This window comes from Embiotoca jacksoni, unplaced genomic scaffold (genome assembly GCF_022577435.1).
Source record: "Embiotoca jacksoni isolate LCO1_2020_lvr unplaced genomic scaffold, fEmbJac1.0.p SCAF_6, whole genome shotgun sequence".
In the NCBI taxonomy this organism is placed as follows: Eukaryota; Metazoa; Chordata; class Actinopteri; family Embiotocidae; genus Embiotoca; species Embiotoca jacksoni.
In genome coordinates this window covers 12,489,102-12,633,280 of record NW_027185414.1, presented here as the reverse complement: position 1 = coordinate 12,633,280, position 144,179 = coordinate 12,489,102, and the positions used below count along the sequence as shown (strand labels likewise).

Sequence of the window (144,179 nt, the reverse complement as noted above, 5' to 3'; positions counted from 1 at the left end):
CCTACGTCGAAGACAGTTGGGGTTGAACTTATTAGCATGAAGTACATGGATGGCACATTTAATACTGAGATGATGAAGCTGGCTGGTAACCTTCAAAGTCAGGAGATCGTTCTGAGTGAACAGAAAAAGAGCATGTTATTATCATCTTGTGTATTTAAATCATTTCTGAAGTCACTTCCACGTTAACAGAACATGTTTGAGCCCAGTATGTGCAGGATGAAGTCTTACCACTGTGAGAAATTGTATCATTCGACCATCTACTCGAGCTTCATGGAATTGGTCTTTATACTGAGGCAAACCAATATCATCCAACCAGCCTGAATGGGTGAAAATCAGACATTAATTAATTCACTTACTTAACTGTAATTCTCCTACAAGTCAGGTGTCAAAACATGTTCACTGTAACGAGTCAGTTAAGCTACATTTCCCATTTCTGAAAGCTGATTATATTTGCATTTATTTACATCTCCCACATTGCGCTTCTTTGTTTGGCGTATGGCATAAGAAGTTTTGTAGTAAATCTGATTCAAATGAGAACTTGCAGCCTGGGGAGTTCAAAATATTCAATGCAGATAGCCTTACGGGTGACCCAGATGTGATCCAGCTCTGAGGATTTCTCTATAACTTTCGTGGTGAATGCCCTCAGAGCGAGCTGCAGCTTCTTCCTGTGGAGTGGATGCTTCATACCCATCTCCTGCGGTCAGAAAGAACGGCCTTATTAAACAAAAGATCAGGGTACAATTTAATTCCCTAATTAATTTACATAATATTTTACCATATCAATCATTTTATTTTATAATTTACAATATAACTGAGCTCTAAATCCAAGATATTTTAGTTGTGTTTAGTTTGAATTAATATGAAGTGTCTGGGACCGTTTTGTTCTCTCACCTTCTCAAAATCCTGAGGTGTGGCAGACAGAAGCGTCTGGCCATTGTCAACCCACTGTCTGGTGAGACTGACATACTGGCTCAGTCCATAGTCCTCCAGCCAGCCACACACCTGCTCCTTGGTCCACTGGCTGAATGGAATATTCATATCACTGACAGGAAAGAAAGAAAAAGGGAAATTAGATTATGAATTGTTCAATGTATTGCAAGTATTTAAAGCAGTCGTCTTTTAGAGCATTTATGATAAATGCATTGAGTATTTAAATAGCCTATTGCCTTGTCTGATTTTGTCCATTTAAGAACTAGCGGTGGATGGGATTTGCCATGAGAATTAAACCAGGTTGTTTTAAAGCAGCAAACTATAATGGTTAATTTGTTAATACAAAAGCCCTCAACTAAAAGCAGTGTGCTACAGGGTCATGTAGAGGCACACTGAGTTTTACCGTGCAGGATTAAAAGATTCAGGGGTTCGGGTTAGCCTGGGTCCTGCTGTTGCCCGCAGTCCTCCTCTTCTAAACTGACCGGCATCTTGATCTGCTGCCTGGAGGCCTCCAGACTGGGTTCTTCGAAGTCTGTATGAATGAGAGTATGGTTAAAAATGACGGCGGCTTCTTCCAATCGCAGAGTAAATTCCTCTAACTACAAGTATAAACACCACTGATCTCATTTTACTGATAATTAAATAAATAGATAGATCAAATCGTTCATCAAAAGAACCAAACTCTCTGTGCTATTTACACACAATTGAATTTATGTTACATAAATTATGTGTTATTTAGACTTATGGTCTGTAAGAACGCAAGTATCATTACTTACTATATAAAACTGTCAGTCATAGTTAGGCCTATTTATTGTGTTATTGTCCTTTTCTTTGGCCCACTTAGTGATAATCTGTATTGATCTACGGTATTGTTGATGTATTTTCCTGCACTCACTTTCCCCAGAGTCTCTTGAAGCTCCTGTTATTCTTCATGTATTCTGGTGAGCCGACTGCTCGCTGGCCAACCTGTGTATTTGCCCCAGAATGAACAGGCGAATTTTCGCTTGAAGTGCTGTCATCAACTTTCTCCGACTTTTCTTTAAGGGGTTACAAAAAACATAGTCAGTGTAATATTACACAGTATAATTATGATTCAATTTGTCTGAATGTCCTCTAGAGGGCAACGTAGATCATACAACACTGTCTAGGTGCATTTGAGTAGTTAAAAATAACAGTTCACTAATGATAATTTGAGCAGACAAAGCACCAGTGTAATCCTGCCAAATAAAGCGCACGTGGTTAACGACATCTATGAACCAAGATTAGACAAAAAAAGAGAAGCACACAGTGGTCTGACTTTTCAGTAGAGAGACGCAGGTTACACACCACTGAGTTCAGCAAATAATTCTTCAGTTTATGCCCCATGAACATGAAAAGGTTTAAGCTACATTTTACAAGGTGTGATCTTTATGATACAGGCTGCAGTCAGGCACCACTCTCCAGCAGATTGCAGCACAGAGAAATCAGGGTGGGGTCCAAGTTAAAATGGTCAGTCACGCTGAGGGAGGGTGGAGCTGGGAGGAATGTGGTCAATCAGAGCGAGAGAGGGTGTGTTCGGTAAGTCTATCCCGTGATCCATCTGTTCTGTCACAAGCCTCTGCAATTAGCTGTGATCAAACGTACAGTGGTCATTTGGTCGAGGGAGATTGGTTTCCTTCAAACATGAATACCGCATTTACTCATGGGAATAACTAGCCTAAGGCCTATTCCACAGAAAAGGAAGACTGATCCTATTTAGGGTCATTACAGCACACTATATCATAAATAACCATAAATAACACTCTGTGAAGATTGACTTAAAGGAGCAGTGTGTAGGATTTAGTGGCATCCCACAGTGAGGCTCAAACCAACTGCATAAACCTTGCCTCACCCTCCCCTTCCAGGGAATCCATAGTGGCCGTTAAACTTAAAAGTCCATCTTTTTGTCTTGTCCCCTCTGGGACTCTGTAGAAACATGGTTGGACAACAAAAACATAACGATTCTCATTTTCAGATGATTATACACTAATGAAAACAAAATTGTGAATATCATATTCCATTTCTGCCAATAGACCCCTGTAAATCCTGCACACTGAACCTTTAATATGTTTGGATTTACTTTGGCTGGAGTCTCCATCTTCACTCCCATCTGGAGACCTTTGACTCTGGATTTCACTGCTGCTGTCTCCGGCCCCACTTTGTTCTGACAGACAGGAATTCACAGGCAGTGTCTGACTCCTGGTGTCACTCAGACCACTCTGGATAAAACCATACGCAGATACGGACAGAAAAAGACAGGGACTTTGCCAAATCAAAGAAGCAACTGTAAATTCAATATATGGATACTATAATGCAGATACAAATCAGTGAATTCTGATTCTCGAATGCATTCACCATGTAAGAAACAGTACAGTAGCATTAAACAATGAAAGAGGGAAGCATTGTGAGTTTATCAAAGATACATTACTTAAGCAAATTGCATGGTAATTCAAAATAATACCTTTTGTAAATGTCCATTTGTTATGTCATCCAAGCTACTCGATAAAGTCTGTGGCTCTGTTCTGAGAAGATAAAAGATAAATTAATTCACTAAACTCCAACTAAGAGAAATTGAGACCACATTTACCAAAAGCTGCTTCACTACCTGGAGTCACTGTCTTGCTGGCCTGATAAAAGAGATGTTTGTTGGGAGGAAGAACTGCTTGTTGAAACCTGTGATGGGTAATCACATAGTTATATGGTTATGATAATCTGGAGAGACTGGATTTATATTCAAAATCATATTCACGCAAATAATGAACAAACCCACTTCAGACTTAACGTCCTCAGATTTTGCACTGGCAGAGTCAGCACTCTTCATCAGTCCCTGCTCTTCTTCCTCACTGCTGCTTGACAGACTCCGACCATTTGATAATGAACGAACAGTAGATGGAGCTACAGTAGCAAAGAGAAGAACTTTTACTCTCAACTCAAGCAGTGAAACTCATTTCTCTTAAAGAAGGCAATGTGATGGCTTTCATTGTGCTCAAACGTTTCTGAGATAATATAACAGTGCAAAGGAATGATAAAAGAGTGAATAAGCTGATTACCTTGCCTTGTGATGTGAGTGACCTCTCTAAACTGTCTGCACTGATTCAGGAGCAGAGTCAGCTCTTCAATACGCCGGTCCTGCAGAAAATAGAGGGCGGGGGTGGGTTTTTGGAGGGTTCAAGTTCAACGAAACCCAATTAAGATGTTTATCCAAGGTCAGAAAATACACATATAGACAACCTGCTTCACTCTGTTACTGACCGATAGGGTGCACAAACGTTCCTCTTCCACCATATGGCCTTTACATAAAAGTAATGGATAGGGAGGGGAGAGACACGGGCCTGGCTGGAAATCTTAGTTGTGGTAACCAGCTGCGTGGAGTGTGTTTTTTGAAGTGGTGCCCATGCCTGGTTTTGCCATGGTTCTCTTAATGCAGCTCGCTCCAAAATTAGGCTTGGCAGAACGAGGCCTACTTAAGTGCGGCTTTGCCAGAAATGGTTCGCCGCGGGGTATGTATACGTGTGTGTCTTCACTAGTGGGCCACATGTAGGCCCGTGTCTGTAAGTCTTTAAAGTCCAAGATACTCTGGGGGGAAGTACAAAAGCCCCTCTGTACTATAAATGGTTGGAGGGTGGTGCCTCTGAGAAATGACAACATTCAGAAGCAGTTACTTTTTAACCTTTTCAACAGCACTGATGATAAAACATCCATATAAAGGCCAGTTAGACACTTACATTGTAGTAAAAATGATGACAACACCAGCTGTATACTCGTACTACATAATCACACACAGCTGTTTTGAAGAGACAGAGGAAGGATAAGGTTTCCAGATCACTGCTAACTTACCTTTTCATCATTGGCAGCTACCAGCGACTTCATTCCACTCCTTAGCTTCTGCAGTTCTTGATCTGTGAGGAGAAACCCCGTACTGCTTGTTAATCTCTACAGGCAGATGCTCATGTCATATAAATTAGCATTTTTAATAGACATGTTTAGTGAAAAAGGCAAGAATACATGCTAGCATGTTTTAAATTTATTTTGCACTAGAATGCGATCTTAACAATATTTTTTTGAATTTATCCAACTTTTTTCCAATCCACCAATCAAAGCTTCAGTCATGTCAGCTTTTACATATTTGGGGCTACAGTCCATAGATACATACACATAGATATTACTGTAGCAAGTGCAGGCATACAGGCAGCATTGCTGGTGAGTGACAAGATTACATGAATCAAGTACCTCAGAGAACTGTTTATCTATGACAGACAACATTATGAACAAACAAGACATTAGTCCCTCAGAATCCATAAAGACAACAATTAAGCCCAAGGCAAGATAGATAGAGCATCAGGAAATTTTAGAAACCAGCTGATTATTGCCAAGGCTTCACCTCAGAGCAGAGGGAAACAAAACATAATTAAATAAAGAGACATGTCTGGAGAAAGGAAATAAATGAAAGATCAAAAGTAGACATGGCCCATGGGTTCAAAGTGATTTTTTTTTTTATTAACTACTGCTCAGGTTTACATTTGGTGTTTAACCTCTTCCTGTACATCTCTTCTGAGACAGAGACAGAAACCCATGATGAGACAGTTTATTAAGGACCAAGACAGATTCTTCCCACAGCTGTTACTGCAAGTTAATGAATGCAAAAAAAGGGTTCATTAACTGTGTCACCTAACAGGGTGGGCAACTCTGTCAGGCTGCTGCTGGCAGGTTCGTCAATGGCCTGAAGCTGGGTGCTTTGCTTACCTCTCTCTGAGCTCTCTGTGGTTAGAGAAGGTCTGGCCAGCAGCTGAGTGTGCAAGCTCTCGATCTCAGAGTTCTTACTGAGCAGGAGCTGCTGAAGGCTGTTGATCTCTGTCTGTGGGGAACACGCAGTGAGGAATCTTAACAGAAAGGACAGGCAGTTCTGCAAAAGTGTGGTGTGTGTGCCAACACTTGTCTGAGCCTAAAAACTCTTCCACATTCGCAAAAATGAGGCATGCATTTTTTATTTAAAGTGCCAGCACCTTTCCTCATTTAAAAAAGACTTTTTGTAAGGTACAAACATGTTTTTTTCCACCATTACTTATACATGAAACATTCACAACAAAGCAGAGAAATGTTTCCTCTCTAAATATTAAAGTACCAAATGTTAGGCCTCTGCTGTCTGGAGTTTATAGTTTGTTTTTAAGCAAGTAACAGGAGGAACAGACAGATGGCAATAAAGTTAAGTTCTGGCTGATCTGTTTGCCAGTGTCTTCCATCTGCATGTTGTGTAGAAGAAAGTGAGAGGTTGAAAATAGACGTTTTCCCCTGCTTTACTTTATTAAAACAGAGCTCACACACTGGTTTGTTTAAAAAAAAATGTAGAATATGATACACAAAACTCACACACAGATACATTTTATATCTCTCAGTATCTGTCATATCAGCACTTGTCACCAATTATTCAAATATGCATTGAGATTTTTCTGGCTTGATTAAAAATAATATTTGACCAACAATCTGCTACCAGGACCAAATATTTAAACTGAAGATAACAAGAAAGATGTTTCAGTAAAATGTAGCATTTGTTCATTTTGCAGTTCTGCACTTGTTAACATGACTTGGACTTATACATTATTCACACTGCACAACAAACTTTGTGGACCTCCTTGGAGAACAACTGAAATGCTAGACATATTTTGGGATAATTGCAAAATTTAAAAAATGTTCACTCCCATATGACCCTGAAGCCAATTGTGTTGTGACCGCATAGTTGACCTGGCAACATGTATAGAAGTTAGTGTGTTGTGAGCAAATGTCTTTCAAAGTGAAACAGCAGCTTTGTACGGAGACAAAGACAGCAAGAAAGACTGAGAGAGAGATGATGAAATGGTAGGACAAATCAAAATGTTATCTTAATATAGGACCAAGGGTGAGAGCAAAGAAAATAGAAGAAAGGCTAAGAAGAGAATACCATGGGATCACGCCAAAGTATAAAAGTAGATCATTAAAAAGCACTAAGCTATTATTAAATCTATTTTGATGATACTTTAAAATAGAGAGAAAAATAGTTCTCAGACTTCCTAAGAAAACACACTTTAGGTGTCTGTGAATCAGAGAACATGTGCAAAAGAGAGTGACTCACTGAACTGGCTGGAACATCGGATTGGACGGCATTTAGGAAAGTTGACTGAACATTTAGAGGCGAAATTTGGGCACTGATGGTGTATTGAAAAGTTTACACGGCATGCAAATCAGAACTTTCTTTTACCTTTGTTGCTTTGAGTTTCTTTTCATACTGTAACTTCTGATCCTCCAGGTGCTCCACTTTGTCCTTGAGAATCCTGAGCTCCTTTATTAATCCCTGAAACAGAAGGTGTGAGAATGATAGTTTAGATATTGAGTTGATGGTGGTGAATTTGCAAATTTTCCTGTCACACAACACACTATCTTAAATGACATAAAATGCACCTCTTAGCTGTTTCACTCACTGATCAGATGGATAAATATGATTAGCTTTGCAGTTTGTGTGCAGTGACATGGAGTGCTGCTGATTATAGTTGGTGAGTGCTTGTTTCATTTGCATCTCAAAGGGTTATACACACCAAAGTGAGACAACCCATGCTGCACACAACATTAGAAGTCATGCAGTCTGGCTGTGCCTACACTTTGTCCGCCACAGTGGTACTGCTGTTGATCATCTGAGCTACACTCTTCCGGGCTGTGTGTCGTCTCATCAGGCCCGTCTGGACCCTCCTCTAGTTTGTGCATCACCCCAGAGGTTTTGTCACAGGACACCCCCAGGTTTGAGCTCTCAGTGGACTCAGTGGGACACACCATTGGAAATCTGCTGTCAGCTGGTATCTCCAAGGCCTTTTTCTCCTGGATCTTGCTATTGATCTCCTTCTGAAACTGACACATCTGCTCCTGCAGCTCACTAATGAAATTCACTACAGTCTGGCAGATGCAATCAGGAGGAGAGAATTGAAAGAAATGTTTAGAAAGAGAAGTGGAAACATTGTGAAGAAGCTGTGCATGCTGTCTAAAGTATCTCTCTCTCTCTGTGTGTGTGTGTGTGTGTGTGTGTGTGTGTGTGCGCGCGTGTATTTGGTCTTAAATATCTATATGTGATATAAATATGTACGATCCGTATTAAAAACATCCTCTTCTGGGTCCATTGTACAGATGCAGGTAAAGGGACATGGTACAGGTAAATACACATTGTTTAGTAGTTGTTGATGATCCTGAGCTAATCTTGGGCTTCGACCATAACTATATTAAATTAAAGCGTTACATGGTACTCTGTAACATATTCCTGATTTTGTTGGTAATTTGCACTGATAAATTACAATTGCAACAGGGGTGAATAAGTTTGCCTGTCGCCTTCTTTTGGAGGTGATTGCTGCCCATGTTCCCTCAAAGAGAGTATAAACAGCAGCCGAGTTATGCTCGGACTGTGGACAGAGGAAGTCTCACTCGGAGTCCAGTACAGCGGATATGACAGATGATATGGAGTGCCTCCATGGCTAAATTTAACCATGAGCTTACTGTCTCCCTAGCAAGGAGGCTTCTTGTTTTGTGTGTGTGCAAACATGCACATGTGTGAACATGTTTGTGTAGTAGAGGCAGCACGTGGAAGTGCTAAAAGCTTTTTTTATTTTTTCCTATTTTCCTTAAATTTAAGCAGCTGTCATAGAGAAAGTTGGGTTTGTACCCACTGTAAAAGCAGAACTGATGATATGGGGGAAGAAAAACACTTTTGGCATTTCCTATGGCTTAGAAATACAAATCAAATCTCCATAAAATCTCAACATATGAATCTGTAAAAACAAATGCTTTTGGAAATATGTCTTCCTTTTTTCACAATGACCTACTCAAACCTTTACCCACCACCAAGAACAAACTTCTCTTGGCTGTAACCTGCACATACTCATATTTGGCCCATCATCCATCATGCTAGCTCCACTGTGTCTAACTCTTTTAACCTGAGGACACAAAGACTCCTTGACCAGCCGTGTTTTGACAGTAACTACATACATTACAGTATCCTGTCTGGTAATAGCCCTGCTTTCCCTTTTTAAAATTCATATGGTCACTGAATGCCCAGGAAGTCTGCTGGTAACCTAACACATCTGTCTTAAGTAAATACATGATTCAGTTTAGACTGACAAAAAAATTAAACCCCTCAGAGACTTTTTTTTTCCTGTAGACTTTGCCCAGGAACAACACAGCCAGGGTTTGGGTGAATGTTCCCCTCCATCCGTCCAGAAAGTGTTTATGATCTTCCATAAAATCAGCAGCTGACTTCAAGGTTAGATCCATCAGAACACAAAGCAGATTTTTGTGTGTACCCTCGTCATTCCTGGCAGAGTTATGTTCAAATTTCCAAAGACTTGGGTAGGATAGAAGTGTCTAAAGGTTTTATGCTCAACTAAATCCTCCTTGGAAATAGTCTGCCTCCACAGTAAGTATAAGGTCATTTAGATACAAGGAATTTACAGATTTACTGATTAAGAATTTCCAGAGTAAAATGACTGATTAATCAAACTTAGGGAAGCTACACTAGCCATTAAAAAGCAGGTAAATCGTGCCCTGGTACGACTAAACAAGGCAGCCTTCTTTATCTAAGGTATTAAGGAGTAGCAGGCCAATCATTCCGGCATAATGTACTGTATAATAATAGTTAAACCTTTCTGACCACAAGGAGAAGCCCTACCTCTGCTTTTTGTTGCCTCTCAGCTCCGTGGCCCTGTTTTCCCTCCATGTCTGCCAGCTTTAGTTTCAGGTAGGACACCTCCCCCATGAGACTCAGCTTCTGGTGCTCTAGTGACGTTCTATGCAGGAGCTCCTGTCATCAACCACATACAGTGAGAGCATGAAGCAACACAAACAGACATACACAAATACATTCTCCCTTCAATGACACACAAGGTACAATACTTACTGAACAACGGTAACATTAAGTATGAGGGGCAGCAAGCTTCTGTAATGACGGTCCCCTCAGACAAACCCCACTGGTTTCAGAAGCTGTTTGAGTGGCTAAATATACACAACCCATGACCACTATTTATAATGCCTATTTCACAGCTCACTCAAAGTACACAGCACAAGAGGGTGGGGGGTCAGGGTGAGGGGTGGGGGGTGGGGGGGGTACTAATAGCATGCAAAATATTCATAGACAGAACATCAAAATAACTTTGACAGGTGCATTTTCCTGTCCCGTGTATGTGAACGGCTGTCAATCAAACCTGGTGCTGAGGAAGACTATGGCTAAATGGTTCTGTGACTGTCTGTCCTGAATGACTGTCAGGCACGAGAGTTAAGCCAGACTATGTAGGCAGATGTATTAATAATTTGTCAAGCAGGTGCTAAATCACTTAACACCCAGAAATGAGCATCTGAGGCAGGCAAAGTGTTCGTATGGATACATCCATTTAAAACTCTGGCTTCGGAAAATATCTGGGCTTCTTCTAGAGTGCGCATGGAAAATATTAGAGCTTTGTCACCAGGAAGAGATTTACGGCTCAGGTCCAAAGCCTCATAATGACCATGTCTCCAAGAAACCAGTCCTGGCTGCCCTTTGATACTCTGCACACATACAGCACTGCATTTAGACGTAGACATTAAAAATGAAGTTCACAACTCATCAGATAGATTTAACACATCCTGGCACTCATACGATTTATCAGAGCAGGGAGTTTTTACAGGAGTAGCATTATAAGAGTGAAATAGAATACCTGGTTCATGTTCCAGTGTCCGCCTGCAGCAAACGAAATGCAAGTGTATATCCCTCATGGATGCAGTGGTTTCAAGAGTGTTGTAGTTTCAGTAGGTTAGAGTTTCATACATCCAGTCCAGTCCTTTGTACTGTTTAATAACGTCTCCAGTGTAGATGTGAAGTCTAAAGCAAACAACTGAAAGTTGACATACACTTCTTCCTCCTGAAGGAGCACCACCCCTTTCTCCCTCCCATATCTCCACCTTTTTCAGCTGTCCCTCCTTCCCGGTTTGTTCCTTTCTCCCTCCCTCTGTAGTCCTCTCTCTCTCCCTCAGTGTGTGTGTGTGTGTGTGTGTGTGTGTGTGTGTGTGTGTGAGAGAGAGAGTGCAGTCCTGGTGGCAACAGGTTTGGTGTGTGGCTAATGCTGCTGTAATCACCTGCCCAGACAGACTATGTCCAGCCCTGCATAAACCAGACATACACCCTGAGACACGGTCCTGGAATGAGTCTGAGCGTTTTAAATATTTTGGTTGTCGAGGTAACCTCCAACCAGATTCACTGGAATCTTAGCAGGGAATTTCTTTTCCAGGAAGCAGAACTTGTCCCGAGTTTATTATGAGAAAAACTTGGATCTGCAGAGGCGTCAAATTTAAAAGATAGATGGACGGTCTGGGGCTGTGTCACATGTTATTAAATGAGAGGAACAATATTGATATAATAGTCCTGAATGCCTGATGGTGAAAGTCAGACTTTCCTGACTTTGGTCCAGTGAAGCATTTGGTACTGAGAAAGTTTAGCGTGAGATGCTTTGAAACAATTCATCGTGGTTTGTAGTCTGTATGGTCTGACGTGAGGTCAGTTAAGCCGAGTACCTGCTGTAGCATCTCCTCTGTGCAGTTCAGTTTGTGCTGATGTTCCACCAAAGACCTCTCTAAGTCGCTGATCTTCACCCCCTGAGCTTTCACCTGGTCTGTCAGCACACTCACCTGTGTGGGATTTGAGGACAGAAATATATTAGAGACGAGACTACTTCCTCTACACCAAGATTGGAGAATATAACTATGAAATCATTGTCATTTAGTTTAATATTTTATCTTATAATTGCAGCCCTGCACCAAGCAAAATTCTTTACGATTCCGATTTTCTGTTTTACTCCAGAGTTTCTCACAGTGCACTTTTTATTTATAACAGCCATTTCCACTTAATCGCTGGTGCTCATTTTTGTTGAAATTTCTACATCTGGGCCAGATCAAACAGAGCAAACATTTCCTTTGAGAAGAAATGAATGATCCTTTGTGCCTGGGTAGGTGCTTGCAACACTTCAGTGACTCAAGCTATGTCAGCAGAATGCAGGTTAAATGGAAATCCGCAGAGAAACTATTAAGGCCACATAATAGCCAATCATATGCTAAACGGCAGGTCCGACCCGCCAACTGGAGCGGATTTTCCAAAGGAATGTTTTATGTGAGGCTTGAAGAAATAAATAAAGCACCTGTTCTCGCTCTCTCGCTCTCTCTCTCTCTCTCTCTCTCTCTCACACACACACACACACCTACATGCTACAATGATGGTGCGAGTCTCAACCTGTCAGAGAAGCACTTGTTCAGCAATCCTGAGTGCTGCACACACCTACATGTATATAAGCAGATCAACACATCACACAAAACAAGACATTCTAGTGTTGTAACCAAACCCAATTTATAACTGTTGCTTCACTCATGCAGTGGATAGACACACTATTACACAACATTTACAACACAATACTCCCATCTACCTTTGTCCTTTCAATTTCCTTCCCTCTCCTCTCTTCTGACACTGTTATGTGATATAGATACTGTTTAGAATCAGTTCTCACTGACAGTGTGGTGTTGTATGCCAACTTTTCTTAGAGCAGGATCAGACAATGAAACTGATTCCCCTTTATAAACAGATTCCAGGCATGCTAGGGGAAATGTGGTGACAGCAGCAACCCGTTTATGGCCGTCATGCATAGAGATAGACAGAGATGATATTGCTTTGTGTTCAAAAAGATCTATGCAACAACAAGAGAAAAACACCCAGAGGAGGGATCAATCTCACCTGCAGAATGAGTGACTCTTTGTCTCCCTCCAGACGTAATAACCGCTCCTGGTAGGACTCACTATTAGTGTTTGAACGCAGGTTCACCTTCAGAGGAGAGGACAGCTGTTTAGTTCAGTAGGTACACTGTTAATACAGAACAGTTGGTTGATTTTGGGTTGCAACCACAGACACATTCACACAGACCAATGTAGACACACACAGTACTCAAACTTCCCACTGTAGTGATGTGTGTGGAGTCAGTAAGAGGTTTACAGGTCCTAATCCAGCATTAAAAGTTGTGTGCAACATTTTATACCAGCTGATTTAGTGGGAAAAGTATGAGTTGAGGGCTGCCTGTGTAGTCGGGGATATTACAGAGCCATCGATGTGCAAGGGAAGTAAAGTGCAACCAAGTGGGCTCAAATTTCTCCAGATATCCAGGCTTTTAACCACAATCATGGAAACTTTATGAAGCTCAGTGTCCGTCATTGTGAACCAACTATCTCAAGCGGTTTGCAATAATTCTAAAATACTGTTCAGCCTTTGAAAGACTCCTGGCATCAGACATAAAAAAAAAACAACAACAACACTGAATTCATGTGTTTCAACGGTAATATATTTGAATGTGCACTGAATACTGAATATATATTTTGATCTATATCATTGTTTTCCTGCACTGTCCCCTCTTGTCCCTTTGATAATTCTCTTAGTTCAGTTTTTGCCAGACAGACCCTGTCTCACTTTTAATTGTGAACATCTGCTTTAGTTCTCGCTGTGTGCTTAATTAGTTTACAGCTAATTAAATAAAAACCCAAACTGAAATCCAGCTCCTCCTCTTCATCAGACATACAACTTATCAAAACTTTCCTTTATTTTCTAAATCTTAGGCAACACATTTGCCAAACACTTGTGTCGTGACATGGACTAATAATGGAAAATAATAATGTGGCTAATTACCGGTGCGGCTTAGGTCTAATGAGCAGCACTAAAACGGATCTTCACAAGTTACACTGTGACTATAATGATGCAAAAGTAAAATAACACAACAAGTATTCAATCAAAAGAAAACAATTCTGGAAAACTTCAAATTCTAAATTGTTTTTAACACAGGTGTTGATTCAGCTTAAACTTGAGCCTGTGATTAGATGGTGAAAAAGAAGAAACTGTTTTAATACTGTTCATTGTACAACATATGGCACATTTTTATATATATATATTTATTTTACATTTTTATCTTTTTTTTAAGCTGTGATACTGATACATCTTACGCATTTGTTTTTAAAAGTGTTTCATAAATAAATACCGAGTGTATTCATTGTATTTTAGCAAAAGTACAGTGCATTGCTACGCTGTCATGAAGATTAGACGTATCTGTGGTATAGAGAAAATTTCCAAATCAACACTTTCTAATTATTGAATTATATTAAACATATGATTGACATGTTTATGCATGAAAGGCTTCCTCTAACGATCCACCGGTGAGTACAAATTAAAACCTAATAGTGGCAGTGATAACTATTGACTTCTTGATGGCAGCAAAATGCTACGTGCTGTCCAGAGACTCTCTAGTTTCGACTGGCAGGACATTTTCACAGCCGAAATGTATTCACATTTATTTTTCTCCTCAAACAATTTAACTTTATGACCAGTTTGGAAGACCACATGTCACCTCGCTAGTCAATCATTTGACGAGCTGATGGACCGTTGGCCTTAAAATATTTCATATAAAGTTCAATAAAAGCTTTTTGCAACGCTCAGTTAAACCATAATATTTTGTGTTTCAGGCTGATTCTGTGTTTATAACATCTCCACTAAAACAATAAGTGCAGCACGTCTGTAATAAAAGTATAGCTGAAATACACATGGTATTTTTAATGCTTTTAAATCAACAAACAAAAACAAAATCTTTTTCCATTCCTCTCGAGTCATTTGTAAAACTGCATGTGTTGCATATGTCTGTTCAACTAAAAAACACTAAACATGTCTTCCCCCTCAAATTATCTACCATGGCAACTGTAATTAGACTGGAAACACTGCAACAAAATAAACAAGCAAGGCCATGCAAGTGTGGTGCAGTTTGAATGAGGAGTAATCATGCAAGTGGACAATGTCTTACCTTTCTAAGCCAGGCAAAATGTTTGTAGAAATCAATATCATACTCCATTCTGCAGGCCCATTTTACTGTAGGTCTGGCTTTTAATGTTATATACTAACAATGTTTAAACTGTGCTATAAACCACAGAGGATGATGAACACACAAAATCCACAGCAAAACAAAACAATGGCTCTCAAATGTCCTGCACTCTCTTTCTCCTCCTTTTACAGACCCTCCATATTGCAGTTGTAGAGTGAGCAGAGAGGCTCTAGGTCCGTGTGGTTTGGAGTCTGGGCTGCCTGAGACTTTTAGAGCTGAGCTGAATAAGTCAAACTATGCCAGTTGGCTCTACTCCCTTTCTTTCTTCTCTTCCCTTTTTTTTCTACTTATTTTTAACTCCCCCTTTTTTCCTCTCTCCTGTTTCTCTCTCATACATGCTCAAACTGCTTCACTGTTTACCACATCTCATGCAGGATCTCTCATCTTTTACTACCCTACCTTTCTTTCTCTCTTTCTCTTTCTGTCTCTTGCGTGTTCTCTCGCACTGTCTGAAGTACCTCTCAGTAATTTTGCGGGGCTTCCAAAAGGGGAACAGGGGAGAGGAAACTTTCTGCAGCACATGCTTGTCAGATGTGGTGGAGGGCAAGAAGTCAGTAAAGGCGACGCAGAAGGAGGGGAGGAGGAGGAGGCAGCGGAGCAGACTGAGGGGGGATGTGAGTGTGAAGTTGACAATATCAGATTTATGTAGAAGTAGAGAAGAAGAGAGCAAATAATGGTGGTGGCTAACCTGGACCAGTCAAATAAACAACTACCGCAGGAAAAGGAAAGGAAGCAAACGGGAGAATATAGCAGTGAAAATGAAAAGGGTGTGCAACTGCTGGTGCTTTAAACAGGAGCTCTGGATCTCATTACCGGTGCTGTTTGCAATAGACCCTGCTTCCAGCTCACTCCTTAGCAGACAGGAAAAAACCCTCCAGATGTTGATGACCAGGATCAAAGACCGCCATATCCTGCAGCTAATAAAACCCATGGACTCTGAAGATGTAGACCATGGCAGACTAATTGTATATGCATTAGCAAAAAAATTTAACTAAACACTTTAGAAATTTCAGATTGGGTATAGGATTTGGATACTGGGTGTTATATAATGCCGGTCTGTCATCTATCTCTGTGTGAGTGCAGAAAGAATTCAGATGGGAGTGAAACAGAAGTCACCTCATCTCTTTCCAGCCATTTTAGTATAACATTTGCCGTATCAGTGGACACTTGTTTCCTGACTGGCTCATTTTCTTCCTCGCTCCTTTGGCCCTCCAGCACTGCCCTGAGGGCCTCAGCCAGCTGAAGAGCCCTGAGGGCGGGGTCCACGGGTGGGGCTAGGGTCAGATGTTGGGCACACTCTGACGATTTGCAGTCTTCGCCACCTAATTGCACAAGAGCACTGAATAGCCCGTCACCAATTTTGCCTATGAGGAAAGAAAACACAAGAGCGCCAAGTACTCAGATAACTTGATTATTCTGGCATCCTGTTTGCAACTTCTTGGGCATCAGTACTAAGTACCCAATGGATTTTAAGTGATTTTCAAGAATAGTTCCAGAAATGACCTCTTGAGGGCACTATTATGCTCAAAAATGTGTTACTGCCAGTAAATACGTCATATTTTGAATATGGCTTCTGAGATCCACAAATTAGAGGTTCAGGTTGTTGTAGTAATTACTGTAATTACCATGTCTAAGTTGCAGAAAGTACTTTTCAAATATGCTATTTGAAGTTAAATCAAAGGTGCAGTAGTACATTCAGGACATAATGTGGACAGGTGTATACTTTGTAATGCAAATATTATCTGTTTTTGGTGACAGGGTGTATTATTAGTTGTTATTCGTGTTGTAGTTTTCCACAGGAATGCTAAAGACCGGGCTGTCATTTCTATTCATAGAGCTGTGTCTTCTGACCCTATGCAACGACACCACTGTGGTTGTGACAAAGATCAGCGACTGAAATGTATCACCTCTGCTGGAAAATACAACAAGGAAGATGCTGGAAAGTGAGATGGAGTTTTTGTAACTAGTGTACTGTGAGAGCTGTAAACTAATGAGAAATCATAAAAGTACAAAAGTTCTCACTAAACGAGGAAGAATCAAGAAGATAAAATACAGAAACGTTCATAGTACTTATCTAATTGGGAAAAAAAAAAAACACTCATTCATTTTTTTTTACGAAGAACAATTGCTTTACAAACTCTTTTTACCCTTGTCCATCTCCATTTAAATAATCTGTTTTTTCTATGTACTGTATACTTGAACGTCCCAGAGTGACATCATGTTGGTAGTGCCGGTTTTATAGAAGCCTGCAATTGCAAACTGGGCAGTCTATTGAAACTCTGATAGTTAAAGAGAAACTCTTACCAGCAATAATGTCATCCATTTGCTCCAAGGCAGCCTCCAACATGTGGCTGGCTTTTGACGCCATGACAACACACGGTCTTACAGAGCAGCACTAGTAGAGCCTCATTCGCTGGTATGACGAAGAGTGTTAGCTGGTGGAATGACAGTGTGTGAGAGATGTTTAGCAGAAGGGCTAAATGTTGCAGACTACTCCCCTTCTTTCTCGCACTTAGATCCTTTTACAGCAAAGCTACAACAGCTGTCCTGACTTCTGAGTGACTTCCAAGTAAATAACCTCCTGAATGTGGCTTTTGGGTTTAAACTCGCCTATCATTTTGTGACCAGAGCCTTACCCATTGTCAGCTTTGTCATCCACATGAGGCCAAAGCTCATATTTAGAATTGTTTGTTTCTTTGTTTTCATCGTTTGTTTGTGTATATTTTCCCTCTACAAAAGATAAACCTGTGAATGAATTTAGATCAGATGTTTTTTTTGTTTTTTTTTAAGTAGAAAATTAACAGATTAGGTTGAGCCACAGAGGTTCCCATATTAGATTTTGATTGACATTGATAAAAGAGAATATGTTTCATAATGATAAGCAGGGCACAATGAAGCAGGAAAAAGCAGTGGCTAACTGAACGGTCACACCGATTCGAGCCTGGGGTTTGGTAATATGTTATTCATTGATTTCATATTATTGTCATTGTTTTGGTTTGCATAACATCAAACAATTTTAGACACCCCAAAGTCCATTAGAATATATTGACATTTAGTATCCTACCATGTTTTATTGTTACTCTTTTATAAAAATATCGCATGAGCAGGATAAGTCAAGGACAAAATGGCGTGTGTTTAATCATACGTATTTGTGACGAAGGGAAAGCTTTCACTGAGACAGAGATCACCAGAAGAGAACAAATCTGTGCTGATAGAAAACAAACTGTTGTCAATGTCATTACCTCATATTATTACTTCACATAAAGATTCGGTATTTGTGTAAGCTCATATACCATTGTACCTGAACTGAGAAAATTATAGTCAGTCAAGCATTCTGTAAAATGAATGCTTGCATGTGACCTGATGAAAAATTGCAATGTGACATGTATATTTTAAGCCTTTTTTTCTGTAATTCTTTTCTAACCTCTTTAGAGAAACTTTATTTTAACTGTACTTTAGTAGGTAGTAATACAATATGTTTAAAATGAACCCTAAAAAAAACTCTCGATCAATCCGTTCTTTCTGTGCTTTGTGTCTGTTCATCCATTCCCCTGTGGAGAGTAACATTATATTTGATGTAGTCTAGTTTCTTCTTTAGTCTGAGTAATTTATTTGATTTGTGTAACTGCTTAAGCATCTTGATTAGCTTCTATTTACAACTGTATTATCTTACCTTTTATGTTTTATTCTAGGTCATAAACTCTATACAGAATGACAAACAGGGTGCGTCACTACTCAAGGAAAATAACCTATCTTCACACAGAGATCTTATAAAGTACATATACTACTGAAAAAAACTATGAAGAAAAAATTAAAATAGATTGACTAAATTTATACTAAATATAAGGCTTGAGAAATATACTGTTGGCTACCCGCATATTCCTAAATGTTGTCTGTTGCTGGTATACAGATATGACATGTAAAATCAAGAAATAAGTAAAGCAATACTTAAGATACTGTATTATTTCTATGTCACCACATCCTTTGTAGGAGAGGTCAGATTTCCTTGAGCTGTGGAGACGGATTCATACTGCAGCAAGATAACAAGCCCTAACACACCTCAAAACTTTGCAAGGACTACTTAAAGACTAAAGAATGTTGACTTTCATGAACTTTCCTGCAGTCACCTGACCTCAACCCCACTGAAAATTGATGGGGCACTTGAAGACTTTGCAAGCCAAGCATTCCTTACATCACAAGAAGTTCTTTGGTACATTGTTAACTCATGCCAGGATTATGTGTGTTATATACAAACGGGTGGCTCGATGGCTGTTGTCAAGGGGGGTGTACTGTACCAAATATTAAAACCTTCTGAAATCCATGGACATTTTTCAGAGATTCAACTATTCACTCAAATGGTCAAACTCATTGTATAATTCCTTTTCATTATTATCTATTTACCTCACCACCTACAATACCACTCAATCTAGCTTTCTTTTGGTTACCACATTGAGAAAGTACATGTACATTAAAGTGCTTTTTTAGTTTTATTATTCCCACTGCAGTGCTACTTAGTCTTTGAATTCCCAGAACACACACAGATGTTAAATGTTTGGAGGTCAGAGTCTTGCATTATGGTTTGTAAATCTGAACAAACCCCAGTCCAGCCCAGGTCAAAAGCAACTATTATCCTAAATAATAATCCATAGAGATAAAGAGAGATTAAGAGAAAGAGAGAAATTTGAACCTCACAGGAAATATATGTACACCCTACAACCAGATTATCAACTGATATTTCTTATGAATCTTTTCTGAATAAAAATACATAGTTTGATATTTTTTTAAAGGGCTGTATAAACTTGCCAAGTACTGAAAATAGTTATTTTCTATTGAGAGGATAAAAACATATTTTGGGGAACTTTGAAAAAAAATCCTAAAACAATACAACAAAGTCAATGAAAATGTTTCAGTTTTTACTTTTTCCATTTTCAACATTGTACATCTGTTGTTATTGTACAATTCCAGTATTTTTAGGCAAATAAGATGTTAGAAGTATATAATGTACTACAGTTTGTTAAATGCTGTCAAAAAGTGATTCAAATTTTTGTATTTGATAGTCTGGTATTTTGTACTGTCTCTATTAGATTCTATTCTAATGTGTGTAATTTCGTTTTTGTAAATGTATCACTTTCTGCGAGATCCGTCAATTGAGATCAGGAAATGTTCTCTTTTTTTTAACCTCTCACTGTTCCCTTGTTTCTTCTTGTTTCTCTAACTTAATTAGTTAGCAGCTATCCAGTTGTGAATTAAGAGGATTAAGAATTTTAATCCAAATGTTCAATCCACTGTATATTTTCTTAACATTACTTGCAGAAATATTAATATAGACATCAAGGAATCATAGAAGCCCAAAGTCATTTAAGTAATTTATTCATATCATGCCATTCAATGAGACCTGTCCGAGGCTATTATTCCTATAGACCACAGAGATTAATGAATAAAAGTGTGTTTTCAAAATGTGCACTTGCATTTTCCCTAATGATACAATAAAATCCGTTTAGACACAGACTTTCTCATACTGTTTTCAGATGGTGCATAAACATCATCATGTTTGAAGTGAGTGGCTCCATCAGTTGATGCTTTAATTTTCATACTGCACCTCCTTATAGTTTTCTAAAACATAAACAGTAAACCTTAAATGGCCTTACAAACCCCGTGTACAGACGGAATGCAAACCAGACACACTACAAAGCCAACCCCATATATGTGCTTCTGTCGATGCTGCACTGAAATTTTCCACTGAAGTGAAATGACTGAACACAATGTAAACGTTACAGTAAAACATGCATGCCTGAATGCAGGATACTGAAATATGCAAGTTGAGGGGACACACATCTGGAATGATAAAACCTTCTTTAGCATAATATTCACACAATGCAGAATGTGTCTTGACAATTTATTCATTTTTAGAGGATGGTCATCTTAGATTTCAAAGTAAATCTTCAGCGAGCTGCATAAACATGTATTATGTTACATATGAGATATGGATTCTTACAGTATTATTATGTTGTAAAACAAATCAGCCAGTGTAAATATTGTATGTGTCCACAGTCTCCATTTCTCAAAAGTAATTAGACAGCACCATAATTAGACCTGCAAACCACAATATGGCACTGAAATACGAAACATTAGTGTGAATAACATGACACTCAAAAATCTCATCAAAATGTGAAATGCCTCTATTACAAATACAATTTGCAGTTAATAGTTAATCACATTTTTGAAAATTGACCTTGAACCTCTGCTCATTTAATCTCATTTTGAATCATTACTTATGTACAAAACATCTTATTACAGGCTTTTAAAAAGGCTGATAGTTGGGACTTTAGCTTTTCCACTTACACTTCTGCATAATTGAATTAATAAAGGATATTCAGCTCTGTGATATCTTTGTTTTACTTTATTAGATTCTATTTTAGTCAAGCATTCTCCTTGTTTTTCGTTGAAAATACATAGAATTAACAGAAGCACTTACACTTGCATTAACAGTGCGAGTCCAATCTCTCTAGCATTAACAGCTTTACTAAAGACACAGAGCTGTAGCTCAGAAATAATTGTGTTGTATGCCATGAGGAGTGTGACATTCTAGAGGTTGGACTCAGCACCTCAAAGCCTTTAAACCATTTAATAAAAAAAATTGATAGATTTCTTTCTGGACTGGGAGATCTTATTGTGGGGTCTCAGCGAAGTTGTGGTTCAGATGGTAGAACAGGTTGGCAATTCAATTCCCGTTTTCTCACATGTCAAAGTGTCCTTGGCTAACACTTACTCCTGATGGCAAGCAAGCACCAGTTCCATTAGTGTGTGAATGGGAAAAAGTGTGAAGCGCCATATAAGTGCAGACCATTTACCATTTATTCTCAAATAAGAGTTAAAGAAAATATAACACTGACCACCAGATGGAAGCATCTGATGTTGTAGTTTTCTAGCCAGTCTGATATTGGTCCAGGACCCTGAACAAAATCACTGTATCCCTCATCCTCATTTCATGTAATCACTCTCTTGTAAGGTAGCAAGTATGTCCTGGTTTCTCTAGCTACCTCCCTGTGACAACAAGAGTTCAGGAAGTTACCGAGGTTGTATCAAATACTGTAGATATAATTCTAAACAGCCAACTTTTTCAAATTTGCTTTTGCTGTGGAAAGAACCATTCCTGTCTAACCTATTGCCCAATGGTCGACTGCAATTAAAATGTAACTAGTCTTTGGGCTTTCCTCTATCAACCCTCAAAGTATGGTTAGGAAAGGCTGTATGAAATAGCTACACATACGTATTGAACTTTTACGCTATGATTGATTGGCCTGTTTAAAGACCATTGCAGAAGTCCATCCATGATGAGAAAAAGTAGAACATTTAAAAAAAAAAAAAAATTTTACCACCACCTTGATGTTTTTGGCGATGGCACTGAGTTATGGTTTGATAAACGATTGCAGGTTTTCTGGACGGATACCAGAAATCTCAGTTTTATCAGAATATGACTGCAGAACAATTTCAGACATGAAGTCCTTCACATTTGCTTGAGTTCGATGGCCTCAGAAGTTGAGTTATGACTCAATATCACTCCAGTATCTCAGAAGAGGCTTGACTGTGAAAATAGTGGTATTTAAAAATTGAGAATCAGTCTGGCAACAACCACACAAACCTAATTAAAAAATGCACCATTGCTAATAGTTATGGCATTTAAGAGACATATGGGCCTTTTAGCTGTTAGACTTTTTAGCTATGTAAAGCAAATGTCAGACATAATTATTTCACCAGTTAAGACACTCTGTGAAAAGAGCACTCCGCCTCTCCCTGTTGCCATCAGCCTGGCTGGATCACAGCCTACCAGAAATGTGTCATACACAGCACCAGCTAACAAGACCATAACAAGCAACCCACACACCTCTGTGTCTGCAGTGACAACCCACACCCACTCTCTTTTTTTCTGTATTTTAAATGATACTTCATCATGATATACACACACACAGGGGGAGTTATAATCAGGGCAAGGTCACAGTTATTAACCAGATGGCAGCAGCTGAAGATAAGCCAATATGAAGGCACTAGGAGACCCTCAACCTTTACACTGAGGATACCTGCATTATTCATCTGGAGCCACACAACATTAATCCATCCATCAATAGCAGTCTTCATGGGAATGTGGGTGAGATCATTTATCTGTGACAGTGACATATGAACTAGTTCAGTGGTCAAGTAGGCATTTAAACTCATTTTGAATATCTCGCCTGTTTAATATGACACACATGATTTGTCAAACATCTGGAATACAACCATAGTGTCACATTAAAAGTAATAGTTTTTTAATGTGGCTGTCAATGAGGAGCAACATCGTGGTGTTGCCAGTTGTGTTGGCAGCTGTAGTTTGATGGCAAGGGTGACACTATTACAATACTTAGTTATTTTTTGGAAAAAAAAATTTTAATAATCTTTCATGCAAAGTTAAAAGCATTGAATTGTAATTAAAAAAAAAATTATTAGAAGAACAGAAGTCTTGGTCTCTTGAGAAATAAGCACATGATATTGTTATATACAGTTGTACCTAATTGATAGCTTGATACAGTAAATTAACCTTAACAAACCATTTAAGTGTTTAGAGTTTCTTTCAAATGACTCAAGAAATCCTTTCAATTGTTTTAATTATGTGGATATAACAAGTTTTGGTACATTCTGTTCAAGTTTACAATAAATTGAACATGAAGAAGCATTTGATGAAATCGGACATAACTTATTTAACATTTGTGAAACACAGGACAATAACAGTTTCATTTATCTGCCAAAGCATGTACTTAAGATGACATGAAGCACTTTGGTGTTACAAGATAAACATTGTTCTTTATAGCCCTACTTTCATTTTAACAGAGACAATTGATTAACATGTATGCCCCCAATAATAATAATGGTAATAGGTTTTGAATATATAAAATAGTCTGTTAAAAACCTGGAAAGGGTCCATCCATGCCTTCGTTTCACAATGTTTGGACTGCTGTCACACGTTCTATTCTGGGATCGGTCGCAGTGTGTCTGTTTGATTTTGTTGAATTGAGCAGCACATTTTTTAACACTTGATAAAAAGAGACCACACCTGTTTTTACCTAACGTCTTATCAATCAGTAGTTTGGCCACATCATGCATTACTAACTTCCTACAAGCTGTGATACTCATGCACATGAGTCTGTCATTAAGTCACTGCTTTTCATTTCATAATGCATTTCTTACACATGCTTTGAAGGAAGATTGACCTCATCAAGTGAAGATCCCCAAACTTTAGAAGAACACACTTTGCCCAATAAGCATTTTCAGTTTTTTCATTAAGTTAGTTTCTTTTCAACACATTTTCTTTTTTGACATGCTCTCCTTGGTTCCTCTCCATTCCGCTTAGTAGTATTTCACTGTTCTTGAATTATTTTAGTTACCAAGACAATACAAATGCAACACTGCAAAATCTCCCTCTGAATTGGTCTCAACGAATCACAATGTCCACAATTCCAAAGCATAAAAGTCATTTTTTTATATGGGTGTAATATGTTATATAAGAAAGGCAATGGAAATGGCAAGTGGCTTATAGTATTTTCATGTCCCTTCTGGTTGTTATGAAAATTAAATTGTTCATGCCTTTCTCAGCTTTGATTTCTCCATTAAAATTGCACTCACTATGGAGCCTGAAGGGCGTGGTCCATGTGTGTAATAATATATAAAATAATTTGTTTGCCGTCAGAACATTTTATTGGAACTTCCCCTCACTGCCAGGGCTGGCCACTCACCAACACAAAGAGTAAAGAAAACAACAGAAGCCTAACTGAAACAGCACTATAAGCACAGTAAAGAGAAATGCTGGCTGAAAGCCATTTCAGCAAATTAAAAGAGAAAGAAGCATGAGGGGGACACACTAGAAACTTCTAATTATGTTCTAAATTCCAACTCACCCAGTGAGCCAGACAACTTCCTGGGTGCAATTTACCACAGTTTAAAACTCGCCAGTAAGTTACCAAAATATGAGCAACCCATTTGAGCACTTACAATCCAGTCCATATTCCAAAATTAAATAAACTGCTCACTGCAAAGGGAACAATGGCAAATATGTTTTGTGATAATGTTGTATTTTCATAAACTGCTTTATTGCAATTTTGGCAAATGTTCATTTCAGAGCTGTGTCTTCAGGCATTTATAATCTGCTTACAAGCTGTCTGTTTCAGAAATCCAATTGGCTTCTATGGATTGCACTTCTAATACACTAATCTTAAACTGGAGTAAAACTGACAAGCTCTAAAACGAATGATAAGCTTCTTGAGACATAATTGTTTTCTAAATCTGTTTTAATTTTTATTTCAATATAACATTTTTGTTTTGTAGAACTGGTGAAGTGTGTTTTTTAACCTTATATGTCCTGAAATTAAGTAAAGCAAACAAACAAACAAAGAAAAAAAATCAACAACCCCAACATATATATATATATATGATGCACATTCAAAAGGTAATACACACAAAAACTGAACTGTATCAACAGTGGGTTTTTATGTATTCATATTTATTTATAACATTCAACATTTTACTTACAGATACTTTCTCTAGAAATTAACTTTTCACTGCACATCAATTGACAGAACAACACTTCAGATTCCAAAAAGAGAAACAGAACAAACAAATGAGGAGAAGATATCCCACTTAACCATGACCTCATGCACCAATTCACTACCAAATAAAAAAAAAAGTATGGCAGTTCAACTGGTTGTAAGTACATTTGTGCAAATACAGACTCATTTCATTAAAACAAGTAACAGGACTATGTAAAAAACAGTAATGACATTATAAACCCAGGAATAGCACAGACTTAAAATGTCTGCACATGCCTGTTGTTTTCTAATGGGACATTATAGAAAAGAAAATATCCATTTTCGCGGTCATTCAACATGCAACTGATCCAACTGAGCAGAGCTCAAGACAGTTATAGTGTCTCTCTTTTCCATAGTTGTTTATGGATGTCTGCATTTTCCTGTTCGGACCATATGTGAGCAACACTCAGCAGTTCCGCTGTCCAAAGGTACAGCAGAAGCTTCAGATTGACCAATGCTCTTATGTGAATTGTTGCTCAAGGCTACGGCGAGGGAGGTGTCTTCAGAGAATTACAGGATCCTCCTTGGCTACTACCTGTGGTCCCCTGGTACTGCAAAAAAAAAAAAAAAAAAAAAAAAAAGAGTAAGCGTTGATGTGCAAAAAACCCTTCGCTCTCAGAAGTTATCAGAACAATCATAAAATAAAACTAGCAACAATTTAAAAAAATGATTCAAACCTTTCATCTCGATACCTCCAAACAAATGTACTTACCACCTACAGAGTTGTGAATTGAGCAGTAAAACAAACAGTGAATGTCTGCCATTTCATTTTAGATGTTTTTTCAAGTGAGTTTATTTATGTATTCACTGAAGTTTATTGGAACAGACTGCAATAATGTGACTGTTCAGTTTGCCAAATGCAAGCAAAAGGATAAAGGCTTTTGCTGATAAAGTGGTTTAGTTTGTATACAAATGCATAAACAGAGCTGCATTTGAAACCTCGCGGCATGTTAGGACGACAGCGTTTTGCTGTTTTGTGAGTTGCGTGAGGATAAAGGGCCTGTGAAGATACGGTGTTTCTTAATCTAAAGGATGCGTCTTTGGTAGGATGGGTACGTTAGATGATGAGAAAAAAAATATTGCTTCCATTTGGAACCCACAAAATAGAACAGTCTAGCAGGTGTGTGCAGGTGTGCATCATTCTCCTTTTTCTTCTTTGTTTCAATGGAGAATTGCAACCTGATGGGGCATTATCACTACACGCTGTTGTGCTATCCTTATATATCTCCCATATATATAAATGGACGTAGTCACTGAGTCTAAAAAGTGAAGCGGCAGTGTCTGAAAATGCAATACGTACCACTGATGGCAGCAAGGGGCTACCGCCAAAAAACTCTTGCTTCAATAGACTCCCATTATAAAGCATCATGGTCTATCATTAAATACAAATTCAATAAAGTAATTTTTGTCAACAGCTGAATCCACTCCTTCTGATGGCCCTCGGGAAATAATTCAAAATGTATTACATGTTAAGCCTCAAAGTAAAGGCACGTTTGGGGGCGGGACATGTCTGGGATACAGTCAGGTTTCCTCTATACATGGGCATGCATGGTGTCTTCGGGCTTTCAGTCAGCTCCACCCCAGCTGGTCAAAATATGGTAACCTCTGGCATCCTTGACAATTCTCTGAACCAAGGATTCTGGTCATGGTAGAATAACAAAGGATACTCGACATTGGAAGTCCTTTGTGGAATTCGATGACGTAGCCTCCTAGAAATGCAGTTTTCCAAGGACACCTCTTTGAGACTTTGAAACTTTGACTGAAATGATTTGGGAGGAATAACTGTTTTCCTTTGGTTCCAGTGAATATGTCAAAGTATTACATACACTGTTAGCCTGGAAAGAAACATGGCAAATTCAATTTCCAGTTTTCTCTGACACTCACTGTTTCTTTGCTCATGAATCTCGCAAATACACACAATACAGCCATTCTTTTTGGCTGAGTGCACAGGTCAGAGATACCATCCTCTAACTTCTCAGTGTGACTTCTTATTCTGCAGTCAGAATATCAGTTCCATAGATTGTCAAGTTCTCTGACTCACCTACTTTCTGTTTTCTGCAATCCCCAGTAAATCTTTTTTTTTTTTCAAAGTTAGATATCGGGGTTATTGTTCATTTTATTTGCCACATATTAAGAATGTGACCTGCCCACAGACCTGAATAGCTTTCTTCTGGAACCATATGTACCCCAACTGTCAAAGACAAGGTGTCTCCAGCAACCTGTCATACTAGTAACTTATGAAGATAACTGCAACCTTAAAAGTGTCTTTTTTTTGTGTCAGACATTTACTGTAGGAAATGTACATTGCCATGATAACTTTGACAGAAGATTCAATCTGGTCCAGAGCAGACTGTTTCAGCCATAAAACCCAGATATGCACTTAAACATCAGAAAATAAAATAACATCATCCATCTTGGATTTTTTTGGAGATAACCACTTTCTCTACACTGAAGATTATTAAATCAGATACATGTGTCTGAACTTCCCAGGCCTCTTTTCAGTTTATATTATTTCTGTTTTTCTTCACTTTTGACTTCTTTAGCTTACAATCATATTTCCATTACCACTGACCAATATTTTTTTCACAGCCTCATTGTAACAACACTACTGTATCACTGAATACTAATAAGCTCCCTGTGCGTTAATAATTGGACAGTAATAAGCCAATCTCTTGCTAACTTATAGTACAGTTTGTCTTCCAGTAGTCCCCTCAAACCTCAACACAACACTGTTATTGGACTTTTTTGTTATAAATCTAACAGTTTCAGGAACTGGTTTATCTTACTTTAATATTTCCTTTTTTTACACTATAGTACATACTGTTGAATATTGTACGTTGTATTGAAATGCCTTTATTGTCTCCCCTTATTATAGCTGCCCTACAGTTTATCTATCACAAAGTTAAGTAAAACTTTATCTTATCCAATATCTTTTTTTGAAAATGTACAGTACATTTTCTATGTCCTGGCTGTTCCAACAAACCCCACCAATGAAGGTGAAAAAAATAATCACAATAAAATAAGAATTGTATAGCAGCTGACTGCAATGGTTCGTTACATCGGATCTTTAAGGGTCTCAGGGTTGTCATAGTTGGATTTTGGGAGTAGCAAGATGATCAACTACCAAATATTCCACTGTCATTTAGATTGAACCTATTTCTGCCCGAGGACTGGAGCTGACAAGTGTCAACTTTTATAACAGTTTGCCGTATGTTTGACAGTAGTCATTGCAAATTTCAGCCAGCAGAAACAAAATATGTTCATGTTAAAAACCTGGGGCCTCATTTATAATACATTGTGGAGGATCCACACTAAAACTGTACGTGCGCAAAAAAATATTCCGATTTATAAAACCGTGCACGCAATGTTCCTTTTGTAAATCGCAATCTATGTGGAAATGTACACACGTAGATTAGCCTCATATCCTGATTTCAACATGCTGGCATTTAAGCATAAACGGTCAGTGCAAAGATTATAAAGATTGATTAGCCATGTGGGTCAGAGGTTCTTCGGTGAATCATATCAACAATGGAGAGGGAAACCCAGAAATGAAATATTTCCAACACAGAAATTGAGCTGCTTGTGGACAAGGTGGTTGATATGAAGCTCATCATTTTGTGGTGGTCACAGCTGTGGGATCAAAAACAAAAACAAAATACTGAGTGGCAACATTTTGCCTGCAGTGATAGAAGTCCCACTGCGATGTCGCCATTATGCTGCGCTCTGCGCCTGAGAGCACAGTGGAAGAACTTTTACACACAACTGCATTAAATTATGTGCACAATGAGAAAATATTTAAAACTGACGCTCTGTTCTGCAGTTCTTTAGCCTGATGTTAATTGATGTTATCTTGGATTTTTACAAAGAATGATGATAAACAGTTTGCAACGTTAACGCGGTGAAAAGGAACGCGTTGGTGAGACATGATATAATGAGCGGGATTAAATGTGAGATTTAGATTTGCTTCTACCATTTACAATTAAAAGTTGCTCATGGAATAATTAGGTGAAGAGCAAAAATTACCCTACTGGTTAAACTGTTAATGATGCAGTGGACCCATGCACAAATAAGATGTGATATGAAGTGAAATTAAATTAAGTGTGAGAGGCTTCATTATACGTATCAAGATGCCTTTCACATTTACAATCTGGCTTGAATTTGCCTACTTACCATCTGTGTTGCCAATTTTCCCCGTTTCCAAAATGTGCGTACGGATGGGTACGGATGTTTGCTTACAGCTGCGCACATTTTCCCTTCAAGTTTGTTTTTATAAATCCAGACTTTTCCTTGTGGAGCGGCGTACGCCTCTTTCAGGCCCCGTTTTGTGTATATGCAATCGTTATAAATGAGGCCCCTGAAACACAAGTGAACCCCATCACAGTAAATTCACCTCACCTCAACGAGAGGATGCCAATGGGCGACAGGTTTTCGTGGATATGTGAGCATTTCACTCCAGTGGTCTCGACCGAGGCTGTCTGCATCATTGCCAACTCGACACACACCAATGACCTCGTTGTGGCCTACACTATAGGCGCAGGAGGGAGAGATAGAAAAAAAAAATGTGATCACGACCTACACGGCATTCCAAAAATAACGGTGCATGACATATTGAATGTGAAAAAAACAAACTGAAGCTGTCCATCTTACAGAAACAAGGAGTTTACAAAATAATTGCAATGTTCTTTGAATATATGCAATCCTTCTTGTCCCGGAGGAAGTAAGAATTAAAAATGACTCATGCAAAGAAAGAGGTCCATAATACAATATAGCTTATATAAATTTCCTAACCGGTCGTAGTCCATCACTGCAATCAAAAGGCTGATTTGCTCTATATTCTCTGGAGGGACATCAAAGACTATGGCCTCATTATAGACTGGATTCAAAGTGTTCCTCTTTGTCGATGTCTTTCTCTTCTTCAGTCTGCGACCATCACACATGAGTGAAACCTTCACATATGGATCTAGGAGAATGAGATACAAGGGAAGGGTAAGAATTCCTTTACATTCAGGAAACAGGTGGGACTGTGCAGTTATGGAGAATATCAGATTTTAATCACCAGATGCACCAGTGATATCCATGGCCTTGAGATTGCGTGCCTTTATCATGGTGATGGTCAATCTGCCCGCAGTAGGCAAGTAACAGAGTGAAAACATCAGGTCCCCAAGGTCCACATTATCCTAAAGAACAACACAAACACATTCACTATAACATAAGCTTCATGGTACAGTATTACTCATTTTTATCATGTTATATTGATTAAAGCAACTCGACAGTCACTAATTTGTAGTACCGCTGCTTTTTATTACTGCACACTAGCCAAATGTAAAAAAGTCATAATCCGACATTTATTTACACAGTTGGAATGTATTTTCATAATTATTTTTTTTAAGTATGTTTTTATTAAATCAAGGAACACTCTCTTCTTTCACATTGCTCAAATAAAAGCCTCCCATATTTCACCCGACATGTGCTCAGCTGCAGCTCACTTATCGCTTGCGCTTAAAATAACCCCACCGAAGAAGTGAGAACCAGAAAAGCACACAAACGTGTGCGGTGAAGATATCAACTCCTACAGTAGACTCTCTTGCTGATCTACTGCTATGTTGGGGAGATTGTGTTGGTATTTTAAATCAGGTGTCATCTGCTGTTAACTCAGTCTAATAATTTGTAAAGGGAAGCTCAGTCAGTTTAATTAGTGTGAAAACATAAAACCTGAAAATTAAAGTCCAATGGTGTTGCATTGAGTTTTCACAGCTGCTCCCTTAATTGTGATTGCGATAATAATTATAAATTTCGAAACTATATTAGTTTTTGTGAAGGGCCTTTGTAACACACATTTAGCAATTTGGTCTGCTTGAGTTTTACAGTATAACCAATTGATTTTTAGCTAAATTAAAGTGAATACTATGTGCTGGCTTTGAAAGATTGCTTAGCTAGTACACCTGTAAAAAGGGAGGAGGGGACAGAAATGTAATTTCTTTCCCCTCATTAAGTGAGACAGATCTATAGGCTATCTGCTAGCAGGAGAGAACATAGTTGATAGCATTTCATTTTTGCAGCAAGTCTTGAGGAAGTGTTTCACACAAGATTCACATACTCTGTGAGATGGCACTTATTTTGATTAGCAATCTGTCAGAGAATGACTGCGTATGTGTGAGTGTGAAAAGAGAAGGTGAGGGACAGAGAGAAAAACAACATTTTAAGAATTACCCTCCTTAGTTCTAAGATGCCTTGTATCTTAAAATGGGTCTTTAGTTTGAATCACGATCCACTATTCAACAAGGCCACAGTAAAAGGCTGTTTTAATTTGCATGATGGATTAACTGACAACCTCTCCAGAAAATGCATTCTGTATCCCAGAAAGATCCTGTGGGCTTTGCATGCTTCATGGTCCATCCTCTTTGTGCACACTCGATAAACCAGTGGGAAGAGAGACATTAGCGCTGTGTTTCATGTGCTTCACAATTTCTCTTGGGCACACAAACAGCATGTACCGCCTGCAGGTTCAACGTCACACCCAGTTTATGACAATCAGAATTGATCTTGACATTTCAAAGTTGAGGCACACTGGGCCTCATTCACTAATATGTGCGTAGAAATGTTGTTACGCTCACAAAGTGAGTGCGCACGCAGAATCACCGAGGGATTCATGACACGTGCGTACCGGCCAATTTTCTTCTCACAGCCGTGCTTATGTTAGTGAATCAGAATCATTCTAAATTGACAGGCGAGTGTCCGTGCTCTGCAATTAGCATTCTGCCACGCCCCCGTTTCTCCACATAAGGAGACGTTTGTGTGCAGCTTCATGAAGAAAGCGGTGAAGTGAAGAGAAGTTGACAGAGATGGCACCAAACATTTTAAAGAAAAATTCCACAACAGCAGAAACTATGGTAACTATGGTTTAAAAAAAAAAAAAAAAAAAAAAAAAAAAAAAATGACGCATAAGCCGCCGTTACTGAGGCTGCTGTGTCCCCTGTGCGCACTGTGGCACAGGTTAACCCGAAGAACGCAGTAGCGCAGCGAGTATTTATCATTGAGAGATAAAGCAGATAGCCCTGGAAAATGTCGTTGACTCGTCTGTGTAACGAAGCGTTGCGGAGATAATGGAAGTTGAAGTTGCGTCGTCATTACACTGCATGACGGGCTCCGTCCATCTCGTACTCTAAAGAAACAGCAGAACTCACCCTTTCTGATGATACCTGTCGTTCCTCTGTATGACAAAGTGTTTTCAGATAGTCCAGTTTTGAAATCACTGCGGACCTCTGTACTGTCTTCAGCATAGAGCTGAAATTACATCCCACTTTGTATGAAAATATATTTTAATAACAACATATTTATGGGCCTACACTATTACTTAGGAAGAAAGAAAACATTGATGAATTCCAGATTTGTGCATCAAATATTCATACGCACGGTTTAAGCATAGATTTGTGCATATGCACTGTTAGTGTATGAGGCCCACTGTTCTTATCCAGCAGCCAACAACCTCAAAATGATGAATAAAACCAAAAACAAGCTTATTTTAAGAGTTATTTTAAAGCTTTCAACAAATCCTCCACCTCATACAAACATCACGACCCACGTGAGAGTTTCTTAAATTAGCCCCCCGGGGTAGGTCGAGGCACAAAAAACACTTGGTTAGGGTTGAACCGTGATGTGAATTTAAATTATACTTCTTTAAAATTATGCAACCTTCTTCGTCACGGCAACAGTAAAAGCAGAAAAATAACAGACGCTCTTTCATTAACGTACAATATGCTTCTATTGTGGGGCTAATCAAGCCAAATCTGTGAATTAAACCAACAATATGGTTGGTCCAATATTAGACACAGTGGCAATCAGGACTTAATGACAGTCCTGTAATTTCTACTAAGCGAAGTCTGTGACTGCATAATGAATATGACAAGTGAGCTCTACTGCAGTGGTTACAAAACATCCCACAGGGCTTCTGGTGCACAGATATAATCAGTTCATCTGTGAGGACAGACAGTAAGTCTGGGGCATGTGTGCAGATGTCTGAGAAAAATAGCATTTCAGCAGGCGTAAGAGTCTTTGTGTTCTGTATGTGTGTGTGCATGTTTGTGTGCATGAGTAGAGAAGTGTGAGATTGGAGCATACAAGATTCTGTGAATCACTGGTTCCCATCAACCACCTGCCACATACCATTCTGTTCCAACAAGTTCAAACGGATTAACAATCAATAATAATGGGCACAACTGTCAGCACTGACCAACACAACAACCATATCTTGAGAATTTACCCAAAAATATCAATATTTTTGTCAATATTTCCCCTGAAGTCTCTATCTGGCCCACTCAAGCTGTTGTTTTGTTTTTTTAGCATCTCCTGCTTGCCCACTATCTGTTCATTTCAATTTATTTATTGAGCCAATTTAATCCCAAAAGTAGTTATCTTGAGGTAAATAAAGAAGAATTCTGCCCTAATGATCACATTTGTAAAAGACTCAAAATTATAGATCAATTCTTTGCCACTGTCATTATTAGAAACAAGGTTAGGTTAATACATTTTTTTGCATTGCAAAGATATTGCCTTAAATGTTCAAGATAAGAGCAAATGTCAGTGTGCATCTGTTTCACACTGCCTTTCCTTTTTGGCAAACTCTCCTGGCATGACCATTCTTACTGCAGAAACTGCGTATGTACATTTAAACCTATCTGTGAAAGTATAACTATGTAAAACTATGACTAGTATGAATTGATGAATCCTCACAAGACAGGGATCAGCAAACATCAATCAAACTGCAAACTGCTGCTAATTAAACCTAAATAAAAGGGAAGTTTTTAACCTTTTTTCCACATATTTTCATGAATTTTCAGAGCTGTCTAAGAAGTCTTTATTTGTCTTGCTATGAGCACCTCTACCATTTCACACACTGTATTAAGGCTATCTGTGTGTGAGTGACAGAGAGAGCGAAAGAAATGGAGAAAGTAAGAGACAGAAAAGCAGAAAGATTCTGGCTGTTAGTATTTTTAGAGGCCATGAGTACGAAGCTGTTAATGGTCTGTGGCACACTGTATCTGAGACTTTGTGAATTAAACCAGTTGGTATCAATTGCAAAAAGTTACAAAATAGACAGACAAATCGTAGCACCAAAAACATCACAAAAACAGATGTCTAAATTTCAATAAGACGAAACAGAACAGAAGATCAATCAGGGAGAAAGAACTGGTTGCTATTCCTTTACCAAGGACAGTAGTTTGTATGGACAAATGCAGCACCCATAATGACGGGAAATAAATAAAGGGACAAATGCATGCCAGCTGTACGGCACACCGAACATCATAAAACACCATTCATCATAGTGTTGAAAGGTTAATGATCAAAATGGCATCATTTTAACTGATGGATCCCACTGTGTCTAAGCTTTTCCATCAACTAGCCAAACCCTTTGAAAACTCACAGATAAAGTGAATACTGTTGATCATGTCATGATAATGGCACATGTCAAGGTCTGGGATATCTTAGATGGTAAGTGAACAGCTGTCTCCTGTAGTCAACATGCTGGATTCAATAGAAAAAGGGCAGGTGAAAAGCTCTACGTGACTGACAAGGGCCACACGGCAGACTGAATAACAACCGAACATTATAATCATTATGAAGGTATATGGGCTATTGTATTGTACTTAATGCTTCACTTGTCAGTTAATGGTTAAAGTCTTGGCAGGTTGGAGGTGTTTTGGTTGATCGCAACGGACTAGCTACATATTAGGCAGGGGTAGTCTTTTTATTTTGGCTCATAGCTATTTATTGGCATTTACTGCTCACTCTAATCCCTACTTACTTTTGCAAACTGTGAAACCCCAGTTGCGGCAATACATTTGTATGATTATGGAAAATCTTAGTGAAAAGTTTTTGTGTAAGTTCATGAACTCTTAAGACTGAATGGTCTTCAAAAAAACAAAATAATGGCCAGATTTAAGGTATGTAGTCTAGTACCATAATGTAACTCAAATGTTGTCTTTTCTAAGCTTGTCCTTGATTTTATTTTGTATATATATATATATATATGCCTGCATTATGTGTAAAGCATGACTATCTGGTAGGTGTACAAATATAGGTCTAATAAAAATGATTACAATGACTTAAAATGAATTAAGCAGTTTCTCTAAAGGGCAGCATGAATATGAATATATGAACAAATATGTAAATCAAAAGATGCAACTCTCTTATGTCAGAGACTAAAGCAGAAAAACATGTTTACAAGTTTTGACCGTTACATTTTTCTTTTCTGTGCTAAAGTCCATACATCACAATACTATGGTGTCTATATTTAGCCTGGACTGACAGGTAGATCAGTTAGGTGCACAAATTGGGGTAACTAAGTGGTGCAGACATTTGCGAATGCTGTGAGGAGCAGAGCTGCAGGACACAAAGCTTGGACACCAACTGAGGCTGAGGATGCTTTGCTTATTAACTTTGCTGCTCTCAACACTGTAGAACTGAATTCATGTTTTGCTAAAGAGTGACCGATAGTTGTTATTGCAGTTCAGCAATAGTCAAAGTATTGTTAGCAGTGTTGTCATGTTTCAACCAAAATTTCAGCAATTACTTCTACCAGCAAAATGTCATCACAGCCAGTCTAACCAAGGATGGGAGCCATGAAAATGCAACCGATGTAGTTTTAATACACAGTTCTTCTTTAAACAGCTGTGCCTCATCGATCTTGGTTTATTGAGACCCTCTGGATAAAATGAATTGTCTGCACCAGTCAATGGCCTGGAGTCTCATTAATGCAACAAACGCATGCCATGAGGATTGAAATCAATACCATGTTACATCTAGTTAAGCTCACACACTGAGATGCCTGTCAATGAACGCATCACTGGAGGCATATAAACTTAAATATCTGAAGATATTTCATATTACACAATATACTTGTCAGAAGTCTAACAGCTGGTCAGGGAATTACTGAAAGGGAACAATAAAAACATGATAAAGAGCTCTGACCACTGGGGACAATGAGAGCAAGATGACCAGTAAAGCAGACTAACAAAAGTCACAGTCTCTCTCTCTGTCTCTCTCTCACTGCCTCTGTCTCTCTGTTTGTCTGTCTCTCTCTCTCTCTCTCTCTCTCTCTCTCTCTCTCTCTCTCTGTCTCTCTCTCCCCTCTGTCTCTCTCCCTCTGTATCTCTGTCTCTCAGGGCTCTGTCTCTCTCTCTCTCTCTCTCTCTCTCTCTCTCTCTCTCTCTGTCTGTCTCTCTCTCTTTGTCTGTCTGTCTGTCTCTCTCTCTCTCTCTCTGTCTCTCTCTGTCTGTCCTCTCTCTGTCTCTCTCTCCCCTCTGTCTCTCTCCCTCTGTATCTCTGTCTCTCAGGGCTCTGTCTCTCTCTCTCTCTCTCTCTCTCTCTCTCTCTCTCTCTCTCTCTCTCTCTCGGCTGTCTCTCTCTGTCTCTCTCTCTTTGTCTGTCTGTCTGTCTGTCTCTCTCTCTCTCTCTGTCGCTCTGTCTGTCTCTCTCTCTGTCTATCTCTCTCTCCGTCTCTCTCGCTGTCTGTCTCTGTCTCCATCTTTCTCTCTGTCTCTCTGTATCTATCTATCTATCTATCTATCTATCTGTGTCTCTTTCTGTCTCTGTCTTTCTCTCTGTCTCTCTCTCTCTGTCTATCTGTCTCTCTGTCTCTCTGTATCTATCTATCTATCTATCTGTGTCTCTTTCTGTCTCTGTCTTTCTCTCTGTCTCTCTCTCTCTGTCTATCTGTCTCTCTGTCTCTCTGTATCTATCTCTCTGTGTCTCTTTCTGTCTCTGTCTTTCTCTCTGTCTCTCTCTCTGTCTATCTGTCTCTCTGTGTCTCTCTCTCTCTCCGTCTCTCTCTGTCGCTCTGTCTGTCTCTGTCTCTGTCTATCTCTCTCTGTGTCTCTCTTTCTCTGTCTGTCTCTCTCTCTCTGTCTCTCTGTCTGTATCTCTCTCCACCTCTCTCTCTGTCACTCTGTCTGTCTCTCTCTCTGTCTCTTTGTCTGTCTCTCTCTCTCTCTCTCTCATACACACACACACTTACACACATAAAACATATTTGTGCTTACATACATAACACTCAAAATTGGTCCTCACATATGGTAAATATCTGTCCAAACACACCCAGACTGTCAATAATGTAACAGGAAAAGGGGCCTTTAATCCTGTTGACCTTAAGCAACTCTCACAGCATTTAATTGACTTATGTTAAGAGGCTGGTTCCAGCAGTGCACACTGAATTTAGATAAGTAGTGCCAGGTGCAGTAAATGTGTTTACTAATAAAAGGCCTCTGTCCTTCACCTGTGTCTTCTGTTTGTAACACCTTCTGCAGCAATAACTGTCATCAAGGGAAGGAATTATTTTCAACAGCTATCTTAAAGCAGCATCTTACTCTGCATGGTTATTCTTTTTTTTCTTTTTTTTTCATTTCTACAACTCCCACAATGTTTCTTAGCTATTGGCCCCTTTTCAAAAAAAACATTGCAAATTGTTCTGCAAAGCATTTAAAAGCAGCAAAGTAAATGCAGACAAGTTATTATATATCAGTAGAGATGTCTGAGACATATTGTGCAATGGCTAGCCAGTAAAATATTTAATGGTGATCACTATGTCTGGTATTGATCAGGTACTTTCCTGCTACAAGACTCCATCTCAACAGCAGAAATAGGCACAGAAAAGTAATCAAGAGAAAACCTCTTTTTCAAAGTTAGACCTTTTCACCTTTCCTTCAAACTAATAATTTCTTTCATTTTGTAAGCGCTGACAGGTAAGTGTGTTGAAAAAACAGTCCTTTTTATTTTATACTTTGTACTGTCAATGTGAGACACTTAGTGCTGAAATGAAAGGATACAAATGTAACTCTGAATATTGTTGCAACAATTCTGTTACACATGAAATGCCTCTCGTCTTTTGTGGTAAAATTTTTTTTTATATATAATTTAAAATTAAAGTTAAATATAACGTGGCATATCGAAGTGAACATGACATCATTTAGAAGGGAAAACAGAAGTGCTAGCTCACCGTGGAGACATACTGGATGTCCCGGCAGAGTTTTGTCTCCCTGGGGAAATCTGCCAGATCTAGGAAGTTGTCCACCACCACTTGACCGATAATGTCGTGGCGCGAAAAGCGGTCGAAGTCATAGACACTGAAGTGCAGCTTACGTGTGGGAAGCTCAGAGTATGCCACAGGAAACAGGAAGACCTCATCAAACACAGGGTTCAGTGTCTTGCGATGCACCTTGGTCTGGTGCTTGGTCATACGATCAGGCAGCAGGTAAATCTTAACATAGGGGTCAGAGGTACCAGAGAAATCCTTGGCTGGGAGGTCCTCAGCTTTGTGGAGCTTAACTATTAATTGTTCCAGGTCGCAGTCAAATTTAAGGATGAAGAGAAGGCGCCCGCAGCCCCCACCTCTCCGACTGCCTTCATCCCCCTCAAGGGAGCGCTGTTTGTAGAGCTCAGGTTTGAGGCGGCCCAGGCCGAAGCCCATCCCAGTGAGGGAGTCCTGCCTTTGGAACTGGGCCACATTGAAGTCTGGGTTAGAGAGGTTCATGTGTCTACGAATGGACCCTTGTCTGTCGACAGAGGAAATCAACAAGCATAACTGTACAACATTAACACGATGAAGAAAAGGCATGCAGAAACATCAGCTGCATATTTCAGGAGTTACAGTACATACATAATGGACGATTCTGCATCATTTATGTCTAGTGTCAACATTGCTTGCCACTGCAGGAACTAGTGTTCCCTGTAAATAGCTAGGCAGAAAGTAAGAGTGTGGAGTTTAGGGTGAATGTTTTAGTCGCCTAACCTGTACTGTTTTCTAACTTTCACCAAGATTTTAGGTTACAACACCCGAATCATACATTAACCATAATTTAATTGCCATTATCACAATATTTCCCTTCCTTCAAACATACCATATTTGTCATGTGCAGATATAGAACCCAACAATCTTAAACATGTTGGCAAGGGACAAATTCAATTGAATTGCCCAATAATATCATTCTTGTCTTGCAGTAGTGTTGACAGACACGTCATCTAGCTATCAACTAAATTAAGGAAACTTTACGTAGCAAACAAACCAGATGTGCAGACCTTGTTTGATCAATTTGAAATCAATATTTAGTGCAGGTAATGAAAACACAAACTGTGGGCCTACCGAAATACGTTTCAAATGGAGTTGATATATAGTTGTGCTGTGGCTGTTTTCTTGCTACTTTTGTCTTGCAGAAAATGGAGATAAGCAAGCCATAATGTAAACTATCGGCTTAACCACTTGTTTAGAGTATCCTTACTGTGGCCATGCACTCTAACTTTACATTCAATCATTGTAAAAAAATAATACTAATGGTGAGAGTAAACGAAAATTCAAACAAACTGCTGAAACAGAGAGCTAGAGTCAGGGCAGGCTGCCTGGATGCTACAATGGCTCACTATTGCCTCTTAATGTACAAAGTGTTATTAAAAGATGGAACTTAATTCTTACATATTCCACATTATGGAAAAAATGTAATAGTTCTGATTGAGGCTAAGAAATCAACAAATAGTTTAACTCACCCAATTTCAGACATTGAGTTACCAGAGGGTGGGGCTTCAGTTGTCTGTCTCTGCATACGAGGGTTAGTGTGAACCCCATTTTCCCGGGTTTTACTCTGGGCATCCAGTGGTATGTCTGGAGACGTGTGGCTGATTTTCATAGCTGCCTCTGGCGTGGCCATGACCACGGGTGGGGGTGATACAGGTGTCACAGGGACCTCCACTGACACAACCGATGCCACAGGAGTGGGCTCTCTGGCCATGGAACAGTGTGATGACTCACGGCGGACGTGCATTGGGGGGTCCACAGCTGTGTAAACTGGCTGTCTGGGTGCAAGCTGTGAGGGCAGAGGGCTCATGGTGGGGTTGAGGTGGACATGGGCCTCCTTGGTGGTGGGGGAGAGCCCACCCTCCCTCCATGGTATCCAGCAGAGCTTCCAAGAGACAAAGAGGGAGACCCCAAATAGGGCCAAGCCACAGGCAGTCACTACCAGTGACAACAGACTCACCGATATATCTGAGAAGGAGACAGAGAGAAGGGAAGTTAGGCTCTGATACGGAATTCAGGTTGCTTTTTGCATTGTTGCAAAGCTACACTTTTGCCCTTTACAGTCAACATCATTAGCAACTTTTCTATATTAAGAAATGTCATAACTTAATAAATATTGCATCATAGTGTTATTACAATCACATTAATGAGTGTCATGTTAGGCATTGTTTTTTCATTCACCTGAGTTGTGACCTGGAGGTTGTTTTGGATTTTGTAATTGTATTTTTTAATGAATTCTTATATAGAATCCTCATTAAGATGAATTAAGATTATTTGCATTTATTTAATCATCCATTGAAGCCTCATGTCTGATCCTCCCGTGGAGTGTGCCCCATCTTGTAATTTCCATTTCTTTGCTGATAACAGAGGAGGAATGGTGTATTCATATTGTATCATATTGTAACACTGTCAAGGAATTGAGCTGTTATTTTATAGGAAACAACTTAAAAAAAAAATCCTCAGTTTCAAATTGCTAAGCCTCTTTTTATTGAGTCCAACAGTATATTCAAACTTGAGTTAAGCAAGTAAAACTTGAATTAGGTAGGTTAAGTATGGGAAACTTGAGTTATTTAAGTAACGTTAACTTGAGTTACCTAGTAACGTAAACTTTAGTTAAGTAAGATAAACCTGGTTACATAAGTAAGGTAAACTTTAATTAAATGAGAACGCAAAACGTTAGTGAAGCAAGCAAGGTAAACTTGAGTGAAGTACGATAAACTTGAGTTATATGAGCAGGTAAAACTTCAGTTAAGTAAGTCAAATTTGTGTTTAGTACATTGTATAAGTAAGACTTGAGTCAGGTAAACTTGAGTTATGTAACTAAGGTAAACTTGAATTAAGTAAGTAAAATGTGTCTTATGAAAGTAAGGACAATTTTAGTTAAGTAAGTTGACTTGAGGGGCTTTTTTGAAAATCAAAATCAAAATTCCTCCAAAGAGTTTTGTTAAACTAACCAACAAAGTCCGCTACTGGCAGTTCAACCAGACATATACATTGAATATTCCTGCAGTGCATTTGTTTACACCAGCACAAGGTATGCAAGTCACCATGGAGAAGGAGATGAGGTGTGAACCAACAGAGGAATGAAGTGCTTTCTGAACCGTCTGAGCTCTCAAGAAGTGGGTGACTTTTCACAAAAGCATTCTTTCTAAAAAGATATATCACAGAAACTGCAGTGCTGCACTCCAGGCCATGACTCAATGCAAGAAGTGCATGAATTTTTTTTTAACCTTTTTACAACTAAAAGGAATTCATATATCCCTGGCAAAAGAAATACTTGGTCACATTATTATTAACATACTATATTTGTCTTGTGCTAAAATTTGCTTTACTCCCTCTGTGTTGTGGGATAACTTCAAAATAGATTTTTCCTTGAAACACTTTTTCTGTTCTCGTGACAAGTAATAACCCTTCTCTTTGCCTCAAACTGGGCTTGCCCACCTGATGAAGAGTATGTTACTTGTGTTTGAGGTTTATTAGATGTAGCCCCTTATCATAGCTTCTACGAATAAACAAACAACTGAGATTAAAGAGATCCAAATTGACTCATTTAGGATTTCGGAGGAGGCACGCTGTGTAAAAAGTATTGAAAATGCTAATCACAAACAGAGGAACATTTAGAAATATATTGTATTCAACAATGTTTTACAGCTGGGGCCTCTGAGACCCCAAAGAAGTAATGTGTCAATTTCTGCAGCAGACTTGTGAGTTCAAAATCATGTTTGTGAGTAATAACAGTGATTCTCATGTGATTAACACAATTAAAGTGTCAATTGTATTTTTGGAGTAGGTAAATCTAAATAATAAATGATATACTGGAATACCTTGTGTATTACAGTTAAAGTGTACTTTCCTATTTTACTTATATTGATTAATGTCACAAATTAATGACAAGCAGTGTGTTTTGTTGTGAAAAGGATATATCTAAGATGTTCAATATCTATCTTAGTAACTATTTTGTGTTGTGATCCTTCATTTAGAGTTAAATGTACTTCAGCACTTCAGCACAGTCTTTTCACGAACTACTCATATCAGCTAATTAACATCATCAGTAGAAGTTAGGTTAGTATGGATCACATAATAACATGGATGGAGTACATTTCTGAGACTAAATAATTATTGTGTGCGCGTAATAATGTAATTATCAAAGGCACCCCCCTTGCCAACACCCATCCATATAATCTGTCAGCCACTACGCTTCCCCACTCACGTTGCTTCTGGTTTTTAGCTGACGACCACTGTACAACTGGCTGATCCTAAACTGACTGAATATGTAGGTTGCTTCAGGTCCCCAGCCAGCTGCTGTTGTAGACACTCCTACTCAAGCTGCCAGCCACCAATCATTCACTCCATTTACCAGATTTCTACATGGGTTTCCAGCAGTCTTTTCTCAGTACCCCAGCCACCAATTCAATCCCAACTGGAGACACCTCTGGTTACCTGTCTGTCCTCCACTGCACCGGTTTACAGCAGTTCCTCCATTTGTTGCCTCAGCCATTCGCCTGTTCTGTCTCTTGACCACCAGGTAAATGCTGTGGTCTCGAGTCTTTTGCTTGTCCAGTCCTGCAATTCTCAAGCCTCCGGGCCACCCTTCTGTTCTCTGTCCAGAACCTGTAAACCCCCTGCCCTGCTTTGTAGGTTTGCATATGCTTTCTGCATCTAGGTTGTCTTCCTGGGCATCTCTGCCCATCTGTCCTACCCTCTGTTTGTCAGAGGCAGCTTTTTTTCTACTTCAGTGCCTCGGCTGCCCACCTAAACTTTTCTGCCTCGTCGATCTCCAGTGCTCAGGTCACTTTCCTGACTTCTCCTGTCTTAGCCCCTCACCCTAAAGTCTTCTGCCTCATCATTTTCCATTCCCAAATCTGTCAGCCTGAGTTGTCATGCTTCACCACTGTTAAGTATTGAGGCCACCCACATGAGCTTTCCAGCTCAGGCAATCTGCAGCTTCTAGGGCACCCATCTTTTTTTCTATCCCAGAGCTTTGATCCCAGCCACCAGACTCCTAAATCCACCTGCTAACCTTTTCCCTATTGTCTCTGTTTTGTGCACTGCAAGTCTCTGCATGTCAGTTTTTCTGCGACACAGCTGATGAACTTCCATCCTGCTGCTACATTTACTTTCATATATTGCATTTAAATATCTTCAACTCTTGAGGTAAATCTACTTACTGAAATGCCCAAGCTCTTGCACAGTGTTATTTTAATAGTATCAGTCTGCTGTATCCGCCTGACCATGTCTATTTTTGGCTATGCCTCGCTCTGTGCGAGGGCAGTGATACAGAGCCATTCCCAGTGTATGTGCTGACTATGCAACAGGCTATTAGGTACCCAGAGTAATAAAGCAAAGGAATTGTGTGTCCTCCATGTATGTACAGACAATGCTAATGAAGATCTGTAAGAATAAAAGAACCTCAACAAAGGTAATTAGCGTATAATCTGTGTACATGCTTTAATCATTGCAATGAGTAAAATGATCCCATTTCAACTTTTAGAAACAGTGCTAATTGTTTCTCCTCAGTAACTACCCTTTCATTGGTGAGCACTATTTGTCATTCTGCAAGCCAAAAAAAATTCCAGGATATCAAATGAAACGCATGCTGGTATGATATTAACAGAACAGTAATATCATAATGAGCATCACATCAAGACGTTCCTCTCATAATTATCAGAAAAGAGAATCTGCATGGATAATAACAATCAGATGCTTTTTTGTGAGCTGACAAGCTTTCCATGTATCTTTTCAGTGACTCCCCGACTTTATGAGGAGCTTGTGCAATTAAGCAAAGCAATCAGTGGCTTGAAAAGATAGCAATGTTTTGTAATTGGACTGTTATCATTACTGGTAGTATTGCACGTGTGAGAATCAATTTGTAACACAGAGATGGTGCATGTGATAAGTTGTAGGCTTTGAAAACAGATTGATAGCTAAATTCGGCTTTTATTATATCTTCATGTGTTAAGGAGCCATTGTTATGTCCTTATGAAGGCATGATGAATTTGTTAGGAATAAACAATTCCCTAAAGTCATCACAGTTAATCCTCTCATTATTGTTTATTTTCAAATAGTTGAACACTATATCATTAAAAGGTCCTTGCTGTCAAGATACGCTGCTGTTTTTTTTGCAATTTTTTTTTTAACTGAAATCATTTTATATTAAGAATCATGCTATTTACTATTTAAAAACATTTTTAAATATTCCATCTGCTTCAACTTACAGAGCTCGGTGTGATTTCAGTGCTGTTTCTGTTTTGAGTGTTTCATCATATTGATATGACAGATTTCTCACCAAGAGAAGAACACATGTTTTTTGAAGAGTAACTCAAATCACAGAACATCTTACGCAACCAGAAAGCATCTTGAACTGAATCATGCCTGGCAAGTGCTACTATTCATCTGATGTAAATCTGACACTCTCTAAAAAATGCTGTAAAACTTTGTTAGTTTTAACATTTTGTTCGGTCATTAAAAAACTAAGTGAGACAATATATTGCACCACCATAAAAACTGTTTCACTCTCAACAAATCTGAAAATACTTGGCAAAAATAGTTTTGTGTTTTTCACTAAGTTGTGAAGCACCTATTCTCCAAATCCACCATCACTGCCTAATACAGGACTGGCTCCGTGTGTGGGCGCTGTCATAAGACCTCGCACAGGAACTCAGACCAACTGTCCTCTCTGTGCAGTGAGATTCTGTGAATACCAGAGTATGTGTGATTTGGGAGAATAATGTGGAGAAATTGAGGGACTTGCCATCTGAGGACAATGATCCCACAGTCAGTTTAGCAGGCTGCCTGTGTGCTGCCTGTGGAGAGGAATCTATAGACATCTGGACAGATTCAGAGACTGCATCACAACAAAGAGTCAGGACCAATTTTAGAGCACAGGACCTTCAAAGGTGCAATAATGTAGGAGGCAAGCAAGTGCTGAAAAAGCAATATATGAGACTTCTACCTCTGACATGTTGTTATCTTCCTCTCTGAGTAAAAACTGTATTGCTTAATTTTACAATATTTAGTTTATAGTTAATATCCAGACAGAGGAGACAAGTGTGTTATGTGAGTGATCTGACTGGTTGTTCCCAGGGCCCTGACTACTGCTCGTTATTATCTTCATAGAAAGTTGGTTACATGCATTTGATGGTCTTTGTTAAATTGTTTTAAATAGCTAACTATTTAAAACAGCAGCAGTTTGAGGACTTATTGTTGTGCACATTCTAAGTCTTAGAGGAATATTCTACATTTTTGGAAATGTGCATATTTGCTTTCTTGCTGATCTCATTTCTGAAAATGGTATCAGTCTTCTCATCTAACTCTCAGTAAGACACCTAATAAACAAATTTCTCAAAATGTCTCACTATTCCTTTAAAAAAAAAATATACAAGTGTACTTTGATTCTCTTTTGTTTACGGACAAGATATATTTCTATCATAAATAACTTACCAGAATGGGTAGTTTACAAGTCAATATCATGTGCAGCAGGTTTGTGCAGAACACATAAATGTAAGCTTTACCCTTAAAAAAAAAAATCACTGAATCCCACCTAGTCCCCCTGAACTCTGGGCCAAAAGATGATGTGCCCTCTCTCTTTTATCTAATTCCATTTCAATTCAAAACACTTTATTTGTCCCAGAGGGCCATTTCACAGTTTCCATTGTCATCCTGTTATGGATGCTGCCATCATGCTGGGTAATACATTCAAGCTGAACTGAAATGAAACCTTATATGCAAAAAATCCTAATGGCTAACCCCTCTGCCCACCCCCTCAATCCCACTTCTGAAACTGTCAGTACAATAGAAAAGATGAGACTGGATGGGCCAATATGAAGGATGAGGGAGAGTGCAGAGATGAGACATTGGGGAATAGCAGAAATAAGGAGGAAAAGGTTGTAGGAAAGGGATGAAGAGGGTGAGAGCGAGGGGAATGGAGTGGTAATTAAGGAAAGGCTTTTAGAATAATCATTAATAATAATGGAATGGAAGCAGAATGAATGGAGTAGGTGTGTGGAGGACTGCAGGAATGCTTCTTCATATTAGGCTATCTCCTTCGCTTTTTTCTGTTCTCTGTACACACACACACACACACACACACACACACACACACACACACACACACACACACACACACACACACACACACACACACACACACACAAACTCATTTTGGATACATATGCCATCCAGGTGAAGATGGTAAGCCTCCAGGTTGGAAATGATGAAACGTGACTCTGTGCCCATATCAATTCTTCATACATGACTCAATTTTCCGCTTTGGTTTTGCAAAAAAAAAAATATATATTCACGTTGCCTATGTAGCGAATACGAGGAATTGAATCTGAGGTGAACTTTTAAAGAAGTAGAATGCACAAAGTGTGCCACGATAGTAACTGCTCGAGTGCAGATACAGGCGCAACTCATCCAAGGTAGAGATTAAATCCAGTTTTATCTGATGATTGTCATTCTGTCACTACACGATGTCACGGCCAGCATCTGTGCACACGTGTCAGGAATGAAGTGGACAAATAGCTCAACATAATTTTTTTTACAAGTTATAGTTGGTGATATAATTATTGTGAGAGGAGAATGGTGCAGATCTGACAAGCTTGGGCCACCTGCTGTATTTTAGACGCAGGATGTTCAATGAAAGAAGTCACATGCGCGTTCACTTCAGTTCTATTCAATGCAACCCTTGAATCAAGCGTGCAAATAATGCCTCACCTGAATCTGTGTAGCGTGGCCTGGCGAGGTCTCGGAAATAGTAGATAAAATCCAGACAGTTTTCGTTCTGCACTTCCCCCTTGGAACAAAGATCTGACAGGAGTTCAAGTGCCTTTTGACAAATCTCGTCATCTCTGTCTCCAGGCATTTCCCACCAGCATCCTTATAAATGGAGGGTCTCTTCGGCACCAGCACACCACTCCGCCCGCCTGACAGTCACCTATTCCACGCTACTCAGCACGGCTTCTGTAGTCAACCACTCACCCAGCGGCACGCCTTCCCACACACGATGGAGTCGACAGGGGCTCTGTTTTAGAAAGGGCGAAAACACACTCAAACAAATCTTTTCCACGTTGAGTAAAACGACTTTTTTTTTTTTTTATGTAGCATTCAGTCACACGGTCCTCTCACTCTGCTGCTCTGCTTAAAAGCCACCGGTTGAATCCACGCACCGCCTCTGCGGCGTCGTACGCTGTCCAACGTGCTGAAGTGTGCGTGGATTCTCGCTATAATTAATCTTTGCGCCAGTGGTTCGCCGTGGTCCCTTGTCTTTACGCCTTCAAGTAATAACGATCCCGGTGAAAGTTGAGCAGCACTTTACAGTAGGGAGAAATAGCTGCTTTTGCGAGCACCACTACCTGTAGCAACCTCCTATTACTGCTCTCCTCCGTCGAGCCTCGTGTGGTTTTACGTGCCTGCACATGGCCAATCAGAGGATGACATGTTTTTTTTTTTTTCGCTGAAAAAGTGAAATCACTTTACCCTTTGAGATACCACAGGCGAAATATCACCGAAAAGCCATTCACATAAGGTCTCCTGTATAAATTGGTATTAATCCTGTCACAGATGAGAGAAGTTATTTTTTTTCTCCAGTATTCTCTTCGTTTCACGGCCCTGCCAAGACAACCGCAGCAGTGACAGCCGTGATTTGTTTTACCATAGGCTAAACTGATTAGAAATTGGGAGCACGCTCCTGCTCTCAGAGAGAGGGTGTTTATTTATCTTCCTGTCTTTATTTTCTATTATTTCTAATCGTTTCTGGGGTGCTTAGAGCATAATTATAATCATCAATCCTATAAGTTCCTCAGGGTACAATCAATGTTAATATTTGGATTAGTGTATTGTTGTGCATTTACCCATCAGTATATAGCCATAGCCTTTCTAAAGGCTCAGTCAATTTCACCTTCATTGAGTTCATTTCAGTGATTGAAAAGCCCACTAATTTATATAATAGAGTCAGTGTGATTTTAAGGTGCACACCACTACTCTTCAGGAGAAAAACTAATAGCATGGATGTGTGTATGGCACCATGAGTGAAGCTAGGCAGTTTGTGACAGGGGCCATACAAAGACATATGCTGTAGGCTAATCAGTGTAACGATCACTGAGAAACAGTCTCTTGCATGATGTGAAATGATCTCTTCATGTAATTGGGGTGTACTGTATGAAAATCTGTAATGAGGATACTAGAGGAAAGAGAGTTCAAAGAGGATGCCGAGTGTGTCGCTAGGGTAAAAAATATAATGTAAATACTTGTATTTATATTTTAGAGCTTAAAGATCTCCCACATGCTAGTACTTGTAATTTCAAAAGGGACAAACAGAAAAAGAGATATTAAGAGAACAGAACAAAGGGGTGAAAAAAAATTACAGATAAATGGGCTTGCTGTGTTGGTGAGTTACATACTTGTTCCACCATGAACAAAGAGCTCAGCAGTCATCTCCCATCAAAGTTAAACACAACTTCGAATGAGTTGTGCATTCTTTCTAGTGCACTGCTGTCTTACAAATGCTGTATTGTGCTCTTTCATTTTTTTCCCCTGATGAAGGTTTTTTTGTGGTGTTTGTGTTGTGTTGTGTTGTGTCACTCTTTGAATTGTGGGTCTAAGGACAGAGGGTGTTGTACGCTGTACTGATTGAAAAGACTCATGAGGTGAATTTGTAATTTCTGATATTGACTATATTAGTAAAACTGACTTGACTTGACTTGACTCCCCTACTTTGTAATGAGAACCTTTAGCAAGCATCCTAAAGACTTTATCTCTGCCCACTAAAACATGTGAATGTTGTTAGGATGCTGTTTATGTGAATTTGTTCTTTGAACAGGAGCTAGGAGGATGTTTTGTAATTAGAAAGATAAGTAGCTGATGGTGGTTATGCTGGCAGTAACGTGTGGTTATTGAGCATGTGTGTTTTCCATGCAAAAAAAAAAGGTTCACATCAGTAAGTCAGCTTTTTTTGTGTCCATGGCAACTGTAAAAGACAGCAGGCACTCTTCACTCATTACTTCTCTTCAAGTCTCATTCCGTTAGCCTCTCTGCTCCACATCATCCATTAATGCTTTATTTTCTACTTCCGTCCTCCCCATTTCATTTTCCATTTGTCTTTTTACTGTCTTATTTCATCGTAAGCTACTTTCTATCTCCTACCTCTCTGTTTCTCTGGGTTTTTTGGTTTGTTTTATTTTGCTTTTGTTTTTAAGTAATATGTATGATTCTTGTCAGCTGTTAACATATCAACAATAGTTGGGTAATGTTCAGAGAGTAATAATAGTCCAATGAGAAGGATGACATTTTTAATTATTGACCCTGCAAAGGCTGTCCACCTTATTTAAGTCTGTGCCACCTTCAGTGGCACAACTCATAACTAGCTATGGTTTAGCAAGAAGAAGATGACGACCCAAATGAGATTAGAAAACTAATCTTAAAGTTCCTTTTTGAATTGACATCAGACACTATATGATTGATGGTGCACACATTGAAAGGGTTTATTACAGGGAAGACTCGATAACCAACTGGTTAAGGTTCACACCATGTGCGAGTAAATGCCCTGAGCAGTAAGTCCTAGATCTTTACTGCATGTCGTACACCTGCTCACTTTCATCACATTTTCTCTCTATCTCCACTGTCACAATCAAATACAGGCATACAATGCCCCCTCAAAAAAATGAGAGTTAATTCCAAATCTATTCAACTTCATGATTGGAACCAGCCAACCAACCAGCCATTCAGTCAATCAATCAACACATCCATTCCATTTTGGAGACAGGGCCATGATTTCTCCCATGAAAAAGGAAAGATTAATAAAAGAACCGCTCTTTCTTGGAATGGGAAGCATCTGAGTCCTGGTTTGAATGAGTTATAAGTGGTGAGCCATTACCCAGTAATCAACATTTGCCAGCACACACTTGCAGTGCCACCTGAGTTTCAGATAGAAAGGAAAATAGACTGATTGAGCATCTTCAGCGTATGGATGAAAACCATGTGACGTGATTAAAATCACGAAGAAAATTAGTATGTGGGAAGAAGGGGTCCCAGAACTGAATCCTGCAGAACCCTTTCTGGTCATATGAGTTTCTACCTCTGGCTTTAGACTGTTGAGCAGATTATCTTCTGTCTTAATTGCTACAGCAGAATTCAGCATATTCATTTCAGGAGTTTGGTGCCTTGGTGGTATTGATCTTCTGACCAGGTATGATAACCTGAGCTTGAGCTGTCAAAAATGTTTTCTTTTGGTTTAAAATGCTCAACATAACAAGGATCATCGTATTAAAAAAAAAAAGCTCCATTGTAATCACTACCTTACCAGAGAGTGTGTGAATATAATTATTTTAAGATAAGGTTTCTAAATTAAAACCTTTCTGTATATGAAGAATACTGGATTACAGCAATTCTTGCAGTAATATGACAGTGGTGTTCCTTTTACTTAGACAAATGAGGGAGAACATGAAGCCTTGCTTTGACACATGGATCCATCAGTCATAGACAGGGCAGAACAGCATACTTTAATGTATATGGGACTACAAAAGTGTTCAAGAGATTCATTACGAGTTATTTTCCACATAATCTCACATGTGCTGACCAAGCCTTTCAGTATTCTTTGAATCAAACAAAGTGTGTTTCTTCGAGGAGCTGTGCAGAGAGGAGGAGGATGGGGTGGAATTCTTTCTCATCTCCACTGCTCTTTCTGTCTCCATTCTTCTGTATGGCTAACACAGTGGCCTTGAGGGCTTGAGCAACGGGTCTCAAAAAACAAAAGCACAAAGGCAAAGCCAATTCAAGATATTTTGGTGTGTGTGTCTGCGAGACAGCGAGCGATATCATGCTGTGTATATGAAGAGCGGAATAATGTACTTGTGTGGGGGAGGGGATAAGAAGGAAAATCCGTAAGTTAGAGAAAAAAAAAATACACTCAGGCAATTCGGGGAAACATCCTCCTCATAAAGCCAATGGAGGTTTCTCAGACTGGGATTTTGTGCCACACATTTATCATCCATTGATGACAGAACAGTTCCAAAAAACTGACATTTTAAAAACTAAGAATATTAAATTTGGATACACATTTTTGGTGTATCAAAGCTAAACCACAGGCATTCTTTTACTCTACTATGGGCATGTTTGATATAGAAAACAATTATTATTTACTTACAGTTTTACTTAATTTAAGATAAGACATTTTTATGTTTTTGGTGTTTAGTTGTGGAGTTTTCTTTGCAAATTAAATCCTTACATCTCAAAGTCTTAAACTTTGTTTTGCATGTGTAAAAAAACAGGTAATGAGACAAATTGTGTCCGCAGCACTATTACTCTCTTGAATAAATTATGATGAAATCTAGTTTGGAAAGGAGGATCATCGCGGCACTGCTCAAAACCTGAGGTCTGTGGTAACCGTACATTATACATCCTCTCCTCTCTTAGTGGTTGCGTCACATCAGAAGCCATCCTGTGCGTAGCTGCATACAGTGTTTGCACTGTACACACATCTGAGGCAGAATGACAAAGGGAGCTTGTTCAGCTTTCAGAGCAGCATGAATGTATTATTCTGATGGAAAGTTCTATTGTCAATGATTTTCTCTCCTTTTAGTTTGTCACTCGAGAACGTCCCACAAATTCATACATTTTCTTAGACTCAAATTAGGTTGCCGCTATAATGCTAATAGGTTGACACACATAGGTTGGTGTGATAGAGGAGGAGGGGAGTTGTACCCACAAGTAAACTTTAGTTTTAAACAGAGGTATAGTAGTTGATAGGTGGGCATTATCCAACCTCAATTGTATCAAGAGAAAATAGAAGATGGGCAAGTTGCAATTGCAAAAGCAGATAACGTGCAAGCCAGGTGGAATTGTGCGGACACCAAGGCAGCTAAGATAATGTGTAAAGTTCCTCTGGAAAGAGATGCAGTTAAATAGTTGCAGGTAACATAATGAGTCAGTGAGGGACAGCAGTGCAGGCAGGTTTAGCTGGTCTCAGGGGTAATCAGCTGATGGGAAGCAGGAGTGTAGGAACGGAAAAAAAAATGTCAGAGGGCCTCGATGGAAAGGTGAGACACAGCCACACAAATGAACAAATAACAACAATAAAAACATACAATATATATTTTACCATACAGTACTGGTTAGAATTACTGACAACTTTTAATTTTAAGTACAGAATTAAGAATATCTTAAAAATAAATTCCAATAAACCAATTTTGTGTAATCAGAATATTTGATACAATTTCTGAAGTTATTGAACAACAATAAAACAGCTTTCACCTTGTGAAATGAAAACAACAACAACAAAAAAAAAAAACATTAAAATGTATACTGGACCCAATAATAACCTCTTTCACAGCAGACATTTTAACTCGTCACAATAGGAAATGCGTAGGTGTATTAATGATGGCTCAGTTCCATTAAGTGTCCCAGTAAACCATGACAGTGAACCACCATGCACAAACGCAGGACCTCCCCTATAAGTGCAAGACATCCATCATCAATACACCTGAGCCTTCTCTACTGTGACATGTCAAAATGTCTGCTGTGAAAAAGGTCTAGTCGCTGTTCCTGAATTTGGATTAGTTCTTCAAGAAAAATAATAAACAAATAAGACTCACCTGTGCTTAATTGTCAGTGCTCACATGACCTAAATTATTGGCTTTACTGCATAAAAAGGGGCTGCTGAAAGCATCATGAATACGAACATTAAAAAAACATACTTACATGCATCTGTCTGGGATAATGCTCAGATGAAACCAAAGTAGCAGTCTTTGGGAATGCAGTGCATCTGTCTGTTTATATGGGACAAAATTAAGCCCTCGTGGAAAAGTACACTCTACCTGCAGTAAAACATAATGGAGGCTCTATCATGATGTGAGGCTGCTTTGCTTCCACTGGTACTGAAGGCATTGAATGTATCACAGAAACGATAAAATCGAAAACACAACCAGAGAATTTTAACACGAAATGTCTCTCTGCCAGTGTCAGAAAATATATAGAACAAAACTATGGTTGCAAGGTAAAAGTTGGACTTTTTTTTAACTGGCCTGCAAAGAGTCCTGACCTAAATCCCAAAAACCTTTGAAGAGAGGTTAAACCGACCATTTAAAGAACTCTGAACTTTGAAGAGATTGAATTTATAACAGTAAAACTACTTGCAGACAGGTCCAAGATGTTTGAGATGAAAATATTGTTGCCAAAGCTTTTGCAAATATTAGTTAAGGGTGGCCAATAAACTTGTTCAGCTTAGATTTTGTTGTTTTATTCAACTATTATGCAAAGTTTCTTTTTTTCTTCTGTTTGTCAACCTTTTATTTAAAGTTGGTTCATTTGCATTGTTTTTTTTCTTCACATATTCCAAATTCTGTACTCAAAATTCTGGGTTTCCAATAACTTTGAGCAGAAGTGTATAATGTAAGACTTTGATATTTTGAGGCTTAATTGAATGTCTGTATCCCTCTCAGTAGATTATAGTTTTGTTTGCAATCCATGCATGTACAACGTATCACAGTACATTTTTTGTGTTGTATACTTATCAACACACGTCAAAAATGTTCATGATACTCAACTACAACAAAAATTGAGTTTGAAGTGACAAGTAAGAAAACACAAAATTCACATTGTCCCATCAGACAGTGTTACCACATACAGAGATAAACAAATGCTCAATAACTGTGATGGGTGTCCAGAGGGAAGAGGACAAAGAACACAAACTTCAGCTGTGATGGGAACAGAGGACAGAATTTAACAGGCAGACTGTTCACTGTAGAGTAATGTTGAATTTATCCAACTTTAATTATACTGTGCAGATTTTATCAACATCCCCATTGTTTTCCTTCCCAGTTTTAAAACCATATGCTTTATACTTATTTCTTTTTCAATCTGACTGAGGCCAATATAAAATGCACAAAGGCTATCCTATTAAGGAGGGTGAAACTGGACCATTAAGTAAGTTTTTCTTCCCATATTATTACTTTTTTGTTTTCTTGTTTGAATCAAACTGGTCAGCATTACCAGCCAGTTTTGGCTTGGAGATTTCTGTTGGTGGTATAATAATCATGGAGATTATGTCTGCATGACTGCTTACTTTGTGAAGTTATGGTGTAATATTGAAAATAGTTATACAGTATTGTTGACATAAGAACCATCCACTGTCTTTCACCGTCTCGTTGTGATATGATCACCCCTGTACTTGGCCCCAGGTATCAACTTACTATTCCTTGGCTTTGTTGCTGAGCTGAACTAAAAGTCTCTTTTCCCCCCCTTGGTTTAGTAGTTTTCTCTCCTGCAGAGAGAGAGAAAAAAAGAAACATAAAGCTGAGCTCAGCTTCTTCATGCAAGAAACTCACCTTAAGCTGTGAATTATCCAACTTTCTTGTACATTGAAAAGCATAAAACCATAAAATTCTCTCTGAGCCTTAAGTGAAAAAGCCTGCCAAAGGCATATCATACTGTGCTGTGCCACATGATAACAGTGGGAACATCAAAAGTAAACGACTGCTATTGGCACAAGCACCCGTGTTAACTCTACTGAGGTATTTGCCCTCTGAAATCAAGCAAGACAATTTAAAAAGGAACTTAAAAGTGCAAAGTAAAGGATTTAAATCCTGTCTTGTAATACCACTTTGTACGTTAGGAGGCCGTAGTGAGTCACTTCAGCATCCAGTCTGCCCTGGAAGCTAAAGAGTTTCACCAGTTTCCCACTAATTAGTTGTTGGCTTTTTTTTTTTCTCTCTATCTGATGATCGTAAAGTTAGATTGTGTGGGCCCAGTAGTGAATTGACAAAACAAAAGTGATTGTACGGGATACGGTGGCTTGTTTCCCTCCACTTTAGCAACACCATAGTAGCACACAAACTGCAACAGCAAAATAATATATTGATGCTATTTAAAAAAAAAAAAAAATGTCAATACAGTTTTTGTTGTCATTAGATGCTCAAAAAGATCCGTTTTGAATTGCCCAAGCAACTACATAAAATGTCCTCAGTTTGGCAGACAGACACGTGACGAGCTAATTAAGCTATTTTAACTGATCTGAACTGCATGTCAGCAAACAGCTAACTTATAACATACCAACACTGGCAGTGATGTTATACAATCAGTTACCTTTATAAGGCATCGCTGTATACTCTCCCAGAGCTGTCTCCAATAACATTGTTACCTCTAGTTTTGTTTCTGTTAAAATCACTTCTTTCCTTTGACGTCAATTGTTCTCTCTTGCCGGGAGCAGGGTGTGGTGGCGATATCCATCATTGTGTTCACTGTTTCATTCATTGTATCAATAAGTTGGAATACATTACTTTGTCTTCCTCTCATGTTGGACTGTGGGCAGACTGGACGCTGCCGTAACTCACTGTGTTCGCTTGAGGTGCCAGGTGATATTATGAGATGGAACGAGGCAGGGCTAATTGGTTAGCAAGATAACCAAAAAAAAAAGATCTCTGCTCTGGGCAGCTGACTTGAATAATCAAGTGTTGAAGTATCTTCAAGTCTTAACTTTTTGGTCATTCTGTTCGTGATTTGGTGGTCTGATGTTTTCAGAATAGTGATGATAGTTAAGATGTTAACTTGCATAAACATAATTATTATGTCATAAATTACTGAGTGTGTCAGCTTATTTTCCATAAGATGTATGGATGTACAGTAATGATGCAGCCCAGAGTGCACTAATGGTACAAAAATCCAGACCTGTCAAAGCAGAACCTCACAAATGAATCACTTTGCACTACTTCCTCTACTGTGCAAAAAATTGCCCATTGTATTTCTTTTAAAAATTGGATCACCTATCTGAAGATAAGAAGTGGTGGAGATTGGGGAAAGGAAATACAAAACGTCTCATAATTAATAATTAGGCAATTAATAAAAAGCATCAATTTGGAAAAGTTCAGTGGGAACTGAGTGTAAGCCTGATCATGAACCTCTCTGCATGTCTTAATGCAAAATAATGTGTGAATGATGCTAAAAATAGCCACAGAGGCATGTGCAGTTACCACCGAGAATTGGATTAGATAGAATTAGATATCAGATCTTATTCTCACTCCAGCTTGCATTTTGAATTTCATTAACTACTTGTGATGTACAAAATCTGGTTCTCTTAAATTTGTATCTTAAAGTCTTTTTTAGCTTGAAATGGGCTGAACAAGTAACATCAGGTTGGTTGTGATAGCTTAAAACTATTTAGATTCATGTAATGCATCTCAATAAGATGGTGGACTGATGGTGGAATAACTGTATTTATTTATTTGTGTTCATATAAAATGACATCCTTCTGTCCACCAGCTTGTGTGTCAGTGTGTGATGTAGTATGTTTCTGTAAGAACACAGACAATGGTTACATTCAGTCTGTTTGTCATGTCTCTGCATGAAAATCAACCTCAAAAGATGTATATCAAGACATAACGAAGGATGAACAAGTGAAAAACTCCATCCTGCATACCGCATGACATCCCTTGGCTCTAGTCCAGACTTTTTTCTATCGCAGTTCACATCCAGAATAACCGTAATTAAAGACCATACCAAGTCTCTACAGCTGCATTGTGCGTCTTGTTTTATGGCACAGAGGTGGCATGAAATGTGTATTTGCAATGAAACATGCTTTGGGGCTCCAGCTCATGCTCTCCAGTTCCCAAAGCAAATATCTCAGCACTGTTTATTTCAATGTGTTTTCTGAACATATCAGGCAATATCTTTCTATGATTGATGAAACAAAATCAGCTCATACACCAGGAAGAAAGATTTTAGTTCTCGCTCCCACATCACTGATTTGTCTTACTTTCTGTCAAGTGGGTATTTCAAAAAAATCTTTCCAAGATTCCACAAACTGTTGCTAAATAGAAATATATCCTCTCACGATTATTAATCATCATTACCACAGTTGTCAGATAATGACATGGCACTGTTGAGGCTGAAATTGACTTTCAATAATTAACCATTCATACAAGCAAGGTTACTTTGAAGCAATGTTTTGTTAATATCAGATCTCTTTTCACACAATTGAAGCACAGTCTCGTGTCATGGCTTAAGATATATGCTGAGAGGTGGAAAAAATATCAGGAGATCTTTATCGCATCATGAAATGCACTTAGAGATGAGAAATACAGTGTTTCCCTGGTAGTCAAATAATGTCTAACTGTTGTGGAAACAATTATTTCACACTGTAATTAACAAATGACCAAAACAGCACAAACACTAAAACTGTTACAACAAAAAATATTTTTGTGTGGTCAGTATGTCCTGAACCTGCAAAAAAAAAGAAAATACACCAAAAATATTAGCACAAGCTTGACATGGTGTTACAGAAAGAAAATGTTTCTCTAAAAAAACCTGGGGTCACCCTTCTGAATCAAACCAAAATTTGAGAATTAGTACATTATATAAACAAGCCACTGTGTGAACTTACTGCAAAGTTTGTGTTTTTCCCCAACAGGAGCCAAGAGTAATGTTACTTAGGGACTGAGGCAGACTCATCGGTCTGTCCATCATTTCCACCTTTGTGATTGGCAGACTGCAAGCTGCTCAGGGAATGAGATGTGTTGCTCCGCTAGATTGTGCGTTGCCTTGGGAGGGAGCCTCCCAGAGAGAGGTTAACACCTGCTAAACCTGCTGAAGCCCGTGGGAGGATGCTCCTATAAAAAGGATTTAGTTGGGAGAGAGAAAGATAAACAGAGGAACATATGCGCGCACTCACACATAAAGAGACACAGTTTCCAGCTCCAGGTGACATGTCTACTGTGCCGGCCAAAGACAAATTAACTTGCATTAGTTTGAAACAAGTATGCATAGTTCAGACAGTGTTTTTTTTTTTCCATTCGATGTCAATGTTATACCTCAAGCTCAGGCCCAAGCTGTGTCACAATAAACAAATAATCCAGGAATTGATGCCAGCCATTTTGCTCTTTTCACAGATCAGTCTACGATTTGTTATATTACCACCATCAACACCATCTGCTGTACACCAATACAGTACAAAATCAGCTCCTCAACACCTGTTGATTATAGAATACAGACTGCATATCAAAAGTTAAAACTCAGTTACTTATTTTGCATTCATATTAACACTGTATGTGACACACATATTAACTAATTATTAGTATTGATGCGTCTGCGCAGCCCCCAGAGCTGTCAAATAGAATTCCTTTATTTGTAAACAATTAATTTAATTTACATTTAAAAGGGATGAGACCATTTTGCAATGCCTTGTTGCGCTCTGTTGCATTTAGCCACGAGGCATAGGGGAGTGTTGCAGCTTTGCTAATCACTATTGCAATTTGAATCACTCGGAAAACACAAAATTGCTTGCAGTCACATAGTCTGTCGCGGACTCACAGATGTTCCATATATGGTCACGGTATATTATAGCAATGAGAGAGAAAATAATTTGCACAAACACAAGGAGACAATGGTGCCGACTATTTGTCACAGTTTGTTAACAAATTGAGGGATGATTAAAAGCTTCCTTTGAATTATTACCTTCCTCGAGGTAAAAAAAAAATAATAATAATAATAATGTTGTTTTTGTATCTTGTTCATATTTAATTAAACAATTGATAAAATTACGTTTATCATATATATTACAAAGTGTCAAAATACAAAAACACTGTAAACAAAAGGAGGTGTTACATCTAGTGGGAGGATGCGTGCACCTTGTCATTAATGAGCATGGAAACACACTTAATGTCGGTGCTATGTTTTGCGTGTTGCCTTCGATTGATTGTGTTTGAGTGATACCCTTATCCCGACGGCGGTCTGAATGATGTAGCAACTGTCCTTTCTGTTAGTCTGACACATTTCCAGAGTCTCGGCAGCTTCACCGCATCTTTGTGAGAAAGCTCTGTAAGTAGACGCAGGGGAGCAGGGCTAGGGTCCACAGCGCTATGTCTGTGTGTGTGGAAGTATTCATGTCTTTGTGTTAATGTGTGTACTTATACATACTGTATAATGCATGCTTTCTGGACTCATGATATTGAATGTACAGGGGACGCTCGGGGTCAGTGAAATATGTGGTGTTTGTGACCGCGTCGGTAATAATTCATCAGATAGAATCTGTACGGCTGGATGTGTACATTGCACGTGCCCCCAGGGTTCAGTATGTTGAGGGATACACAACAAGCTTTACCGACTGAAGGCTCCAGACATGGCAGTAGCACAGTTAGGAAGCATTCAACAAGATATAAGAGTTGTAAATATTTCATTTAATCATAACGCAGCAGCAGCAGTAGTACTGTGTTGTTTTATTTAATATGGTAAATTTTGTATATACTTGAAATTGAAATGAAAAAAAAAAAAATCAACTTTTGACGGTACTTTACACTGAATGTGGAGAATATTGAAAACGTGGACATTTGTGATCAGCAAAATGAACGGGATACTTCTTTAATAGTCAAATCTGACATGGCCATTATGTAACGGGATCATAACTGTTCCTTTTCAGGCTCCATGCGATTGTCCCTGCCTTTCATATGTCACATCTGCGGTATTTCCCATTCTTGCATCATAAAGCTGGGGACTTTCCACCAGATCAACGTAGATTGAAAACCAGTGAACCACTTTCTGTGTCTCTCAGAGGGCAGAACAACCAACTAAGCTGAACCATTGCGCCAAACCACCATCAGCCAATCTCAGAGAGACGATGATGTAGCCCCCCTACACGGCCTGTTGCCATGGTAACAGTGCAGCAAGTACCTCTATAGCTCTTATATCTCTGGTTATGGCTGGCCGTTTCCATTCTTAGGTGGGGGGGTTGATCACTATTCTGTTCGCCAAGTGTCAAGTCATGGTGACAGTGGTGAGACACAGCTGGAAATTGCCTGACCTGAGACTGACTACCTGTTTCCTCCCCCGACACACCACGTGAGAGGGGAAACCGGATGAAATCACTGATCCTTTCAGGGTTGAAATTTGTTCCATCTATCACTGGGAGACTACTGCTAACCAGTCTGTCTGTGACAATTATCACTTCAAAGTAAAAAAAAAAAAAAATCATTCAGTCTGAATATTGCAGTGCATTTTATATATAAAATTACAAGCAGAGAATAAGTCCACCCCCAGCCAGCATTCTTCACTGACACTTCCCAAACATTACTTGTAGATATTGTAGAAAAGCTGGCATCTTTTCTAACCAAGACTGTGTACGATGCAGTAATTGTTGATTAAAATGATTTGTTTCTGGCACCTCTATCTGCTTGTGCACTTGAAATTGCTTAGCAACACTGAAGTAAGCTAATTAAGAAATGACATGTTTGGTATGGCTGTGAACCACAATGTTATCATATGATAACAGTGTTAGTCACAAAGGTGGTGGAACCTGTTAGGATGCAAATAACCATGACAATTGACACAACTGTGTCTCTTAACAGGGAAAGAAAAGTTGACATAATAATATCACTTTGACATGTGGCATTATGTCATCACCACTGAGCTGTTTTAATAATATGATGTAATAACATCTTCTCAGTTAAATGCAGTTTTATTTCAGTGCATCCTCCACCTTCCACAACTGCAGTCAAACATGGAAGCATTCTGCTTGCATTTTATGGACGCATTTGTGCTGTAGTGATTATATTCAGAGACTACTTACTGTTTGTGTTATTTACACTTGAAAAGACATCTTTTCAAGCGCGCCAAAAGATTTCTTGTGAGATAGAACAATCTGTTGTTTGAGTTGAGACTCGAGCTCCCAGAATGCTCAGAAGATGCTCTGTGTCTAAATAATTTATTCCACCAAGTCTACTGAAACCCTCTGGATCTGACACCATGGTCTGCAGTTCCATTAAGATCTCTTCATGCCCCGTTTACATGTGCACACTCTCATTATCATCAAGAAGCATTTTCAGAGCACAGAAAAATACAAATTAACTTTTAGCTCTTTGTTAGTATTCAGCAACAGCATCATCCAAAGACTGATGTGTGTATCACCATCATTCAGTAGAAATAGCGAGGCCATCAAAGAAGCATTGACTTGCGTCACTCTATTGATATTTGATGCATTGTTACATTTGATTGTATATTGGTGGGGTAGGTGGATATGTCTGAAAGCCAGGATTACAGGAGCTTGTTTGGTTATGAGTCAGCAGAATCATTAAGGCCCGAACACCGAATGGTGCGAAAGCCCTATTGTTCATCAAGGAATTATTATTCCGCTTCCTCTTACGAAAGAGTTGCCTTTTTTGCGCCTTTATCATACCCAAAAACTCATGAACGTTAGTACACGCGTCTCTCCCGGCGATAAATTATGTATTTTAGTGGTGTCGCGAGTGGGCGTAACCAAATGGATTGCTAGCGCCCCCTAAACTGATGTCAAACTTTACATGTTTGATAACAGTTGCGCCCTGAAGACACCTGTATGGTAATAATCGGTCATGGTCATTGCACCCCCTGCTGGTAACAGGAAATTACATTTTTCATACTTTCATATTTTGGACGACATACCACAGTATGACTTTTTTTTCCTAAATTTGGACGACAAACTACAGTATGACTTTTTTTAAAATATTTCGGACGACTAGCTCTATTATGACTTTTTTTCATATTTCAGACGACATGCTATAGTATGACTTCGTTAAAATATTTTTTTACATGTGCTATTTTAAGACATTTTAAATATTTAGGATGACTTATTTTTTCATAGTTTTGGATGACATGCTATATTTTGAATTTTTTTCAAAAATTTGGATGACATGCTATATTATGACTTTTTTTTTTATTTTTTTTGGAGGTTACATGAATGTCTCCAGTGGGACTTGAACCAATGACTTCCTCACTCAGAGACATCAGCACTAACCACTACACCATTGGGCCTGTGATACTGTGACTTTCTTTTGTGCTTTGGAGGACATGCTATAATGTGACTTTTTTTTTTCATATTCTGGATGACATGCTATAATAGTATGACTTTTTTTTTGCGATTTCGGACAACATGCTATAAAATGACATTTTATGGCACGGTGGTGTAAATTTTCTTGCATTTAAAACATCATTACTGATCGCCCTAATAACCACTACAAATGAATTAATTTACATTTGATTTAATAATAAGCGTGGCAATGAATTGGTTAAAGGGTATTGAATTTAGAGTGCTTATATACAGAGCCTAGATTTCTGTGCTATGTCACTGCCTACACATACAGTATTGTATACATACACTTCCCACTTGCTGGCCTACAATGTCAAGTGATAAACCAAGCCACAATGTAAAAAGTAGCTTGAAGCCTTTTGGTCTAATGGAATAACACTGGAGTCATTTCAGGAGAAATATACAGGATTTGAAGAAGCCAGAGTTATATTGCCTGTGATAAAGAATTCCTTAGGAGGGGAGATGGTGATGAAGATTCTCACTCACACACAGAAAGAGAGAGAGAGAGAGAGAGAGAGAGAGAGAGAGAGAGAGAGAGAGAGAGAGAGAGAGAGAGAGAGAGAGAGAGAGAGAGAGAGAGAGAGAGAGAGAAGAGATAGCAAGAGGTTTTAAATGATGTGAGAAAACATTAGTAGGAACCATTACATGCTCGGGTGCTGTTCTGGGAGCCATTAGCTTGTGTAAACATTCCTCCACTGAGCTCTACTCATTGATCTGCAGATAATCTGTGTTTGCTCCTCCTACTCACACTGAGTACGACTGGTTCAGCTCTACAGCTAATGTTAGTGCTGCCAAAAATGTTGTGACTGACCTGTCAGGTCTATCAAATGATTTAATATTTTCAGATGAATTCTTAGAGATAACGTCAGACGTTATTGTGTGTTTGTATTTCTGAATGTTATACCAATAACAGAAAATGTGTATTGGCAATATGTATCCACTCTGGATTTATATAATGATGTATCTATGATGTATCTTTGATGTCTAAAATGAGCTCCCCTGCTGCTGTACCATCACAACACCTCATACCAAACACAGGTGTGCGATGCCTTTGTACAACCAGCCACATTAACAGTGATGTAATCTGCCAGAAGGCATGCTTTTATCCGTCTATCTCATACGAGTCAGTCGAGACCGAAAGAACAGTTTGTTTGTTGGAGGTTTCATGTAGACTCAGAGACATTTAATCTATGGCCATGTCCCTTTACACCCTCAGGACAGAAATGCACGCTGGAAGATGAGTTGATGTTGTGGAGTGTTTGTAGATAGACCTGCTTTTTCAAAAAACATGAATGTTCTGGTTAAGGTGTGATATCCACCTCTACACACACACATGGCTTTTTTTTTTTTCCCCATTTGCTGTGCAGCTGAGTAAAGCTACTGATTGGAATCTTTATTTTATAAAAGTGCAAGAGAAAGAGAGCTTACACGAGGGAGCAGGTGGGTGGGTGAATCGCAAAGCTAAACAGAAACTTCACTTAGCTTCTATTTTGTTTGAAATAGCAGCAGAAATCTTTCAACAACACTTAAGGATGTATTTACACTAGGTGATCCGTACTGCGCCAGAGCCCGTTTGACCTCAAAGTCCGGCTTGTCTGACCAGTGTGATCGCTCCGTACCGTACTTGTACGCTCAACTGTGCCTGGGTGGTGCGCGGTGAAATCGCTGTGTGTCCGGACCGGTGCTCACAAGAACGTGTAACTCTGGTGCTGATGATGATCAAGTGGCAAAACTTAAAACACTTACTCATGAAGGATATTAGTTTTGCCCTGCTCTGTGCACGTCACGGTGCTGCTTCCCATTCACGCACAATGGGAGCGGACTCAGAACTTTTTGATCAACCGTCATTCTGTATGTGTGTAATACAACCTTGTTTCCGAAAAAGTTGGGACGCTGTGTAAAATGTAAATAAAAACAGTATGCAATGATTTGTAAATCCCATAAACCCATATTTATTTGCAAATAGACCAAAGACAACATATCAAATAGCCCTGAGACATAGGGGTCACAGAGCTAACCATGTTCTTTTTTTTTTTTTAAGGGTAATTACCATCGATATTTGAGAAAACCACAAGGTTTTTTAAAACATTTGTGGTTGTTCTGAGATTTAAAAAAAAAAAAAAAAAAAAAAAAAAAAATGCTGCCATCTTTGATAGGTTTGTCTTGGAAACTATCTCAGTGAACTTTTGCCGGATTAAAAAGATGAAAATGAAAATTTAAGTGGTTTGAAGGAGAAAGTTTGTACAAGTCACTAAAATAAAACAGCTCCTCTTATAGGAAGCAGTGTCATATTTAACAGTAACTTACTGTTCTATTCTTTTGGGGAATATGAGGACGGTATGAAAATATAGACACACAGACAGAATGACAACTGGACATGGCCTGACATGCGCCAGCAGGGAACAAGGCTTTGTCACAACCTAGAGCTCTCAGAGCTTTAGCTGAGTTTTTGCAGCAGTGAACTGCCAGAAACAAGAACTGCCAGAAATAGTAGAATAAATTTGTCTACAGTCAACCTCTTAGCTTCACTAAATCCATTTATATCCATCACAAGCCCCCACAAAAATGATTAAGAAGAGGTCATGTTTTGTTTTAAATAGTCTTTAGAACGTCTCGAAAACTTGTGTACAGATTTCCATGAAATTCATCAGACAGATAGTCCGCAGGCGATGCAGCAATTGATTTTGTTTTGGTGGCGATGGGTTTCTATCCTGAGACAATTAAGCTACGACTATCAAAAGTGCTGCTTTCAGCAATCAGACTAACGGAGAAAGAGACATTGTCAGAATCCCCGTCTGTCATTGAATTCCTACCCCGACCCTGGGAGAAGCCCGGGTCGGTAGTGACTGTTTATCGGCTTTCAGCCATTCTGGACTTGGTTCTGTGCTCAAGCACGATTCCCTGGGCCGTTTCCCCTGTTCTGTGTCTCAATAAATGCTCTTTATCCCAAGTCATCTGCTATGTGTGCTGCATTTGGGTCTGTTATCTCACCACCACGTAAAATACATTAATCAAAATCCTAAGGGTGTGTTTCCAGAGTGAAAAAAAACTATTAAACCCAATTTTTTTCATAAATAGGAACACTATCTGTTGGTATAGCCTCAAGTTAGATAATTTTATTTCATTGGTGGTGCTTTTTGCAGTCATGGTTAATCTTAATTATCTGCTTTTATGTTGTAAAACTTTTGCTGACAGAAATAAGAAAAGAGATTAAACGAGGTGGATGTGGGATGTTGGTTTTCTCTGTGTCTCCCGCTGATTCATTGTGACTCAGACCAATCTGGATTGAGGGAGGGAATCAACTGCTCTGGTGAGAGAGGGAGTTTCAAGCTCCCTCAGGATGTAGCCAAAGAAATATACTGTGTACATGACCACATATGGACACACCAACAAACAACCACATACTATCCTGTGACGGCAAAATCAAAACAAATGAGGTTCATTAAATGACACACCGTTTTGGATTAATAAATGGAATGGGCTCTAAAACCAATTTACAATTTACAACTTATAACACCATACTGGTATTATATCTTAATAAACATTCAACAACACCATTGTAGCCCTGATAGGAAAATGGAGGAATAAATTAATTCCGCTCCAAATGAAGATAGAGGGAAACTTAAGATATGAAACAAAATGTGAAATTAAGTTTATTATCGTAGCATAAAAACAAACAAATGGTTAATTTAGGTGTTGTTAAAAATAGTTGAACATCACTAGAGTACGTGGCATGTTCCTGTCGGTTTATTTCTGCGTGTTGATTGGTCAGTAAAGTGGTCCGAGTGTTTCACCTGTTGTAATTGGCTGATAAGTGGAAGTGATAGCGGGAGAAAGCAGAGAATGAGAGTAGGGAGAAGGCTAACGCGGAGCTTGTTAGTTTACAAGAGGGAACTGTAGACTGTAAGGCACGTTTTACTTAATCTCAGTTGATCAGGGTGAATGTTCATGCATGTATGTCTGTGTGATGTGAAGAGAACTTCAGGTCATAGAGTTTTTGCATCAATAACACACCAGTACACACACATAGCAGTACATTATAACCAGTACTGCCAAACACCAAACCTGACATTCATCCCCAGTGAGTACACTGAGCGTATATCATCCATTGGCTGCACAGAAAATCTTGCTTTTGGCCCACGGTCTTCTGTGTCTGTGTCACTGCTGGTGAAATGCAATTTAAATGGCAGAAGGATCATTGCAAAATGTGTGACCTATCCCTTTAAAGACCGTATGGCAATTTAAGCTTTCTAACTATTAAGATAGCTTTGTTGTCACAGTATCAATGAGAGCCTAAAGCCAAATTTTAACACTGCACAGGGTTGACACACCTTTGCAAATAGATTCTAAATTCAGACTGTCCAACAGCTGCCATGTTGTGCGATTAAATGGTTTAATTTTTTTTTTTAACTATTTGCCTACACTTTTTATTCAAATTTGGGACAAACTGGGACAAATAAATGTAATGTATTACATGGTTTCGTATTTTTTCTTTCTGGATGTTATTGTACAATTTTACTCTTTCAGCTAAGTATGTGCACGTGCATGACAAACTAGAAGGGGCTATACTTGGACAAAACTAGTGCAAGATCATTGTGACAGAAGTATAAGAATTCACCACATTATGCTCTGAATCCATAGAGATTTTGGCATGCAATGAGTGAAAAACTATCTACCTCCCTAAGTTTTCCACATGTTCTGTGTAGTAGGGGTACTCTAAAATAGAGTTAATTATCCTGAGACAAGTACCAGATTCAGGTCATTTTGGGATTATAATACCTCAAGTGTTTAGCATGCCTGACAATAAGTATTCAGTGTTCTGGTTTTCATGTGTGTTGCTGTCCTCTCAAGATGTGATTTAGAATGACAATCAGGCACTACAGACGGCATACAGACGGCAGTGAATCTCTGTCTAGCTGGGGAATGCCAGTCAATTTCAGATTGCTGCTCTGTGAATCCCTGCAAAATATGTTTCCCCAGCAACGGGAAGATAACATAACATGAGTGAAATAATCTTGTGCAATCACTGTTAAAGGGTTTTTCTAGTCTTTGCCAGTCTTACAAAGGGGTGACGGCAATGAAAGAGAAGGAAAATGAAATGAGCAGGATAATAAGTAGAATGGCCATTTCAGTTTTGAAATTAAACATGCATAACCTTTGAGCCAGATAATGAGCCATACCCTCAAGGAGACAATCTGCAGCCAAGGGCTGCAAACTTCACACAGAAAGGCCCTGGCTCTGCTTCACCTGCTATAATTATTTATTCAACTAAATATTATGAATATGCTCTTATGCCAACTGACATTTCACAGGTTCTTCCTGTTCCAAGTCTTAGCATGTTATAAATTCAGGACATTAATTGTTGCAGTAGTCTATTAATTTGTCAAAATAAGCCTTGCAACCTTATTGATTTTTCCCCTGAGGTTTATCAGTTTATGAAATCCTAAATTTACTCTACATATATTTTCTTCCTCATTTAAAAAAAAACGTAATGGCTCCAAATTTCCCTTTCGTATATTTGGTAAATGGGTATTGACCCAGACCAATTCAAAAAAGGCTCAAAGGCAAATCAAAGTAAGCAGAATTTGCCAACTTAATCACCTACTGCTCTAGTTCCAGACATCTTTCTACTTCCTCTCTGGCCTCACTGCTTTCACAAAGCCAAACAAAATGTCTCCGGCCAAAATTAAAGAAACCAATAATAATCTGTTTTATATAACAAAACCCTACTTGGGTGAGGTTTCCCTCTGTCATTCAAAATTATTGCAAGGCAAACAGACAACTGTTTAAACCCCGCACATTATAACAAAGATGTCATATCCGTAGGTGGCATGCCTAAAACATGTGACATGCAACGCTTTGAAGATTAGGGTGTGATTATATGTAGAATTATTAATACAAAATATATAATTAAATGAGAAAATATTGTTCATATAGTCAGTTTCATTACCATGTATATTGCCATGGTACAGAAGGGAAAGCGACAGTTATGTAACTTTATTAGAGCTCACATTTCTAAATTGCTTTATGATGATTTGATGCAACAGTTGTATAATAATGTTGTTAAGTAGACAGCCATATCCCTGAACTTATAGTGCTTTAATGTACAAAGTATATTCAATTTGTGTAGTTATCTTAGACGACAAGCTCGCCAGTACGCGTGCGAATAATGAGGTATTCTGACAAATGAAATGGCATGTATGCTGTGATGTAACCATAACTCTTGGCACTCTATACTCTGACGAAAATGCAGTGCAGAAAGCCATCACAATTCTAATTGAGCATTTTCACCTTGATATAGAGGCAAGAACACCATGTCGTCATAGTTAATGTAGTTTCTTTTTTTTTTTTACTTATTGTTAACAGAAATGTGGTTCTGTCAAATGTTTCCTCTGCTCTCCTTAAAGGAAATCTTAGCTCAAGCTCAGAAAACACTGCTGATAGGCCAAGTTGATATGAGGTACGCGTTAAAACCCAACCCCAGTTTGTGCACTCTGGATGAAGACAGTATGTTTTTAACTTGAACACTTGAACTTGAAAACAATGAAAGGTTTCCTGGTGGCCCTGGTGGTGGTGACGTATTCAAAAATGACAGTTTTAGGAATGCAAACTTATTTTCACTGTTATGGGTTAAAAAACATCCAAACCACATAATAATGTTCTAGTAGGCAATATTTTCCTCAAAACACTCTTATGAGTTAAAAGCCTCAAGAGAGAAAATTTGGAGTCACATTATTCCCCTGAGACATTAGATAAGAGGCATAGGTAAAATCAATGAGTGGGGAGCAGTTAAGAAGGTTAAACTGTCAAAATATTAGTCATGATTCTCAATGTAGCACAATAAAACTCAACAACTACACAAACTACAACCTCTGAAAATAATCAGGAATCTTAACAAGCACCTATATGAATACGAGAGCATTTATTTTCCATGGGGCCCGCAACCAAAAAGACACACAGTGAGACACAGCAAGTCTCAGAGTAGGTTTGTCTTTGCTAACCTCTTGGCAAACAAATCCTAGTTAAACGGAATATTCTGAAGGCATTAAATGTATTTATTCCGTCAGACATAGTTAATAATGTCATACAATCAAATTTGGCATTTATGTGCTCACCTTAAATTTATGTGCATATTATATTTCATCTTCATCTGGCTGTTGGGATGATGTCAGTCTGTCAGCTAAAGCATGCATGTTAATAACCTAGTTGTGAGTCTCATCCAGCAGGACAACATGTTTAACATGTCACAGTCTTCTGGTTTCCGTTGGAGTACTCCAGGTAGCGCGCAGTGTTTATTTATTTTTTTTTGGGACCGAGGCCAAACAAACTGAAGCCTGACTTCAGCTTAGCCAAAAAATACATAAATCCAAAAACGCTCTGCATTCACTCTCATTTTGCCAGCGCCCTCCACCAGGAAGTATATGTATTTACGCAGAAATTAACTATTAACTATTATTATGTAATAAAAAAAACAAATTTGTATTCTCCCGAGGGAGCAGCGCCCCAGCACCCCGTATTAACAAACCGCCACTGGTCAGCATGGGACTATCGTCCCTGTGACCATATTTGCACAATAACGTTGGCATTTGGCTCAAAGAACCACTGTGATGATGTACAGCTTCACAGTTCTGCTAACACGGCTGTAGACACTTGCAATGTGAAAACGACTGTGTGTCCTGATGAGGTTTATATCTAAAGTCTAGATACTTGTTTCTCAAAACGGCCCTTTGCTTCTGGCAGGTTTATCTAATCATTGACAATTTTTACACAGTTTCAGCAGATGAGCACACAGATGCTCACTGTTGCTGATGAAAGGAATTTTGCATCTCAGCTATAAATGTGATGTAATGTATGTTCTTTTCTGTGCTTGTGACCCAAAAGATTTGATCAAGATAAAACATCTGAAAGGATTTTACACTGGACAAAATACATTTTAGCCTGTAGACTGATGATCCATGTTCTTTGCTCTGTTTTATTGATGCTATAAAACCTCTCGTGCATACACCCACTGTACACTGCTTTCACCACAGTGTTCTGCCTGAGGCCCTTTTGAAATAAGGACAGGGTGTTGCTGTAACCTACATGAGTCTTGCCTTTCAAAAATGTTCAGGCGCAAAACTAAAGCCAGTGATGTTTCTGAGTGACACTAAAAGATGCAACATAACTCATGTGGCCGAGATGTATATCTATCCCCACATTATGGACCTTTTTCTCACTGTAGGTGAGACCTTAAAAGCTCAGCGAGAAGGGGGCTTAAATGAGGGAGAGGATGGAGAGTTCAGTTTTCATGTTGGCAGTGTGGCCTGTCCCCAGAATATAAATATTCATCATTGCATCCACAGACAGTGGAAACTCATTATAATATCACAGTCAGGAAGGTTTACTTGCATAATCTTTGAGTTGATTTCCAGTCTGAGTCTCATCTCAGCTCCGCAATTCACTGGATGAGGTCTGGAATGGCCTTCAACCAGATTACACAAAGATAAACACACATCCTTCGTCCATTTAGTTTTTCTTAACCTGTGCCCCTCTTGTTTTAGCCTCAACAGCAATTTGTGCTTTCACATCTCAGTCACGCCCGTAATAATTACCCTTCCATATTTCAACTGAATGTGAAGTGTGTAGGCTTCCCCCATGTGCGATGGTGTTGGCATGGAAACAGGAATGGCATTGTGATGTGTATTGAATTTTTCACCCCTGTCCCCAGAGTTGCACAGTGAGGAAAGCCTGACACCATCCCCTCCCCCCACTTATTACGCAAGAGAAAGAAGGGGGCAGTTTCCTTCAAGATCTCAGCCAGCACAGATGAACTCCGCTCGCCAACCTCCGTGATCCTTTAAAGCGAGACCTTCTGTGTAGGTTGACAAAAGATCTTTGAACGCTGCTTGGTTTTTGTATTGCAGGCCAGTCTTGTGAAAGTATTTTCTTATTCGACTGCCTTTTGATTAGAAGCTGTACAATTTGCTACTTTATGAATAATAATGTGCTGAAAATGATCCTAACCAGTTTCAGTTTTCAAACATTATTTGCAAAGCAAATCACCAAACAAAAATGTATGAAACAGCCCATGTTAATAAGAATTTCTCTTCCATTCATCACCTTTGTGATTTCTTTATTAAAGGGAAAGATATGAGGCTCGTTATTACCATCTAGTGGCAGCTCAAGTGTAAACCAATAACTGCCCACATTACATCTTAATTTCCTGAATAAAAACACAGATCCATGTGACAAGCTGTCACATTTACTTTTATTGTAAAGGTGATATTATTCCAAAATATTAATATGTTAGAGGAACAGAGATAAAGAAAAAGAGGGAAATACAGCTAGAAAACATCGACACAAGACTTTGGTAAGAATCACATTCTTATCAAAAAATTCCACTGCAAAAAAATAACAACATTTTCTAATAATGCTCCAAATCATATAGATGTCAATTGTGGTGCATCTACATGTACAACAAAATAGCTGGGTAAAAAGTCAACTGGGCATTTTGTGTTCTAGAAACAACTGAACAATTGAAGGCATATAAAACACTGGAATGGCTGGGCACCTGTGCTTTAAAGTCTGGAATATACTGTACTACTTAAGGATACCACAAGAGATAACAGTTCTTTATCTTATTATTAAATCAATTTATAGTTCATAATTATATTTTTCAAGATATATTATACCACAACAAGTTTACAGTAAGGTTGCAAAAGAGTCATATGCGTAGCTCAGAGCTAGTTTGATAGCACAGAAGAATCAGCCAAGTTTAAATCCAGAGTTTTCCAGAGTTCTTCTCTAAACCAATCTGAGCTCTGGATTTAATCAATTGAGATTCAAGAATGTGTCATTTCAGCCCTAAACAGAGTGCATTGGATCATTGTGCGACAGTGTGCCCGTCTTCTTCTCAGCCCCACTATCATCCCACTCCAACCTTCCTCCCAACCACACCACCCCTGTTTCCTGACTCCTTCCTAACAGGGGTGCACATTACAAGCCCTGATCTCCTTCCTGTCTTTGCAGCTGGACAGCTGGGCAGTCTTAAACCTCTGCTTCACTGTCATGAGCCGTTCTTGAATGCCTCCACCGCATAATTTGGTGCATTCTGTCCAACTTGACCATGGTCTCATTTTACACCCTGAAATAAAATAAATTAAAACAAAAAAGAGACTGTCAGAATAATGCATGCTTCCATGTATTTATGATCTATGTGGTGTTGTAGTTCTGGAGGTAAAGGAAGTGGGATATCAACCTGGATGCTCAGAGCCGCCCTCAGCTCTGCCCTGTTTGCTCCTCCTTTTCTCGCGCTGTTCCCTGCGTCGTTTCTTCTCATCACTGTTGCCTTGTCCTCGGTTGCACTTCCTGATCTTACATTTCTTCCTCTGGATGGTTTCAGGACATGAGTCTCCACCAAACTGAGGCTCCAGCATCACCGTGCGTGTCCGGATCGTATGACCCTTCCCACAGGACTTATTACACTCTGACCACTCGGTCCACTCTGACATGACACAGTCTATGGCTGAGGACACAGACACAGACAGAGGTAGGGTCAGAGGAAGCTGTGACAGAGTAGAAATAGGATGTAAAGTATATCAAATCATGCGGGTGACACAACCTTGATGGAGACACAAAGTTAATAATTCCCCCTGAACAAAGCTTTGGTTGACTTTGACAGAGTTTTGGGATCATTATCTTGCAGAAAGGTCCAATCTCTACCAATCTTCTGTAAATGCACTGATGAAATCCTACTCCTCTTCAAAATGGTATTTCAAATAATCCATGATGTCAGCAAGTTCCTTCATTAGAAAAACAACCCCATAACAGGTTGGACCCTCCTTCATGCTGGCTGTTGGAATGATATTCTTGTCATACAGGCCATGCCTTTCTTATGCAATACATCTCTGTGTTCAAACTGTCCAGTTCAGTCCAATTACTCTGTGACAAGGTTTCCAAGCAATGACATCCTTTCTCGTTAAATGTAGTTCTTGTTTTCTGCACTGATACTTTTGTTCCTGCCTTCATCAGATTGTCCTGATGCTTTTTATCTAATTCATGTGCTTCTGTGATGTGAGTTTCAAACTTGCATCTGATGCAGCCAACTGGAACTGGAACTTGAAGTGTGTTCAAAAGTTTTTTAATCATTGTGCTAGATTTATCATATTTATCCCAGCTAAATCAAATTCAGTGTCATTATAGACATATCAGGTCTTAAAGCACATTTAATGTTTTTATTTTCCCATCTGAATGTTAGGCATCTCATTTAATACTCATCATGTCTGTCAAGTCATTTAAAGTGCTTGACATGAGTTTCAATTCCGGTCTTCGTCTGTTATACATCAGCACACACTACATTACTGTAAACAGATACCGGATGTAATGGAGAGATAGAGCATATAATAAAGAGGTTGTTGACTTAATTCCTTGCTCTTGGTGCTGTCAACTAACGTCCATCATTAGTGTTCGTGTCTGCATCAAGGCACCGGGTTTCATAAGTAAGATGATATTACCATGAATTACCATAAATTATGCATGTACACGTTCAGCATGTGGGTGTGCAGATAAGAACATTCATTACTTACGACACTCTGGTAACATGCACTTCTCCACCTGTTCTAACTCTTCTGTACACTCTCCCAGTTCCACGGGTGACTTGAGCATGCGCTGTCGTGTCCTCAAACCCTTCCCACAAGACACACTGCAGTCACTCCAGTCAGACCATGGAGTCAGCATGCAGGGGATAGTATCTATACACGACAGGAACATCACTCAGCAACATATACAGATTTTGTTGTTAAGATTTGTATCATGATATATTGACACATACACGTGTGACTTATTTGAACAAAAATGCAATTTAAAAAATACAAAAATAAAAAGCGTTGTGATTTTTCATTTATGTTCTGAATTTACTGTATATATATAAAAAAAATTTAAAAAAAAAAATCCACTTTAATTGAAGTTTAGACAAGAAAATTGTATGTTTGTTTGCTTCTTTGCAGTTAGGCTACTTCCCAGTTGCTTAAGTTGAAACTTTGGGATTTTTCAACCTGACCCTATTTCCCCATCATATTCAGTGACATATTAAGTGACTAATGGGGAAAACAGTTTTTGAAATTGGTCCAGGACTGAGCACTTAAGCGGGCAGCTGCAAAACAGATTGCAATGTCATACTTGGGAGGGTAATTGCACCCTGTCAATGTCCATCCACTAAAAGTACTTGTTTTTGCCTCTGACAGGCTCAGATATAATTGTCTGAAAACACTATGGAAAGGATCCCTAAAAAGAAGTCTCGCTTAACTCTCTCTCTACGCAGCAAGTTTGGCTAATGGCATTACCTCCACTCTGTCTGCAGCCGGTCTCTTCACTCTTGAAACAGCACTTTTTTTTTTCAGTATCCAATTTATTCTCTTCTTTAGCTGGCAGTTTTAATTTTTGTCAAAATAGCCGCTGCGTAAGCGACGGTCTGCACGGCCAGTGTATGTAAAGGAGCAATAGCATCCATGTGTAGCACAATTAACCACAACTTTAGCATTTCCCTATTCATCAAGACAAGCTATTAAAGCTTCGCTAGGTGTTGTGTAACATATGGTTGGCAAAATCTGAAAAAAGCGCGAACACAAATCCCTGATTTTTTTTTAAATATTATTATTATTTATTTTTGATAAACTAAGTTACACTTTCTGTACTCTAACACAACAGTACTCTTCTCCCCAACTCTCATTTACATTTCCACTGTTGTCTTCCTGGAATAAGTCAACAATCAGAAATTGTTGTCCCCAATCATCACCTAGATCACAAATTATGGAAAATCAGGGTCCAGATTGAAAAATGTGGAAGTTCCGCTCAATTTTAGAGTTTTTACCAGATTTGGGATGTGGGAGGTGTAAGGATGGTTGTGATCCTGAAAACGTTGCTACTCACGACATTCTGGCATCATACAGTTCTCCATTTCTAGAACCTCCGCCCCACAAATGGAGCCATCTGTAGGAGGCGTCTTCACCATGCGCTCCCTCCTCTTCTTGCCAAGACCACAAGTGGCACTGCAGACATCCCATTCACCCCACTCCGTAACCAGGCAACTGCTGGGAGCTAAAGCCACGAGGGAAAGACAGGTGTAGTAAAGCAACAGTCTTAACCCTCGTGTTGTCCTTGGGTCAAAGTGACCCGCAGCTGTGTTCAACCAAGTTCTATTTTATTTCTATATTTTTATATTTTTTGGGATCATTGGTCATCATTCTTTAAAGAAACCCTCACAGCCTCCTTGTCACCAATGATCCCAAAAAATATGAAAATAAAATAGAACTTGGTTGAACACAGCTGCGGGTCATTTTGACCCAAGGACAACACGAGGGTTAATTACATTAGATCTATAGTATGAACTAAAAAGTCCGTCAGGTCACGTGTTGATAGAAACATTTGACAAATGAAAGAGAAAACTCACAGCATTCCTCATTTACCACACAGTTCTCGGCCTCCTCTGTGGGGAGAGTGCAGACTGAGCCATCATCAGGGAACTGTTTAACATAACGCTCCCGGGAACGTGTGCCCATCCCACAAGTCAAACTACAAGGAGACCAGGTGATCCACTCTGACATCATACAGGTGGAGGCATCTTAGGAGTCAAAGGAAACAGACAAAGATGTCAGCAAGTCCTAAGAAGAGCCAGAGATTTTGGTAATGGAAAAATTAATACATTTTGGCTCCATGTTAAAATGGACTGCATTGTGTTAAACTAAATTACACCAAAGACATAATCTGTTCCTGCACAGTACAAATATAGAATTATTTCATTTTATATGTGCATCTAAGTGAGTGATGTCATTGCAACTTGCTTATCTTAATTTCTGGTTTCTTATGTAATTATTTGAGTCTCAGTTAGGACATCCAGAAAGATTTGAACTGAGGCAGGGAAGTAAGAGCTTCAACAGATTATGCAAATGTAAAATACATGACAAGATTTTTGTCTTTTAATTATTTGTAAAGATTAACCTCAATTTATTGCTTTCAAGCATAAGGTAATAATGAATTAGACAGAAGAAGATACAAAATGAATTAGAAATTCCAAATTGAAAACACAATGTCTAGTTTGGGGTGAAGACTGAAAGGACAGAAACAGCTTCTATTACCGTCACTATCTCTGCTAATTACAGTGCAGGGGCGAAATTTGTTATCATGTATGTTGCCTCTCAAATCACTTCTCAGTTAAACGTAAGTGCAAGTGTAATGAAAACTCAAGTGTGAATGTAATTAAAACAAGTGAAATTAAAACAGCATACTGTCATTTCTACACATAGGACAACTACTACTATCCAAGATAGAGAACCCTGGGCGTGTTTAAACTCTAGTCACAGACTTGCCCCCTGACTCCACTGCTGATGTGCTGTCAGATAAGTCTTTGGTTCTGCCATTAGATTTTTCTTTCCACTGCTCATTGTATCTCAAAGTCAGAGACAAAACAGATACCTGCAGTACAGTGAAGCTGCCTTTGAGAGCTTTAGATCTGAGAAAAGTGAATCTGACAAAAAATGTTCATCAAGCGACAACACTTCCAACACCCCCGTCACTACAAATAACTTTTGCTACATAAAAAGTAAATAAACATGTCCAACTTTTTCTTGTTTAACAATGTAGGCGTATGTATCGTGCATTTTGAAAAGTTTAAGCTATCTTTTTCTAATTGTTACTGTCACTTTAGGCTGCTGAGAAGATGCTGATGATAATTTCAAAATAGGGATCATATAGATCTGTAATGGATACTGTTTAGTGAATATAATCAGCTCATTACTTTATTTTTGATGATATAAAGTTTTTTTTTACTCTTCTCATTATATGCTTGATCAGAATAAAAACAATATCCAAAACTACAAGAAGGCAGGAAGGATGTTAGTGCAGGGTCATTCAAAATATACAACTTCCACATCACAGAAATCAACTAATTTGCCTTCCTATCACCATCAATTTGTACTCATTTGTTGCGACAGAGAACAGAACAAATGTTCTACAAATAGATGTAGAGGATTATCTACTCTATGTCGTTCTTGTTATTTTAGATGTGCTCTTCTATGGATGGCACTGTCAGCACTATTCCACTTTTCTATATGTTAGAAGTACAGGAGTAAGTGATGTTAATCAGAACTATATTTGCAGTAGCCAGATGGAATAATCCATCCATTTAACTTTGTTACAATTATATACTGTATATCAAATAGAATACTTGCTCTCTTTAGAGCCAGTAATGACATGGTTTCAGCAGGGTGAAATGACCTGACCATGCAGGAAGTTTTCTCCTGTGTAAGTTAACTAACTAAACCTGGGAATCAAATGCTGTCACTGTAATATAATGGTGATAAAGAGGTAAATATTTTGTGTTCAGCAGATAGTGTAAGTTAAGTTTGCTGCTCCTATTTTCCATACAAAATCTTACACAACACATATTTCCTCACAATAATCCAGACTACATTGTGCACTCCACATCAACAGGATGGACACTTGTGATGATTTAAGAATACACCTTGGGCCAGATACCACTGCTGGACTGACAGATTACAAAGGGCCTCAAAGATATGTTGTAATCTACCTCTCTCTACCCTGTATGCCTCTGTCTCTATTATACAGATTATTATGAGAACACTTAACTAATAAAGATCAGTAATCAATAATTTGAGTATTATTGGGACATGTTGTCAACTAAAACTTGAGCTTGCAGTATGGAAGTAAAGTCACAATTGCTAAATATTAGGATAGTGACTTTTAGAGGTAAAAATGCAACTTTCAGCATTAATTTAAGGGTGTTTACAGATCAGATAGAATTTACTACCCATTTTAGACATAAACATTAATTGTTAAATCGAGGTATCATTTTCGTGAAATTGATGTGTGTAGGCAGTCAGCCAGGCCACGTTGAAGAAAGACAACGTACTGCATATGTTAGTGGCACACTAGAGGAAGGAGGGGTTACTTAAGCGGCATATCTCATTTAGAAATAATGGGCAGCAGGGTTGGACAAATTCATAAACAGTTATTGTCAGACTATCTATGAGGCTGTGAATCTATGGCTACATTAAAAAGGCTATGCCCATTTAACACTCTTTTATCTTGTTTTATTGTGGTGCATTCTTTCTTCACTATAATTTGCCTTATTTAATTCAACTCTTGCGCTGAGAGGTTTTAATCTTTCCAAAGAAAACTTTGACGTTATGGTGGTGCTTGTGCTCATCAAAAGTCATTTTGTTTCATTAGGCATTAAATTAGACCAAATTGTTGAACACAGACTGACTGACTTATTGACCAACATTGACAGTCCTGACAGGCTGCCTGTGGGGCAAAAATGGTTGTAGGGAGACAAAATCTTCCGTAAAGAGAAGATTTGACAACAATTAAAAAAATAAAAACCTTAAACAACCAGCAAACAACATATTTAATGGTCTCCTCCAGTTTAACTTGACTTGCTATAAAATGTAACACCATGTCATATAAACAAGATGCTGCTCTTCACCTCTCTTTCTGCTCTCACTTAATTGCTACTGTAGAATGGTAGCTTGGTTATTTTTGATGGACCGACAACAGCAATGATGGGGTTCAAAACATGCCCTCACTTTTTAGATTGTCAAACGCTAATGGACTCAATAATTATCACAGCGATTAAAAATGGTCATTAAGGTGTTTAGTGGCTGTTGAATCTTTAGAAAACTAATGAGCTCAAATGTTTTTCATCATCTACATCACCTTCTTCTGTATTTCAAGCCAACACAGTGACCTTCAGGCTTTAGATAAATACTCACCCTCGTCACTGCATCCAGGCCCCATGCAGGGCTCAAAATCCTGAGTGTGCGGGCAGGGAACGCTGAGGTCCAACTGGGCCTTCAGCATCCTCTGCCTCATCCGCTTGCCCTTTTCACAAGTGGCCGAGCTGCAGGCAGACCATGGAGACCAGTTGGAGTAGATACAGGTCTCAGGAGTATCATCTGCAGCATAGAAAACAGAATAGACACACTATAATAGCCTACCGCTGTTAAGTACGCTTTCAATCGTGAGTGTGTGAATGTGTGTGTGTGTGTGTGTGTGTGTGTGTGTGTGTGTGAGAGAGAGAGAGAGAGAGAAGAGAGAGAGAGAGAGAGAGAGAGAGAGAGAGAGAGAGAGAGAGAGCAGAATCCAGACCTTCCTCTTTTTCCTCCTGGGCAATATCTGCCACAATGTCGTCCACATTGTCCGGCACAATGTTGCACTGTTCGCCCTATGGACACACAGACACAGTAATATAGCTACAATAGTTCACCACCCTGCAAATGTTCTGTTGCTTTGATTTTCTGTTTGCAATTTTTAAAACCTTCTATTTGCTTTTTGGAGCTATCAGGAAGGGTGGAAGCCTGCAGGTAAATGCAAGATCTGCATAAACTTCAAATTCGTTTTAAATGTGATTGGGACAAAATACACAGAGTGAAGACATACATTATAATAGATAATATATGAATGCATTCTGCATGTGTAAACTGTGTGCATGTGTGTGTTGTTTGTGTCTCTGGATAGTTGAATAATATAAAGAGTCACTATCATGTAAAAAAAAAGAAGAAATCTGTCATCATCCCCACGGCGGCCTCTAGATGCCACTGAAGGACTGCTAACCTTTTCTGACTTTCTGCTTTGCTGCAAGTGTTCCAAGGGAATGTGTTTCAGCGGCCATTAAATATCTAATCTAGAATGGATTGGGATATTTGCTATAAATAATTTAATTTACTTTATTCACTGCTTTCTTCTGAAATGCTCTCAGGAGTTGCATTGCAACTCTTTTGATGTGTTATGTAATTTACTATTGTTAATGTACAGTGCCCTGCAAATCAATGAAACTGATGTTGCCACAGGATGACATAGCAGATAGTATATTCACTAACAAAATATCACATTTCTATTTTTGTCATTTTACCTCACCTACAATAAAACAGACTTGTTTGAATTGCAGTATTTGAAACTGAATTTGTTTTTACTTCTACTACGACAACATATTTAAATTGCCTGCACCATTTTAACTCTCCTACCATAGCTTTTATTTTTACACCAACACATGACTGAAGGGAAAACTGCCAGACCTTTCTGGCAATGCGTTCCACCACCACCCTGGCCACAGGAGTGATAGCACCTCCCTCAGGGTCGTAAAAAGGGCTTTGCGGATGATCCAGACTGGTCAGGGGACGAATCTTGTCCTGCGGCACATTGGGCTTGTTGGGAGACTAAAAGAACCACAGAGAAGAAAAATAGATGGGCCACAAAGCAGTGGATCTTGGGGATTTAAAAAAAATAACACAATGTCAGGATTTCTTTAAAAAAAAAAAAGTTAATTTGCAATGAGCCCAAAGTCACTAAAAGTTGCACAAGTCACACAAAGGACAAGTTTCAAAGTCAGAGAGCAGCTGTGGAGGAGCACTGTAGTTTATATGGGAGACGCTCTTATTAGTCAACAGTAAAGGTCTGCCAGCATGGGGTTGATAGAAGCATCACCGCCAGAGGCAGTCTGGATGCAGTAAACCAGCTCATCCTTCAGCCCCCCCACCGAGGGCACCCAGAAAAAACCCCCAGAAAGAGTAGTACTGACTGCGTTTGCTAGAACGAGGGAAATATGGAGAGGGGTAATGAGGGGCCACTGATTAAAGGATAGAGTAAAAGTAATGGCACGAAGGATGTATCTCATTACTGTTACAGACCTGTGGCTTTGACGGCTTTGTCAAAGAGAGCCAAAGTCCTACACCACTTCAGAGTAGCCACAGTTTCGCTATCCTCTGGTGCTCAATATATATTTGGCTGGAGGGTATATTTCATTGATCTTTCTGAAAATCTTAAAACATCACACCTTACTCTCTTACTCTCTGCTAAAAAGTAGTGGAGTTTGAGCAAATATTCATTTTAACAAATATATGGCAATATTCATTTTGTTGGTACTAAACATCCACATCTTTCAGATTTTAGCAGAGTAGAACTCATGGAAGTCTCTTCATTTTTTGAAAGTGATGTATTTAGATAAACTGAAAATTAGAGGATGTGTCACTGAAATTACTTGGATACTGAAGACAACTTTAAAAGAAATGAGCATTTTTAAATTATAAAGGAGAAACTTTTTTCTGTGGTTCCTAAGTACATTTATGAACAGATATTTGTAACGGACATCTGGGATGATAATATCAGGTGAAATTGTAAATCAAACTGAATCTAGAAACATGTTTATCTTGGCTTGGTATTCTGGTTCGACTGAGTTAAGAATTAGAGAAGGAATATATATGTGGATGCTATTTGTAGCTAGCAGGCACTAAAGGTTTTAAGATATCTTAACTGTTTGTGATGAACACAGTTGCAGCTACAACTGCTTACTGTGTTGATAGGTGGGCCAAATCAGTGGGTTAACCTACAGCCCCGTTTCCAGAAAGGTTGGGATGCTGTGTAAAATGTAAATAAAAACTGAATGCAATGATTTGCAAATCCATAATCCCAGATGTAATTGAAGAACAAAGACAACGTATCAAATGTTGAAACTGGAAAAATTCAAAATAAGCACATCATTTTCATCAAACAACACATTTTTTTCAGTTTCAACATTTGATATGTTGTCTTTGGTCTATTTTCACTTAAATACGGGTTCACATGATTTCCAAGTCCTTGCATTCTGTTTTTATTTACATTTTACACAGTATCCTAACTTTTTTTGAAAAAAGGTTTTAATACATAACTTGATGTTGTTGTTTTTTTAGAAAACCTGTCCTTTTCACCTCATGCTGTATCTTTGCTCTATGTCTTTTCATTTCCACACTAATTCTCCGGCACCCCTAACAAGGTTTGCCTCACACAAGGTTTGACCAAAACTCAGAACAATTGAGAAACCACGGCTGTAAGCAATTCAGATTCTGCACTCTCAGTTTACAAAAGCTTTTACAAATGTACATGTGATTTAATACAAAAGCAACAAAGTGTGTGTAAGAAAGGACAAGCATGGTGTACAAAGGAGTGTGTGTATATTTGTGTTGTGTTTTGTGTTTTGTGTTTTGTGTGTGTGTGTGTGTGTGTGTGTGTGTGCGTGTGTGTGCGTGTGTGTGTGTGTGTGTGTGTGTGTGTGTGTGTGTGTGTGTGTGTGTGTGTGTGTGTGTGTGTGTGTGTGAATGAGAGTGAGAATGAGAGTGAAAAAAAGAGGAAGAAGAAAAAGAAAAAGAAGAGAAAGAGTGAAATTATTCCGCAGGTCGTCCAAAATAAACAATGGACGGCAGTTCAGTGGGTTCATCTGTGGGCTCCAAGGGATCAGCCAAAGGTTTCACACATGTAGTCACAGAATTTGGTCAAAGATACAACCTAATCTGTCAGTGCTGACTGGAGACACTGAGCACGGAGTAGACAGGACCTTCGGGGGGAAGGGACGTTGCTCGAGGCTGTTAAAGGAGAATTGGATGGGTGATGACACTTGAATTGTTGCAGCCTGGCAGTATGTGAAGAGGTGAGAGAGGGAGTGATTGTGAATGTGGGCAGACAGTCAGATGAAGAGGAAGAGGTTAGTTTAATGACAAGGTCAAAATGCGAGTGTGAAGGGAAATCTCAGCTGGTGATAAAAGCGAGGAGGAAGGTTATTGAGGGGGTAAGAGGTGGAGAGAATAACAGCTTGAAAAAGGCTGTGATTGCGATGGGAATGTGGGGTTGTAATCTAAGGTGAGTCACATAAGGGACACTACTGTTTTTATTGTACAATGATGATAAAGAGTTACATTCCCCCAATTTTTCATTAAAGCAATGATCACAGGGAAACTTCAAAATTATCACCACCACCTGCAAACAAATTCAGGATGACTTTAGACCATGCGTACCAACAAAGGATGACTACCTGGCTGTCTTAGAAAATGTAAACACACCTTTTAGCATACAAACTGCATTAATTAAAAAAGGATTTAGTCAACGACAATATTGAAAACTGTTAATTTACCAATGCATTGACGTAATGTATCAAATAGGCTAACCATTAAATTGACGCCATTTAATCCACATAAATTATTCTCTGAATTTAAGTATTTACATATATTCACAGATAATTGCAAATACCTCATTTTGTGAGTGTAAGAACATTCCTGCGCACATATTAGTGAATGAGGCCCATTGTATTTATTGAATGGCCTATATTTTGTCGCACTTGAACTTTACTGCCACTTATTGGATTTGAACTTGTATGAAATTACGAAGGCCAGAAGCCCCATCTCGCATAGTCAATGAAAGTGAAAAATACCATGATTTAGATCTGTTCCTAGTTTTAATGGGGTTTTTTGGGGGCTCATGTTACACAATTTCACCTAGTTTGATTATAATCGAGTCAGTTTTCTGTAACACTGCTAACAAACAAAGGAAAAAACAAACACAATAATGACCAACTTAGCAGAGGTGATAAAGCATTTTCAAGGTCTCTAGGTCTTCCCAATGACTCTTTGATAGTTTTCTATAACTTTTGGTTGAAGTGTGTTTGCTTCCTTCACCACAAATACTGTCAATTAATAAGGGTGAATGTTTGCACTGACCTCATATGTCACCCCACTATCAGTGCCTGCATCCCAGGGGATCAGATCCTGGACCACCTTCTGGGCCCAACCACACTCCTTGGTGCACAAGTCCTCAGCAGACAGACCCACATTCCAGTCTGGACTGGGCCCCAGCATGGTCAGGAAGGACATGAGGTGACGAGTCCGGTCCACTGAGAATTCAGCTGAGGGGGCGGCCCGCCTGAGGAAGAGAGTGAGGATGACTTCTGAGTAAATCAAAGCAGCAAGTTTGTAAGTGTTACTAAGGCAGAGAAAGACAGGTGTTAGCTGCATCCCAAGTGACAAGCGTGGACTTCTAAAAGCTGTGCCACACAAACAATGTGTCCTTGAGGCTCTTCCTGCTCAACCTTAACAGAGATGTGAAGCCTGAACAAAACCAAATCTACTGATGTATTCAGATGGTCCTTATGTACTTAAGTCATACATTTCCAAAATGTAGATGATGAGTTTCTAATGTTCGTGTTCAAGTTAAGTTATATAATAGTCAACAATAAATAGAGGATACTTAAAACAGTGTCCGTTTTCAAGGGTAAATAGTCAAACAGTGAGAAAGTGTAATTAATCCATTAGTCTATTTTGTTTTGTCCCCAATCTGAGTATTTTAATAATGGGTGTGGGCCACTGCAAAGTTCAACCCAATACTGACTGCATGATCTGCACATTCAAACCACAACCTGAAAATTAGATGAGATAGAACTTATTTCATCCTTAAAAGAAATATGGCCAAGATTTTTTTATTTTTTTTTTAATTTAAAAAATGTATCTTCATTCATTTGCAGGTGTTGGCTTTACTGAATTTGGCACACCTTATGTTTTGCAAGCAACTTGTTCCACATACTGCAGATCCTATTTCAAAATTACTGAAACACCTTCGTTAGCCTTGGAGATTGGAGAATCCATGTACGTTGTATTTCCTGGAGTCAAGACTCACCAGTCACTTGCACCAGCTCACCTAAATAACTTGGGCACTTTCATACACTTTCATTTTCAGTTTCATATACAAGTGAAGTGCTTGCACTGTGGAGCCTGGTTATCATGATGGAGAGCAGGGCTGCAACATCGAAAGGCAACATGGATTGGGCTTAATACAGATCCTTAAGATTGGCCTATAGCACTTCATTGTTTTAACAAAATATAAGACAGGTACTTTTGTTATGTTTGTTAAGACAGTGCACCTACAGTATGCCACTGATTCAAGAAAACTGTAATTTCAGTGTTTCATATTTTTTGAAAAATGTATGAAAATAAAATCTGAAAGAGGAAATGTAACAATGTGAGATGGATGTTAAATTAGAAGAGAAGTTTGACTACAAAAGTAGACCTCTGATTCTCCTTCAGAGGAAGAGTATAAGAAGATATATACACAGACCAAGGAATCATAGTAACTGGCAAAAACTTAGTTGACATATTGTTGACTCGGACTGCCAGAACACATTAATACACGCCACATTTGCTTTGTTCCACCATCAAGAGCACACACACACACAAACACAAACACAAGCACACAAACACAAGCACACACACACAAGCACACACAAGCACACACACACACACACACACACACACACACACACACACACACACACACACACACACACACACACACACAAAACACAAACACAGCCCTCTGGCCATCTATCTTGACCAATGATTGACAGCTAAACTAATTACATACATTTTCCCAGCCAATATAAGATTAATTAGGAGTGGGGAGCTTCTTGTTGTAACATAGACAATTAGCTAGTAATTCGTCTTCACGTGTCATCTTGCCCATACAAATCCATTTGACTTCAGCCACCTCAGTCCTGCCCTTGTATGCTGTGCTAATGGTGGCCTCGGAGAGTATGCCCTTATCCCCTGGGAACACACAACTTGACTGAACTTTCCTGGGCCTCTGCTCAGTGAGTACTGCAAGTCTGGGGTTTATCTCAGAGAGCCACCTGGGCTCTACAAAAAGGTGAAGTGTAATTGACAGAAAAGAAGAGACAGAGCAAGCCTGGTAGCAAATGAGGCAGGGATTAATCACCCTAGATAACCCCAGTGAAATGCTTCAGTAATTCCAAAATGTTTCTGGTTAATAAATGTGCATAAACTTACTTTTGCAGAGGTCTTGATATCAATGTTAGTTGGTGTTATGATGTTGCTACAAGGATATTTGGTACTAATGATTCTCTACTCACACATTCTCTTACATTTGACAGTTCCCAAAATGACCGATGTGGGTGGGTCATCCATGTTTTCTGATAGTTAATATCTGGTAAAGGTTACAAAAACCACTTGATGTAGGTCAACGAAACAATGCCTTCATGTTAAACAAGCAAACTCCAATACAATACAATAAATCAAATGTCCAAAAAAGGTAGCTAGCTATCAATACCATGGTAACCCAGGGTTTAGTGCAATTTGTTTAAGGACCTGTGACCTGTGACGCATGTGCAAACACACTGCCACGCACACTGTTAGGTGGGTGCTGTTTCTAAGGTTGTGTAGCCACTGTTATTACGGTGGCTAGTTTTTATATAATACTCAATATTGTATATTTCAAGTCATGAATATTATCATTCTATTTTCAAGTCATTGCTTACTCATCTTAATTGTGGTTGTCCGGTTTCAGTCACAACACGTTCCTGTAAATGTTTCACAACAAAAGCCTTATCAAGAAATGAAGAGTTTTCAGTATACTAGAATGCTACAAGGCTTTTAATTTGAAAGTAAGTATTGAGTTAGTATTAACACGTAATGCAGTACCTTTAACAGGGCAAACAGGAGCAGATCAAAACGAGGTATAGGGTTGCAATTGTGAATCAATCAATACACCTTAAATGTCAGTATGACAACTCTAACCATTTCAATTATTTTCATTAGCTCTCTTGCGTGACCTTTGCTTTAGAGATGATTGGATCTTCAAGCATTAAAAAAAAAAATAGAAATGAATTTCAGCCAGATGAGGAAAACTGTGAACATGTTATTTTCTCACTTGGAGAAAAAAAGAGGCGGAGCGTCGTTATGGTGCGCTACAGCACTACTACGCCTATGACGGTAACCACAGCACACCTTTTGCCAGTTTGTGGTTGGTCAATCAGCTGATTGTAAAGTATCCATGGAATCTATGAAAAGGGCATGACAAGTAAAACAATATATATATATATATATATATATATATATATATATATATATATATATATATATATATTGTTGAAACCTGGAACATTTAGTGTCCTGCAGAGATTTTCTAAAGCATTGTTAGGGTATGGGTTAGTTTTATCATTAATAAATTACTTCAACACTGGAAAAAATGCAATGTTATGTTTTGTTATGTTTTTCCTAGACTTGGTTGTAGGCTTGACACACGACAATATCAGACTATACACACATAACCCATTGCTATCAATCCCAAAACGTAGAAGGGAGCTCATTAACAGCTGCATTATTGTCTTCAAAAGCTCCTTCCTTCATACTGTTGACAACTAACTTCCTTTTTTTTTTTTTTTAAAGGTGCTAATCACATATAACCCCCACTGGTCCTCTGGTTATTAGGAAGACACCTGACAAGAGAGTGGTAGCAGTGAGACAAGGAACCTGTGAGTGCCATGGAGGTATTGAAGCTGTCAGGCAACCATTCTAATCCAGTGGAAAGTGAAAAAAGTGACATAGAGAGGGGGTGGACTAATAAAGAGAAGTTTAGTGAGGAAACTAACGGAGGAAGATACTGAAGTGAGAAATATGATTTTGAAGCGAGTGGGAGGATACAGTGCAACAAAGAGAGTCAGAGGTCGTTTTTCATCAGAATCTGGGTGAAAACTCCAGGATGATCTATTGTTTTAAGGTCTAGGAGAAAATGTACTGGATAACTGGTGTGGAGATGTTTTATGTAAGCATCTGATGTCCATTTGAGGATCCCAGGGTGTGTGTTCGAAAATGTGGGTTTATGCATACGTATGAGCAGATTGTCTTGAGGAAGTTTCGGATGGAATTAAGTGTTTTAGCATTATAGTAGTTTGATAAACTCAAAGTGGTGCCTTGGGTATGTTTTTAATAAAAAATGTTGCAATGCACAGATGTGCAAGGTATCTACAGTGGTGACAGACTGTTTCAGGAGCAGTTGCCCAATCTGAGGCTAAAGCAGTTGCATTGGCATTATCTGTATGCACCTGCTACCTCAATGTCTGCCTACTGAGAGACTCAGTCTTTTTCTGTGTAGGCCGTCAATGACTTAACTACATTTTAAATGTCATGCTTGTCCCTGTTTCCAGCAAAGGCAACTCCATGCTATACTTTAAGAATCACCTCCACCTCTTTGTTTGTCGGATAACCAAATTAATTAAATGAACCGTCACCCCCTGTGTCTCATCTCCTGAGATACGGAGTGATTGAGACAGTCCATACACCACTCCATGCTTTGTGTCCAAATAATACAGGCTAAATAGAGCTGAAGTGGGATAACTGCACTGCACTGACTCTGAAGAAGGTTTCAGTTGAACTTTTAAATCAAAATTTTGGAAAAGAAAATCGTATTTGGGATATTTAATATCATATTACATTTTTACTTGTGGTATATTTTTAACAGCATTTTGGAACCAGGACATTTTGTATGTCAGAATAAAACCTTTAAAACATGTAAGTTCCTTTCAAGCTAATAGTAACAACTGTAAAAGTAACATTTATCATTTATCATTTATTTTAGCTTTTCTGTTCTATTGAGTTTCATTTTTCAAAAGCCCAGTGGAAATTAGATGGACAAAGATCTGTTTATGTACCTTCTGATCTGGAAAAGACACATTCAACTTTATCTCTTGTAATGTATTGGGTTTCAGGAGACCCACTGCTGAAGACACTGCCCTAATATTTGTGATAATGGCTGTCTCTTTTTCTGCCTCATTCGGCTCTCATCTCCCACTTCCATTCTACTTCTACATCTCTGCTACTTTGCCCTTTGTTTCAGCAACCATTTTACCCTTTATAGTCAAATGAAATTGAGTGTAAGGTTTATGAGGAGGCATTTCATTTTACAGAGTAAAGTGGTAGTAAACATAATACACAGTTACATTCATTTTATAAACTGAAAATTTAAAAAAAAGAAACTACTATTTTCTTTGTCAAAGTTTGGTCACCTTAAGTCTGTGTCTTTAAATTCTTGGTTTAGGAGTTTTCACCCAATCTTTCTTGAAGATCACTTCTTTCAAAAATAGGTTATGATCTACCCACAGATTTGTAATGTTCAAAATAGGGAACTGTGAGAGCCATTCCAGAAGCTACTGCTTGTATTTCTTCAAGTAGTTTGTTGTAGTTTTGAAATATGCTTTGGATTAATGCCCTATTGAAAAAAACAGGCTTGCTTAAGTTTCACTGCTTTGAGTGACTGCATGACATTAACATCCAGAATTTGCTGATATGTAGAGAAATCCATTCTTCCCTCTATCAATGTTTCCTGTGCTACTGGTGGACACACTCCCACATAGCAGAATATTTCTAATCAAATGCTAACAATTGACAAGGTTGTTTTTTTCTTAAAAAACAAAACCAAAACATGAATTCTTTTATTTGACAGGGCTCCTTAAGAGTCCCGGCAAATCAATTCATGTCTAACAAATGAATGAAGTCTACAACCAAAAGGTTTGTAAATGCCACAAGAATACATCTTTTTTTTTTTTTTTCAGTTTTTTACATTCATCTAAAAAGTAACAATACATTAACATCTGAAGACAGGCAACTTTTTATTATTATGGTTTTTTTTTTACTTTCTTTTAACTCCAGAAATACGTATTTTTCCCAGGGGATGCCCAAACTTGTTCATACATCTGCCTATATTGTATATACCAGAAAAAGCACAAACATGCATATTTACCCCGTATTACTGAAACTGTAATACACAAACACACACAAGTAAACACATCCCATTATGAAACTTGCTGACACAAATGCATATATGCATTTTCATGGAGCTAATATAAAAAGCGAATGAGCTCCCCAAGACTATTTTAACACTTAAAATTATGCATTTTTTTTTTTATCTAAATGAGTAATATTACTTCTTTCATGAAAAGGACAATCTCATGTCGTGATTGATACAAAACATCCTTCCCTTTTCTTGCTCGAAACCAGTGTAATTGATCCGACACACTCGTGCATGTGCTGTACACAATCGCAATGTGTGAAACAATTAATTGGTTGTGTATACAGCACAGAGTGAGCTCATTAGCCCTGGTGGATATCACTGCTTCTATTCCTGTCTGTACTTTTCCCTTTGGAGACTCATCTCATCTTCAGTGAGGCCCTTTTGGTTGCGAGAACATAGCCCAGGCCTTCACCACTGAATTTCTTCTTTACACGCTGAGTCAAACAGGTTCTTGTTTATCTCATGAATAAGAAATGAAATGGCTCCTATAAACTTAGGACTAAATTAATGTACACATGTTAGCTAGTGTAGCTGGCAGTTTAAGGGCTCCTTTGAGTTGGGTTTTCACTAATCAGAAAACTCTGGGTCCAACTTTGGAATAACTTTAGCCTCAAAGCCTTCAAACTGTACAAAGTAAAGAATACCACAATGGTTTGATAGTTGCTTTCCAGTTATTTCAGTATGTTGTAAAAACACTTGAGAGTTGAAATTTGCTTAAAATAATCCATTACAGCAGACATATTTAATAAGGAGCATGTCAAATATTTTCTGTGTCCAACAATTAAATCAGTTTCAACATAAGTGACTGATTTACTTAGCCTGTTGTTTCCAGATCCAAATGCCCTGAATGAATATATGGGTCTGGTCTCCTCCACAATGCCATCTTTAAACAATCGTCATTGACCACCGTATAGGCCAACATTGTACCACAGCTGCAGCTACATTTAAAAAAAAAAAAAACGCGTGACTTCAACTTTATCACATGTAGCCACCTCCACTAGTCGCTGAATTGTCTGCCCTTTAGAGAGGCAAAGCAAATGTTACTGCAGACAGGGTTTTCAGACTATAATCACAGCGAACAAATCTCAATAATCTGGTGGAACATTGTCAAAGTTTTTACGAGTAAATCATGGATTTTTTAAAGATTTAATTGTAAAATATGTTTGGACTTTTTTGACACTTTGTTTGAAACTACAATTACCGCCTAGGAGTTGTATGCCTCCGCTAATCACGCAAGTTGCATTTTTATCTTGCATATTTTTCCAAACTCAGATGTTTCTGCAAAGGAGCTATAAATTCTAAAATGTGGATCTATACCTGCTTTATCCTCAACAGGGTCATGGGGGGGGGCTGGAGCCTATCCCACCTTACTTTTGCCAGTCTATCACAGGGCCAACACTTATAGTCACACAGAAACAAAGTCCATTTGCCCCTAAGAGCAATTTGTAGGATCACTAATTAACCTAACATGCATGTCTTTGGACGGTGGGAGGAAGCTGGAGTACCCACGCAGGCTCGCGGAGAACATGCAAACTCCACACAGAAAGGCCCCCGGCAAGGATGGAACCCAGAACCTCCTCGCTGTGAGGTGCAGGTCACTGCACCACTGTGCCACTGTGAGATCTATACAATCACCCTGATTTCCAGATGTACACCCTGAGGTAATGTCACCAATTCAGTATCTATAAGAAATGTGGTCACAATCTCCCCTTCTGCTCCTCAGTTATGTTGTTGAATAATAGACAGGGAGAATAACAATCACTTTATCATGTAAGATATTTGTGTGAAACGTTGTCATGCTTAAAGTATAAATAAGTTACAGCCACAAGCATGGGTCACCGTTACCTTTGAGCACCAAATTCTAATCAGTTCATCTCTGAGTCCAAGTGAATGTCAGTGCCAAATTTTAGAAAATTCCCATAAGGTGTTCCTGAGATATCGCATGAAAAGAATGGGACTGATGGTCAGGATGGATGTAAGGTCATATTGACCTTGACCCTCGACCTTTGAATACCAAATGTATTCACTTCATCTTTGAATCCAAGTGAATGTTTGTGCCAATTTTGAAGAATGTCCAGCACGGTATTCTTAGATATCATGTTCACAAGAATGGGAAAGATATGAGGTCATTTTGACCGCTGACTTTTGACCACCAAAGTCTTGTCACTTCATTGCTGAGGAAATTTAAGGTCAGTTACTTTAGATGTTCCCCAGATATCATGCTCATGAGTATGGGTCAATGTAAGATGACAGTTATCTTGACCTTTGACCATCGACCCTCAGAATCGAATTAGTTTAACCTTCCATCCAAGTGAATGTTTGTGCCACATTTGAAGAGATTCCCTCAAGGCATTCCTGAGATACCGCGTTCACAGTAGGAAATGGAAATGAGCCCACAGTGACCTTGACCTTGACATTTGACCACTAAAATCTTATCAATTTATCATTGAGTCAAAGTGAATGTTTGTGTCAAATTTGAAGAAATTCCCTCTCTGCGTTCCTAAGAATGCAATGATAGTTTGATAAAACTTTCAAAATGAACTATACAGTCAGTATCAGATACTGTATGTGGTAGGCATTATGGTACTAAAGATATATTACTTACACATTATGTGGCTGCCAGGCTGGCCACTGTGCTTTCATCTTAATGACTGTCAAGACATCATCGCCCTACAGGAGAAAAACAGATAAAAAAGACACAAAAATTCAAAGTCAGTCCACTAAAATAATCAAACCTTCACATTTGAACGATTCTGCCTCGCAAGTTAATGATTAAAAGGATGACTGGAAGACTTTTTCCATTTCCACACTTTATGATCAGTGGAAATAGATGAAATGCACGGTCAAAGGAGCTAAAAGCCCAACTTCATAGATAGAAAGGAAAAATACTAATGCTTTCTGAAAACCACCAGTCATTGGGTTTTAAGTAAAACATTCATCTGTCACAAGTTTAATTTTTTTCATTTGTCAATTTTCAAATGTTCAGTTTGGAGTGCTTCAAAACTGTAATCACCAGCTATGAAATTTTTAAAAATGACAATCAAATCTTAAAACAAATGGAATTTTCTTTTATTTATTTTTGTATCTTCTCCTGCCATTGATGCTGACAGTCATAGGCACTTTAATTGGCTCTATTCTCCTTAAAACTTATGACCCTGACAGCAACAAAGATTTATAAATGGATGCATTTTGTTGTCATGTCTTCATATTCAGTTTTCTCTTCCAGAATACTTCTGTGAAAAAAAAATTAATCAAACAAAACATGGGAATAGTCTTTCAAGATGAAGTGAAGGCTGATAGTTCACCATCAAGTAAAGATACACAAACACAAAAGTACAATATCCCCCCAAAAAAAGAATTACCACAACAACACAAACTGAACATGAACATTATAAGTTTTACAAATAAAGTATTTTTTGTACAGCTGTTGTACAAGTGTTATTATGTTTAACACTTCAACATGTTGTGACCTCGCACTTCACACAATCGTTCTCACATTTTTTGGTCAACACGATGACAGACTAGACTGTATTTAACCATACGGAATAAACATTTATATGTATACACTGTATGTGTAGATACGTACAGTATACGTACATGTATCTTTAGACATAGCAAACATGAAAGAATGAGTATCTATCATGATGAAAATGATTCCTGCCAGTGAGGGCATCATTCAAGGTTTTATTCTTCCGATCAAAAGCTCACTGCTTCCTCAAAAATCCATCAGAAGACACTGTCAAAAATGCTTTTTTATCAGACTATTTAAACATGATGAAAAAAGAATGTCATGCAAATGCATACTTCTAATTGAATCATTTATGTACATGTGTGCAGAAAATTGCTCAAATGTTGCAATGATGAGAGTAATGATGCTTTCTATGGCCAGTATACATTCAGGAAATAGCTTGTGTTCCAATAACCAAAATGTCAGCAACCCCATTGGTTGCTTTGCATTATTGAATTTCATTGCAGCAAATCTGACAGGCTGGTAATAAGCAAAGCAGACTAATCCTATTTCAGACTCAAGGATGTGATGGGTTGTGCCCGTGCTGAGGAGACACATATTACATACTCATCCTCTTTGAATGTTTCCACAACCTGACAAAGTATTGTATGCTTAAAGAAGCTTTAGAGTTTTGCATAAACACTTCAGTCAGTTTTAAATCTCATCTAGTGAGACATTTGCAAACCTAAAATGAATAGCAGTTGACAAGTACGAAAATGAAAAGAAGTCAAGGTGCCACTTTTGGTTCAGGTTCTTGGTAAAATACAAAGAGTGAAAACAGTGTTTGGTTTGTCTTTCTGCACAAGGAAAACACGTTTACCTTCTGTATTGATACACTAGTTAAGTGTAGTTTGTATTATTAGAACTGTGACAGTAATGCAGCATATCAAGTTACGATTCTGCAAGAGCAATAATTATTCAACCAGTCTCTGCAAAACTCCTGTGATTTCTCAGTATAAAGGTCAACAGAAGCTCAGCTGAAGGCATTACATGGTGTTTATGGGAAATGTAATCTTGTTAATGAAATTATGCTAATATAATTAGGATGAACAAGAGGCGATGGAGTATGATACAGGGGACCCTGAGATGTAGTTTCATACATAAGAATACATTACAGTTGTAAGAGATAACACTTTTTGTTTTTGTGCATACAGTATGAATATTTTTGTAACTTTAAACCTGTGGTTCCTCAAATTCAGAATATAAATAAAGATGAGGACTAAAATATTCCCAGCTATTTTTGTGATGTGCAGTGTGCTCATGATCATAGAAAGTCATTACATTTGACTCTTCCTTCAATAGGTAATAGCATACACTGTGTATAAAATGGGATAATAGTATATTAAACGTTTTTTCACACAAGTTTACTGAACAAAAATCAAATAAAACTCCATGAATGGCTTGCAATTTTTGAAAAACGTTGTTGCAAAATCAAACAATTACAAAAACAACTCCTAAAGGTACTGATTAATATACAGAAAGAAAAGGAGAGATCCTTTGGCTCATTTTGTTTTTATTGGGCCATCAATTTGATCTACAACAGTGGTTTTAAAAATCCAATTTCCCTGGCAGAAGGTGAAGAAAAAGGACTTTTGAAACACTAGTCTAGTGAGGAACATAGCTGACAAATGTTGCTGTAATAATTTTAGAGAAACATACTGTATATCTCAAAACCGCCAATGTCTGAGACTGGGATGATAACAGCCTTTTGCAGAACAAACTGCAGGAAAGGAAGCATTACAAGTTCTATCTTTATCTTTTTTGCTCCTAAACATCATAAAACACCACCACTTATGGACTATATACAGTGCTACAAGCTTGGCAAACCTATTTTTGGGCAGTTTCTCCCATTCTTCTTTGCGGGATCTCTCAAGCTCCATCAGGTTGGATGGGGAGCATCGGTGCGCAGCCATTTTCAGATCTCTCCAGAGATGTTCAATCGGGTTCAAGTCTGGGCTCTGGCTGGGCCACTCAAGGACATTCACAGAGTTGTCCAAAGCCACTCCTTTGTTATCTTGGCTGTGTGCTTCGGGTCGTTGTCCTGTTGGAAGATGAACCTTCGCCCCAGTCTGAGGTCCAGAGCGCTCTGGAGAAGGTTTTCATCAAGGATGTCTCTGTACTTTGCTGCATTCATCTTTCCCTCCATCCTGACTAGTCTCCCAGTTCCTGCCACTGAAAAACATCCCCACAGCATGATGCTGCCACCACCGTGCTTCACTGTAGGGATGGTATTGGCCAGGTGATGAGCGGTGCCTGGTTTCCTCCAGACATGACGCTTGGCATTCAGGCCAAAGACTTCAATCTTTGTTTCATCAGACCAGAGAATTTTGTTTCTCATGGTCTGAGAGTCCTTCCGGTGCCTTTTGGCAAACTCCAGGTGGGCTGTCATGTGCCTTTTACTGAGGAGTGTCTTTCGTCTGGCCACTCTACCATACAGGCCTGCTTGGTGGAGTGCTGCAGAGATGGTTGTCCTTCTGGAAGGTTCTCCTCTCTTCACAGAGCAACGCTGGAGCTCTGTCAGAGTGACCATCAGGTTCTTGGTCACCTCCCTGTCTAAAGCCCTTCTCCCCCGATTGCTCAGTTTGGCCGGGCGGCCGACTCTAGGAAGAGTCCTGGTGGTTCCAAACTTCTTCCATTTACAGATGATGGAGGCCACTGTGCTCATTGGGACCTTCGATGCTGCAGACATTTTTCTGTACCCTTCCCCAGATCTGTGCCTCGATACAATCCTGTCTCAGAGGTCTACAGACAATTCCTTGGACTTCATGGCTTGGTTTGTGCTCTGACATACACTGTCAACTGTGGGACCTTATATAGACAGTGTGTGCCTTGACAAATCATGTCCACTCAACTGGATTTACCACAGATGGACTCCAATCAAGTTGTAGAAACATCTCAAGGATGATCAGTGGAAACAGGATGCACCTGAGCTCAATTTTGAGTGTCATGGCAAAGGCTGTGAATACTTATGTACATGTGATTTTATTCGTTTTTGATTTTTAATAGATTTGCAAAACTTTATAAAAAACATTTTTCATGTTATCATTATGAGGTATTGTGTGTAGATTTTTGAGGAAACAAATGAATTTAATCCATTTTGGAATAAGGCTGCAACATAACAAAATGTGGAAAAAGTGAAACGCTGTGAATACTTTCCAGATGCACTGTATACAAAGGACATAATTCTCTGGAAACCTTCCTTCTGAATCAGCTTAGCTTTGTAAAATGTTTTAAATATGCAAGATACTGATCTGAAGCAGAAATAAAAGATATTAATAGATACAAATATTTTTCTCCACAATGAAGAGACAATAAAATATCAAAATGCCAAGATGTGTGTGAAAGTTAAGATTTCACAAGTTTGTGTTGTTTTTTTTCAGAGGAAAGGACAGTCTCAACTTTCCACTCCATGTCCAAAGTGTCAGTAAATACGAGTACTGCTTTTAAAAGGGAATCAGAGGAGCTGACATTATTAACTGATGCCAGCTTTGAACCATTCACAGGTTATCAGTGGGCACACTCTGTGTCTCTAGCCATTAACACATCACAAGAACACTTCAAAATAAAGCCTAAAAACCAGTTAGCAACATGCATTAAAAAAAACATCGAACAATCGCTTGGAAATCTTGGTGATGTAATGTTTTCCTTGCAAATTTTGCTTGTGGTGCGTTATGACCATCGTGCTCATTAGTTCCATCACTTAACCTCAAATCAGTTGACATATACACAAATTATGACCTAACAAATACTCTAATATTTATTGTTGATTGTGAATGTATGCAGTTTAATAATAAAACATATACTGTGTATAAAAAAAAATGGTACAGCATTGAATCTCAATATTGGCTCTCATTACCCTCAGCCATAACGAGTAGGAGTCTGGAGAAAGTCTTTGTATAAGCAGTACAGAGGATGTAATTGAATATTTCCTATGATTACTCACTAATTACAAGAAATCCATCACTTAGTAGCTCCCTAGAGATTTTGATGGAATGGATAAGTATCATAATTAACTGCAGACATGTCAGTACCGTGTCCACAAGCTATGCAGTGGCCCCAGTCACATCTGTCCCCAGTAATATTCATTTATGCTACTTAAGAGCAATACACAAGTGAATAGCCTCCTTCAAAATCAAAAGCAAAACTCAAGAGCTTGAACCCTTATGGACTGCTTTTGACATTGATAATAATAAACTCTCCCACATCAATACAAATCCTCCATTATACCTCCATCTTTCTAGTAAATATGGTATAAAACATATATGGTGTCGATGATGTTCAATGCAAAAACCTAATGAATGCAGTGTAACAATAAAAGAGAGCTAATGCACAAACCTACTGAAATCTGAGCCTTGCTAATTATTGACGCAGTTTCACTAGTATGGAAGTTAAAGTCAGAATCCTTTGAAAAAAAATGGATAAGAAACTTTAATAACATGAGAAAAATAATTTTATGTATGCTGCCATTAGACAAAAATCACTTGTATCGCTTCACACAACTTTTCTGTTAGGTTTAATGGCTGGTAGCAGAGATTTATTAGCTTAATGACAAAATGTGCAACAGATCATTATCATCCATCATCTATACCCACTTTATCCTGAACAGGATGACGGGGGGGCTGGAGCCTATCCCAGCTCACTTTGGGTGAAGGCAGGGTGCACCCTGGACAGGTTGCCAACCTACCACATTACATTACATTACATTAAGCTGACACTTTTATCCAAAGCGACTTACAACATACCGAAACTGAATTTAGGGTTCAATGTCTTGCTCAAGGACACTTAGGCATGTGGACAGGAGGAGCTGGGGATCAAACCACCAACCTTCCGATTAGTGTGCAACCCACTCTACCGACTGAGTCACAGCCTCCTCACAGGCCCAACACAGAGATAGATGGAAACAAAGACCATTCACGCTCTCCCTGAGGGCAATTTGTAGCATCATCAATTAACCTGAGCTGCATGTTTTTGGATGGTGGGAGGAAGCCAGAGTACCTGGCGAGAACCCACGCAGGCACAGGGAAAACATGCAAACTCCACACAGAATGGCACAGGCCCAGAATCAAACCCAGAACCTTTTCACTGTGAGGAGACAATGCTAACCACTGCACCACTGTGTTTCCAGATCATTACCTTGCTACTAAATCCCAAGACTCTGACTTAATTTCTCAGTCAACACATACAACTATGCTTGCATGTGCTTTTTGCCCGTTCTCCCATCCAGTGCACTTATTATGGTTTCTCATGCTGCTTTAAGAGCAAGACTTGAACTACAGTTGCAAACAATTACATGTCTTGACTCTTCATTTCAGTGCTACAAAAGATGATGTTGCACATTACCATAAATCCATAGTATTTGTCCACATGGCTGCTTGTAGTTTATTATGGAGGTTGTTATTGTGGTCTCTTTGTTCTGGTTTTCTGTTAATTCCAGTTTTGTTGTCCAGTGTTCTGTGTTGCTGTTCTCCTATTATTCAAAATATAGTATTAGTTTTTCTTATGTGTTTTTGGCCAACAAACCTTTGTGTTTTCAGTACAGTGACTGAAGAATTGACTGGTTAGCTGATAATTGGTCAACTTACACCACTAATTAAAGTCTTCCCACTGGCAGAAGTATTTCTAAATCCAATCCCTGCTTTTCATATGTCAAAGGCAGGCACAGAGGGATAGACTTTTAAAGATGACATGCAAGTAGACTTTCTGCTTAAATTGAGTATATTTCCAGTAATGACAGGGATGTCTAAAGCTGAACCCTATTAGCAATATAACTAATCCCCTTCTTCTCCAGCCAAACATATATACTTGTTAGCTTTTCACAGAGCCTGTCATTTCCTTCTACTAATTTAATATTGAGCAAAGGCAAGTCTGTAACTCGCTTGCATGCTGTAGAAAGGCAGCTAAGGGACAACCTCTCAGGATCTCATTAGAATGGACTCAAGAAATGTCTTTTGAACTGTAAAGAAAGAGATTAGTTACTAATAAACCCACATACTGCTTCTCACTGTGTTCATATTTCAATGTTGCAATTTCACAATTTCAGTGTTTACTGATTTTAATTAATTTACCAATGTATTTAATTGTCTATGGTTACAAAGCTTGATCAAACCAAATCAAAACCCTGCCTTCTTTAAAGTATAATGCTGTCAGTAAAAAAACAAATTCTTAATCTAATCTTTAATTTATTCATTTAGGAAATATCATGCCTTTATCACCAAAAAGTTTAAGGAGTAAATAAATAGAATGTATTACAGCTGACTTTGTTTTTTCTCTTTTCATGTTTTGTTTCTCTGATGTTCAGACAGAACATAGTGAAAACTACATTTTTGACTTTTGATATACACTGCCAATTTTGTTTAGAGATCTTTGACTTTATTAAATAAATTATCCTTATGAAGCAAGGGCATGCTTGTCAATATTGGGCTAGTAATTTACTGGTTTAATTTACTAAATGTTTTCAGGTTTATTTTTATTTCAAAAGAGGTACTTGTGAACTAGATGTTGTATAGCGGGACATTGAAGAAAATGTAGAAATTGATAAACCAAATTTTCCATCACATCTGAGAATTATACAATTATATCACATTTATCATGTAATCTGAAAGAATTGTTTCATATTAACAATGAATGTTGCTAAATTAGACAAGAAACATGTTGATTAGTGGTATTCAGCACTTGTACATGCATTCTAAGCACGTTTTGGAAATTTGGTTAATGTTTGTGCCCTTTTAAAATCAGACTTTTAATTTTAGAGAAACTGAACATACTGTATCTTTAAAGCTGCACTTCAGCAGTGTTTCAATTCAACTCAAATATGTTCTCATTTCAGGCATAGGCAAAGATCCACAGCATCACAGCCAGCAGTTTGTGTATGGGTATACTGTATCTAGATTTATTTTGTTCTGTTTATTGCTTTTCGCTTTGTCTGGAAATCATTTCGGTCAACCATCATGAATGACATTCTGATATTCTCATTTCTGCTCTGTGGAGAATTGACTGAGGACTGAGAAGTAATTAGCATGGGCACATGAGAGCAGCCTTCATCAATAACCTCGTTATTGGAAATCAGTTATTAACTAAAACTGAATAAACTGCTCTGAAAACACTCAACAACATTGCATTATTTTGGGCAGTTGACAAATCATAGAACCAAAGGAAGTCCACGCTCACAAATGTTTCCTGATTCACCATCTATTTAAAACAAATTAACCAGTTAACTCTGGGTTTGAATAACCTAATTACTTCATCTTTTTCATGGATTTTATAGCCAGGAAGAGGAGAATCTGTTGTCTTCCTACAATAAATACGTCTCTACTCAGTCACCTGTTGGGTTGACGATCCTTGTATGTAGGATAGAAATTATACTGAGATATATATTTAGAACAATGATTTCCCCATTTTCTCAAAATGTTCAATCTTCTAAATTATTTTGATGTATAGCTCTAAGAAAAAACTGCTGCAGGTAAGAACAGACCGTGTACACTGAGCATTTGAGCATTTACACACTTTGGTTCATCTGACCTGTGAACTATATGAATGCACAATGCATTTTATTAAATGTGCAGATGTTTGTTAAGCTTTTCATTCAAAGCAAAAAATTACAGAGAGAAAAGCTGTGATGGTAGTGGTAATCACTGTGCCGTCTCTATTATTACCTGGATATTCCAAAAGGGAAAAACAAACTCAGAACCATGAAGTCCCTATAGAACTGTTAGAACCGAGAAAGTCTTCTGTGCCTGTCATCACAAATGAATGTTGCTTCAGATGACGCTTCAGAGAAAATTACTTCTCATTGCTTTAGAAATGTAATTTCCCCGTTCTTCTCTACTCCCATCTTTTCTTATCAAGATGCAAGTAAAGGACTCGTTTGGAAACCATGGATGCAGCTGAGGACATCAGGATGTACTCTATGAATCCATTTTTTATAGGCTACATTTAACTTTTTTCATCTGAACAGTAATAATCACCCAACTTGCTTATTTGCTAAACTGGAAGATTTTTCTGCAAGACCTGGCAAAGATCTTTCCCCAGGGCAGACTATGTGAAGCAGGATCTAGTCCAGGGGTGGGCAAACCTTTTGGCTCAGGGGCCACATTGACTTTTAAAATTTGACAGACGGGCCGGGCCAGCACCAGATGCATACATATCAAACATAAACATAAAAAAGGCATTACAGTGTTAATACTTACATTCACTTTTAGTGGGAACAGTGTTGTTGATCACCCTTCTTTGCCAGTGCATCGAAGTCTGGTGTTGGTTTTGTTGTGGCAATTCTCAGAACAGATCTGAGGTGTTCATCACTCAACTGGGATCTGTGAGGTGCTTTGTTGGTGTTCATCACACTAAAAGTCTGTTCACACACGTACGTAGAGCCAAACAACACCAGCATCTTCTGTGACATCTTCTGGATGTTTGGAAATTTGGCTGCACTTAATGAAGCATAAAACTCATCCAGTTTAAGAGAGTTGAACTTCTCCTTTAAGACGGTGTCACATTGGAGATCAATCAGTTCCAACTGCAACCCCTGTGGCGCCGTTTCAGGGTCTTGTGTGAAGGGACACGACACCAGCTGAAGGGACAAGACACCAGCTGAAGTGACTTGTCAATTTTTCCAAAATCAGAGAACCGATGGCAGAATTCGCCGTGCAGGTTGTCCAGTGATTTCCTGTATTTTTTCACATGTCGAGGGGCGTCTTTCAGCGTAGCCAGCGTGGGAAAATGAGCAAATGACTTGTTTGACATTTGCTTTGAGAATAAAGCTAGCTTGGTTTTGAAGGCTCTGACGTTTGTGTACATTTCATGCACAAACTGGTCTTTCCCTTGTAGCTTCACGTTCAGCTCATTCATGTGTGTCAGTATGTCCACAGCAAGAGCTAAATCACAAAGACAATCTGTGTCACTCAGCTCAGGAAAATCGTCAGCTTTCTCAAGTAGCTCCAAAAATGAGATAATCTCCTGTTTGAGCTCCCAACACTCATTGACATACTTTCCCCAAACTTAACCAGCGGACGTTGGAGTGGTAAAGCAAGTCCTGGTGATCAGCATCATTTTCTTCAAGAAACTTAATAAACTGACGATGGTGAAGTCCCCTCGCTCCAATAAAGTTAACCACTTTTACAACTGGCTTCACTACGTGGTCGAGCTGCAGGACGGATTTACACAGTGTAAGAAAATGACCTCCTGCTCAGGGTTGTCCTCTTTCACCCTCTCCTGGATTCTTTTGAGCAACCTGTCGTTTTTTCCAGTCAAATTTGGCGATCCGTCTGTGGTAACGTTGGCGAGCGGACTCCAAGGTAGCTGGAGCCTCTCGATGACCCCCGACACGCCGTCATACGAGTCCTCTCCCCGCGTTTTCCCCTTCAGGGATTCCACGGCCAAAAACTCCTCTGTTATCTCAAACAGTCATTAATCCCTCTGATAAAAATTAAAAGCTGAGCGGTGTCCTTTATGTCATTACTTTCGTCCAGTGCCAAGGAATATAATGTAAATAACTCCGCTTTTTTTGTTTAGCTTGCTACCCAAGTCTTCGTCAATCAGCTCAACACGGCGAGTCACCGTCCTGCGTGATGAGCTCATGTTTTCTAATTTGTTCTTCTCTCAGGACACAAGACACCTGCTGTCTCTACCACACACTCTTTGAGAAACTCCCCTTCGGAGAAAGGCTTGCTGGTCTTTGCTAATTTGAATGCCAGCAAATAACTTGCCTTCATGCTTGATTCTTGGATAAATAAAGGTCAGATAAAGGTGTTTTGCTGAGCCTGCAAACTATCTGCCGACCTCTGAGCGGTCGCCGTCCGTTCCCGCGTTGACTGGTTGTTAGCGCAATTAGCATGCTTGGTGGAAAAGTGACGGCTGATGTTGTATTCCTTTAAAACCGCAACGGTTTCTTGGCAAATAAGACACACAGCCTTCGACCGGACTTCAGCGAAAAAGTATTTAGTCGTCCATTCCTTGTTAAACACTCGGCACTCGCTGTCGACTTTTCTTTTCTTTGGCCCGTTCATTGTTGCAGATGGGTTCAGAGCAGCAGCAGAGTAACAACAGAGAGCAGCCCGGCCTCCACAAAATCAAGTCAATGTATCACTGCGCCTAGTGCACCACCTGGTGGACCACCGGGTATTACAGGACAAGGTCAAATGAATGCAGTCATAATTGTGATATGATTTGATTTGGGCAATTCTGTACCAATCTTCGGCGGGCCGGATTAAAAAGACCAACGGGCCGGATGTGGCCCGCGGGCCGTAGTTTTCCCACCCCTGATCTAGTCGTTACAGAATGTTATGTTGGCTGGTTATGGTCACATGTCTAAACTGTCTTTATATTTGATAAAGATGGTAGTATTGTGACCCCCGAGGTGCATCTCAAAGAAATCTGGTTTTCATCTCATCTTGAGTGCTGGTATTTATTTATTCATTAATTTGTCTATTTTTGTTTATTTTTATTTAGTCTCCAAGAGATTCATACAGACAAGGACACAGACATTTACATCAGTGCATTAATGTGTAATTGGACTTCATTTTAATTTGTATAGAAGTTTGCTCTTGACCCTGTTAAATAGCTACACTATGAGCTGGAAGTGAGCCCATTGTGAGAGTCCTCTGAACCCACGAGGCCATGTCTTTCCTGCTGGGGTGGAATTGACCTGTCGCACTCCCTCACACTGAGGAGATCAGCCATGAAATTGGCTCACAGAGAGCTGAGGGTATAGTCTTTAAATACTGCCTCAGCGAGGTAATACCCGAGTAGTGCATGGTTTTCCCACTGGCACAGAAAACCTTAGCAACCCTCACGTCTTCTTCTTTTCCTTCATTACCAAGACGATTGTGCAGGATGGCTGTTCTGCAGGCCCACTGGAAACCCTTGCGCTTCTCAGGCAATTCATTTTTTCACAGAGATGAACTGAAACATCTTAATATGGGATTTAATACAGGATATATTTTAATGCATGACTTTTATTTGTTTCGCATGTTCCATCTTTGACTCTGCGATCTGGCTCTTGCAGTATTTTCTCATGTTTAATGTACTTATAGGTAACTGGTCTTCTTGAGATGTTAATAGTGAAACTCTGTGGTAAAGTTCTCTGTAATAAATTACCTCATACTGTTAGTTTGCCCAATCACTGATTAGGATAATGTTTTCCAGTACATTGAATTTACGCAGGTGGCCACTTTTTTTTAATTTATATTTATTTCTGGGTACATATAGAAAACTAGAAAAGCCTTATAAATAAAGACACAGAATCGTGATGCCCAAATCAAAAGGCACTTTGGTTAGCCAGCATTCAGTGGTTGAAGCACTTTGAATTGCCTTGTTGAAATGTGCTATACAAATAAACTTGCCTTGCCTACCCACTCAGTCCACGATACTGTGTATCGTCCAGTATACTGGACCGTATGATGGTTTTCAGAGGAGAAGCTCTGTGTGGTATGTTCCCATTTGAATTAAATTTTTGAGCAACAAGTTCAACATGAGTTTTGTAGGATGCTGTAGCCAAATTCCCAAGTTCATAATGCTGCAGTGTATCAAATAGATCTCAATTTAAGGCATATGTGGGATTGGGAAAATCAATGGCACATGCTCTTGTGAAATGCACACATTTTGTCTTTGGAATTTAAAGAAAAGTTTTAAATCAAATAGGACGACGTGCACATCATCAAATGAAGCCTGCAGTCTGGAGAAAGCCTGGTTTGCAGTGGGGCTGATGGCATTAAAGATGGTGTTATTTGTAGGAAAAGGGCATTACTGTGATGAGTTGGGAAAATAGATAATATTTATGTACTGAGTAAATAGCAGAGGGCCTAATATTGATCCTTGAAGGACATCTTCCTCAATCATTCAGAGACTTGATTTGAAACCTTCTGTAAAAACAGTTTTAACTCTATTAGAACAGTTATGAGCAGAAACATCACAACCCTGAGAAAGCAGCTTATTGAACGAAATGTGATCAACAATGCTTGTGAATTCATAGCTGCTTTGCAGCACAATCTGCAAGTAGGCATTACTACTTGTGCTGTCTCTGGTGCAGCTGCTGCCTGGGTGACAAAAGGCTGTGTAGCTGGGTAATATATTCCTGTTTGTATTGAAAAAACAAAACAAAACATGTGCATGCATTGCTTTACATGTAATCTGTGTCTCTGCACATGTTGCTCTGTGCTGCACCTGAGCCTTTTATTGACAGGGAGGTGTGATTACATGCCTGCTCGTCCATTAATTGCCTTTCAAATGCCAACCTGGTCATACACTAAGTAATTCTGAACATCTGTGAATGTTTATGTTTGTGTATGTGGGTGGGTGTGTGTGTGTGACTAGAACATTTTTGTTTGCTTGTTATGATCATTGTTTTAGTTGCAACATCAATGTTAAAGAAGAATAAAGAGATTATATTACTGTAAAAAATGCATAGTATTTGTTCATGTTTATTTCTTTTCAATTTAATGATTTGTACGTAGAGTTTTTCCTACAAACTGACTGACCTGCACACAGAAAGACAGAAAAGTAATCACTTATGACAAATACTGTAGAACACACAACTAATAATGTTTGTGGCCAAATAGAAAAACATTCTGGTAACATCCAAATCTATGTCTGGAAAAAACCTGAGGAGTCATAGTTACTTATGGTATTAAGCCATTAATAACCGGATTCTATTTGCTTTTGGTACTATTACGGATTTAATTTTCCAATGCAGATAGTGCCTGCTCATTGCAACGCTGCATGAAACTGCCTTGACGTCATTTTCAATTTGACACACATACTCGCTGAATCCTATCAATGGAAGCCAGTCTTCTCCTCATTTGACGACATTACAATTGACATACGTTGCCATTAATCAAGTAGTCCAGTGAAAAAATGATGACCACAATGATAGTTTGGCAAGTTAACAATAGCAAGTTTGTGCAGAATATTGTGTCTTGCGCATTCAGTGAGGCAGTGATTGTGCCGATTCTCTCTGACCAGTCAGTGGTCTGCAGTGTTATGACATCACCTTTTAGTATCAGCTCAGCTCATTTGAAACCTCATGGGGGGTGATACAAAAGAATACTATGCAGGACTTTTGTTGGACATAATTAAGGTAGAGAGCTAGTTGGATTTATTTACCTCATGTTGTTAGTGTATGGGAAAAACATGGACATAGTCTTGGGCATTTGTTTTAACATTCATCCAAATTCAATTCAGGAAAGTCCACAGTCCTACTTAGATGAATTCTAACAGGGTAAAGAATTAATTTGAGGATAGAGAGCAGTCTTTTCCATTAACTGCAGTTGCACCACAAAATTACTCAACCGGTGACACGATTTTGTCATTGGAAAGACTTTACTTTCAAGGTCGCTCTGCTTCCTCTCAACCAGCCACAATGGATAGTGTCCCTAAAAAAGCCTTTTTAATGGTTTCATATGTCTAATAAAAATTGGTAAATGCATTACAAACTGACATACATTAGAAAAGGAGACTGTGCATCAGTATTTTTGCTACAATTAAGGTACAACACCAAAAAAATAAAGCAATAAACTCAAAATAAGAGCAAGTGCTCACAAAGGATGATTTCTTTCAGGCACAATGAACATCTCTGAGTGTAGGCATGAAAGTAGGCTTCGAGGCTATTTCTAGAAATGGAAGAAAAGCCACAGTCAAAGCACAATCATTAGTCAGACTTTTGACGTAAAAACTCTGATTGCAAAAATATTCACTGGAAGAATCAGGAGAATAGAAATGCACCTGGAAACACAACCTCAACTATAAAAATCAAGTTACTATGGAAATTAGACGGACTTTAGACAATCTGGAAAGGGAAATACCATACCTGAATAATAAGAGAGTTCAAGTTAAAGTTTGTATGACAGGAACAAATAATCATCTACTTATAAAATCATTTCATACACCTTCATTGAAATCATAACAGCATACGGGTGTGCATTGATGACCAGCATGTGTTAAATGACAGTCTTTAAAGGGAGTCAAACCAACCAAACGAAGGAGAGACTGCAAAACATATTTGATAAACAGCAGTTTGAGGAGAACATTTTCTCTATTATACAATATATAGAAAGATTTTGGACATGTTGCCATTTCTAGTGGTTGTCTGTTTTCTGTGTTACTGATTTGATTAGATGATATGGCATGTGAGTGTACACAAAGCACAAATGGAAGTGTAAAAGGACAGAAAGGCATTTCACTAGTTCCCAATAGCAGTGAAATATACTGTGTACCTAACCTCAAAGTTTGCGTCTCTAAAAAGGGAAAATATTTTAATATATGCATACGTGTATGTATACTGTATATACAAAGACTTTATTTGTAAGTATCTACTATGTATAGCCTGAAAATACTTTTTAAAATGTGTTTGCTCACAAACTGGATTATGTCATAAAAACATATTGTGAAGAACTCAGTGGAGTCATTTCCAGAACAGAAAACTGCTTGTATCCATTAGAGAAGACACATCATGCAGTACAGATGACATACTCTCATCTTGGAGGGAAAAGATTCATATTGCATGAATAATTTCCATCTAGTCCTGACAAGCGCAGTGAACCTTCATTTGTGATGCTTGATTTAGCATTTGTAATTCCCTGTTATGCAAGAAACAGCATTTAAACTGGCATCATCACAAATAAGAAATGGTTAGGAACAGAGTCACAGTGTTAATATGGTTTAATATTGCCTGCTTGCTCCACTGACACTTGTAATGGTTTAATATGAATTTGGCTGGAAAGGCAGCCATACAGTCATTAAGGTGCTCTCACTGCAGAATGAACAACAACCTGCTACAATTAATCAACTGTCTGAAATATGCACTGTGTTGTGTTTGGGTTGAAATTCAGCAAGTGTGTAGAGGTGCTATGTCCAAAAACAAACACTATCAAAAAATACACAATATATCTATGTATCATAATGGGACTAAAGACTGGGATAAAGTCATGGGAACAGATTTTACTCCTCAAAATAAAGCTTGTCTGCTAGGGATTTCTGAAGCTAATTTGCAGTCTACAGTGACACTTGGTAAAGCCCCACTTCATACTATAAATATTGTTGTTGCTATCATAGAGCTCTTTTTCAGTGGTTTCACATCAAGCCAACCTTCATACAGTAATACCATGTGTTAAGGGCAGAGATGGCAAAAGAGAAATAGTTGTGTAATGTTGGATTGACACCTCGTTAACAACCACAGTCATGCTTAAAAAAAAAAAAAAACAGTGACTGATGGTTAGAAACAAGGTACAACTAGTAGTGTCCTGGTGCTCTGTTGAGCCATCAGACACACCAACCTCCTCACTACTTTGTCACTATCACAAAGTGACACAATGTGTAAATAATGAAGAACTGGTAGGAATGCCCAGGTACAAATCTGTAACACATCCACACCTCCTCTCCCCGATGTGAAGGCCTATATCCCCATAACTTAACAGAACACTTAACTGCAAACAAAGATGAAAAAGGGAAATCATTGCTGATCCATCTCACCCCTTTAACAGTGAGTGCACCATTCAGCCCTCAAGCTGCCACAACCAGCTTTCACTGGGAAAAACAAAGGGACCTGTCACATAATTCACTCCTACAAGTATCCACCTGCTCAACAGTGAATAACCACTAATAGAAGGGACTGTTCTGACTTCCACGTTTTGTCTGATTGTATATTAATTGCATTACAATGTGTTTTTCAACTGCACTTCAATCTCGTATGCACAAGACCAATTACCCTACTGATTTGCAAACTGTTTAAGATCAGGCCACAACTGAAAAAACTCAACAGTCCATCATGTTGAAATTATCCTCTGGCTGTGCACCAAAAGCAAAGAGCTGAACCATTATGACTGATACTTTCTCTCTTTCTCTCTGTGTGTGTGTGTGTGTGTGTGTGTGTGTGTGTGTGTGTGTGTGTGTGTGTGTGTGTGTGTGTGTGTGTGTGTGTGTGTGTGTGTGTGTGTGTGTGTATTAGTGGGTGGAAAATGTTTGAAATTGTGCATTTAAAATGTTGTATTTATCAGCATTCCCTGGTATGTATCTGCTATTCATGAAATATGTATTTTAAACAGAGACTCTTTAGGGTTGAGTTTGCTCTAAATAGAGTTTTTATTTCCTTGGGTGTCACCCCAGAAAATAGTGCAGCAGCGCAGATGACCAGGTTTCCAATGCAAATAAAACTGTATTAGCATCTGTCATGCCAGAAAATCCAGTCTGTCACTAAAGAACAGCACAGAGGAGACTGCTATTGAAATTGTTCAAATCATTCACACAGTTTCTGCTAAGATTTATACAAACAGCTATTTCAGGTTCCTTGTGGCTATGCTGAAATGACACCTCCTCTCTCAAAGCAATAGCAGGAAGACATTCATGAAGCAGAAACAGCTGGAGCTTATTTTTAGATCCCTTTGCAATATTAGCTAAAGCACATACTCCTATAATCATCATGCTAAAAAAAAAAAATAACAGAGGTATTTGCATGGTAACTAATACTATAATTACCATGCATTTATTTCACCTCATTGATATTCCTGTGTGCATAACTAAGTATCATAATTCATATACTTATATACGTAACCATAATAATTCATTAAAGTCATCTGACAGTGAAGATTTTGAATGACTATTGCATGAATTTCTATTTTGTGTCTTGGTAATTTGATTTGAAAGTGCAATGTGAGATGCAGAAAAAAATATTCATTTAATAACAATAAGAATGATAATAAGCTAATTTAAAAGCTTATTTATTTGTTGCATAACATTGTTCATATTCAATTGTGAGTCAGAGGGATTCTGCTCATCTTAAAGATGACACAATACTTCATTCTGTATTCAAGCTGGTCAAACTATTCCCTAGGACAGCACAATTATGTGAAATTAAGAGCTGTTTTCTGCTTGCAAGTCAAAGCCCCACTTGGTCTAAAGCAGCCAGTTCCCTGGGTGAGATAGGAGCTCCTCTGATGTTGTAATCAAAGTTCTGCTCAGAAATCTCTGATCTGTAGGTCCCAGCACGTACTCAAAACTATTAATAGACATAAAAAAAAATTGCTTTGAAATTCCAATGGTATGCAAGCTGGCTTTTATCAGCACATAGCGTAAAGGCTTACACAGCCTTCAGGTGTTAATTAAATCTCCAGTGACATTCCCATATCCTGCCCTGCAGAATAGGCTGCAGTTTAGATATTGCATAGGTGAAGTCACTTCAGTCACACCAATCTTACTTAAAACAGGATGGGGGAACATCCCACAGGTGGGAGGGAAAACGTGGTGACAAGAGAGTCTGCCATGCCAGAGGCAGATGAGTTTGCAACCGCTGACTACTTCTCTAGAGAGCTGTGAATTGATTTGCTGACCGTGGTTGTCCTCGGTGGCAATCTCTGAGCCTTGCAGCACACTCTGGAAGGCTGTAGTCCCGCCTGGCACACTCATTCATCAAGCAGCCTGAGCCATCATACAGGCAACTCCAGCAGACCTGGGCCCAGGGCGAGGGGATATTATTAGAGATGAATTGAGGTAACTGCCTTTGATGACCCAGTTCAGGGTGTCTGTCGCTCTCTAAGCTTTCCTTACGTTTTACTAACTTTCATTCTTACTCTGTAAGGAGGTCAGTGGCCATTGTGGTAAGATGTACTGCACTGCAGAGTATGTGATAATCCTGAAACTGCCCACTGCTGGTAAGACAGCACAATTATTACTGACTCAGGCTGAGCACCAAAGTTTCAAATTAAAAGCAGATATAATACATCCATGCGTCCATACAACATCAGATACTTTCACATTCTCATTGACGCATTAAATCATAAACAGCTTTGCACCAGAATACATAATTCAGTCCAAAACTCACTGGAGACATTAACTAAGCATTGCCTCCAAGGGGAAAAACAAAACAAAAAACAAAAACATGCTAAAGGCAAAACATTACTTTGCATAAATTTACAGTATGCAACACACCACAAACTGCAATAGCTACAGTATATCTCTCTGCAGAATTTTTAATGTCAAGAATGCATAAAGAACATTTGCTATAGAAGAAATATCCTTTTCAACGATCAAACTTTAACTTGCAATTACAGATAACCTGAGGTATTTCATGTAAATACAAAGGTGTAAGGAAATAGTTTTGTATGTATGTTGGCACACAACACTCTTCCCATTTATCTTTGCTTGCAGCTAAGTTTTGCAAGAACAAATAGGCAGCCTCACATACTTAGAAATAACATAATTTAGATTCTCTAATCAGTTCTGAACAATCAAATGCAAATTCCACGTTTCAATATCTAGTTCTGCTGCAAGGACTGACCTGTTCCACTGCCCAAAAATTATTCCATCCAATTAGAAGCTGGCCCAAGCAGAAACATGAATGTTATGAATTTGTTAATTCTTTCTAAAGGCGGAGAAGAACCAAATACAAGTTTGCACAGCAACCCTTGTTAGGACGTTGCATTGACTTCCAATCATTGTGGACAGTCAAACCCAAAACTAAACCATAATTTAGTTCTGACCTGAACCCTAAACTAACCCCGGTTCACACTTTACATCCGAAATTTAACCAAGACCTGAGGAATTACGTTTTGCCACATAAGATCCAGGCTTTTGTCTCCATGAGTACTACTGGTCCCGATAAGGTCTGTATTCATACTAGGTTCCAATGAGGTACCAAAAAGACACAGTTACACACACACACACACACACACACACACACACACACACACACACACACACACACACACACACACAAGTAATGAGCTTTTTAATGCATTTGAGGCAAAATAACATTAAAAACTAAATATGCTGCACTAAAAGTCACAGAGTAAGCAATAACCTGGAATTAGCAAAAGCTGTAGTCATATAAAAACAGTGCTTCTGGATAATAAATCACTGCTGTCGTCATCGAGTTAGAAAAAGCTGTTGTGGACTAATAATTGTGATGATTTTGGATCGGGAAGTGTATCTCTTTGTCTCACATGGTTTAATACACATCTCAATATGTAGTACATTGGTTAAAAAAAAAAAAAAAGATACATTTGTTATAAGACAATATCATGTGATTTGGGACTTCATATTTTGTGGGCTGTTGCTTCCTAATTTCATACAGTGCTGGGAAGTTGTTTGTGTCACTGAAAGCTGCTGACTAGGAGTGTCGTAGTTCCAGAGTCATTTTCAGTTGTACAAATTCAAAATTTATAACTCTACAGTATAAGGGTGCCCTTGAAAATAAAGTACCTTAATGTTGCACTTATTGCCAATAAATGGTTGGAGTTATCATCTAATGTGCTCTGAAAGTAGCTGCTAACAGTGGAACTGTTGTTACTTGCCCCACATTGATTCCCACAATAGCCAACTTTACTGTGGTCATCTCCATATTTTTCCTCTGTTTCGACAAAATGTTAGTTTTGTGAGAGAGAAGCGAGACTGGTAGTACACACTACATTATACTTGACCAAATGCTACATGTTTCACACACTGCAGCTGTTTGTTTGATTGACAATCTCTTCTTTGTTTCTATGTAAACAAACTAGCTAATTACTTCTATGCCTTGTTCTACTGGCATTAGGTTGGAATCTGTTCAGCAAGACGGGATGCTCGTAGCACATATCATAAGATAGCAGCAAGTAGCACAAACAGATGTAAAAGCCAAGGTTTGGCATTTGCTATTCATATTAATTTTACATTTTCTTTTCTATATAGAATCTGGTTCAAAGCTGGTATTTGAAATGGAGGACTCTTGCTTGTTTTTTAGTTTCCAATACACATCGGTTAATCTTTAATAAGACATGATTGCACTATTTACAATAGACATTCATAATAATTATTAGACTGTATTTAAATGCTATCATATATCACAATACAATAAGAGGCAATCCTTGTCAGTTATGTGTTTGTCTTGTGTTTGATTTGTGTGTCAGAAACATGTGTGGTCATGTCTGAATGTTTTACTACGTCCTTAACTGTCAATCAGTGTCTATCTCCTTCACCTGCTTGACCCATGATTGCGAAGACAGACTCGTGGTCCCCAGACTACCAAATGATATGGAGATTGCAGTGAATTGGGGCCCTCAGAGCCACGGTCTCATTTACATGGGGACACCATATCAGGTAGAGCCATTACTGAAAACAGATTTGTTGAGGCCACGTCATGAATAAAATATCTGACAAATTTATGATGATGGTTTATTGTAGTTAGTTGGCCTTGACCTTATGAAGATCTCAAAAATAAGAGAAGCCTCTATTCCATACCACAAATGTTCCTTCATGACAGTCAGCTTTTATAACTTGAAATAACTTTATATAGGTTCTGCTGTGACCTCTCAATTTGTCACCTTGATTTGTCACTGCAAAAACCTTTCGGGCAAGTATTTCATCATGTATTTTGCAATTTGCCACGCCAAATGTTTACCATGTACAGTAAATTAGACAGCCTCCAGTTCCAGACAGATGGGATAGAAAATATGCAGTTTTACAGCCCTTTACTGTTGAGTAAGCATGCAAGTGAGAATGTGAAAGGCATATGGCATTTTGCATATGTCTCTTTAACCATGTACACTAACCTGCTACTCAGTATGTGCCCAATTGAAAGACTTCCTTTCAATCTGTTCTTCGCTTCCTCTCTCACACTTTGTCCACCTCGTATACTTTGTTCTGTAAATGCATGCCGTAGCAGTCGGAGCACTGAACAAGAGAATAATCAAAAACCAAGAAGACAAATAGTCTGTGATAATTATGAAATCTGAAATTCACAAATAAACAAACTCAATATGCATATGCACGTGTGCATATAAACAGATAAACACTTGAAACACCACAAGAGATGTATTAATAGCGTTGATTAATAACTCAAAATAAAAGCAGAAAAGATTATCCTGGGAGACTACAGATACAGTGCTAAGTCAAAACATTCATATGTTTAGCATACATTTTAATTTCAATTTCCATAAACTGTGTCATCTCACACTCACAGGAACTGACATATTCACAGAAAAGTTATGCGTATCCAAATAAGGCGAACAAGGCAAATAACTAATCTTTGAAAGCTGTATTGTACTAACATGAGGATCTACAGGGGTGTCTGGTCCTCTCTCCTTTGCATGCTACTACTCTCTTCGCCCATTCAAGTCTCTGGACAATGGGATGGTTTTTATCAGAGCTGCCTCTGGCCAAGATGTCTGAGATCCCAGAATAATCTATCTTTTTATCCCTGTGAATGTGTATATAGCCCTGAAGTCACAGCCAGTTACACCAAGGCCCAGTTAAGTCAACATTAGGGCCACACACACAAACAAACACACACACACACACACACACACACACACACACACACACACACACACACACACACACACACACACACACACACACACACACACACACGCGTGCACGCACACACACAGAAAATATACCTGCATGAATACCAATCCTAATTATACAAATTAACAAGAAGCAAATGCTATTTGCATGAAAGCACCTCACTGCATTGTGACCTAGGTGCCACATAATAAAACAGAAGAAGTTCCTTGGATTTCTTCATTATAGGAAAAATAGAAAACCCGCTCGGAGAACCCAAACTATAGTTATGTGCACGCACACAGGCACACAAAGCACATGTAGGCTTACTATACCCCACTGCATTTTGGCAATCATAATAACAGTCTTAGAAGCCAAGGCAGGCATTAAGGTCTGTGAGAACTTTGTTTTCCCGAACAGGAATATCTTTGCTGAGCTTGTAAAGCTGACTTGACAAGCCAAGAGAAAACTGCCAGCTGAAATTAAAGAATTATTCCTTCCTAACTAAACTTGACTGTTTTTTTGTTTTTTTTTCTCTTTTAGACAAGAAAAGAAGATGACCAAAAAGACAAAATGTTCAGCAAACTTAAGAGTTGTGTAGCACGGGTGAAGTGGCCATGGGGGTTGGTGGTGAAGAGTTAGGAATTTCTGCATGCTCTTTCACACACTGGGGTTTGGCATTGTCCACCATGGCTTGGCAAGGTTGGATACAGAGCTGGGCTCAAGACTTCACCCTCTGGTAGGCCCCTAAACAGCTAATTGCTAGCCCATTGTGGTAAACCTGACTTCACGCAGCGGTGCGCAGAAATATACACAAGAAACAAAAGAAATATGATATATAGCGATTTGACAATAGCATAAACAGTGAAAGAGAGAAAAAGAGCTTGCAGCTTATGTGGGAGTTACCATGTTAACATTTAGTGCATCCAACTGTGTTGTGTCCAAAGGGCTATTTTGAAGAGAGTTACCTATTGCAAAAATCACCATTGCATTCGAAGAAGACTGACACAGCTTCACATGTCCCTGAGATGTGTCATTTGTCACTTTAGTCAAACAAAAAATTGTTTTCTATGCAAGCCAAAAGGTAAAACCACATCTACATACAGTGTTTTGCACATAAAAATAAACCCTTTTTCTGTTTAAAGTACCTAAAGATAGTCCATGTTACCATTTCAGCGTGTATTAAATTGCTTAATCCATATTATAATTGCAAGATCCTCCTCTGGCAAAAATGTTGTACATGCCCTCGTTTAAGAGGGTTTAATGGGTGAGTTTCTCCATGCCGCGATTCATTATATTACAACATGGTTGAGAGAGGATTTAGCTCAGAGGTACAGCACTCAAGAGTAAAGATCTAAACCCCTGTGAATCCAAACAGTATTTAAACCCCCCAGCCCCAACACAACTTGACCCCTTTTAGCAAACCACTTGTCTTACTGTGTCAATGACGTCATACAAGAGAATACAGCACAGTGCCTACTGTAGGAGCCTCATAAACACATTTATAGAGTCATAACCATGTCAACTGTCATAGTATGTATTTTGAGTATTCATCAACGACATTGTTTCATGGAACATAAAAGGCGGTGACTTTCTAATGTATCATACATATTTTATGCCACAGGGATTATCACATATTCTCTTATAAAGTCAGGCTATAGTTGGTCAAGGATTTAATCAAATGAGAACGGTAGATTTACTGATGCTGAATGACATCACAGTGAAGAACAGTTTGATCCCTCACTGTTTGATGAAAGATTGAATCTTAAAAATACATTACAAAACCTAATGATGCAAGGAAATAACTAGCTCTCAGTCATTCAATCTTGTCCAATCTGCTTTATACCGGTCTGTGAAGTCAAAAAAAAGAGAATACACTCACTCATTATGAAAACGTCAATCAAAATGTCATTCTATGCTTACTTGGGTTAGAGTATGCTTTTGTAATACGTGTTGAAATTATGCACATGTCACATAAGCCAACTGTGCCCTTATTGGAATGAATGTAGTGAAATTGGTATGCAACACATTTTATAAAAGGGAACTAGATACTGTCCCTGTATATTTTACAGGTCGCACACGAGCGCACACACAATTGAGTGCATGGTTACGATGTTGCTGTTTCTGAGGTTGTGTAACCACTGTTCTTACGGTGGCAACATACAATAGTCAATAATGTTTGACTTCCATCACTTTAATTTAATAAAGTCAACAGTAAAGTCATGCTATTTTCAACAGCTGTTCTGGATTACTCATCTGAAGTGTTATTATCTGATTTCAGTCACAACATTATATATGACAACAGTCATATCTACCTGCTTGTGTTTCACAAAACTTTGTCTGTCTACTGAAACGCTAAGGGGCTTCTAATTTGAATGGTGAGTGTTGAGTTTGGATAAACACACAGCCCAATAACTTGAACAGAGCAAATGCTAGGGGATCAAAACGAGGCTTCAGGTTGACATGGTGAATAAATCAATACACCTCAAATATCAATATGTCAACTTTGATCACTCCATTTGCTTTATTGGGTCTCATGTGTGAAATACTCTTTAATTGATTGAATCTTCAAGCACTTTGCAGAGATAACTACTGAAGTTAGCATGCTAACTAGCTACTGCCGGCACGGCCTGTCTCAAAAGGAAAAAAGTTCAAACAAAGAGACAGCAGCTCTTCTTCATCTTTGCATTCATTAAACATAAAATATCAATTGTCAAACACGAACTCTGATTTGGTTTCTGACTGGTCAGTGCCGCCACAAAATGTAATTTAAGTGCACCAAAAGACACATGTGGAATAAAGATTTCCGTGCAGGACAAAATGTTTGTGAAGTAGTGCCCTGTATACAAGCAGAAGCACGCATACACACCTGCTCAGTCAGTCAGAGTCGAGGACCCAGAGGAACCTGCATATCTATTATTCTCTACCCACGCTCCTAACTGCAGGCCTCCCACTTACAGATGACAGACCTTACTGTTCTCACAACTGAACTGCTAAATGTTCATTTTAATTCTTGTTAAGTGCACAGAAAGACAAGCAGAAGGACACAATTTAGAAACAAGCTAATATTTTATTCTATAATACCTGCTGTTCTCTAAGTCAGCTCCAAAGCTTCTTTCAGCTCTCATTAGCCAGGACGATTTGACTGTAATAAAAGACGCAATCAGCATTACAGTTTTAATGACTATTAGTTGAATACTGCCAAGAATTATCACGCATTGACTTCTTAAATTAAAAGGAAATTTATGGGCATCCCAGGAGTCCATTTTGTAAATTTATACCTGTAAACAAAAATAAATAAATACTATCAATTAAGGACCACGGCTGTTTCAAGTGACACAGATCTGTATTTCCTGTCATTAATATGTCATGTCTCTTTTTGGCTCCAGCCTGAGCGGTATTGTCCCTGCTCTGTGGCACAGCTGTGCAGCTCTTGATAATGTAGGACTCCGTAAGCATCTGTACTGTGCAATAATGAAAAACATCCATGCTGCGAAGGGAAATAGGACATTTCATAATCCGTCTGTGGCCTTGGCCCTGGTCGTTGGTCCATGGAGAGAGTCTCATTAAACTTCTCATTAGTGACACACTGAGTCTCTGTAATGACTGAATGCATATACAAATCACCTCAAACATGAAAGGAGGGACAACAACAACACACCCAGACTGTGTCCGTGTGCTGCCAAGTCCTCTGGTGAGAGCATTTGTACTTGACAAATGGAACAGTATTGAACATCTGTTTACAGTCTGAGAAGACAACTTGTAGAAAAAAAGGGTCCCCCTTCACATTCTGTAACTCACCTACGAAAGCCTCAAGACATGTCACCTATTGCACAACATACACTTCTTCTCATAACTAAAATCAATGCACACTCTCATACAATGAGCACCAAAACGTCATGCTGTTTATTTCAATATAATAATTCTTAAATGGTCAATTTGGAAGGTGTTTAGTATAAAATGTTCAAACATTGACTGAACCTATCCCCAGAAGGTGTAGAAATAGCATTGATGATGTTTTGACAGAGACATCTGAGTATTTTGTTGCAGAGCTATCTACTGAAGTTATCATGCTAACCACCTAGCGCCGACCAAGCTTTTCTTGTTATAACACTTTGTACCACAAGATGGTACAGTGAGTCACTGTCACAAGTCTGCCCTCAGTCGAACATCAGAGGAAGAAGAAGTGTCTAACTTCTACTTATAATACACAGAACTACAAACACAACGATGGCTGTAACTCTTTGCAAAACAGAAGCAGAGCGGGAGTTAACAGGCTCTTCTGGAGACAGTTCTTGCAGAGTAAAGGCATAAAGTTTGATGCTGAACTCGTTATGTTTCTGGTCAGTAACTGGCTATGTGGCAATGTCTCATAAATAAAGGCACATAATTAATATAACGTCAGGGGTGTTCTGACCATCGATCATACAGTTAGCCATCTCTTGATACGTTGATGCAGTTCAGGGCAGTTAGAATGGGTGTGTGCTCGTCATCGGCCTATCTACCAACCTCAGGTAATTTTATGTAGCAGAGAAAAAACAGGCATACTGACCTTGTTTGGACAATTATAAGCAGATTTTTAGTGCAGCTAATGACACCACAAACTGTACTGAAAAATATTCTCAATCATGTTGATATATGGTTTTTCGGTGGCTGTTTTTTTGTTACTGTGATCTTCCTATAAAGAGGGAGACAGGTAGACTCTAACGTAAACTACAGGCTTAAGTGATCACCATTAATTGTCTATCCATTACTGGGCGCAAACTTTACAATTATCACTGATATAAAAAAAAATAAAAAAACAACGACTAAGTAACGCCAGGACAAGAATATGTAAATTCTACCAAATTGCAGAAGCTACTCATGCCTAAACCGAACCAACGTAGTATAGCATTGAACTGAGAGCTGACTACCTGAATGCTACAGTGACTCATTACCGCTCCCCTAATGTAAAAATTAGTATTATAAAAAGGGATTTCATTCTTACAATGTACACTTTTAAGGGGGCAGTAATGTAGACATTACTCACTTGTCGTAATTTCAGGCTGTGTTTCAGGCTGTTTCACTGGGATGACTGGCATGGTGTCATGACTACAAGTGTAATGTGCAGAGATGCTGAGATTTTGAGGCTGAGGGCTGTATTTGAGAAGGCGTTGACATGCAGTCATGTTGTCATCATCAAACAATCACATGAAAAGGACTTGAGGTGAGTGGGTCAAGCAGCATGCTCAAATAGGTTGGACAAATTAAATTTAGCCAAATGTGCATGCCACATCCTTACTCCTACTTTTAATACTGTATGTAAACTGTCTTCTTCTTGTTAGGAAAATTCTAATAAGATATAAATGACATATAAAACACTGTTGTCTGTAATATTGCAGTTTGATTAAAAACTCCAATTCTAAAGCTGAATGTATTCCTCGTGGACAGGACATGTAAGATTGTTTTCAGCACACATCTGAAGATCAGCAGCAGCATGACAGATTGCAAAGCACACCCTGGTTCCAGCTCTGAAAAGGTGACAAACTCAGATATAAAATAAAGCCATCATACTCTGAATTGACATAAGCAGGATAAAGAGAGCTGTGTGTGTGTGTGTGTGTGTGTGTGTGTGTGTGTGTGTGTGTGTGTGTGTGTGTGTGTGTGTGTGTGTGTGTGTGTGTGTGTGGTCTGCATGCCTGCTTGGCTCAGCAAATGAAACTTTGTATGAACACTCTGATCAGTGCACCCCTTGGCTCGTGTGAAGCCTGGCTATGAATATAAATGTTGCATTCATCGCTAGCTGCTCCCCACTGATGCCTCACCTGACACAAAAGCGAATCAGCTTTCTGTTTGTGTCAGCGTTTACCATGAAGCGATTCATGGCTCAAAGGAGGAAGCCTCCCTCACCCGAGCTCCTTACCTCAAGGGCATCGAGAGAGTCTCTATGTTTTATGAGTTGTGGAAAAGTGAACACAAAGAACATGTGAGCTGGTCGTATAAAGAAACAAAAACAAAAATGAAGTCGAGTTATCAAAGTACAACTGTGAACATCAACAAGGGAGAACTCATGTGTCTTGTGAGGCACAATTACACCAATTTACAGTACAATTACACTCTATGTCCGCCCACACACATAGACAACACAACAAGATGGTACTACTGAAGCCATGTGCAAAGTATTGAAAAAGGTTGATTACTTATTGGTGTTTTCAGGCAATGAATAACACCATGCAACTAGCTAGTATCAGACCAATCAGGATTTATATTGATTGCCTGTGCAATCATCACCCCGCATTCACATGTAGCTCATTCCACTTCACTACTAAGCAATTATTCTATCCGGCGGCATACTTAGTCATGATATGATTGCGGTTGCTTGGAAAAATACTTAATTTCTTCCTGTTCACACATTTATATTTGCTGATGTGAAAAAGGCCATATGGTGTACAATCCAACAGTTTCTCTCATATTGAACACAAATGGCTGACCCTCTTGGTTTATTTCCCTGAGCCCTGGGTTGGCGTATTTGATGGATTTTGTGAGCAGAATAATTTAAATTTCATGAGATACAGAAATGATCGCAAGTAAACACAAACACAACAACATTCATTCATAAATGACTGATGAAATTGATGTTTTCTAGCAGCCTTTCTGTACTGCTCACTCAAATCTAATACCATATTAATCTCACCTCTAAGGTTAAAAGAAATCCATCTAATTATCCAGGCTGAGATAAGAATAATACCGGGGGGGGGGGGGGGGGGGGCACTACAGCAGTGGGAAGGTAGCAATGACATGGAGACCCCATTGCTCACACTATGCTCTCATTATCTGCTGCGACTCCAGGTCTTCAACATTAGCCAACAATAAGCACTATGCCGGACCATCTGCTCTGCCAGCACGGGTTATTTTAAGACTGAGAGAGACAGCTATGGAGAAGAAGGAAAGGAGAAAGATATTCCATGCTATTTGTGGAAATAATAAAGAGAAGAGAGGCCAAGGTGGGAGGGAGAATATGAGGAGTTGAGTGCAAAGATGGTCTAAAAATATCATATGATATGCTAAAGTAAAATTAAAACTGTACAAAGCAGTTTAAAAGTAAAACTTTAAAAAGTTTCCTTTGCGCACACTAGGGGAGACGTAATTCAATCTGGTTTAAATCGACTGCTAATTAATTGAGCTGATGATGGAAATAACAGCTAACTCCTTTTACCTTTAAAACACCTCCTGAGTCTTGTCAAACTACATGGTGTGATCAAAGATGAACTGATCTCCAAAAGTTTACAGTATTTTGCCCCTTTTAGAGGTATAATAACCCTGACTTTATGACACGCCTGAGAAAGTTCCTTCCAACCTTTTTTTTTTAATATCTAAACCAGGTCTAACGGAGGTACTCCCCCAGCTCCTGTGTACTGGTTAAGTGCACCTAGTATATGTAGAGGCAGGCTAAGAATAGCGTAGATGCTTGAAAGCACTAATCAATCTGGACAACAATGTCAAAGCAATTCATCGTACACTGAACTCAGGTGTGCAAACCCTGGAAGATCCTCTGAGGACCCCACCTGCATTTTTATATAACTCATATCTTACCTGTTTCAGTCAGGGCAACATATATCCCAGAAATAAAGCTAAATAATTCCATCAATAACAACATGCATTTGTGAAATACCCTGATGATATCTTAAAAAAAAAATTATATATATTAATGCTCAAAATATATATTTTTTTTAAATTCATTTTAATCCTTTGCAATTCATGTACAACACATTAGTCATCTCCTTGCACTGGAGAATCTTACCTTCTGTCTGATCTCCTCCTCCATTTTGACCGGAGAGCCCAGCTCAGCGACCTGTTTAACTCCGTCGCTGGCAAAACCACCGTATTCCCACAGCACATAGCTCTTAGAGTGGGAGGAACCAATGATGGCTGACCAATGATTGGCACGACCTGTGAACACAGACAATAAAAGATATCATTAGTTGGAGATCTCAACCGACGTAACCAAAGTTACATCTGCATCATTCAATAACAGACATTGTTTTGCCACTCGCACAGTACTGGTTCTGATCCATTAGTCTGTTGATTGACAGACCTCTTTTGGTGCAACATATTCATTGACAAACAGTGATTTGTTTTAGTCTAAAATTATTTCATATTGCTGCAAACCACCTACAGCGTATTACTCTTACTGCAGCTTAAATTTGATGCTTTCTCATAATCCTTTTCGCTCTCTATCTCTCTTGGTCAGGACAAAAGCATGTGGGCCCAGATGACAGAAACAGCAATAGTGTAGAGCAGTATCTGTCTGTACCTGTAAGCGTGCAGGGAATGCAGCACTAGTAGTACCTACCATATAATGATCCACTGAGGTGACACAATTAACTTAGAGACAGTGGAAGCTCATTTCACTGTGGGCCCTCGCTGGCCCAACATGTCTGCCTCAACAGCCTTGGTGCCTGGTGATCTCACATTCTCTTATTATGCCCCCCGCTGTCATATTATTTCCCCTGCCAACTGTGTTACTGTGCACATGCACTGGAATGACATCAACCTGAGAGTACAATAATGATTTTACAGCTGTGGTCAACATATAATATACCATAGGCTTTAGTCCAAGTCTGCCATCCCCAGTTTGAAAGGAATAAAAGTCAGCTGCTTTCAGGAGCTCCTACAGCTGAAAGATTATTGTTGTACCACGTAATGGAATCTTTTACATGAACAACCATTTGTCTGAACACTATTAAACCACCTATTAAGTCTAGGTGATGTTGTATAGATAGATTTAGCTCTTAAAGTTTTTCCTTAAATAGAGCTCTTACTCAGGAGTGTTCCAGATTCATATATTGTGAAAATTCATGTAGTTCCTCGTTGGATGATGCAGGCACACCTAATATTCTGTAGGATATGCAAATGTGTTGATCATTACAGATTTCTTGCTTTCTCAAACATTTACTGCATAACTTTTGTTTTAACATTTTTGTTTGCGTTATGATTTAGTGATTTAGTGATTATGTGAAATCTTTCTTGTATTTAAATCAGTTTGACTCCGTACGGACATTGCTTAGGCCCAGTACTTCAAGGTTCAATGCTTTGTCTTTTTTGCCGATATACATGTAGGCTAAATTGAAGCCATGACGGAAGGCATCCGTTCCTAGTCTTAAAATGATTACACACTTCCAACCTGACAAGCGAAACTAATTACCGTAAATTGGACTCAACCTGTCCTTGGCTGGCTAATTCCACACAATGAGCCTTATGTTGCTTACATGACCCTTTAAAGTAATTTAGGCAACATAAGTTTGCTTTACAAACCAGGGTTAAATCACTATATTCTGACACACCAAGGGTTATTTTGCTAGGATTATGTGTAGTCTACAACAGCTGGAGTGTGTTCAAAATGTTGCAGCAATGTTTTTACTTTACCCTAAGAAATATAAGAAGCTACTTTATTCAATTATTATCTTTTCACTGGTTGCCCATTTGTTGAATAATTATATCAATTCACTGATAACTATTAGAGTTTTTATGACCAGACCTCAAAAACTCCTTTTGAACTTCTCAAGTTTGCATGAAACCCTCTTATTCTTTCAGTGTTAATCAGAATTTGGAACAACTTGCCTAAGGAACAATGTCAATATCATCTCTTAGGACCTAATCTGAATGTGTTTTCAGCAGTGAAAGATGCCATTTTTATTGGTATCAATGGATTTGTTGAATGCTTCCGTGCTCTAGATGTGCATCTTATCTTGACAAGATTATTTCAAACACATCCGTTATTTCTTTGAGTTTATACAGGTCTTTTATGAAATTTTAAGGGCATTTGTTTTTCTATGTTTTTTTTTAACATGTGTGACCCTTGCAAGCACGTAGTCATTGCCAATAATCAAACACTTTGAACTTTATTCACAGCAGCAGCACAACGATCAGTGAAAGGAGTGCTTCAACAGTTTAGAGTTTTAAAATTGTCTTTTCCCATCCATGTGGTAGTTTGGCACCAAGCACAGAATGCCTGGTTCATAGGTGGGAGAAGTTCAAACAGGTGGGAGGTTCATGCAAATCAGACTGTACAAAGCAAATTGTTGGTATTTCGGTGAAATTGGGACTCAGACTTTGCATTTGGAATAGAAAAAAAGTCAGTGGAGAAGAAAATCTGGGTAGACTGTCAAGACTGTTGTACAGCTAATGTAGACAGAGGTAGACTGTACTTGCCAGTATCTGGCATTTGACAACAACAGTTTTGTCCCTGAATTGGGGATTTCGCAAAACATACCTGTTGCCACCTGATTACCATTGTCTTATGCTAAAGATATCTGTAAATAGACCAAAAAAAATCTAGGTTTTTATCTTTGGACCAAGCGGCAAACAACAGTGACGTCACCAATTGGTTTGTGAATGGCCATTATGAAGCCCCTAGTTCAGATATGGCCGTCACCATCTTGCTAGTTCGGAGCGGTTTGGAGCCAGAAGGGATCATATTTGAACAAGCTGGGAGGAGCAAGCGGGAGATCTGACTCAATCTGATTGGAAACCCGACTATACTACATGCCGCCCACTGATAGTAGAAACGTGACTGCACTACAGGCCTGTCAATCAAACAGACACACCCCAAAAAACATGGCTTCTAGAGGCTTATTTCTAATTAATGACAGGATTATTTTTAGATGAGCTGCCAGAAAACTAATAAGAAGGGGTGACTTTAGCTAGAAAAAAAACAAAATAACCTATAAATTTTGTTTTTATGAGACAAATTGAATGGGAGTCTATGGAACTATGGCTTTTTGGAGCCAACCCCTGGTGGCACTTCCACCTCAGCCTCATTTTTTGTACTCAGAAGTTACATCCCCTTTTATATCCATTCTATGCTTTGGAAATGATGTCGTCCTCCACAAATGATGGAGTGTTATGGGTGTGATAACAGTCGTGTGGTAAATACATAAATACAACAATTTTTATTGCATGAGCTTGTAGTTTATTTATAGGGGACAATGGACATTAGAGATTGATGAAACATATACGTTATATGTGGTTGTTCTCATCTAGAAGGAGACCAAAGTAGGAGGATGTAGCTGTTAAGTCTAAAAACTTTGATTGAGTTTGTATAAAAGTGGATTTTGTCTACTGCAAAGCAAATATGAATTTGTTTGTGGTTGTGAATGCACAGCCTTAAGGAATCATTAAAACCAACTTTATAAGAAGACAGTGTCTGCTAGGCTAAGCAGACAAAAGATAAATGGCAGCTTATATAGAGGATATGTTATTTGACTTCAATACATTGTCTGCCTTGCGTATACTGGGGTATTATTAGGTCAATAAAGGAATGCTTAAATCTCTCTCTCTCTTATTTTTGTACTCCATTTCTCTCTCTCTTTCTCTTTTTCACACTAATCCCTTCAAAGGTCTTTGTTGACAACCAGGCCATTGTCTACCTCAGTATATGAACAGTGTCCAAGCGAGCTGCCATCGCTTGGGCTCAACAGTCATGCATTGCTGCATGACTTGCAATGGGGGCAAATGGGAGAAAGAAAATAGAACTGTCAAGGTTATAACACCAGCAGTAAAAAAAAAAAAAAAAAAGTATTGTTGGCCTGTTTTACTTTGATATTTGGTCTCAGAATATGTGTCCCCACAGTGGTCTAAGGCTCCTGCTCTTAAAGGACGCATGTTAAAAATAGAAGGATGACATGTTACACAATGGCAGATCTCAGGTAGCACAACATTTCTTAGTACTGAGCGTGAAAAATAGGGAAAATGAGAGCAAGAAAAATAAGGAAAGAAGGACAGACTATGTCATGATTTTGCTCTATTGTAGTTAGAGAATAATATTGTCCGGTGCAGTATGTGCAGTGTTATAATAACTAGTTGCCGAGGAAATGACTTTGTGCAAGGAAAAATCAATCTGTAGCATCTCAAGAGGGCAGATGAAACAGAAGCCACAAGGCTTGCCCTATCGTCTTTTGGGTTGATCTATCTGCCAGGTGTGTGTGTGTGTGTGTGTATGTGTTTGCGTATATGTGTGTGAGAGTGAGTCACATATCAGCTACTCCCTCCATAAAACAGTGAATTAGGGCCCCTTTCAATCTCAGGGTTTATCTTATTCCACTCTAATCAGTATATTGATCTGACTGGCAAGAGCCTGATTTAGACAAGAGAGGCAGTGTAATCCTTAAGTCCATTCACATCCTGATAGTGTGGCTCAAGGTTATATGCACATCACACCCAACCATTGTACCACAGCTCACCACCCACATCACTGCTGAGAGCCATGTGCAAGGGCTAAACTATCCACATCCTAGAGTTTTTGTGGCAATCAAGATTTACAGACAGAGCAGTCAGTATTCTATATTTAGTTCCGGCCGATAACGGAAAGTAGAATGGTAGTCTTTAGAAACTACAAGTTCAGCTACACAGGAAATTAGCAAGATCAATTCACTATTGGTTTAACCCTTCAAACCCGATGGACACAAACTGGATCCCATTTCTTCTTGGCTGAATTGCCCAGTGAATCGTCATCACAGAGATTCAGCAGATATCCTGTGAAACTGCACGACTTGAGCTTTCCAAAAATGCATTGCAGAGAAAATCGACTTTAAGGTTGCAACAAATTGAATCGCTCTTACACTTTGCATTTAGCTCTCTGTAAATCTCTCCTCTTTATTAAATGATTTCCATAGTCCCGATCGCTTCATAACGTACTGTGTATCAAAATAAATAGCATAACCTACCTTTTCTGGTGATACCTGTTGTTTCTCTGTATGACAAAGCTTTTTTAGCTAAACCGGTTTTGAAATCACAGCTGACCTCTGTATTGTCTGCAACCTAGGACTGACATTACATCCCATTTTGTATGAAAAAAGATAACAAGGTCTTAATGGGCTTACTCAACAACCAAGTTATTAACACTTATGTCATGTCATGGGTGTATGCATGCCCTGAATGTGAGTCCCTGGTTTGGGCCCCTGGCCATCCGCAGTCCTTCATGACATTTATCTTCCATCAGGCATCAAGCACGTATTTTAAGTATTATCAAATGATGAAAGATTTTGGATTGCCTAGACTATCCTGAAAAAAAACGAGATATATATAAATGGTTCACCCCAACAATGACCAAGATATGAGCTTAAAAGTGAAGGTAGTACAAATTCCCTGAAAATAGCCAAGGGTTCATAGGGTTAAGTATTTTCATGGCAATTCCTGACAGCAAAAACCTTATCCAAGAAATGTGTTACGTGTATGACAGAGCTGAGATGACCTGAAAGACAAGAAGAGCAGTTGTACTTACGGGGATAGTCTTTAGGATGAATCTTCTCTGACCAGTTCCCATAGAAGGTGACTCTGTATTTTGCTGTTCCACAGGCACAACAGTTGAGCAGAGGTTTATCTGTTGTATCTCCATACAGGGATTCTGTAAGGAAATGTGGAGAGAGGAGGGGGAAAAAAGAGCAAGAGAGAGAAAAACAGAAGACCATGAGATACGCACAAAGAAATTGCTCATTAGTATAAGGAGAAGATGTGAGGGGTGCCCATCATACAGGAGATGGGTGGTTAAGAAAGTGGGGAGCCAAGAGGAAGGGCATGAGAAAAAGGGAAGATGTGCAGCATGATTCTTTTGATCTGTTGCTCAGTGTGGCATCCAATGTCATGCACAGCCAGGGGGTCATCCTCATTTACAATTATTCACATTCCAGAGCATAACAGCAGAGAGGAAAGTCCCTGTATCAGAATCAAGAATGGAAAAAAATAGAGTAAAGGATGAGATGAAAAAGAGAGCATCAGCAGGGAGAAAAATACAGTACCAGCAGGGGGATTGAAGGAACAGGAAATTCATAAATTAGTTATTCCATGCCAATAAAAGGAGCCTACCTTTCTCACACATTCGCTTGGTGAGTGAGCCTTCATCTTGGAAATAGATTATCCTCTTCTGCACGATGCTAGCCCTACACAGCGAGACGAGAGCAGAGGGAGGCTGTGAGGAGCAAAGTTTATTGGGGTCAGCATCAATTGGAAATGTAGGCATAAGGGGCAAACGTGAGCGTGAATGGCAAGAAAAGAGTGCATATCATGAAAAAACAATGGGAAAGCGTTGACAGCTTAAAAAGAAAGTGAGAGAAGACAAGAGACAAATGTGGTAATCATGGTTTTTAGGATGATAAGACTCTGAGTAGTGGATTGTGGCAGATTTAACAGGTGCAAAGTTATTTATAATCATCTTGCGTTTCTCAGTATACTCCTAAAAGCAGGAATGAGAGCCCACAGGGATATTTCTAAATCAGGGTGTCTTCCAGAAGGAGGCATTGAATGCCTCACACAAAGACCACAAAAAGCATGCATCAGCATTAAGATATAGATGTTCACAGAATTGACAGGTTGAAAAGCTGAAGGAAAAACTGAGAGAAATACTGCAACTAAAAGAGTAATTTTTGCATTGAATAAGGGTCCTAAGGCAATGCCTAGACACACTATACTGTATAGTAGGCTATGCTTTGTGTTGATGCAGACTGATTGACAGGCCAACAGTAATGCTACCCAGATATGAGGCCGAGTGAAGATGAGGGTCTCTAGATTGAGCTGTCTCTGAGGCTTGTTCCACTGGGTGGTGGGAAACACAGGTCTGAGAGGGGCCTTAACATGTAAATCAGCCACACACAAACCTTTTCAGAGGGCAGCAGACTTAAGAAAACAACAACAGAAAACAAGCCTCCAGGGGCCTAACTTCCCAACAAACAACAGCCTTTTACACCAGCAATGGCTGCAGGAAGGTTTCCATGGTAATAAATAAACCCTAACAAGGAAGAGCTGGGTGGAGGTGCCGGGGTAATGTCTGATCCAGGAGGGCTCCATCCAGCTGGACAGTTTGGATGCTATTTATTCTAGAGTAAGAGTTGAACTGTGCCGTGTTCTGATGGGCTCAGCTGATCTCTTTCTGTGAGGTTTGCTCATGCAAGTCAGATTCACTTAAGTCTCTTAAGAGCACAGATGTGTCATATTTCGTTAATAGCATGATAAACTCCCCTAAATCGTCATGTTAGGCTGCCTGTTGTACTCACAAAAATGTGACGAAAGAAGAAAAATTCAAAACCCCCGATCTTTAACTACAGCTGTCAGTCACATTTTTGAAAGCGACAAATTCTCCTCAATCACTTTTTCGTGGCAGAGAATTTGCGGTTTTCGCACAAGAGCCATTATGAATATTGATCGATTGGTGTGAGGACAGGCATTTCTACTGTCCACATCATCACAGTGAATAAGGGCGCTCTATACCTACAAACATAACACTGCCTTTTCTTTTAGTATTTCTGAGCTTCACTCACCTTTTAAATGTAAGATGAGTGTGTGGAAAGAAAGATAAATAATAAAAAGATTACTTCTGTATAAAATGGAAGAAACAAGACGTAATTACTGCAAAACTTCCATTTCAAACAGAGATGTTGAAGACAGGTCATGTCCCGCACACTGGGTGGAAGAACATGATGGACGTGTAGAGAGGCATGTCTGGCTGTGAACAACTATAAATTGTACTGGGTCTCATACACATAACTGTATCCTGATCACACTCTCTTATCCTCATCACCATACACTTCATCATCCTCTGCTACTTAAAGTACTGTCATTATTCTATTCCATGAACACTGAGAGTGATCATATACTGTACGTGACTGTACGAGAATACCGGAGTGTGTCAAACAGAATAATATGTATCTGAGACAATTACAGTTTGTGTGATTCATAGAGTGTAAGCCAGTTTGAATGACAAACAAAATAATGTTACAATTATATTTTCTGATGGGCTCGAAGCTTTTTACTTCTTCAAGAAGAAAAGAAGGTGAATAATCTGAAAACTCTTCCCATTATTGAAACAAGATGTGCTGAATTTTAAGTTGTCCTTCAGTTAAATGCTGTTTTTCCCCATTTTATCACCACTGAGCGGATTCAGGCTTTGATTTGAAAATGTTGTTAACCGCAAAAAACCTTTCAGTTCAATCAAAATACCTTTTAAATAAAGACCTTTAGACATGCTACTATTCTCCACCACGTGCAATGTTATTCCTACTCAAAGACAATCATTCTCTCACATGCCATCATATTCTTTCACACATAATCATACACCATCTGTATACCAATTCTCTCTCACATGCATTATAGTAATTCATGCACAAAACTCTTATCATTTCTCATCTCTCTCATCGCAAGTCTCATGCTTAAGAATATCTTTTGTTCCTCATACGCACCACTATTCTGTCTGACATGCACTACTATGGGGCATATATTAGTGCATATATAATACTCTGACTTATGTTCAAAATGGCCTCTTATAACGTGGATGAAATGATTCAAGGTAAGTGACACCACCAGCTTCATCTCTAATTGTTCACGCTTTAATTCAATCTCACCCCAATTTCGCATATCTCCCTTAGAGAGAGGAGCACACTCTACCTCACTGCTTGCCCACTTTCCTGGGCAGGCCAGACAATCAGGGAGAGTAATGCTTATTTAACATCCAATTTAAATTCTATCTCACTTTGCTGGATCCACACCACCGCCGATCCCAATCACCCCAAAAGTGCACTGATTTAAATGTGTGTGAGAGCGTGTGTGTTTCAGAGTGTGTGTCTGTGAGTATATGTATGAGTGCGAGCTTAGCAAACAGAAAGAGAGTGAGAATGAGAGAAAAAGCAAAGGAAAAAGCGCAAGGCAGATTTTGTCTTCCTATGCGTGAAAGAAGGAAATAAATTCTCATTTTGTTGTATCTGCTCCTGCTACAACCAGAGATGAAATAATTTTCATTTTCTTCTCTCTGCTCCCACAACAACTAGAGATAAAATTAATTAATTTTGTTCCATCTGCTCAAATACAAACAAAGCTTACAGAAAAAGAAAAACTCAGGAGACAATACATAAATCCACTGCACAACAGTGAATCTATTTACATTTCCCTTCTGCTTAACTATATCGTCCTGAAAGCCTCCTTGATCTGGGTTGTCACTGTGTTGATGGAGATAAACAGGTTCTGACAGCTGTATGCGTTTGCGACATTCATGTGATCACTGATGCAATCAGAGAGACCATCAGAACGCATCACTCGACCCTCCATATTGCATGACAGAGGGAAATGACAAATAAATTGATTCCCACCTACAAATGGAAAGATACAAGATAGTGGCAACTTCAATGGTGGCTGTAGTATATAGATTATATTCTGACGTGAGTTACTCAGGCTCTGTGGAACAACCGGGATGTAATCAACCACAGAGATTGAGCTGTGATAATACCTCGTGACAATTGTTGTAATTTTTGTCGATGGACAATGGAAGCCAACTCTTTTCACTGCAGTTAGACATAATGCTAAACATTTCATTCAGAATGTTTGTTGGAAGGATGAGGGACGTTTAACAGTTGGATCCAATATTGTGTGAAGAAGAGTCTGGATAAAAATCAGGGGACCAGAGATAGGGAGATTTACAATGACAAGTTTTACATTTAGAGAGCATTTACCAGTATCTCATCTTTTACTCTCAATCAAGGTATAATTTTAAAAAAAAATATCCCTATTCAAACAGGTAATAACTAGTACCAAGCTGAATAACAACTATTCCATTGATTTCTTCAGGTTGATTTTTTTTTTTTTAGTGTGCTGCGTACTACATTTCAAATCTGGTTTCAGCTGAAAAATGACCTTTATTTATCGAGCTCAGTGGTAAGCAAATCTTTAATGAAATGTTTATCTCTCCTTCCTTTGTTTAATTAGCAAAGAGCAAAATAGTCATGTAGCAACTTCACATTTTTAGCACTGACGCCACTTTTGCCAGTGTGACCACAGTCACTGGCAGCAATTATGTGTAGCTCATAAGCCAAATATTGTGTTCTATGCAAGCTGGTGCCTGTACTGACCAAAGATCCTCGGTAAGTGAGAAGACATGTCCTTCTGTAAGACCACTGCACAACTGCAAGTAGACTATGTGTTTTTGCAGTTCAGCAAATCCAACATGGTGGCAACTAATCTATTGAGAAATGATGTGGCTAAATGCATCACATCAAAGGAAAATCTTTTAAATCTCTGCATATCCATACATTTAAAAAAAAGATTTTAGCAGTGCAGAGGTCACTTCCCCAACACCCTGTAAAACTTCATAGTACAGAATATATGTTCAAAAAGACCAGAGTAAGATACCAGCAACAGGGGCACAGTGAAAGACAATGTTGGTGTGATTTAATTCTGTGTATAAGAAAGCTGAAAATAGATGGTAAGACTTTCAAAGTTTGTGCTCTGAGTTCAGTAGGTTGAATGAGCATCTTTCCCTGACCCTATCATCAGGGACCAACCTTTAACAAACCCAAACCACTACGCTCAGTCTTTCCATCTGAAAGACAGCTACTGCCCGTCAATTATACTGTAACAAACCACTCATAAGGAGCAAGTCTGCTGGGACAACATGTGAGTCACAGGAGCTTCGTAACAGAAACACACATACACACACTTGTAATTTCATGACCAGATTTTTTTTTCTTTCTGAATAACTGATATTTTTCAGGCAGACACACTGACAGACGGAGACAGAACACTTCTGGGATATGAAGTGTAATTTGTCCTCTCTATGGTAGCAATGAAATTGTCTTCTCTAAACTCACATTTTTATGTTGGTTCCTCGTGTGCCCATTAGTTGATCATACAGCATCTGTCTGTTCATGTATCAGTGTTCGTGATATACTAGTGTTGCCAGTGAACAAGAACGTGTCTCCCACCAACAGTTTTCACGTAAAAAGCCCTGCACTCTTCAGTTAGTTACAGGAGTTGTACTTTTTTTTTCAATCAATAAGACTTCATTAAGACTTTTGTTGCCTTGTAACACGGAGACATACAAAATCCTCATCATCATCACAACTGCCTCGCAGGTAGGGTGAAGAGCACAGACAAGAACCCACTCATTGCCAGCCTGTAATTATGATTTTTCACAGGCATCTCTTTTGAACTGTGAGTTTCTCACTCTCTCCGTCCCCCATTGTCTGTGCGTTGGTGTTACAGCCACACTTTCACTGCACTTTCAAGTCTTTCTAGGTTGTGCGCTGTCACCCTTTCAACTTTTTCCCTATCCATGTGCTTTACTGAACACAATTCTATCATCATCCCACTTGTCTCTGAGAAGAGCACATGTATCATACGACATGACCTGCTGTGAGAAAAATATGATCACGTTACATAGTGAGGACGGAAACAAAGAGAAGAGGGATAAAAAAAAAAAAGAGAGAAGGAAGGAGAGGGAAAAAAACAGGAAAGCTCAGAGGTTACTGAGAGGGCAGGTCATGAAGAAGAGAACAAGGAAAATGAAAAAAAACAGACACAGGAAAGGGTAACTCATCACACTGTAGCAGTCACATAAGACCACGCATTACTAAGAAATTAAACATTTTTATCATCTCTTTGTACATAACAACCACAGAGAAGTACACCACGCACTACAGAAACAGACTGAGCACATAAACAGTTAAATAATGCATTGATCAGAAGACCTTGGGAGTCACAGTCCCTTAGTTTCTTTTCACCTCCTGTACTCTCATTATTCCCCTGCAGTACAGTGCAGAATTAATAAACGGATTTCTGTCATGATCTGTCTTCAGCCTAACATGACTACCCTGCTGTGTCCACGCAAGCCCAGAGGACTTACAACAGCAAAATTGATTGGTGTCAATCAGCCGTATTATTAATAAAGATAATGAATATTTTATGAAGCCCAATGACAATTAATATTTTATAAAGCATTTAGTATTTCATTGTGTGTAGCTTCAGGCAAAGGGTATAATATAGTTCCTGACCATGTAGACTTGATGCAGGTGGCACAGATCACATTACCACAGAGATATAACAGGACATAACAACACTTGATTAAAATGGATCATGAACTGATATTAGCAAACCACAGTTAAAAATAATTTCATGAAAGAGCTGAAAACTAAATGCTTTATATTACGCTCAACCTCTCCATCAAATCAAAACTAGCTAGTGCCACTGATTTTTTTTTTTAAGTTCTAAAATATCAGCATAAATTACAAAGAATATGCAGATACTTCATAAACCATCTTCATAAAAGGTTTTTAGTGTCTATCAAGAAAAAAAATTAAGTCTAGATTCATAAAATGTGGACCTAAAATTCAGATAGGACTGTCCGCAACTGAAAATTGAGTGTCAGAACATAGTTATGATGCATCAGTGCAACTACACTACAACTACAGACAAAGCACAATAGGCAAAGACAGTTATACACATCCCTCAATTGCAGGTAGCTTACTGTCTCACCCATGTTTTGGATGGAAATTATTGTCCTGCCAGAGATAAACTGTATAAAATCTGAAAAACCAAAAAGGATAGCTTCCCTCAATCTCAGACCACTGAGATTGCGAGAATCTGTTTGGACTAGATTATAATCAATCCTTCGCACGGCTGACAAAATGCTTTGGATGTTTTCTACATCATAACATTTATTTTAAGATTAATAAATAACACTTTTAGTGTTTCACAAGTCCACACACCAGAAAAAAAAGAAGCTATTTACTAACTCATAAAAGTGTCTGGTATCAGAAGACCATTCACATTACCGAAATGACAAGAAGACGGTAAAGGTAGAAAGGGAGAAAAGGCTCAAAATAATCCAACAAAAAACCTAAAAATTTCAATCATTTATTTAAAACTAAACATATATTTGTACCAGATAATCCTCCATAGGGTATCTGTAAGTCTTTCAGCAGAGGTCTTGCCTCAGCATCCTTTGCTGTATACATACTTGAGAAGAATACAGCCGGAACCACTAGGGGGCGGAGTCCAGAACACTTGGATACTGGTTCGCCTGCGAGGGGTGCTCTCTGTCACAGCAGGGGGACAGTTGGTCATAAACTGTGTTTCCTCCTCATCAATTATCTGTAAAGCAAGCACAAACAGATACACAAAGAGATTAGTGATGAACATTAAAGCCATCAGATGAGACATGCCTCCAAAGTACTTGAAACATCCGCATATGATTTTGTTCATTCGGTGTTGGGTCGCTTCAAATTCATTTCCTCTCTTATTGTCAGCTCAAGTGCTTATAAACATAATAAGCCACTGAAACTGAGGTTAGTTGCACCTTTTCAGGAAACATCAGTGGATCGGATAGAAATAAATCATGTAGTTCTTAAAGCATTTGTGGTTATCTGCTGTTTGAAGCGTAACGTATGTCGGTACAACAAACATTTCTGACTTTTGCAGCTTTGCATTGCACTGAACAAAATTATGAAGAAGCATTTGTTCAAACATCAGTGAATGGGTGTAACTATGATGTTAAAGAAATGGGTGTCATTCTGGGCTTCAGTAGCCCTTTCATTAGCTACAAAATAAATCTGATGTGTAGCATAATGTCTAATGGGATCGAAGAGAAGAACAAAACTTTTCTTTTGCTAAATGCTAAAGCATTAGTTTATAAGAATTTTTTTTGTTGTGCAAGCTTTACTTTTTCCTGTGATATACTGGATACTTTTATGTTTTCTTGTTTGGTTAAAATAAAACAATCTTAGTAGTTTAGAGGGAAGTCAGTCCTTGGTATATCTGCTCACAACTCATAGAAGTATGTATATAGTTGACAGAGTCACAAACAGACATTGCTTGATTCGAAGAGGTCAAAAGGGAAAAAGGTTGTGAAGAACTGTGTCAGAGTGAGAAAAATAGAATAACTGAAGGCAATATTTCCATTGTTTGAGTCCTTGTGAACATCTGTCATTGTCATTGTGTTGAAGATACACACAAAAGCATCTTCGGACCTCACAGCACAGTTCAATAAAGATGGTTGAGGCATTTGAAACCAACAACAAAGTGATTAATTCAGTGTAGTGACTGGGTGACACATTGCACTGTTCTGTCCCTTTCTTTATTGAATGTCAGCCCAGTGAACTTAAGATGTCATTCACGTTGAGCTGAAAGGTATCTGTCTAGAAACTTGGCCAATCCAATCAGAACACACTCCACCTTTAGCAATCAAAATATATTTCTACTTATTTCACTCACTTTGGGAAAGGCTTCAGTGACCAACTAAGCTCCAGTGACACTATGTGTGTCCGTTGAGCCATTTTCAGAGCTCCATTTGTCATAATATCATGGTCAATTGACCCTTACCTACTCATTCTAGACAGGTTTCTTTCCATGCCCCCATCCGCCACTAACAGATGCCGTTTCATTGCAGCCTCCGAGGTTGGTCACAAACATAGACTTCTGGGCTTCTGGGTCTGAAAAGTGAGGCAAATGAGGAAGTGCAAAAAAGTGCAATACCACCGAGGGCCGCTAGGCACTGGATCCAAAAAGACTCTGGCTCCACAGACAGACGCAGACAAAGTCAATATATTTTTTCCACAAGTCATAATGGTATCATTTGATAAAGTTCCTCCTTCTTATTCGTTTTCTGATGGTCCATCGGAAAATGATCCCATCATTAATTACATGTTAAGCCTCAAGAAGCAGTGTTTTTGGGGGCATGTCTGTTTGATTGACAGGCCCGTTGTGCAGTCAGATTTCCGCTGTGGGTTCCCAATCAGATCGAGTCACATCCAGCGCTCGCTCCTTCCTAGTTTGTCCAAATACGGTCACTTCTGGTTCCAAAATAGCAAGATGGTGCTAGCCGACATACCGAACTCGAGGCTTCAGAACAACAGTTCACAAACCAAATGGTGATGTCATGGTTGGTTTGCCGCTTGGTCACAGTGAGGCAATTCCCATAGTTATGTGAAGTTAGAGAAAGACACAATATCAGCTGTAACATTTACACTAGCTGATATAGTCTCACTTTCATCAGGACTTATCAGAAAGCCCAATTGTACAAGATAATTCCTTTGAACATATCGATGCTCGATAAGAAAGTGAATTTCTACATGCCCACTCATCCATGAAAAACAATTCCCAGAGCTTGCATAGGTCAAACTGACGAGTCCAAATGCTTGCTGCCCTCGCTACTCAGCTGCACACCTGAGATACTAAGCATCTCATTGATTTTAACTGGACAGAAAATTAGTTGAGTGGGCTGCATGAGGGAGCACAGCCAGTGAACTAATATTAACTGCCCAGAGACCAAGGATCTGTCTGATAGGAAGTGACATCAGGGCAGTAAAGACGGGGAACTTTCTCACTCCATAAAGCTGTCAGCAGAGAATTTCCTTTGTCATGCCATGTTATGAATGAGTTCCCTTTGAAAGTGTGTGTGTGTGTGTGTGTGTGTGTGTGTGTGTGTGTGTGTGTGTGTGTGTGTGTGTGTGTGTGTGTGTGTGTGTGTGTGTGCATGCAGATCATGTGTATGCAGCTAATCTTGTTCTGACGGATTACCCCCCCCCCACCACACACACACACACACACACACACACACACACACACACACACACACACACACACACACACACACACACACACACACACACACACACACTCTCCATGTTCCCATGGTTTCTAACAGGCATCCTGGGCTGGCCTGACTGGACTACAACACATGTTGAAACCAGTGAAGCCTCATGGGAATGCATTCAACACCATCTGGAAATAGAAGCAACTAATTTGCTGCAAAAGGACTTACGATTTTCTTCTTCTAATCCCTAGTTTTTAAATTTTCTACCACAGACCATCAATGACAGCTGGGGAAATAGAAAAAATGTGACAAGACTGACGACTTGAGTTGTGTATTTGGATTTATGCAAGCAGTTCTGCATCAGAGTAAGTGCTTGGCTCTACACAGACCCAAACAACAACATTCAACACCAATCTAAAATAACACAGACTTAAAAAAAAAAAAAAAAAAAAAAAAGTGACTGCAAATGGCACAATTTCCACAGAAGTTAAATTTCAAAATATTTTTGATGATTTACTATCAGATCATCCTGATGTCTTCCCCACTAGTACAGCCAAACTGCCACATCACAATTTTCCTTTCCTTGTCCTATTATCACACCCTGCTGGGAAGTAATGTCTCATCAGACATAGCCAGCATACCCCGCTGGTTTACAGTCTTGCCAAAAAAAACACACATACACACACACAGTGGCAGCTGACCTCCCCAGAACGCTCAATAAAAGTGCTTCTCATCAAGTCAGGAGCTGTCCTGAGATGGGGCACACCATCAGATTTCAAATGAGCTGTATGTTAAATAAAGTCTGATGTCTTCTGTTGCTGCGTCTTTTGTCTTTCTTTTCCTTCAATGCCTGGATGCCGATCCACCCTGAGGTCTTTCAGAATGGAGGAATAGTGTGTGTGTGTGTGTGTGTGTGTGTGTGTGTGTGTGTGTGTGGCTGTGTGGCTGTGTGGCTGTGTGTGGCTGTGTGTGTGTGCTTTTTTGACACAAGAGACATAAAACATGACAGACTAACTGAGTAGGTGAGGATAGAGCGATATCTCTTTGCACAGCAGTTTACTTTTACTGCTCCGTCCCACATTGCTTGCAATGAGAAACTTAAACTTCCGAAAACCTGGCAGGAGTCCAATCAAAGGCTGACGTCAGGAATGACATATCCATATCTTTGCACTTTTGATGCCAACATCTAAAAGACTATGGTCACATATCTGTCTATTTCATCTACCAGTCTCTGGGCACTCCACACCCATCCATTCCATGTGTGGACCAATGTGACTGAATGTGATTTAAGTGATGTATTGTTTCCCCTCTTTAACTCGTGACGTTTAGCTCCCTGTCAAACCACACCACCCTCTGCCATATGGCTGAGGAGCATGCTCAAGGGTGGCATTAAATAACAACAGCATGAAATCAATTGCACAGACCAATAAAAATAGAAAAAAAAAATGGCCGATGTTAACGCTGACTAATGAGATGTGAGGTACACACAATACAAAAATAAAATGGTCCTGTTCTTTATGTCCGCCCATATTCACGGTTCAGGTTCAGAGTAGGTGTCACAGCATGGCGGTGACAGTGTCCGGAGCAGCCCGATGACTCTTCTGCAAACCTCCTTATGAATTGTACATACAGGCTCCGTAAAATAATAGGGTTTTATATGGGAAGCAACTGAAACCGACACGTTCACAAGAGTGTGAGAAAGAGAACTGAAACCATGCTGTTAAACCTAGTTAACGGCTTCTTTACAGCGTCTACTCTAGGAAAGCATGTGTAGAGTCTATATGTAAGTCTTTTATTTTCTTATTATATATGGTATAGTGGCTCTGCTGTTGTTAACTACACTGCAGTATTTCTCTCACACTTTTGTAGTGATAAAGCTGAAACCAGTTCCTCAGTTGCTTTTGTTTTTTTTCATCCTTGAAAACAGGACGTCATCTTGTGCACTGTATAAGCACTATGAATTATGAATTTATTGAAACTGCCACCATGACGCTGATAAAAATAAACTTTTATTGGCAAGACATAATAAACTCAAAACGCAACAACAGCAATCAGTACAGAGTGATGAATTTAAAGGGTATAAATGTAGCTCAGGTTTTCAAATTTTTCTCCTGTAGTTCTACTCTGGGAATGTCTTATATACTGGTATGACATTAGATTAAAATGCATACAGAGCATTGTATGTATAAGACTTGGAATAAAAATAAAACCATCTATCATTTTATCTCTCTAAATCACACACGTGCACAAATTTGGCACCAACCAGTCTTTTCCACTCGATTCCTGACACTGCATTATAATTACAAAGACCTCACATATTTGGCCATTATAACATGTGCGTAGCAGCAGCAGTTTCCTTGCCTTCTCTTTATTCCTTTCGCACTCTTGGCCCTTCTCGGTTCCCTCCCTCCTCCCTACAGTACTCCAGCTGGACCTGCCTGTATAAAATGCTAATTAGCCTCTCAACTACTCCAGTCGTACACTTCCTACATACATGGACTGTGTGCGTGTTTGTGAATTAGTGACTTCTTAATCTCTACTACACACACGCATTTCAACGGCCTACCAAAGCACACTTGCGTTGAGCTCGGGTTCTTTTCATATGTTGTACGAAGCCTATTAGCCGAGGTGAGAATAATCACACTTTGACATGTGAAGATGGGAAGGCTGTGCAAAGAGGACCTTCTCTCTCTTTGCACACGTCATGCACAGTGCTTGTATTGGAGTCCAGAGGAAGGATAGTATTGATATTACAGTTGTGGTTATCTGTGCTGGCTAGTCTTTTTTGGGGGGCTGCTGAGTCTTAAAATAAAATCTATTGTATCACTGATATGAAAGATAGACATTAAATATCACGGTTTAACCACAGATGGAGCGGAGCGGGAGGAGTCATGGGTAATTAATTACTATGTACATTAACAGTACTCTGAAGACTGGGGGGGGGGGATTTTTTTTTTTTTTTTTTTTTTTTTTTTTCTAACTCTATTTCTTTAGGCGCTACCTTACCTGGAAATGTCCAGCGTAATCCTCATCCTTATCTCCTTCTGCGCCCTCCTTCACGGCAATAAGGGTAAACCCTCTAAAGTAGGAGGGGCTGGATGCAATCAAAGACACTAGATGGAAGTAAACAAGAATGACAATAAGCATCACTTGACAGAGAAAAATCTGAACTACAATCCTAATTCTCAACATAAAATTAAAGCGGCTTTAATCAACCTGCCTGAGTAGTGGTACATTTAGAAATAACTCTGTGGGTTGAAATCTGGTAGATAAAAGATAATATATTCTAATATAACTGTGGTCTGCAGACTGTCAGTCTCAGCCTGGCAATAAATCCATAAGATGTTTAAGATGTTTGAGCATTTTGCTTTCAGGCTGAACATAAAAGAAGGTTCTTTCTTCGAGGGACATTTTACAACTTGATAGTCAGCTTCTTCAGGTATGATTTTAGACTTCGAAATAACTGCATTGGTATTTGTAACATATAGAACTATTTAGAGTTAAAGCAGACAGAAATGATCTATGTGCAGTCTAACATACAGTACTGTCCAGACCAGAAGGGCATGAGCCTTGAAAATCACATGGCAGATGGCACATGCACATTGACTGCACCCAATAACAAAAAAACAAAACAACAACAAGGACTGGCTTTTAATAAATCTGTTAAGACCATGAAAGACCATGCCAAAAGCATGCATTCATTCACAGAGGGATTTAGCTTAATATAAAAATAAGCTTTTAAAAAATGTATCCTAAAAGACTACAATTAATTACTATTGCGACTATTACTATTCACTTACTTTTCACAATTGATTGACAGTAAAGTGCTGTGATCCATAAATAGCTGAAATACATATTTTCTATTGTTAAGCAGGATCATCTCTTTACACACCCAATATAGTTTACTTTTAGGGCCCACACACTTGCAACCTATCAAAAGTACATTGTGTAGGAACTTATTTTAAGTTTGCATAGCCTACTGACTCAACGAGAACCAACGTGTCGCGCGTAACTCGCAGAAAACCACCAACCTCTGTATGTGCTCCCTGGATGATAGCTCTCCGGGTCTCCTTCGACGCGGAGGCGAAACTCGTTGTTGCCCTCCTTCCGATTGCTCTGCGCTCGTAATATCCGACTGCAATACCCGTCCGACTTCCCTGCTCTCTCAGATGGCTCCTCGGTCGATGCAAACATATTGCACGCCGCGGTGGAGATGAAGCAGAGCAGGAGTATAACGCGCGGATGTAGTCCGGTTGCTGTCATCATGTACATTCCTGACAGCCAAGTTGATGTGCGGAGATGAAAGAAATCGTGTCAGAGGGAAAGGAAACGCTTTGTTTCACCTCCTGTTTCTTTACTAAATGAGAACCCAACTTGCCAACTGCTAAAGTAGACTTCTGCTCTGCTAAGAGGGCAGATCCATCCTGGTGTGAATGAGAGAGAGAGAGAGAGAGAGAGAGACCGACTGGGATGTGCCGTGCGCTCGCTCTACGAGAACCGCACACTGCGTGCAGCTGGTTAGACTGAGCAGGATAACAGGGGCCCGGGGAAATAGCCAAGCGAGGAATGGGCGTTGTGTAGCTGTCTCCAGGTTCCACAGCTGCTTACAATGAATGAATACCAACCAACAGAAGAACACAGACAACCATTAGTGTTCAGGGGAGGCAGCACGTTTGACATACTTGGACTGAACTCTAAATGCGATGCGTGTGTGTGTGTGTGTGTGTGTGTGTGTGTGTGTGTGTGTGTGTGTCATCTGTCAAGTGCCTTAACGAAGACATGAACACACAGACACACACAAAAGAATTAATAAAGGATGCTACACGGTTGTCAAGGTGACTAATTAAACAAGCGTTTAGTCAGGATTGGCTCGTGGATGATTCCTCTGCTCTCTATTTTCCTAGTGCACAAAAGTTAACATGAAATGTCCACGTTGGTGGGCAGGTTTTTAAATGCTTGAGACTAAAATGAATTGCTTTACTGTCATTATCAGCACAACAAGGACTGAGATAAATATGTCCAGTACATTAAGCACCTCTCATTGATTCCTTTCAATAAGCTGAAGAATATTCACCAACCAGAAACCATAATTGCCCAAATGTCTCAGTCACACATGACGCTCATGCAGGGCATGCTTAAATTGCCATAAGCAGTAAAGTGTGACCTCACATATTTACTGTAGTGCTGTGTGCTAGCTCTCGGTCCACCATTTTGATTCAGATTGAAACATCCCAATGACTATTTGATTGGATTGCATGACATTTGTGCAGACATTCATGATCTTCTGACTTTTACTGTCGCACAACCAGCAGGTTGACATTTTTGCATTTAAGTGCAATAGCGTGACGATTACTGGAAAAAAAAAAAAATGCTAATTTGGTATAGACAACTATGATGTCCAGACAATGTATTTTAAATGAATTTGGTGAACCCTGCAGTGACACCAAGTTCATATTTTTATTTTGCAGTGAAATTTCTCAAAACAATAGAATGGATTAGCAGGGAATTTAGTACACACATTCATGACTTCCCTCAGGGGGAATTTAAATAACTTTGGAGATACTCTGACCTCCCATCTGCCTGAGCTGTACTGTGACGTTACCATGGTAAACATTGTACCTGCTTAACATAAGAATGTTAGCATTGTTACGCTGAGCATGTTCTTGTCAGCATTTAACTCAAAGCATTGTTGCACTCACGCATCCTCACTCTTATAGCTATAGTTTATATATATATATATATATATATACATATACTGTACAAGGCCCCAGAAATGTCACTTTAATGTCAAAGCCAAGGCTTTAAAAGGTATATTAGAATAAAAAGCTAACAAGGTCATTTTATACACAAAGTTGTAGAAAGCGATGATTGTCTGTTTACAACCAGCAAATATACAGATCACATTAGTGTATGAATGTCTGCATTATTTGGTTTTGTGGGAATCTTGGTAAATATATGGGCTCTAGCTGTCTTTTTTTTTTTCTCTTTATCTGCTTTTTTTCACCCCGCTTTGTTCTTTCTTTTTAACATGAGCCCACCTTTAGACTCATTTTTAATCAGAATCAGTAATCAGAATGTCAATAGAGTTCAACTACCATGATCGTGACCAAGTGCTCTCCATCAATGAAAGTGCCCTTTACATCAAGCTATCGCTTAATTTCTTAAATGATGAAGAATACATGTGTTTTTGAGCAAAATGTAATCAGGACATTTATGCACAGTTGGTCTGTAGATTTTACCTTAATGATTGATTTAGCAACTAAAACCAACCATACATTGTTTCATTAGCATAAACAT

General features: G+C 38.9%; 3 protein-coding genes across 6 annotated transcripts in view; all 3 read right to left on the bottom strand.

The window, feature by feature from the left end:
- The window catches only part of ppfibp2a (PPFIA binding protein 2a), a 17,825-nt gene extending 2,697 nt beyond the window's left edge, over nucleotides 1–15,128 (bottom strand). The window contains exons 1-19 of one of the 3 annotated variants that reach the window (XM_069174364.1): nucleotides 14,805–15,128; nucleotides 12,707–12,793; nucleotides 11,500–11,613; nucleotides 9,626–9,757; nucleotides 7,576–7,866; nucleotides 7,181–7,273; nucleotides 5,692–5,803; nucleotides 4,786–4,847; nucleotides 3,999–4,077; nucleotides 3,719–3,843; nucleotides 3,554–3,621; nucleotides 3,410–3,470; nucleotides 3,029–3,167; nucleotides 1,826–1,967; nucleotides 1,334–1,462; nucleotides 892–1,042; nucleotides 583–694; nucleotides 229–317; nucleotides 1–111 (exon numbers count right to left, since the gene is read on the bottom strand). The exon at nucleotides 1–111 is cut by the window's left edge and continues 12 nt beyond it. In XM_069174364.1, coding sequence (XP_069030465.1) covers nucleotides 1–111; nucleotides 229–317; nucleotides 583–694; nucleotides 892–1,042; nucleotides 1,334–1,462; nucleotides 1,826–1,967; nucleotides 3,029–3,167; nucleotides 3,410–3,470; nucleotides 3,554–3,621; nucleotides 3,719–3,843; nucleotides 3,999–4,077; nucleotides 4,786–4,847; nucleotides 5,692–5,803; nucleotides 7,181–7,273; nucleotides 7,576–7,866; nucleotides 9,626–9,757; nucleotides 11,500–11,613; nucleotides 12,707–12,793; nucleotides 14,805–14,852 — 2,145 coding nt within the window. In that variant the 5' untranslated portion in view covers nucleotides 14,853–15,128. Of the gene's footprint in view, nucleotides 112–228; nucleotides 318–582; nucleotides 695–891; nucleotides 1,043–1,333; nucleotides 1,463–1,825; nucleotides 1,968–3,028; nucleotides 3,168–3,409; nucleotides 3,471–3,553; nucleotides 3,622–3,718; nucleotides 3,844–3,998; nucleotides 4,078–4,785; nucleotides 4,848–5,691; nucleotides 5,804–7,180; nucleotides 7,274–7,575; nucleotides 7,867–9,625; nucleotides 9,758–9,853; nucleotides 9,934–10,646; nucleotides 10,804–11,499; nucleotides 11,614–12,706; nucleotides 12,794–14,804 lie in introns of those variants that run through there. The other 2 variants (XM_069174365.1, XM_069174366.1) reach the window with 2 other exon arrangements.
- Nucleotides 15,129–25,389: 10,261 nt separating this feature from the next.
- On the bottom strand, nucleotides 25,390–47,937 carry syt9a (synaptotagmin IXa). Of its 2 annotated transcripts, XM_069173696.1 has the most exons (7): nucleotides 47,271–47,936; nucleotides 40,028–40,523; nucleotides 38,487–39,042; nucleotides 30,552–30,672; nucleotides 30,284–30,455; nucleotides 29,891–30,020; nucleotides 25,390–26,046 (listed from the first exon to the last, which is right to left on the bottom strand). In XM_069173696.1, the coding sequence occupies exons 1-7, from the start codon at nucleotides 47,416–47,418 to the stop codon at nucleotides 25,978–25,980; spliced, it is 1,692 nt and encodes a 563-aa protein (XP_069029797.1). In that variant the 5' UTR covers nucleotides 47,419–47,936; the 3' UTR covers nucleotides 25,390–25,977. The 2 variants fall into 2 exon arrangements, with proteins under 2 accessions (XP_069029797.1, XP_069029798.1); XM_069173697.1 differs by lacking the exon at nucleotides 25,390–26,046 and having other exon boundaries at nucleotides 29,882–30,020; nucleotides 47,271–47,937.
- A 23,667-nt stretch (nucleotides 47,938–71,604) lies between these two features.
- spon1a (spondin 1a) lies at nucleotides 71,605–142,389 on the bottom strand. Its single transcript, XM_069174100.1, has 16 exons — nucleotides 141,914–142,389; nucleotides 140,889–140,995; nucleotides 135,309–135,442; nucleotides 128,399–128,472; nucleotides 127,818–127,940; nucleotides 122,337–122,485; nucleotides 92,414–92,478; nucleotides 83,892–84,093; nucleotides 80,445–80,585; nucleotides 79,519–79,594; nucleotides 79,143–79,325; nucleotides 75,803–75,973; nucleotides 75,283–75,450; nucleotides 73,941–74,105; nucleotides 72,614–72,880; nucleotides 71,605–72,499 (listed from the first exon to the last, which is right to left on the bottom strand). The coding sequence occupies exons 1-16, from the start codon at nucleotides 142,152–142,154 to the stop codon at nucleotides 72,336–72,338; spliced, it is 2,430 nt and encodes an 809-aa protein (XP_069030201.1). The 5' UTR covers nucleotides 142,155–142,389; the 3' UTR covers nucleotides 71,605–72,335.
- Between the last annotated feature and the right edge of the window lie 1,790 nt (nucleotides 142,390–144,179).

Bases quoted from the DNA above. Each gene is read 5' to 3' on its own strand.
- syt9a (XM_069173696.1), bottom strand. From the start codon at position 47,418: ATGCCTGGAGACAGAGATGACGAGATTTGTCAAAAGGCACTTGAACTC. The intron at 30,021-30,283 runs GTTAGGAAATTT...CTGCGCCTATAG, and splicing joins GCAGTGATGGACTACGACCG to TGTAGGCCACAACGAGGTCA. The intron at 26,047-29,890 runs GTGAGGTGAATT...TTTTTTTTGCAG, and splicing joins ATTGGCATCCTCTCGTTGAG to TACCAGGGGACCACAGGTAG.
- spon1a (XM_069174100.1), bottom strand. From the start codon at position 142,154: ATGTACATGATGACAGCAACCGGACTACATCCGCGCGTTATACTCCTG. The intron at 79,595-80,444 runs GTCTGGCAGTTT...GTGTGTCCATAG, and splicing joins TGGAACGCATTGCCAGAAAG to GGCGAACAGTGCAACATTGT. The intron at 79,326-79,518 runs GTCTGGATTCTG...TCTATGCTGCAG, and splicing joins CCAGGAGGAAAAAGAGGAAG to ATGATACTCCTGAGACCTGT.